The following is a 115,105-nucleotide window of genomic DNA, read 5'->3' on the forward strand; positions in this document are numbered from 1 at the left end:
TTCTATCCTGGTGGCCGACCAGATAATCGGTTTCACAACAAACGCGATAAAATCCTTTCTGGAACCTTTTGTAGCAAATGCCGCTGGTAACACTTCTAGATAAAGCTGTTTTTTTTTACATATTGTACATAAAAGAATAAAGCCTAGTAGATATTCCCGAAAGACCTCGTTAAAACAGTTCCAACGGCAGGAAAAATGCCGACTGATTTTGACCGGCGGCGCTGGCCAAGAATTGCAGATTCCCCAGCAGACTCGCGGGGTCAAGTTCAAGTTCAAGCCGAGTTCTCAATAAAAACTTCGTGTGTGAACTATTGACTTATCGTCTGCTGTGATGGGAAAACAGTTTCGCTGACCATATCATACCACAGTTCACTGAAAACAAACCGGAGCGGCACACTGAAAAAAAAACACTTATCTCCAGTAATAGGCTGGCTGTCACGGCAACGATATGTGTTTTGCCCGGCAGCATGGCAGGAGCAGACAGAAAGCAGTTTATTGATTTAGTTTTTATTTGTTTATTTGTCTGTTGTATTCATTATTTATTTAGCCAATGATAAAGTGAGAAGTACCAGACGCTCTTTCCCATTTTATCCTTAAACAACATAATTTTTCCACCAAGGTCAATAATTCGTTTATGACCACTTTACTAAATTGAATACATAAATGAAATCAGTTTTCTTACTCATAGCCATGAGTAATAATGGCTAGTAGGGAAATAAGGAAAAATGATCTTTTAACCTTTTACAATGCAAAATTTATTTACAGTTACAGCATCATTTAATTTTACTTTGATATCAAATAAATAGTAAAGTATTTGAATTTGGTTTAAATTGAATGTAGCCTATGTTGCCGATTTCTGTTACATATTTCAATGTCAAACAAAGTTTAGAGTCTTTGAGCAAATTATGTAGTTACTCTAATTCAATAGATTTAAAAGATATATATGGATACAGAAAACCATTCAACCCCATGTCATCTAAACGTAAAACCAGCCTTCCAAAGTTCAAACTAAACATCAAACTGGAGAAGAGAGGGGATTTAAACGGCTTTAAATGTGGAATTATTGTGGTCTGAATATGGCAAAAATTTTACTGCTGTTGCGTCTTCAGTTGTGGAAAATTAAGGTCACCAGAAGCGTTTTCATTACAAATGTGCGCAAAGCTTTGTCGATATTCAGCTAATTAAAAAACAGCACAATTTCGCAATTGCGTTGTTTCCTTTAAATAAGAAACGTAATTAAAACTCACATGTGAAAACGTTTGTTCAAGCTATAAGTCTTTAAAAACATGCCATTCGTGTGTCGGCGTGTGCCTGTGAGGGTCTTTTTTAAACTATCATTCGTAGTTCTATCTCTGTTTGCAACCCGTACATGACTCACGGTCCCAAATAACTAATGGCCATTCAATGTTGATCTGTGACATATATACTGTATATATATATATATATATATATATATATATATATATATATACAGTACAGACCAAAAGTTTGAATTCAATGAGAAGGTGTGTCCAAACATTTGGTCTGTACTGTATATATTTTATTTTTTGCATCGTTCTGTGTACATCTCCACTGACTGATGATATAATATGCAGCACTTTGAACTTGCCGTGTTGCTGAAATGTGCTATAAAAATAAACTCGATTGATTGATGCGTACCACAGACTTTTCTGCAATGCTGCATCCTGGGGTGTGAAGCTGGTATGTTACACATGTTACACATAATTCTATAAATATTTGCGTGTGACTAGTACCTCATCACTTTCGTAGACTGACTTTGTGCCGATTAAAAAAAAAAGGGTTTTGTATTTGCAGCAGAAGAAATAATCTTAAATCTGAACCCTGGTAAATCTGCTTCTGAGTTGATTTAACAACTAAAGAAGTAGTTGCAAAATCTTTGTTTTTCTAAAGACAAAGAATAACAATTTCATTCACTAGCAGTACAGTTTTCCACACTAAACTGTTTAGTCTAAGTTCAGTCACATTTTAGTCTAACAGGGGTTCGTTTAATGGCTTTTTGATGTAGTTCTGGCTGTTGTAGCGGTGAAACCAGCCATTAAAAAAGCATACTGTACAGCAGAATGATAACCTCTGTGCTACAAATCATTTTAGTTTATGGAGATGGGAAATCTTATGGAGCTTCTTATAGAAACGACTCTTTTATGTGATTCTACGTCCTCTTTTGTGTTCGGTCTTTGAATGCTGGGCTTTCACACACACACACACACACACACACACACACACACACGTTTTTCTGCATTGAATATAAAGTTGTTTTCATGAGGATTATATAGACTGGAATCTAACCCCTTTTTTTTTTTTTAGGTGTTTTGAGTAAATTTCTTTCCCTCAGAAAGTCCCAAAGCGAAGGTTCCCACTGCAGAAAATCTCTTCCGTAACTACCGATAAAGGGTACAGACACAACAAATTGCTACACCTTGAATGTCAGACACAGCTTTTTTATTAGTTTCCCTGGTAACATCTAGCATATTTTGTCAGGAAAAGAAAATTTGAAACACATTATTTATTTTTTTTTACCACTAAAAGATTTAAAACCTTTTTGCTGTGGACTGCAATTCCCCGCAATGCCAAAGTGGTATGATGTCACTCTCTTATCTGGCCACAATCTGCCTCTCTGCTCCTGTTCTGACACGCCGTGTTTCTGTTCGCTTCATGTGGGACTCGGCCTACGTTGGAAACAGGAGCGGTTGCGGCTCAATAAGCAGAGGTGAGAGGAAAGCGTGAGGACGGGTCAGGGCAGAAGATTTCATTGCTTTCTGCTCCTGCCGGTCTCCCTCAGTCCATCTCTGCGCTCGCATCTCAGCAGCTAGCTGTTGATGCTAGGCCGTATATATCCTCAGTTTATTTGTTTTGTTCAAAGGTCAAACATAGCAACTAATGCAAACAGATGGAAATAATCCACTTTTATTGCATAATATCATCTGAGGTGTAATATTGATATTTTGCGAGCTGTAAAATGTGTTGATTTAGAGAATGTTAGATTATTATATTTTTTATATTTATTATGTAGTTATTAAACCTCCTTCCCTCTTTTTATGTCACTCGACAGCCTTTTGTGAAGACAGTCGCTGCTGCTGTTGCTTTGTTGCCTCCTGTTTTTAGAATCTGACCCTAAATGAGGACGTCCATGTTGTAAATAAATTTTATAATGCTGAGAATATGAACACGCATTCAAAACTGAAGTTCAGTTAACATTTTCAGTCAAATTTAATTGGATAACTGATTAGATCAAAAGCACAACTCTTAACGTTTCGGGATTCTCTACATGCTTTACTGTTAGAAGAACAAACCAAAATGATGCTTCCTGTTTGTACACCAGCTTTGTTCTAATTTCCTTTTCCATCTGCTGAGCCTGCAGTGCCTTTTGGAGATCAAGTAACTATACAGTAAGCACTGTATGTTGTCACTGGAAGTGCTGTTCTAACTGGGTGTGTGTAATCTACTGTGAAATAATTAGTTTCATAAGTTTGATATTGAGGGGGAAAAAAGCTGATTTGGAACTGACTGAATTTGTTATTTTGCACTCATGTATGTTTATTATTATTATTATTATTATTATTATTATTATTATTATTATTATTATTATTATTATTCTCTTTAAAATACCAGAATTTTACATTTTTATCAGTTTGGTAAATCCATCCTTTCCAGATTCTGGTTATGGCTTGATAATTTGAAGGCATAACCAGCAAAGCTACAGTAGTTCATCCATTCGTTATCAACAGGTTAATCATTACACAGTTGCAGGTGCGGGATGTGGGGTGTGTGGCCTGTCTTCACTGGTCCATGGGAAAGAAACAAGAGCTAAAATTAGGTTAAATGTCCCCATTTTTGGTAACACTTTATTTGAAGTGTCATTCGGTAAACGAGGACACTTTTAATGCAAAGTTGCTTTAAAAGTCCATTAAAAGTGGCAACTTTGCATTTAACGTGTCATTATTTACCAAATAATACAAAGTTGACACGTTTAATGGACTTTTAATGCAACTTTTAAAGCAACTTTGCATTAAAAGTGTCATTATTTACCAAATGACACGTCATGACACCAGCCAGTCTTATGCACACCCCTTCAAATAAAGTGTTACCCAGTTTTTCTTAATTACATCTCAAGTCAGACACAGATGCTTACTTTTCACTTCATATTGACATGGACGACAAAGTCTTGTTCAGTGTTACTTAGTTGTCAGTATCAAACATTTACACCAGGTTTACTGTTCTATTCATCTTTCCAATTCTTTCTAATTTTTCTTTATCACATTTGTTTGTCATTTTCAACTTGCTTCCTCTGAACACATATTTGTGGATTTCTCTCTTGTTTTAGTGCCAGATCTTTGTCTTTGTTAATCATACAAAGCGTCCAGCCGTAACTCTGCCTGTCATGCTTATGTCTTCCTGCATCTAGATTTCGTTTTCAACAGGTTTCTCTGTCAGAATTCAAACCTGATTTCCACCCTCCAATATTTAGTCCCTTTCCAAGCCATACTTAACGAAACCTTCTCTATGAAATCTAAATCGAAAATGTCTAAACTCCCCATGAGCATTATAAAAGCCATTAGCTTTTTACTAGCACTTTCCAGTAACTCTCTAACACTAACATCAGCCAGCGGCGTCATGGGACATTCATTAAAAAACACATTTTCCGAACTGGAAGTCTGTTATATTTTTGTCTTGAAGATAAGAAATCAACACCATAAAGTTCATAGCAGAAACCCACAAGCCTTTTTCTGTAACATGCTAATCATCTATAATGCAGTATTCAGCGCATGCTCCGTTAGATATTCCTGTTTTCCACCTCATGTTTAACACGTCTGGGTTCGGAATACATTCTTCACAGCAGCAACTATAATAGAATATTCTGTTTGCTTGAACGCTGACATCAATTCCTGCTTTGTGCATCGTCAGAGGAAGCAACGAGAATATTGCACAAGTCACATTGATTTAGCAAGGAAATGCAAGTGAACCTTTGTTGGTTATGCAATTGTGAAACGAAATCACAATGTCTTTAGATCTTTTTTGCGATCTAAAGACATACAGTTTGCAAAAAAAGAACTAGTGATTTTTCTCAATATTTATTTATTTTTTGTCAAGCAGAGATAATTCTTTGAACTGAAAGTGGGATTCTTCACTGCCACTTCACAGAAAAAAAGACCTAAACGCACAACACACGGCAGAAGAAGCAAGGTTTGTAGATAAATAAACGTGAAGGAGGAAGAAAAAGAAGCGAAATTTCACGTGAACAGGCAGACAGATCGATATTCAGACAAACCAACACCAGCGGACTTCGGGCGAGGAAGAATGTACGACCTGACAGAGAAACTGGGACGAGTTAGACAGAGGCATTAGGCAAGATTTATCAAACGGTGAAGAAAAGCAACAAAACAGAAAGTGTGTTTTATCCTACATACACTAAACTGGGGTGAATACAATGTCTGAACGACAGACAGTGTGGACAATCTTAATAAGTCCAACATGTAAAATGATTTTTTTTTTTTTTTTAAATCAAAAGAATTATGGACAACCCCGACTATCCTCTTCATGAGACCGTCTTGAGAAAACAGAGTCTCTTCAGTCGGAGGCTTCTTCAGATTCGCTGTAATACAGACCACTAAGAGATCTCTCCTCGCAACCGCTGTCACCGTCTGCAATGAGTCTTTGAAGAATCTGAATCAATGAGTTACAGCAACATTTAATTTCCCTTTCGGATCAATCAATAAAGTATTTTTGAATTGAATGTGGTAGCTGGCAGAGTGTTTGGGAAAGAAAATTGGTAGAGAAATTGATAAGGTTGTGCACAGAATGTAAGGTATGAAACTGGAAACACCTGAGAGGAGTGCAGTTAAGATACACTCACTGTTGGACACACAGGAGGAAACCTGGTAGTAGGTGACAATATTTTCATAACACTGGAGAGCTGAGACTGTGTGAATCTATGGAGTTCCTTAATTTTCTTTTTTTTGTTTTGTTTATGTAGGCCTTCCTGGAAACTGAAATGCTGTTAGCAAACTTTGCTAGTCAAACTACTTGACTTTTAACCATTACAGTTGCCAAAACGAGGAGAAGCAGCTTTCAGCATCTATGCACCACAAATTTGGAACAAACTTCCAGAAAACTGTAAAACAGCTGAAACACTGACTTCCTTTAAATCTCAACTAAAAACCCACCTGTTTAGGATTGTATTTGAAACGTAATCAATTACAAATTTAATGATGGAACCTGACTTAATGTCGTGTTTTGATTGTTGATTCTATGACTTTGTGTTTCTGTGTTTGTAATGATGTAAAGCACTTTTGAAATGCCTTGATGCTGAAATGTGCTATACAAATAAAATTTGATTGATTGATTGATTGAAATGACTTAGAGCAGGGGTGGGCTATCCTGGTCCTCGAGGGCCGGTGTCCTGCAACTCTTGCAAGTCTCCCTGGTCCAACACACTTGAATCCAGCAGCTGAATCACCTCCCAAGTGCAGTCAGGTTCTCCAGAGTCCTGCTAATGACCTCATTATTTGACTCAGGTGTGTTGAAGTGGAGATGCATCTAAAAGTTGCAGGAGTCCGGCCCTCGAGGCCTGGAGTTGCCCACCCCTGACTTAGAGAGAACATGACCCAGTTCAATAGCGCGGAGGTTAGACTATGTCTGCAGTCGCATCACATTATCTTGGCTGTAACTCCAGGAGCTTCTTTGAATTTTTACCACCAGATTCCAAAGTGAAAGCATAGCAAGTTTTTAAAAGGTTGTCTGTAGGGTGTGCCGGGGTGGCGTAGCGGTTAGCGCGACCCATATTTGGAGGCCTTGAGTCCTCGACGCGGCCGTCGCGGGTTCGACTCCCGTACCCGACGACATTTGCCGCATGTCTTCCCCTCTCTCCTTCCCCGTTTCCTGTCAGCCCACTCTCATATAAGGGACACTAGAGCCCACAAAAGACCCCCTGGGGGGGTAAAAAAAAAAAAAAAGTTGTCTGTAGCTAAATTTTTCATCGTGCCATTCATGCAGCATTTCAAAATCCTTTCTCCGCATACCCTAACGGAGGAAGTGTCGACGGGTGGTTTTCCACCTGGATGGAAGATATAGCAACGGAGCAATTTCTTTATTGATGTAGTAGCTGAAGGATATAAATGTGAAAGGGAGAGCTAAAACATTATATTTAGGTGACTTTTTTTTTTTAAATAAACCTTTCAGCTACAGAGGTAGACATGACAGGAAGTCAAGTAAGAATCTGCTAAAACAAGTGGTGAGTGTGATTGACAGCACACATGACAGCTGTGTGGCGACTGATGGAGCTTCAGGATCATTTCCTAGGATTGCTACAGGAAAGCTGTCCAAAAACCGGATGGAGGTGAACACAAAGGATAGCAAAACTTAAGAATGAAGTAAATTCAGAACATTAGACTTTTCCAAAGTTTACACAAATAAAACACGGTCCTTTAAAATATATCCACTCATGAAAAACCACAGATAATCGTGATATGGACCCTCCACCTCTGTCTTCTTGCAGCCCCAAAATCTTTCAATCACACTGACTCCGAGCTCCAATTGGGACAATAACACTTTTAGCCAAAGGGCGGCATCAGTTTTAATATTAACTACTACGTAAGTCTAGCTAGTAATTATTGCATTTTTAAAAATTGGTCTTTGAATCAGAATAAAATATCAATGACTAAATGTAATTTCAAATCTTCTACTAACTGTAGTAATCCATGATATGGTATTTTTCGCGCCTGTTTCTATAGTTATTGCTTTAAATAAAAGCTGTAAGACTGTTCTACATTTTTTCCTTTTTCATTACTACTTTTAATTTAACACAGAGTTGTGTCTGTTTCAAAATTGTGATGCAATAGAAATTCCAGCATGCATCTCCCAGGCTACATGGTGGGATAATTGGTTGGTTTTCCTGTAGCAAAAAAAAAAAAAAAAGAAAACATCCTTAGTTTGACGATATGCTGTGCAGGTGTGTGTTATGTTTGTGTGTTTTGGGTTTTCTCCAGACTCTTCTCCCTGAATCCAAACTCGTTCCTGCTAGTTTTTTGGTGAACCTGACATGGTTTTAGTCGTGTATGCGGCGACTCTCCGTGTGCAGGGGGATGCTGGGACACTCTAGATCCCCTGCTACTCTGATCTCCACAAAGTTTGTACAGCAAAATGACAGATGACAGTCTGAGGATCCACTGGGATCATCTCTTCTGTATTGTGCTTTCGGGCTTTGAGCAAAAATGTGATGCATGACTAAGTGCAGTCAGAAAACGCTTCGGCTATGGTGGGTTTTATTTTTCTCATCATTCACAGATGCTGCACAGCCAAGCCACGACTTTTCCATGTCAAATCATTCAGCTTTTTTAGTCAGAGCTTGTGCCAACGTCTAATTGATTTGTATTTTGCGTTCATGCCTCGTGGCTTTGCTGCCGATGTCAGATGTTATCGCAGTTTTTTTGTTTTTGTTTTTTTTCCCCCAGCTTTTACCTGATTAAACCTGAAAAGGTAACATCAGGCAATCCAAATTATTCATTGGCTTTCTCTGAGCTCACCAGCTCGATGCTTAAAGAGCGTTGAGCTGGTGAGAGTTGAAACGATGTTTGCTGGAATTCTGACCGTGAAACGTTTCTTTCCAGCTGAGATTTCTCGCCTGGCAGAGGCAGCGTTCCTACAGCTGCCAATTAGGACAGATGGGAACGTTACAGCCAAGCGGTGGATTAATTGTTAAGTTGTAACCATGACATTTTAACTAGCTTACCGGTGTTTGTACAACTCAATGAATGAGTTGAAAGATCTACTCTTCACATGTTATTATCACTGATATGTTGCTTACCGGGTTTTCAGGAGTTTATCAATTTTTCTTTTTTGTTCTTGTTGAATTCAACATTAACAGAATTTGCCCCTTAAATCCTCTGAAATGACTGAGATGGAAAAACACACAAGAAAACAGCTGGAATATAAAAGATTTCATGTTTTAATGAACAAACAATCGAGTATAAAAATCTTGGCATATCTGCTTACGGGGACAATATATCCAGATATGTTGTGTGTTTTTTATTGTTTTTTTTTTGTTGTTTTTGTTTTGTCGTTTAAGACTTTTTACTCTTCATTTGGAAACATTAACAAGATAAGATGTGATTGTGTTCATCGGGCAACCCAAAAAACATTTAAAATGATCATTACAAAATACAAACTCCATATCCTATGTGTTTTACACATAAGTATGTCAAGAGTGAGATTAAAAAATATGTTTTGATGTACATCTTTTTTTCTCTTAACAATGGTTTAGAAGGAAATTGCTGCTGAATGATTTTCTTACAGTTCAGAAATATATATATATATATATATATATGAATGATTTGACATATTATTAGGTTAATATGTTTTTATTCCTTGAAGCCAGACATGGCCAAACCTTGGAGTCGTACTAATGGAGGACAAATTAATGTAGTAGAGTGCGTGCATATGTTAATAAGAAACAAGGCGGTCCATCTGCCATGTAGGCATGAATAGTTTCAATTAGGATAATTACCTTTCAGGGAAATACAGATGTGAGGAAAAGACCCAGATTTATTTCTGGTAAGCAATCAATGAAAACATGCGGCGACACATAAAACATGATTTTCTGAAAGTCCGCATGCAGACGTCCTAATTGTCCCCATCTGTCCTCATCTGTACCTGGTGAGAATGGACGATGGACTATATGTTCTGCGTAAACAACAGAGGATCAGAGCTTTTATTTCTAGTTCGGATGAAGGAAGACATGAATCCCCGCCGTACTTTCAGCAACAACAACCCCAAAAACATAAATAAATAAAAAAATCCACGTCTCCGACAATGTAGACAGCAACCATTGTTTTTGAATAACCCACGCAAGCTTAGCCCCCCATTACCTTAACTGAGGCCTGGCCTTCTCCATGACAACGTGTTACGGTATCTCTGTTGAAATCAGCCCTGGGGTCTAAACTAATGGGCTAGTATTGTAAAGCTGACATTGTTGAGTCATTTTCTGTGCCATTGCCTGAACCCAGCGGTAAACAAACTGCAAGCGCTGCCAGCATACCCCCGCCCCGCGCACACACACACACTCTCATTCCTATCATAAAACACACAGAAACAACCGCGGAGCTTTGAGGCAAAGTGGACCAAACTCCCCGTCTCCCAGAGAATACTGCCGAGCAATCACCGTAAAGTTCCCTGTTTAGTACTTGCACTTTTTAATGCTGTGTAGGTAATCGGGCCCCTGTCGTCCTGTGCACCCCCTTTAAACCCGTGGGCCATGTTTCGGCATGCTACGTTGCTAAACTCATTAGGTGGAATGGGTAAAAGCAAACGTGCTAAATCTCAACAAGTCAGCTGGAGAAGCGGTTCCATGGTAACAAGCAAACGTTGAGCGATATCAGGCGTTAGTCTGCAGCTTGTACACAGATCCAAAACACAAGATCTTAATGTTGGAGTTGAGGAGCTGCTGAGTTTCAGAAAATGTCATTTGCGCTATTAAGTCGTTGTCATGCACATAATAATGAATTGATTTAGTCTGGTTTATTTGGATGGCACATTGCAGCAACAAGGCAGCAACAAAGTGGCTCACACTTTCTCACATCATAAAAACATCATACTGTAGCCAATTATGAAATAGGCAATAAGCATTACATTTTGTCAAATGCCATCATCAAGCAAATATACATTAAATATATTGATCAATGTTCCAGTTATGATGAATCAAAGGAGGCTCTAAACAGCCTTGACTTAAAGGAGCTCAGTGTTTCGGCTGTTTTTCAGTTTTCTGGAAGTTTCTTCCAGATTTCTGATGAATGCTGCTTCTCCATGTTTGGTTCTGGTTCTGGGGAGGCAGAGCAGAACCGGAACCAGAACCAGGAGACATGAGTGTTGATGTGTCTGAAGCATTGATACGAACACAGCAGGTCTGTAATGTTTTTTAGTGCTAAACCTGCCAGTGATTTATAAACTAACAAAAGTATTTTAAAGTCTGTTCTCTGAGCCACGGGGCGCCAGTGGAAGGACTTCTGAACTTGGAATGTAGAAATCTCTAAAGGATTTTTCTCCAGAGACGAGTTCCAGAATAAAAAAGAAATCATACAATCAAGAATCTTCTCCTTTTAGCATAATGTCCAAAGTGCCCCATAAACTAAAATAAAAAGATTTTCATTTGTCTAAAATAAAAAACAACTTCTATTTGTTCTACCTTGCTTAAGGTTATTGATTTGTCATCAACAGAGGCATCTGCACACTTGTTAAGTGACAAAAAAGTAGAGATGGTGATCTAAGTTTTTTTTTTTACTGCGTAGCGGTTATTTGTATCTAGCCCACATTACTCCGTTTGAATTGGCCGGATGAGATGACTCTGAGTAATTCGGCTGGAATTTTATCGACCACTTGTCAGGTCAGGTGAGTGCGGATGGTTCTAGTTCCTTAAAAAAGTACATTCATATTTTGAACACTGCATTTTAAAGTAATCTCATGGGATAAACATGTGCTGGATGATCTTTTTAAGTATCCAACTGGATGTGATTGCTTTTTGTCATCAGCTGGTACTGCAGCTGGTTACCATGGAAATCTCAAATGCAGAGCGATGGAAAAATGGTACTAAATGAAGTTTTTTTTATTTCTTTAGGCAACTTGCCTGCTTAGTCAAGTGTTGGTTGATCTTTGAAAAATTACAATTAAAATAATTATTTGTTACATTAAAAAAAAATAATAATAAATGCAAAATTATAAAACATACATAACTTAAAAATTACTTTAAGGAGCACAGGTACGCAAAAATGTATAACTGACAGAAAATGTAATTTTGCTTTTTATATCTGCAGGAAAAAATTTATGGTAGTTATTTTAGAAGTGCTTTTGAAAAAAGATGATCAAATAGTTACATTGCTCTCAAGATAATTGGAATTTGAAGAAAAAAAAAAGGAAAGTGTAATGATTATTGCTAGAGGCAGGAAATATTGGGTTTATCAAACCGAGTAAAGAAATTAAAATAAAAAGAGAATGCCATAGCTCAGTGCCAAAGGGGAATTGCAGATCCAAATCTTTCTCAAGCTTTAATCAGATTTCCCCTCTTTGTCTCTTCCCTAACCTTTCCAGCTTCGTCACATCAGAAACAAGAAGACTAATTCAAGCCACACGAGGATCTAATTTTAGGTTCTTGACTCATTCTCAGGCAGTTGGGCCTCCACCTGGTTTACAGAAGCGTAAAGTGCGGTAGCCGATGATTACAAGCAATCTAATCTTAAACCAGGAAAAAATTACATCTAAATGATGCGGGCCGCGTGGGGTGAGGTTAATAGAATCTTTTGTGATATTTTTGCATAAAATGTAGATGTTGATTTGCATAACAAAAGCTGTATTGTGCAGGGACCAACATTCGCACCATAAATCTTACTCCTTTTTTTTGTTTTGCAAGCAGTCTGCATAATCAGGCGGAGCATTACGCCGCTGAAACCCTGTACCACACTTCAAGGTGATTTGTCTGATGATGTTACTGATCTGGAGGACAGTATGGGGGTTCAGCATGAGCACAAGAAAGGATATATGTGAGAGTGTGCCTCTGGGAGCCATTTCTAACAATATAGCGTCAAGTGTGAAGATAGGAAATTGGTATTTGTGAAGCTTTGGGGGCATTTTTTTATTTTTATTTTTTTGGTTCTTCTTTTCAGCCTACTGCAGTGCTGGATGGATATTGTGATGCATCAGCCAGTTTGTGTGTATGAAACTGGCCAGGTTGGGGAGAGAGGAAGCAGGTTGGAATGAAAAAGCAGGCAGAGCAGGATGGGGGGGAAGGGGGATGAACATGAACTGGGATTTGGATAGCGAGGGCTGGAAGTCCATGAGGTGACTGAAAAAAAAAAAGCTAATCATGCCTAAGGACGAAAAGATAAGGCAGAGACAGTGCAGAATACGTAAAGGTAAGAGACGTTCGACCTCTAAGTTGTGGAAGTCAGAGGCATTTCACTGAAACACCCAGACTCAGTTTCGGCGTTGAAACGCGTTTTGCTTTTCATACGAGTGCTTTGAGGAAGGAAGACATCTGGAGTTGATACAGCTGGGTAAAGAGAGCAGAACACTCGTAAGCATTCTTTAAAACATGGCGGGTTTTGATGGTAGACACTAATTTAGCAGGTTCAGAAAGTAAACTGTTATTGGATCCGTTCACAAAGTGGGCCGAAGATGTGAGGATTGCACTGTGGTGCCGGGTCAGGAAGGGCTTGATCTTCTTGTTGCGACCATGTTGGCATCGGATGAGAAATTCCACCACGCTCACACAGACTAAACGATTTCACAGTGCCCTGCAAAAGTGTTAGTGCTACAGAAACATTTACTCCTTTCGTATTTCACGTTACACGACCACTAATTTCAGCGTACTTTATTGCAACTGAATGCCTTTATAACTCCTTTGCAGGAGGACTGCAGAAAACCTCCTGCAAAATCTGGCTAAGATTTAATGGCAGCAGTAACTGTAGATAATGCATAACCTGAGAGAAGAACGGGGGAAAAGTATGAGAAAACGTGGCCCAGCAGCCGCACAGCGATGGAGCTGCCTCAGCATAAGTCAAATTAAGGAGCAAAGCCTTGAAGGTGTCTGCCTCACCGACACAAAATAAAAGGAATAACTGAAATATCTGTGAGACTCTGGGAACTACACACCTGCACATGCACTTTATCATCAAAGTTTAAAAGTAAGAAAATGTATTTTAAAGTCTATTCTGGATTTAACAAGAATCCAATGAGGAGAAGCTGAATTTCTAGAGACGTTAACTGCGTTTCCACTACAAATGTGCGCTATTCTTTGGCGTTATTTTGCCAATAACGTCGAAAAAACACAAATTTGCAGTTGAGGTGTTTCCATTAAATAAGAAAGGAAATCAAAATCACACGTGAATAAGCTTCATCACGCGATAAGTCATTAAAAATCATGGCAATGATGGATGTGGACCTTTACATGGTTAAAGGAATATATTCATGATTCAGTCCTGGCTGCTCATCATCCATCAGCCATCAAATGAAACTTCGGAGTCTTATTCAGGTGTTGGAGCGACAAGCCCAGCCTTCTTGGCAGCGGCTACGCGCGCAGCGTTTTGGGTCAATTTTATAGTCGGTGATTTCACAGAAGAGCTACGGATTCAACAACATCCAATGACACACAAGGTGAGTCAGCTATCTGGAAAAAAAAAAAAAACCAAACCATCATCCTCCGACTACTTCCTGTTGTCTTCTTTGTGATTTTCAAAAAATCACAAAGATCCGTAGCCGGAGTAGTAACCTCTGGCTACGGATCAAGTGTGATGGGGGGGGGGGGGGGGGGGGGGAAGTGTTTCCATTGCAGTTTTGCGAAATACGTCTATTTCGATATGGCTGAAAAACCACTTCATCCATGCAAAAAACTTTTGTCAAAAAAAACCCATGAGTTTCTTTCTCAATTAAAAGAATTTAGTTCCATAATTTCAATTTACGCAATTCAATTGCTAATTGCATCTTGACTATAATAACTCCTTCTGGATCAGGATAACATGCTGCATCAAAACAAATCCATAATATCCCAGTTTCCCTTGAAAGGAATCAGAAAACGATGCATATCGTCTTCTCCAAAATATTATCTCCTCTTAATGCAGGAACTCAAAAGATCTCGTATCTTCTGCCTGCTGCTTTTCAAACAAATAATGTAAAATTGCACATCAACGGCCATGGTCGTTTCTTCTCATTTTTATTTTTTCTTGTTTTTACTTGTTGTCTCTTGGAAAAAAATTAACTAAAATTAAGCATCGTCTCTGTTTATTGATTTACTCATTAGGCAAAATTTATAGGACTAGAAACACCCTGCTTACGTCAAATATTGGCACTTTACCAATAAAAGTTTGACTAATCTAAGTTATTTACAAACCTCGAATATATTTCTTTTAAAAGCTAAAAGAAACACAATTTTGCTTGTAATGTATCGTAGAGGTTTCCCATTTAACTTAAATTGTTGATTGCCTATTGATTTTGCTGTTATTGATTTGTACAGTGTCATTGAGCGCTCGGTAAGACATTTCTAAATAAAATGTATCTTGATTATTATTGACTATAAATCATTCAAAATGAAATAAAATGTTACATTAAACCATATCTATTAGGAATACTGCATATGAGCTTGATAATCATTAATAATGGTTATAAACAAATAAACTCTTAATGTCTATTCCAACAACAATGTTACTGAGGGGGTTTTTTTGGTTCTTTTTTAGCATAACAAGAAAAATGTTGCTTTCTGAAACACATCTTCCCGGTTTTACCCTAACAATTTGAAAAAAGTGGGGAAAAAGGGCAAAGAAAACAGTTTTCTTTCTGAATTCTTGGAATAGCTGCTTATCTGCCGAGCCCAAGGTTGTTTGCTTTGGCCTCAAAGACGGCGCGGGTCTCGCCGGCGAAGTTCAAGGACAAGTTTTCAAACCGAAGATCCACAAGATAGGCCGTGACTTAGGACAGCTTCAGATTAACCATCGCTGCCCCGGGATGTCCCCTCTGCCCAGCCGAGGCCGCAGCTGAAAGAGGAACGATGACCAATCTGTCACCTCTGATGAACAGAGTGTCATCACACACACACACACACACACACACACACACACACACACACCGCGCACACACACCGTGCCCGCGCACACACAGGGCGGTTTTCATCTTGGGAAGTTAAAAGACGAACATCTGAAATATGCTGAGACAAACCAGGAGAAATCATATCACTTACAGGTCCATCTCAATACATTAGAATACCGTCAACAAATGAATTTATTTTGTACAGTAAATCTAATAAATTATAATAACATACATAAAGAGTGACATGTTCAAGCATGTATTTCTGATCAGTTTACTGATTATGGCCTACATTCAGTTTCTCTTCAAATTTGAAGATAACCTAAGGCCAAAAATGGATTTAAATGTAGATAAATATCACCCAGGAAAATGTATGTCCATGTAAAGTCCAGTAAATGCAGTTAAAACCTGGACTGGGTTTGAAGAGTTGCTTTTTGTGTGGCTCTGCTGGGGTGGTAAAGTTTCTAGTTGCTGTTTGTTTCTTAGTTTTTATGCCATCACCGTTTTTTTCTCCCACTCAAATTTCCATGACCGTGATCGGATATACGGCGCGCCGTAAACACTCGGCTCTTTAGCGTTGAGCTTTTGCAGCGTACGGTTTTTCATGTCGTGTTTTTTTTTTTATTTCATTCACTCAATAATAAACCTGAATAGTTCATGTAACAACTGAAAGAAATTGTGAATGAAGAGGAGCAGAAAGACGTACAAACTTGTATCTGCTCCCGTTCACATGAAGAGAAAACTTGCTATTCAACTTGGACGGCTATTAAAGGCTTTGATTACGCAAAAAAACACATATGACATCTCATGTCATATTTGTTTTTCATGTCCCTCATGACATCTATAACAGCCGCTGCGAACCGCGGCAGCACCAGAAAGTGGAGCATCTAATTGTTAATCATCTGTCATTAACACAAATTATCCCCGACTGTCCTCTTTCCTGCTGCGACATATTGCAAAAGGTTTCTGTGGAAACGGCTGGCGCCTCAATATTTTTTAGAAAGTGAAGGTCGTCCAGAAGGGTTGTAGAAACGATCTCAGCTGTTTGGTTCCATTAAAACAGGTAATGGGAGGCAGAAGCCCTCCTACTGGACTGCGTCACGTTGTCGCTCCGTCATTATTGGGTATTGATAAGCACCGACTTTAAGAAGATTAATCGTGAAGTATTGGTTATTGAAATAATTGTCAACCACTTTAGTAATCGATTACGTTAAATTGAGCATACAGACAAAAAAAAAGAGGCAATTTTGCTGGAAAAAAAAAACACAGTCAGGGGAGTAATTAAGCCAAAACTGTTAAAAAAAAAAAATTAAGAGAATAAAAACCTTTGCCTGACTTTGGCTGGACATTCATAAATGTTAATTTATGAATAAATTATTGTGTTTTAGCTCTGCCCCCCATGTTTAGGGGTTTATAATTTGCTCCAAAGTGGACCTCTTTCTTTTCTTCCAGCATTGCTGATCATATTACCAGTTCTGGCTGAAGAAAAATCATCCCCAACACTTTGTGTTTCTCCCGCAGTTAACATATAGGTGATTTACATTATTAGTTTTCCAATGCAAGTAGCATTCTGCATGTAGGTCAAAAAAGTTACACTTGTCTTATCTGACCTGAATGTGCCTTTTTGGGGCTTTACTTAAATAATAATGTTCCAATTGCAACATAAATACTTTCAAAACCATATAACCAAAAAAAAAACTTTTAAGATAAATTCTGTCTATATTGACAAAAAACAGGAAAAGGTATGAAGGCTTAATTTTATATTAATTAACATCCAGGCCCCAAACGGAAATTAAATGTTACACCATATTTGTCAAGTTTCTTCAAAGACTTGTTGAAACTGATGACTGGACAGAAGGGATTTCCTGTAGTGGTCAGTATTAAAGCAATTATGAAGAAGCCTCTGAAGAAAGGACTTTAAATGGGTAAAGTCCTACACAGAAGAGATGAAGGGAGTTAAACAAAATGAAAATTCTGGAAGGAAATCTGTCGGAAGCTTAAATGAATGGATGTTCCCCTTTCAGCAAGGAAACAAACCTCACTGAACACACACAGCTACTATGGGAAGGTTGAGATCAAGTATCCATGTGCTAGCGTGACCTATTTAAAGTCCAGACCCAAATCCAATTGGTAAGTTGAGGCATGGTTTGATATTTCTGTCCACAGACGCTCTGGTTGAGCTTGACCTGTTTTACAAAAAAGGATTGGCAAAAAAATGTTTGCTTCTTGATCTGAAAAGTTGGTAGACATGTCTTCCAAAGGATAGTTGTACATAATGCTTAGAGGGACAGTATTATGTATTTTCCACAATAAAGCACAATAACTATGTTTCAGTTGTTTTAAATGTGGCTTAAAAAATTTAACTTTGTCATTTAAAGCCTTGAAATTGAAAAAGGAAACTGTCTCTTTAAAAACATCTGCTGAAACTCCGCCTTGAGGTGGCCTTCACAACATCACTCCACGGTTAACCCTTTAGCATCGTTTTTACCAGAGTTGCACGAAGAAGTAGCTCATATAGTGTGCAGTTCCACCAGGTTTTTGCTAATTGCTGCAGGCTAGTCTGAAGGAGCTGAGTGGCGGGGAATCGCTGGGGAGGGCTGCTCTGTGAAGCGGAAACTCACAAGCTTGGAAACCGCAATTCCGAGGAGGAGCAACCATTCACCTGGGTGGTGAATGGTTGCCATGGAGATTAAAGGATTTCTCAACCATGCATGAGAGAATCAAGGCAACAATCCAGGTATGTTTTTGAGGAAGGAATAACATTATAACATGATGTTAAAGCTAGAAAGAAAAAAAAAAGAGTAAATTTAACATAACACTGCCCTTTTTACCAGCGGAGCTGAACACAAATGCACGCCACACTTATCCGATTTTCATTTGTAAAAGAAAGAGACGAAGGAGGAGAAGACCACGCACTACCAATGGTGCAACGACTGTTGGACTATTACATAATATACCAATAAAATGCATGTTTCATCGTGATAAAATCTGCAGTTCATCCATGAATTTCTGTGAAATCTGCAGTCGATGAATTTCTAATTAAAGTGAAGTGAATCATATGTAAAACGACCACTGTCCTCATTCCTGCAAGCCAGTATGTAGCACGATGCAAGAAAATGCACGTCTGCGTTTGAGAACACTCTGCCCCCCCCCCCCCCCCCCCCCCGCCGCAATCTAACCTGACGGTGCCCACGGGCAAGGTCTTGCCGAGTTGGACGTATTACGCAACTTCTGACACTTCTTGGTATGGAGTGACTGTACACGCCGTGCTGCTGATTGCGCTGTTTGTATGCAAGATCCTGTTAAAAACATTGCTACACAGAAAATGCAAAGCACACGCAACCCTGGCTGTAGTCATAATAGTCATGCTCAGACGTGCACCGACGCGCTTCTGAAGGCTTCGTTTCTCGGCGGACTCGACGCTGCATTCCGCCCCACCCCTTGCAAAACATCATCATCGCTCCTTCACCTCAATCAGGAAGCACGGATACGCTGTTTTTCTTTCTGTTTTTTAACTAACGGAGACACTTTTTTGGTGGGGGGTGAGAGCTGCAGCCGCTGATAAATCAGAGAGGAAGGGGGAGGAAGGCGCTCTTCTGAACGATGCTGTGAAAGGAAAAATATACACATATATATAATAATAATAACAATAATAATAACTCCACTGTGAACCTCTGCTGAAAGAAGACTTACAGTTCGGTTTACATCCAGTGCAAGACTCAACTGTGGATGTATTTGACACAGACTCACCGGAGAAGGGTATGTTGCACACAAACTGATAACATTCACTGTTGTGAGAAAGCAGTTGTTGTAGACAAACACATGCAAGCACGACACGGGGATGTTAGTGCAGTTTGGTTGTAGATTTACATCTTTACGACCGGAGGTTACGTGGTGTAACCATAGTAAACATGTTATTCACGTCGACTTGTTTGCGTAAAGCGCAGAAGACGTTTAAAAACCTGACGCGAAATGGGATTTTTTTGTTGTTTTGTTAAAATGTGCTCATGTATTTATTTTTCGAAACGTAACAAGCTTAGTGTAAAGTGTCTTTAAGCATCTCAGAGAACTGTCACTACGCTTGGTCTGTCATGTGCCAGCGTCGTCCTCCCAGATTTAACTTCCGCTCCGAACCTCCTTAACAAATCGCACAGTTTAGCGATTGTTTAAGCTCTGCCATTGAACTTCAATGTATTTAGCCAAACTAAGAGACTCTTGAGGATATATTATATATTTCTTCAATTCGGCTTACCTTAACCCGTCGAAGTACGACTACATTCGGGGATTTTCCTTGTTTTGTTAGAGAATCCTGACTCGCTACTACCGGAAATGTGTGCAAAGCTGGAACAAGTGGGCCAACAATCAGCTATAGTAATATAAGTAATATTAAATATAATGAGGTTTGTTTGAGCATTACTTGTGCCGATGTTTTTATTATTATGAGTCGAGTCATGCAGGGCATTAATCTTGCAGCATGAGACATGAAATAATACTGTGAAGTTTCACAACGTCTAAATTTGAAAGATTTAAAACTGACTCTGACCATAGCTGGTGTTTCAGGTGGTTGTTTCTGGTTTTGCTTCTAACCAATGGTGCCCACATTTTTGGTCATGTGCTATTTGCCTTCCCAAAACAATATGCACACAGTGTCCGTTTTATTCTCAAAAGCCGTTCGTAATGGATTATTCTGAGTGTGTTTCTATTTATAATCAGAATGATATGCAATTTCATCTGAACTAGAAATATTCTGATCAGGCTGAGTTGAGACCAATTTCTGTATTTCTTTGTGGTTTTACCATTCTAATTTTAACATAATCCAGATTTATACATAGAAGTATATGTTACGTGTTTCTAATGGACCACATGCCTCTAACCTACGTCTGACTGATTTTAAACACATGCATCTACAGTGTTTAAAAATCACTGGAGATGTTTGATGGTCTTAGAGACAGCAAATGGTCTGATTTCACATGTGCTGGAAAGAAGAGAAAAAAACCCACGTTTTCACAGTTTGACCTGCTGACTGCCAGATTGGAGGCGCTCGAGCAAAAAATGTCTGATTCCAGTCTGTTTCTTTGTGCCTCACTAATAAGGGTGCTTTAGCTTTTGTTCTTAAATACTGATTTCTTAAATCTGCCATAGCATTGAAATTCATAATGTTTCTTCAAGAATTACAACCCATTTGTGTGTGTACATTTGAGTACGCACAGAAATGTACTGCTTGAATCAGTGGGACATTAGTCAATTCAAGAAATAGTAACATGATCGTATGTATTCTGTATTTTATAAGTATTATGAATGGATTCTTGTGGGGTATTTATCAAGCATGAGATTATAAACTGATTATCTATCTATCTATCTATCTATCTATCTAAAATGTTGTGTTTATAGACGGGAAATTAAAGTAGTTGACAATTTTAAAGCTTATAATGAATTACCAAAAAAAATTTAAAAATCACATTTTTCAGTGTTTTTATCAGCCACTCTCCAGTCTGAGCCGATGAAGGGAAACATGGACAGACTCCGATCCGATCTGGTCGATTGGTGGATTGCTACTTCAGTTTTTGTGCTTTTCTAGAAAGTTGCTAACCCATTGTTATTGTTGTTGTTGTTGCATACGGCGCAGGTTTGCGCCAAGCAGAGGACAAACTGGCTTGCTGTCAATCGGGAGGCTTGCCCGTTCGACGTAAAGCCCGTGAGAAACTAACCTTTCAATAACACTTATACAAATAATACACAAAAGACAAACACTCATCAGTAGGACGCACACTGGCTCTTTTGATTCGCCTAAAATCCAGTCTTGCGATGACACTGATAGCGGGACAAATCATCCGAGTCTCTTTGCAGCGACGCCTGAAAATCACGTTTGAGATTTTAATGCGGTAAACAACAGCGGCGGTGTTGACTGGCTCAAGGTCTTAACAAAAAACGGGAGACCATGCAGTGGTTGAAGTGCATAAAAAGAAATATTTATCAACACACCTGCAACCCAGCCCATAAGGCCCAGGGACGTAACAGGCGGCAATAGCTGTTTCCTATTTGCTTATTGCGGTTGCTTTCCATGTGCTTTAAATAACGCACTCACACAGGAGTGGCTGCTTTTGATTGAGCTCCACAGATTTACTAGAGCCAAGATAGAGATCCCTTGTTCGTCTTAGTGGCACGTCGGTGGGGCTTAATGATTGAAAGCGTTCAACGTTTGCCGTGACTTACTTCCACGTAGTTAGGGGGAAGGAGCAGAACGTCATAGTTTGCCCACAGATACCTGAGCGGAGCGGGGAAGGCCGTTGGCATGCTCTCCACTAAATTTCACAGGATTTGCCTCAGCCGGCGGGAAGAATGTCGAGAGGTGCGTGCTTACACAATCACATGCCTCGCGCGGCATTCCTCTGCTGCTCACGAGCGCCGTGCGGTCGTGTTGAAACCTCTTCGCCTCCCCGTTCTCAGCTTTCTGTGCCGAGAGATGTTTGTTTTCCTCCTGCTCGCCGAGTGCACATGGTACATCTGCCGTTTACAGGTGACAATCTGAGGTTAGTTCACTTCCGTGCTCTCACGCTTCCTCTTCTTGCTCACTTCCCGCCCTCTCTGCGTCTCTTCTTGTTCTTGGCAGACAGGTTGAGTTGCATTACGGCGCAGCGGGAACTCCACCTGTGTATCGCCACAGAGGACTTTGTTTGGATTTGTCCAAGGTGTGGTGCTGTGTGGAGCATTTCTTGCCATCGCTGGTTGTGTCGTGTCGTGTCGTGACGTATTGGCGCTGTAGGGTTGAAATATGCCTACTGTTTCATGATTTTTTAAAATATATTTAGTGGTAAAAATGATCTTGTTTGACAGTTTTGTAAATTCAGACTTCAATATGGTTGTACAGTGAACCCTCGCTATGACGCGGTTCACCTTTCACGGCCTCGCGGAGTTTTTTTGTGCAGTTTTTAAAGTGCTTAAACAGTTATCTGGATTCCTCCAAAAGATGTTTTGCAGCTGATGAAATAGTTTTACTTATTAGAAAAAAATAAGTAGAGAAGACATTCTTTCAGCAGTCAGTGGTTTATTCACCACTGGGTATCGGTATCCTACTGTTCTGCGTCAGGTATTTCTCTTTTTGTTGCGAGCCGATTGAATCCGCTTTGGAAACCGTATTATAAAGTGACTCTTGATTAAGACAAATTGTCTGTATTCGGAATCTCCAGTGACATTAAGTTATATAACTTGTGTAAGACAACCATGAGCTGGTTTTACTGCTGTGCCATAATATGGGTTCAAATCCCTGCCCACCAAAGGTCACCATTATTTATTGTCACATTTCTATCTTGCACAGTGCCGTCAATGAGTTTGTGAAAAATAAAAAATAAAATTTGCTGTCCAGGTGAATCCCAAAGAAAATGTAACTCGGGTGAATCCCAGTTATTGACCTGCTGATGTCCCCAAAACTTTACTTTAGGCAAATTTTTTTTTAACAGTCATTCGATATTTAGCTCACTTTGCACTAAACTGAATGAAAGCGTAATTAGCGCTGGAGAAAAGTCAGCTCAAGTCCAAATCCAGCGGTCTGCAGCATTCCAGCAATCAAAAGAAAAAAAAAAAGATTTGTACTGTTGCTAGGAATCAAAAAGACCAGAGGGGATTTTTCATTTAGGTACATATTGTACACTGGATTGTGTGAATATCAAAATAAGTCAATTTTCAGATGTTTTCTTTTTCCTGTCATCCATTTGTCTGTCCATCCAGTCAGTTTGTGGCTATCACCTCTTGCAATTTGCAAAAATCAACTTACATCTTCAGGCAGTTCTGTTTTGGATTGGTTTTTTGTTTTTTTAATATGCATATTTGTTTCTCTTCACTGAAGCAAATCGAAAATGAACGATCCACGATTTGAAAGAAAACCTACAAACTGAATTTTGATGTTCTTGTACTGCTACACACCTAGTCAAGTGACGCCAGGTTTGAACTGGGCCTCCTGTTTCTTGTCTTTTAAAATCGACTACTCTCAGAACGCCCCGTCTGCTTCGACTGGTCCAAAACTGATTGAATGTACGCATTCTACATTCATGTGTGACGTGCCAAACTAGCGAGTGTATTGTAGAGCTGTAATTAGGAGAAGTTTCACAGTCGTGGTGTTCAAGCAAAGGTGCAAAAGCTTTGGCAGTAATTGTGGAGTGGGAGGCAGAAACAAAGGACTGTTTACTGTGGGAGTTAACAGCTCTCTGTGGCATGGAGTAAGGGTAACAAAAACCGTACAGGAGTATTATATTTTCTTTATTTGTCCTCCAGATCTAAATCAAGAGGCCACAGTTTGAATTTTCAGAGCGCAAGCCTGGACTGATGTGGCTGTAAATCTCCACTGAAGAGAATTGCGCCCATGCCCCCAGGAGGCACCCTGGCTGTCTCAGCAAGACTCTGACAGGCGAGCCGGCGAGTAACAAATCACAGCAAACATCGGTTTGAAATAACAGAGCAATATCTATACACATCATCGGACCTTCAAGGTTTTTAATTTCCTCTTGAGCCTTCCTGGGGCTCCGAAAAATATCCCAGAGCAAAAACCGTGCGCAGAGCAAAGAGCTGCGTGTCCGCCACATTCCTCCTGCAGACGTCCAGCTGTGAGCGAGAAGGAGAGCCAGAAAGCACCGCGGTCTGCTCGGCGTCACCGATTTGGACGAGAGCGAACCTCATCTCCTTACAGTTAGAGAGCAAAGACGCTCTAATGTTCCAGACAGACGGCGTCGGCCTGCGGGGCCAAACTTTGTTTATCTGCGCAGAGAAGCTGCTGCGGTCAGTCACGCCTGAGTGTACAAAACTGACAGAAACGGAAACTCATCCCCCAGCCCGGTCCCACGTACAGCTGCCCTTGCTTACTCACCGCCTGGAACTCCAACCAGACTACCGCCGCTACCCGCGAGGGGTAGTGACGACGGCCATGATGATTAAGTGATTCTGGCACGATGAGCGTAGACGCAGCAGCTGATTTTAGACGTTTAATCACATGGCGTTTGGTCTGGCTGCTCAATCTGCAGGTGTGATTCCAAAAACTGTCACATTTTCTGCCGTGCTCCTCACAGAGTCATGATTGTCTGTCTGAGCTTTTCCACACAACATGCTGAAGGAAGTATTAAAAAAAAAAGAACAAAAATAGGATTGCTAGCACGTGCTTGAGCTGTGACTTTTTCAGCTATTGAAGATGTGGCAAATGGTTCAAGTGATGCAGTTGAACATTTTTGCGGTTGCACCAAAAAAAAATTAGATTTAAGTATCGTGCTGGTGAGATTGGTGATATGATTAATGTTAATGCTGAAATTGTCTCTACCCCATGTAATCCACATGAATAATTCAAAGCAAATTAGTCCATAAATGAATTTACAGGTTAAATATTGGACTGATGCTGATCATAAGTATTAAACTCATGAAGATAAGTGACATGGCAAAAAGGGTTCAAAAACTCCAAAAACCAAAACCGGCTGAAATCTGTTACTGTGTACAAATCGTTCATGCTGTGGTGTGCAAATCAATAGCTGATTTATTACCAAAGTGTAGCTCAGTGGTACGGTTGGTACAATGAAACCTTCATCAAAAAAAAGAAAAAGTCTTTCTGTTACCAAACCTAACAGAGGCAGTGGTTACCGATGGATTTCTATAGATTTCCGAATGTTCCAAAGAAATCCTTTGGAGCTATATCCAGAAGTGGATGTAATTTTATCATAACCCAGCTGCAGCCAGATGCTCCTCTATAAAATGTCTGAGAAGTCAAAAGAATAATTGACGACTGTCCAAGAGCCACAGAGCGCTATTTTTCTGATGAAAACAATAATGTCATCTATTCCCACCCACTGCACAAGACTCCTCTGCTGAAGGAAAAGCTTAAGGTTTGCTGCAGAAGACTTAGTCTATAGAGTCAAATATTGGAACATACCATGTTTAGAGTTGGCCAAGGCTAAACTATTCAGATGTTATTTCTCACACCATGTTTAGAGAAGGAAGAGCTCTGCACATCAGCCCAACTCTGTGGAGCCAAAAGTAAAGTTTGGCGGTGAGAACCTCCTGGTCCGGCCAGGGGTCCGCAACCTTTTCAGTCCAAAGAGACGTCTTTCTCCTCTCTGCAGCTGAATAAAACTTGTTTAGAGTAAGAAGCGCTCTATGACCTTCTGAAAAACGACAGCTCATAATTTTGATAAATATCTGCTTTAGGAAATTTGCTGTGTTTAAAGAAACAATTTCATTTCCATTTGTAGGTTTTTTAAAAAAAAAAAAAAAAACATAACACTTTTTGTAAAAAAAGATGATGGAAGCATAGTTTCTAGACTTAATTACAAGAAGTTGTTATTTTAAAAAATCCATATTGGTACTTGGAAATTATTGCCAAAAAGAAGCTTTTCCACAAAATACTTACTGCATTTCTGAATTATGTTCAGTAGTTTTTTTTTCCTGTCTTGTTTTGTGCAGTAATTTGCTTTGATTTCTTTCCGTGTGTCAGTTCCTTGGGTTGTTGCTGACTTTGGATATAAATTTCTTGTCAGTAGAAATACGTAAAAAAACAAAACATTGTTACCAAGCTAACTGCTAGTCTTAGCTCAACCTTTGATGTAATTAAGGATGAGTTCAAGCTGTCAGGAAGTGTGAATATAACCCCACTGTGGTTGTTCCTGTTGTGATTGACCTTATTGTATTGTACGATTAATCCGGTTGTTTTGTGGCTCGTGTGTTTCAGAAGGAATGCTGGGTAGTGACTGACATATTGCATAAATTGCCCATCATGTGTGTTTGTGGCTTCAAGAAGACAATAGAGAAACGGCACCACACTTCAGACTACTTAAACACTTTGGATTGCAGCCTGCCAGAGAATATGTGTCTGTAATTGGACTGCAGTCACAGTGGCTCTGTTACAGTCGGCTTCATGTTGGTTGCTTTAGTAAAGCAAAGCTATTTTCAGCATTTTTAACTGAAGATAGTGGCTGCGATTATTTTTGTTTGACTTGCTTTTCCAGAACTGTTTCTTTTTTAGTTCATAGCAAGAAGTGCTACCTATTTATAAAAGCCAAAGGAAGGTAGGCATGAAGTGGTGAGGTAAAAGTTTCAGGGTATTTTCCATCCATCCATCCATCCATCCATTTTCTTTACTCATTGGGGTCGGGAGGGGTGCTGGTGCCTACCTCCAGCTGTCAACAGGTCACCAGTCTGTCGCAGTGCAGGGTATTTTTTGATGTCTTATTTATTCAATATTTGGTGTTTTATCGTTGTTGCTGCCTCTTTGCAGGGACTCCCCTGAAAAAGAGGTTTTTAATCTCAGTGGGTTTTTATCCTGGTAAAGTAAAGGTTAAAAATATGAATAAATTACAGAATAAAAAAAATATATAATTTGACTTCATTTTTTTTCATTTAAAAACACAGATGGTTATAGACAATGGATACTTGGATGTTGTGTTATTTTTGAATTATAGCCTTGAGCCAAAATACAGGCTATAATCACACCTATTTAAAAGTACCTATTGGTCAGAATATCATCCTTTCTTGCTGGTCTGATCTTCATAGTGCAACATAAACTGGTGTAAGCTCGCATAATTAGTTCGTCTGTCTGTGGTGGGTTGCTTTGCCCTGACAGTGATGGGTTGTATTCATTGAGTTTCTGTCTGAAGACTTTCCATGTTTTTCACCACTAGGATAATTGTCTGTCATTCCAGATCTGCCTTTATTGTAAGCAAAGGAACAGTGTAGTGGCCTTCTTTCAGCCAGCTGACCAGCTGTGGGCAGGAACAAATAGGGGAAGGGAAGTGCAGCGTTATTCTTCTCCGTACATCTGGAAAAATCTCGGGCTCTTCTGGAACTTTCTGAGTTCTCGCTGTAAAGAACGGTACGACAGATATCGTTTGGAAACCAAATTTGTAAAATGTCGGTATACCAAGAAACCAGAAATCGACCCGAAGCTACCTAAAATGTTTACTCGTATAACATATCCCGAAGTTCAAAGCCTGACATTTAATGAAGTTTGCAGCTTGTTTATTGAGCTATTTTATAGGAGAGGCATCTTCTGGCCGCAGGAGCTTCAATTTTATAATTGCTAGCATATTCTTTTCCTATAGTTAATTTTGTTTTTCTTTGTAGAGAAGTACAAAAAGTCCTGGAGTGACAGGCAGTTTCTCTGTCCGAATGGAGCGCAGCCATTCCTTCATCAGTCCCTCGTCTACAAGAAAGGCAAATTCATCTGTTTGGAAATACATCCGCTTTCAAAAAACAAGACAAAACAACAACATCATAATAAGTCATGGCACTGAATTTAAATGGATGCCACGCATCACTTTTATTAAAATAATTTTGTTTTGAAACTATGGCTAACAAGCAGTGAGCTGCATATATGTCATGAACCAGACTGCAGCCTTATTGTGCCTCATTAAGCAGCCAACGTTAGTTTCACCAACTTTACTCTGTCGAAGCAAAATAGTTAAAAGGGTTTTTTTGTGTTTTTTTTTTTTTTTTGCAAAATAAGCATGTTTACTTGAAAACTGATCCGAAATGCAGCTGGTGCTTTTCGCTTATGCATCAAAACAAAATAAAAAAAATAATGGTGTAGGCGGTAGTAACAGCGCAATATTTATTACTAACTTGTCATAAAGCAGTGATTATTAGGAATACTACATGTAAAGGTGTGTCTTTTCCTTTTAAGATTCATAATTACTATGTGTGTGTGGACTTTGGCTTTTAGTGTGTTTTAGTGTGTATTTTGGCTGTTTAGGTAGATTACATCCCCCTACGCTGAGCAGCTCTCTCTCCTGCTGCTGAAAAAAATAAATAAATAAAAATCTCCGCCCTCCACAGCAGCGAAGTCTAGAATGCAAATATAAACACTGATATATATATATATATATATATATATATATGTACTGTATATACTGTATGTATTCTGAGGTCGGTTCAGAGTATATGTGTGTATGGTTTTAAATAACGAATCAATTCTGACTCTCGGAAAGCAATAAAAAAAAAAACGAGAGCTCCGATTGGAATAACATTTGGCCATATATCAGCTATAGTTTATGACAATTTTATTGCGATTAACCTCTGTCGCTAAATTAAGAGCTATTCTAATTTAGAGGAAGCTTATGGTAATCAATAAATCTTTGATAATTACTGTCTGACCACAATTTAGCTCCCTACTATTGATTGCCTTATTATTCCCATCATAATGAAATGTTATCTCTAAATATTAAATGTTTTTCTAAGAGCAGTTAAATCATGCTGTTCATCATCCAATTCTCTACCTAATTTGCAGCATCAGCTGAGTCGCCTCCAATTGTTCTGAGAATTGGTGACGTGTAAACAAAAAAGGCTGAAATCATGGTCACAGTGGAGGCTCTTTAGCGAAAGTGTAGCTTGTAAAGTGTCTTAAACTGTTAGCTTATTCTTGCACACCAAATATGAGTCAGCACGAAAGAGACATCATCCTCTGAAAATCACTAAGAGCTCCACATCTCCTCCTCGGGGGTCAAACTTTACGGATCAATAACTCGCAGAGGAAACATTGTTAAAATGCAAGGAGGACCTCTTTCATTAGGTAGATAAGCTCCAGCTCATTAATGCTCACTGTTCTCTGTGCTGGACCCGTCAGATTGGTGTCTTTTTTCAGCCGCCTGTGAAACAAGCTCCGGGGTTTTCTACAAGTGGAGCTGGTGCAGAGTGGGTATTTTTATGCTCTGGATCATATCTATCGATGGAATCTGAAAAAACAATAACAAGTAAGTGTTGTGAAACTCAGACTAGATTGTTTGTTAAAGCTGCTGTACAGAAACTCGTCTGCATGGAAAATCATCATCAGTTTTCAACTTTCCTTTAGCAACATCCAAACGTCAAAACCGAAATGACTCGCACAAGCAGGCTGGTCACGAAAATTGATTTTGCTGGACAATAAATTGCCATTGTAATTATTGCGATACACTACAATATTATAGTTTTATTACCACTTTATATTGATAGTGGCATGAGAATGCAAGTTTGCCCTTTCAAAGACTAAACTAATCTTTAATCTAGTACAGAGCACTTAACACTGGACCGGGAAGACAGTTTGACTGTCCAAAATGTAAAAACAACCTGGCTTGATTTCGGCTGGATATTTGTCTGCAACTCTTACCAGAGACGATAGAACTCATTTAAATTTGTTGCTTTATGTGCAAAGAATCCTATAATATTATCCTATATTCCATTCATTTCTATGCGATTGAGGCTTGAACGAGGCCATCAAAGACGTACTCCAAAACTAGTTTGATGATTGTTTAAGATCTTCGTCTCATGGGAACACCCCATGTGTCCAAGTTTTGACCGTCGGATTCGAACTGTATTTGATTACACTGTTTAGGAACAATGTAACAACCACCAAGGCTCAAGTTTATCAGAAACTTGCCAGATGTTGAAACACAGTGCAGCTAATCTGACATCAGAGTTTGCCTGCTAACAAAGAAGCTCTCCCAAAACATTAACATCTTCACGAATAAGAGAAATTTGCAGCTGAAAAGTGTGAAACATGAAAATTTGGGCATTTATCCAAATATTAGGATAAGAGAAAATTCACTGTAAATGTAATTTTTTGCCATGAACTACATTCACAAACATCATACATAATTTAAAAGGATTTGAACAAACAAATGCATCACTAAAAGACCAAAACATGTAGGCGTGTTTGTGTGTATGCTTAGCATGCATGAAGTACTGATGGCCTCTGTGGAAAACAACACAAAATGCTGAAAGCATGAAGAGTTTCAAAATCGCACCCTGAGACATGTAAAGCAAGTTATATAAATAAATAGAAAATAGAACTGAAAAATACAGAATAAAAGTGAAAAAAATAAAAACTGTCCTTGAGGTTTGACGTCCCAGTTTGTTTATGCAGTGTTGCTTTCCATTGTAACATTTGCTGACATTTGGCCTCATATCTCCTCAGACCAACAACATACTTTCACTTGCAGATTGCTGGGTGTAAATACATGGTTGTTCCTCATCTCCTCGTCCCTCCCGGGCCCCTGTCTTCCTCCCCGACGCGCACGCAAACATGCCCCGCTTTCGATTACGTAACCGACTTCCACAGTAGCTCTTAACGCGGTGCTGTAACTGCAGGCAGTCGGAGGGTTAAAATAAGCTGTTGTTTGAAGGGCACAGGAGCAAACCTCGAGCGAAACAAAGGAGCCACACAATGGCAGACGGGAGGGTCACGTGTTCCAGACAGATAACTAGGTCCGTCTGCGTGTTTTGCAGCGATATGCTGCGGAGCGACTTTATCAAATCGAACATATTTGCCGCGGTTATAGAAGCTCGATGTGATTTACTGTGTGTGTTCTCACACAGATACGCAGGGGATGCAAAGAGTGGATGCGATACGAGGAGCTCAAACAGCAACTGTGACAAAGAGGGAACCATATCTATAAATATTTAGATATATATGCATATTTAAATATATGCATACGTTATTTTTAAAAAGTGGAAAATAACAAAGAATACACGGCCATGTTTGTTTTCAAACGTAATGCTAACCTTCACTTATTCTCAGAGATGAGGGCGCATGCTGATAACAATCTGTTACGTATCTAATCTGCTAAGTAGCTGTTTCCCCGTTTACAGAAAACTTGTTGAGGTCTCTGTGTTTTTACAGGAAACATTAACAACTGCGCCTGTTTCTGTTATCAAAGTTTGACCAGCATGATTCAACAATTGTAGTAGCTACACCTTTGTTTTCAGTGTTTCATTTTGTTCTTGACACTGCGTTGTTTAAGATCTGATTAGATAGCCCCTTTTCTTCTGTTCAGTAAAACGGTTTGTTTAGCAGATGCTTGTAAATAAGGTAGTCATCGTCATGTTTGGATTTTTACGTAGGTTATGTATCTTAACTCGGTGGCCTTGAAAAGCATAGACCAGCACAGCTTTTCTCCTCATTTGATGCTTAGCTGGTAGTTATTACCAGCAAATAGTTTTTCAACTTCATTAGTGGATAGCGAGTTGATCCGTAGATCCGTAGAAGTAAAATGATGGGATGCTGACATCACAGCCATCCTATCCTGAAATGTTAGAAAGTTTTGAAAACCACTTTATAACATTCGTCTGCCTAAATGGCCTCGATGTCAAAAATCAAACAGATTAAAACCCGTCCCTTTGTGGCAATGGATCATGGGAGTTCTAAATTGCTACTTTTCAAATGTCCTGCATTACCTATCTATTCTAGAGCAACAATGAAGCATCGGACCATTGAAAAATACAATGTTTGTGACTTGACTCTCTTTTCCGTGACAGTCCCACCCTAAACTGATTTAACTCAAATATTAAGAGACAATCTGTGTATACGGCAAAATATGAAGACTGTTATTATTCATAATCCTAGTTACGCTAGGTAGTTTATACAACGATTCAATTATCTCCAATGATTATGCTCCATCCTCACTTAATGCTCTGTCTAATCTCTCAAATTTCAATTTCCAAAGGTTGAGAAGTCAGATTAGGGAAAATTAAAGGCAGCTCAAAGAACGGTTGCGTTGCAATACGGCTAAGCTGAGTATTATAAAGCCACCTGAGAGAAGTCAGGATCTACAGGTGTAAAATCCTTATAATGAAAATAAATAGGTAAGTTGATTGCCAGAGAGGAAGGGAGGATCTGTGCTTGTTGGAAGTCTCATGTTGTCTGCTTCACTGCCTGACCTTGAATTCATTATTTGCCTTTGTGGAAAGAATTAGGCAATAAAATGTAGATGCTGCAGTAAAAAGAGAAGTAAATTGAGCCACACTGTTTACTTGACTCCTCACATCCACTTTTTTTTATTAGTCACTGCACTCTAAATAGAACCTTTATTTTGAAGAAGTCTTACAGGGGTTATAGAGCTAAATGGAGCTGTACTAGTGTCGTGAAATCCCCTCGCATATGAAGGACTGTGCTTAGCTCAAATGTCAATTTCAGGTTTCAGGTTAGGTTACTGGGTCATTCTTTTTTTTTTCTTTTGTATTCATCCTATTTTAAGAAATATTAATAATTCCTATTTTTTGTTATTAGTGCACTGTTTCTTTTAAAGGGAATAACTTTTTAAAGAGAGGACAAGTACATTCTGTCTTTTAGATGTTTACCACAACATTGAAATTATGACACTTTCAAAGGCGGTCACTTTCACATATACCAAAGTCCAAAGTGTGGATTTAATGTACAGAGACGTAGACATTCAACAGTTAGAAAACAGCAATACTCTGAGTTTAAATATCTAAATATTGTTTGTCACATATTGTGACCTAGTAAATGTTGCTACAGAATCCAACTGGGAGTAAAGGTAGGAAGGTATACAAAAGTTGCATTTCCACTTTGAGATGCAGCAGTTGAGACATGGTGCGCATAATATTGTTTACCATGCGCGATATTGTTTTCCTTAAAAGCCAATTCCAGATTGCAGTATCCTATTTCAGTCATCTTCATAGACAGTGTATAAAATCTTTTCGAATAAGTTGACCTGAAGGCAGCGTTAAAAAGGAGAATACAAGGAGACTGGGGAGTGATCCCTGAGGTACACCACAGAACCAGCTAATGAAAATGAGTAATGGTTAACAATGGTTCTGTTTGAAAGTTGTCTTATTTATTCAGTATTGGCTCCCTAACACCAACCTTTGGCAATAAATGATTATCAACTACTCTTCTATAAATACGTTTTTCATTTTAGGTACTTCTAAGAATATAGAACATAACTTTTTGTTATTTTGACTGTAACTGTTTCTCCAACACATAGACCATAAAATCTATGCAATGTTTGTATGACCGTGAAACAGGTAAACAAATCCACTGTTTAGATGGGAAAATGTTTATGTGCAAGAAGACGGTAATATTGCTCCTCGCTTTCAAAGATGTTAGTCAGCGAGATGAAAATCCGAGCTTCGGGTATTGCCTCCGAAATTGGAAGATTGTCTTTTTTTATCAGTTAATAAAGACGATGGCCGAACCAAATTTTCAGCCGGTGGCCCCGTGAAGATTTTCATTGTGGGTGGACTTCTCCCATCTCCACCGTGATTGGTCTGGCTGACAACCCCACCGACACATTTATGTTTTTTTCTTTTCTTATTTTTTTTCTAAAAAATTGGATTGGACATTACCTCAGAAAGGAAAATCTGTGTGTGAATGATCTGTCGTCTTGATAGATATCCATCCATCCATCCATTTTCTGTTCACCCTTGTCCCTAATGGGGTCGGGAGGGTTGCTGGTGCCCATCTCCAGCTACGTTCCGGGCGGGAGGCGGGGTTCACCCTGGACAGGTCGCCAGTCTGTCGCAGGGCAACACAAAGACATACAGGACAAACAACCATGCACACACACACTCACACCTAGGGAGAATTTAGATAGACCAATTAACCTGACAGTCATGTTTTTGGACTGTGGGAGGAAGCCGGAGTACCCGGAGAGAACCCACGCATGCACAGGGAGAACATGCAAACTCCATGCAGAAAGACCCCGGCCGGGAATCGAACCCAGGACCTTCTTGCTGCAAGGCAACAGTGCTACCAACTGCGCCACTGAGCAGCCCAATAACCTGATAACTGGCAAATATTTAGTTGCTACTAATGAACTTAAACAAAGAGACAAAGTAAAACGGAAATAAAAAAACCCCCAAAAACTTTCAGGCAGAAAAAACAGCAAAAATTTAAACCTCTTACTTAATAGTAGAAGAATGAATAACTTGTAAAAAAACCAAACAAAAAAAAAACACTTCAAATTGTAGTAATTTAAAAACTTAATTAAATGTAAGAATTCCTAGGAGGTCATCATATTATTTCTTTGGCATTACATATAAAGTCTTCATGGCCTAATTCTAAATCCTAATCTCTAACCTTGGTCTTGGAGGGGAATTGTAAGAAAATGGAAGTGGAATAAAACCCCAAACTACTTTTCGACACCTCAAATTCACCAGCACTATAGAAATTACATGACACCTTACTGCAGGGCCGTGTCATTGCTGTTTGAACTGTCGCGGAGTCCATGTGGAGAAGACAGTCTCTGCATCATGTCTGTTTAAACAGAGTAGGGGGCGCTCTAAGGAAGAAGCTTGGCACAGCTCTTCTGTCGCAGCTTGTTGGACCTCTGGATGCAGAAACACAGAATATTTTACCTTTCCATTTGACTGGACAGCTGGAAGTTGGTCAACCAATCAGATCTGAGATCAGGGAACAGATTCAGGTCAGTTCAGATGCTCAGTAAAGGCTAAAGAAGGTTAGCTTATGTTGCCAGATCTAAAACTCTAGAAAACACATCACTTTAATCGCTACCTGTATCATTACAAACATTTCCACATTCATTCATCTTCCTTTCTTATGAAGCTTGTAACTTTATTGAATCAAAGATTTTAAATTTTAAATCCTCTCTGAATATCTAAATTAATATCTTCCATAGTAAAGCTCTTTGCTGTATCACACTAAGGAGTTCTTATCACGTCTTGCTGTCATGCGTTTAGATAAACAGCTGAACAACAACAACTCAAACGTCACTTTGTGTTTAGAGATACCAGGCCGGCACCTGTGTAAGTCTACTTTGACTAAATTTATGGTCTCACACGGCCATTTGAAGTGATCCGCAGAAAGACAGTTGTCAGGGTTAAAGTTCACATTCGATGTGAGTTTTCGTTGTTGCAAGAATGTTCGTGAGACTTGGCTTTTCCCTTGGTCTTACTACACCCTGACAGTTCGGGTTAATAGATTTTTTTGTGGCCTCTAACGTTGCAAACAAATGTCAAGAATGTGAAAGAATTTCTTAATTTGTACGTGCACATTGCCGCTTCTCGTCAGGAAATGCAATTTATCTCTTGAAAATATTCAAACAAAATGCTGGAGTGTTAATTTAAAGTTAAGCAGGAGTCCAACATACCAAAGGCGGGTAAAAAGTCAGGTGAGAAGAAAAGCTCTTTTATATGTGAAAAAGTAGATAAATGGAGCATGAGGTATGAAACAAAGATGATTGATTGCCAGATCCAAGATGCTCACCACTTTATTTCAGTTAAATAAAAAAGTGCTATATGACGAAACCCAGACGTCCTTGAAGGAAAATAGCATTACGTCGACTAAAAGAAGTGGATGCTTGGCAAGTCGACAAGTTGTCAACTACGGCACATTAAATGGTAAATGGACTGAATTTATACAGCGCCTTTCCATTCATAGCTTTACACTAACATTAAAACAAGCATTAGACGTTATTTGGTTGCAGACCCGTGGTTTGGAAGACATGTCAGGAAAACTGTAGTCTACCATCGCAAACATTTGGAGCTAACGAAGCTTTATCTAAAACCATCCTCCTTTGGTTGGATCAGGCTGTGATTTTAGCAGTGAACACCAGAAGTTTGCCAGCCAATGCCCTCCAGCTTTACCGATTACATCGGAGCGTCTGTCGTATTCACGGCGAGGTTGTGTTCATCATTTCATCTGCCCTTTTCAGAAGTGAGACGTATCACATTAAATAGTCTCATTAATCTGTCAAAACAGCATTTGTGACATTGATCACTTTTATGCCTTACCGTTTTATGGCTTCATTAAGACAGGCCTGTGAAAGTGACTGAAAACAATCTTTCTCCTTTGATGGAACATTAAGTGATGCGTACCTCTGTGTTTTCTACATCACCTGTGCCTCGTTTCTGTAAGACATATTAATAGTGGAGAAATGCCACTGTTTACACTCCCTTTTCCTTGTTTTATGACCAATACGATTTTGAAACACAAATACAACCAAAAGAAAGATTTCCATGCCAATTATTTTTGGTTGTATTTAGCCGAGCCAGTTACGTTTTTCTAACATTTTTTTCAACATGATGAGAAGTATTTTTTAAGCATAGGCGAGGTGTATGTCTGGGCTTTGAACAAAATGTTTTGCTCTGAGCAATTCAGTTGAAGATTTGCTTTGTTTTCAACCTATTAACAGCCAGAGTTAAATAGACACAGACTGAGAGCTTAGCCAGTTCACAAACCATCACTGAGGTATTCTGGTTGAGACCTTTGAGGTTTCTCAATCAAATGCCATGATGGTTGGGAAAGAAAAGTGGATGGGAAAAAAGACACAGCTCTGCGTTGGCCGTGGTTAAGCGCGATAAGATAACCAGTCTATCCACTGTGCTCCTTCTCCAATGCACATTGGAATTAATTTGTATTCTCCTCTATGCCAGAGTTACTAGACTGAAATAACCAGGGCTACCAGGAAGGAAAAGGTGAAACTGAAGTGAAAACCCAGCTGTCTGTAGCATCCAAACAGTCTCTCACAGGCTACTTGATGAGGTACAATGATACCGAAGTTCAATCTCTTCAACGACTTTATGCATTTATTCATGTAGACCCACTGGTAAAGTCCAAGCTAAACATTTGAATGGGGAAGACGGAGGATGACAGGCTGGACCGAGTGTTTCAGAAGCTGCTGAACTGCTAGGATTTTTACACACCACCAGCTGTTAAATTTACAGAAAATGAAGCAAAAAAGGGAAAAAAATAAATCCAATGAGTGGCAGATATTTGGATAACAATGACTTGTTGAGGTCAGAGGAGGATGAGTCAGACTGGTTTAAAATGATAGAAAAAAACAACAGTATCTTAAATAACCGCTTGTTAAATGTAAGATATGCAGGAAACTATCTCTGAAACCTTGAAGTAGATGCCCTACTGTTGCAGAAGACCAGTGAGCCAAGGCTGCAGCTCATAAAAGCTAACCAAAATTAGCCAACAGCAGACTGGAAAGTTGAAAACAAAAGTTGCTGGGTCTGATGAGTCTCAATTGCAGCTGTAACATTGAGATTGTAAAGTGACAATTTGGTGTAAGCAACATGAAAGCAACACTCCATTGTTCCTTGTATGGAACAGCTCAGCCTTCTGGTGGTGGTGTAAGAGGGTGGAGGATAATTTCCTAGCAAACTTTGTTCTCCTTAGCTTGAATTGCGCACCGTTCAAACACAACAGCCTTCACAAGTACCGGAGCTGACCATAGTTATGCCTTCATGACCACAACGTACCGATCTCAGACAATAGCGGATCTTTGGGAGATCATCGTTCAACAGGAGAAACTAATCAAGGTTCTACAGCTTTCAAATCAATATGGACCAAAATCTTCAAGGAATCTTTGTGCGAACTCGTTTCATCTCTACCACGACAGCAACACTTTAACTGGCCGACTTGGTTGAGTCAGGAAAGACGATCCTCGCTTCTCTCTCTGGTGAGAAGCGATGCTTTTCTATGCATGAGTGAGAGCATAGAGAAGTGTCTCTGCGACCTTGTCGCAGTGCAGTGCTGCTCGCAGCTTCTTTCCCAGGCCACTGGATTTATGCTCCTGCAGGGTTGGCTTTCCATGAAACTTTTTATGGAAAATTAAGTTTACAAGATGGATAAAGAGAAGAAGTGGAAAGGAGTCAACCATCAATTCTAAGAACAAATTCCCAACTCATAAGCAAACTTGCATGATAGAAGCTTCACTGACATTTTTAAAAGTGGGAAAAAAGCAGCTACCTTTTATTTTTGCAACCTCGGCCTTCAGAAAATGTCATCGGACTAAGACGACATGAAGACTGAAGAGAAAATCCTGCTAGTTAGCTGCAGAGCTGCAGCTGTCATGGATTTTACTTTCCATCAATTCTTGCTCTAAGGCAGGGGTGTCAAACTCAGTTTTATTTTTGGGCCATATCAAAAATCTGAATGTTCTTAAAGGGCCGGTTGCACCAGAATGTATTGATAAATCCCATTAAACTGCTAAAATATTAATCAATAGCTGTCCCTTTGGGATTTTATGATTGTTTTGTGTTTTTTTTCCCCCTTTTGTATCCAAAATTACATACCTTGTGATACTTATTTAGAAATATTTTTAAGTACTTTTTGCAATATTTGCGCTAATATGATGTTAAATGTGACTTATTATTACTCGCCGCATCGATCATGTACTATAACTTCATGTCAAGTAAGGCTGAGGCAGCAATCAATTAAACCCTTTGAGAAACGTTTGCAGTAAAATCAGAAAAAATGTGGAGATCTACTGATTTTGTGTGAATTTTTGAGGATTTGTGAAAAACTGGAGGGATGTATTGATGTAATTTGGAGTCTAGATGGCCAAATAAAAAGCTACGGTTGGCCAGATTTGGCAACCGGACCTTGAGTTTGACATGTTCTCTAAGGTACATGACTGATGGCAATCAAATTGAATTTACGCTTTATGCAGACAGACGGTTGCAGGTTCTTGTTTTAGATCAACTGTTCCTCTAAGTCATGGTTAAGGTGAATGAAAAATGTCACGTTGGGTTTTATTTCTGACTGGACCAGTGACACATACACTGCAGTCTCTATTTGTGAATGTCTTTTTTGTTTAATGCACAACACGGAGAGAAATGCATTGTTCTCTGCTTGTACTGTGCTGTAGCTCACATCCTAACAATTAGATAAACAAGTCCCTGTGTGTAAATATTTCTATTTGCAGAAACTTTGTTCACATGATTTCTGCATAAGTTCTGTAATTGCAGGCAGACTAAAAAAGTTAGCATTAGAGCCGGGATGGGCAATCCTGGTCCTCGAGGGCCGGTGTCCTGCAACTCTTAGATGTCTCCCTGGTCCAACACACATAAATCCAATAGCTGAATCACCTCCTAAGAATAGAATAGTCAAGTTCTCCAGAGTCCTGCTAATGACCTCATTATTTGACTCAGCTGTGTTGAAGTAGAGATGCATCTAAAAGTTGCAGGAGACTGGCCCTCGAGGCCTGGAGTTGCCCACCCCTGCATTGGAGCGTAGTTTTGCTTCCGTTAATTTAGCAACCAGACTAGAGATTTTATAGAGCTGAGTGCAGTGACTCTCCTCACCACAGGGAGTCACTGCCGAGCTGACCATACCAGGACAAAGCAGCGGCCGAAGAGCCGACCAAAAGGCCACTTTTCTCATGTAAGAGCAAATGCATCAACTCCAACTTATCTGCACAATGACGAAGTCAAATTAAAAATATACTGCTGCTTGATTGCCGTGTTACTCAAGCCAAAGTACAGAACCACTAAAAACTGCAGCCAGATGTTAGTTTCCTGTCATGGGACACCGCTCTCAGCAGTGGTTCCTAAAATGTTCAGCTTCTGACCCGCAAAATAAAAATCAGAGATCCACAAGCCGAACTTTGGTTGAGCATACTAGCATTTTTACAGAGTACGTTAAAATGTGGGGCAACGGCAACACAGTCAACATCAACAGCAAACATATTGATGCGTTCCCATTGCTATTTATGACGTTTTAGGCAGTTTTCTGTCGAGGACCTCTGGCCCTCACATCAATGAGGGTAACGGCTGAGTTAGAGCACATAAACTTTCATCCGAGTCATAATGACCACTGCAGTGCCTCTCCAGTATGGTTCTCTCACCAGTTTTCCTTAACAAATACCAGGCTTAACCTTTCTTTGACTGTACGGCGTAAGTGATTTTACTTCACAATCAGGGTAATTGCTGCACAATAGGAAAAAAAAAACTTCCATAAACTGAAAGACATTGTCGAAGACTGCTTACCTTTGCTCCGTGCTACTACTCCTGACCTCATATACGCTCATTATTGTGGCTGGATGAAAATGATGACCAAGGGGACAAAATTGTATTTTTTTTTAATAGGAATGATGCTCTGGCGTGAAAGGAAGTATTAAGATTTTAATGAGCTCTTATAATAGCTTTTAGGCCTTGGATCATTTTTTTTTTAATCAGGCGTGGACCTTCATAAGCAAAAGAGACTATTTGAGCAAACCGCCTTTGCGTTTCAGTGTCCTTTAGTTGAAAGCCAACTAAAGGCTCTGAATAACAAGTCCGAGATCCACTTATAATGGGCAGCTAAAATCTTCGATCTAATTAGATATATTCATCTCCTCATCAATGCTTTGCTGGGATTCTAGTTAGCGATGTACCAATTTTTGTCGCGGAAACCGCAGTAGCTCTCCAGAAGCTTTAAGCACTGAAAGCGATGGAATATCTTCCTTCTGGTAGCCACTTCATTGTTGTGTTGCACCTCACGCTTTCTGTTCATTTCTGGCCTTATCATGTAAATTGACATGCTTTTTGACTCTTTCCCATCTGCTTCCTCAGTTATCCGCACTGCAGTTTAACATTGGCGAATCTGCAGGGCATTTGATCAGTAAAAATTAGAGCTGCACAATATTTAGAATATCAATTACCCCAGTGGCCTGGGAAAGAATAGCCCGATTAAAAACGAGTAATATTTGTATGCATTTATACTCTGCTTTCCAAAAATATATTTGGCTAATTCAATTGACTTCGAAGGGACTAGGTTTCTATGTCCGGACCTGGTACAGATATTCATGACCCTTGACCTTGAGGTTAAGGAGAATTGTTGGGTTTTGTGATGAGGGAAAACAAAAGAGTGAGAAGAATATAAGCTAATTGCATTCAGAATGACAGATGTGATATTCAAAGATATTGTGTTTTTCTAATATTATGCAGCTCTCGTAAAGGTCACTGAACTGTGCTGTGATTCTGAGTAAACTATAAACTCAGTAAACTGAGAACATTACAGTTTTTCACGCAGATACGGTTAAGAAAGATTTATTGACTCAGGTTTAAGTCAGTAAGTACTTAAATTACTCACCTGAAACAATATGAAGCTGAACTTTAAAATCACTGATACCGAAGAAAAGTCAGCTAACGTCCAAATGGCTACCCATAGGATCCACTTAGTAAAAAAATCCAACCAAATCTCCATTTTTTTCTTACTTTTTTCTGAATTAAAAAAAATATGCCTCGTTTCCTGGTGACTGAATTAATAAGAAAAAAAACATTCAAGCTGTTCTGATTCCACCCATTTAACAATGAGGCTAACTCATACTGATAAGATCGGACTATTGGGGCATTCTTTGGCATACTCCAACAAAGAGTTGTACAACTCTTAGATAATTCTCTGCGTTGACTGAAGTGTGATCACCCTATTTTGCAGCATGTTCTGCTGCCAACACGTTAAATCCAAACAAAACACTGAGTTCCTAAACACAAACTGTACATTTAACAGTTTTTTTGTTGTTATTGTTAGACAGATTTGAGTCATTTAGTGTTGATTTCTATGAGAAAAAAATTGTTTTAAATCCTTGGAAAAACCTAATTATCCAAAACATTCTCATTCAGGTGAAACATTTCACTGTTTTTCTCCGAGTGAGGTTTATGAGCCTAAACTTTGCGAGCCTTTTACCTCCCAATCTCTGCCTAAAGTGTAGGAGGTTTGGTAGACTTGGCAACATAGTTCAATATTGTCTGCACTCAGTTGACGGCTGCGTCAAACAGCGAGGTGAATAGTTGTGTGTCTGCATACGTGATGAGCCCATCTTCTTCCTACGCGAGCTGACGTCGACGGAAAATCTGAATGTTTTTTATTGCACTCTTGAATTCTTGACGTTTCAGTTTCGTTGGATTCCACGTGCAAAGATCCTGCTGCGTGATTCCTGTCAAATGTCAGGAGCCCATTTCACATGTGTGAGTTATCAATGGACATGTGCTTCAGCAAACATTTTTTAAGCCGACGCGTGAGTTAAGATATTCGCCTGCAGATGCTGTCACACATGACAGGGAGAAAGGTTATGGTAAAAAGAAGAGTGTCAAAGATGATGAAAGGCCCTTTTTAGGGGAGTCTTCAGAAATCCCCTGAAAGCTAAGAAGAAGAAAAAATACATGGTGCAATTATTTGAAAATAAAGATGAATGGTCCATGAGGGAGAGGATGATATTCACTTAACTGACTGGTTGGGAGGCGGCTGAACTTCATTTTCTTTATCTATGATTTGCTTTTACATTCGTTTTTTACTTTCCATTTCCCGGCTAAACGTTTCAATTGAGATTGCATCAAATATTTCAGCTTGAAATATTGTTAGAAACATTAACTCACTTAAAAGTTCTACTTTAAAAAAAAAGAAGTTGCTCAGTATTTCTTTTCCAGTATTTTTTCTCTATATCTCAAACTCTAGTCCTCCAAGCCCAGGGCGTTTCTGCACTTAAAACGTTACTTTAGTCTGAATCAGCTAATGAGTTTAACTTGCAACCTTTCTTGGGGTCGGTTGGATGGAGGTCAGATTTTATCGCTCTAGAGCTCATTCAGAACCGTACCTAGACCATGTCCCCCCCTAAGGGTCTGGGTGGGACTGCTTTGCTCCGCAATGTAGCATTTTTCAGGTTTTTCCATCTACACAAACGAACCACACTGAGGTGGGAAACAAACCGAAGTTTGTTTTTATCGGACTAAACAACTCAGGAGTAAAAAAAAAAAAAGCCCTAATCTTCTCGCGGCTTTAAGAGATGGGGTCATTTAAACCCCATAAGTTTTTTTACGCGATCCGGTGGGATCACGCCGACCACGTGCGCGCTTCTGCAAGGGGTTGTTTTGTTTGCATGGCTTCAGAAATTGACACTCTTGTGGGACAAACCCCCACTTCCCCGCTGTCTGACCATGACATTTGCCGCGCTCCCCCTGACCGTCACCCTAAGACTTAAGGGTCTCGAGATTTGGACTTTTACTCAGTCGAGAACTTTCCATTTCTCAATTTTCAGCCAGTCCTTACGGGTTTGTTTTGGGCCATTTTTATTTTGCAGTGTCCAGTGTCAGCATTTTTCTTTTTTTTTAGATAGCCTTAGGGTTAGGGTTACGGTGCTACATTTCAATTAAATCACCCTCTTGTTCACTTTACAATTCATTGTGGATTCTACGATGGATGGGTGGCAAGGTCCAGGTCCCAAGTCATGACATCTTCCCCCAGCTAGCATGAGATTGTTTTCCTTGAATAATGTATTTAGTTGTTTGTTCCGTTGTGTACTGGTGTTCAAATTAGTCATTTTTAGACTCATCTGTTTAAAGGACATGGCTGCATGTCCTTTAAACATGGCTTGGCTTTGCTCAGCTTCAGTTGTTTTTTTTAAAGAAAGTAATCTCTTTCTTACATATCTCTCATAAAACATACTTATACAGTATTTTTGTGATTATAGAGGCATGAATTATCATTGTAAAGTATATCAAGTCCCTGCTGTAGGTGTCATGATGCCATTTTGAGGTTTTTGGAGACCTCCTGCTTCCAGGTCGGACCGGTATTAAATTCTTTTGAGACCTCCTTAAATCCCTCACCAGATCAGCTGCCTTGCTGTGTTTTCTATTATTTAGTGGAGGACTCAGACTCACTCCCACTTCAGCAGCCTGGAGCTCACCACGGGACAAGCCTCCTTCAAAATGCTGAGTAATAACGCTTTCTTTATGTGCTGCTGATTCATTACGCCCGTGTTGAACTTTGGCAGGTATAATTGATTCTTCAACAGACGTTTCATTTTTTTTCTATTCACAGAAAAATGGAAGATTTCTTCACTTTTTGTCTAAGTTGTTAATTTATATCACTTAAACTTCTAAATATCGTCAAAGTATTAATTATCCTTATCTGGACGAGGTTTTGGGTGTCTGATTTTTTTTTTTTCCAACATGTGGGAACTTAATTAGATGGACTTGAGATAACTTCCTGTACTAAATGTTGGCTGAACTCTGTCGTTACTGTATCTATTTATGTCAGAACCGCTGACACTCTCCCCTTTTAATTAGAATGGATTTTCATTATCGAGGCACTCAATCGGTGCTGATAATTTAGCTCCGTTCTGTATGTCAGAGGAATCCGTACTCTCCCTTTTTTCTCTTTTTTTTTTGTCACCGTGCCACGACAAGTACGCCTGAAGTGCAGATCGGCACATAATGATTGGAAGTGTTAAATCTGTGCCACCTCACAGAAACCTAATAAGTTGCTGGGGGACCAAATTGGATTCGGAGGATGACTCTAATGAAGTACAGTAGCTGCTAATCAAATGCTGCCTGTGCCCTGAAGAAGAAGAAAAGGAAAACGTACCGCGAAATACTGTAATGAACAAACGTGCAGTAGAGCTCAGCGTACAGCAGGTCACACAGTTTTCTGTTTCAGTTCAGATGACGACTACAGAGTTGGAGGATGTGATCCAGACAAAAAGGATTATTGATTCACAGCCTGAGTGCAGATCTTTTAAAAATTTTTTATCCAAGATAAAAAAAAGTAGTAAACGCAGTGATTCAGTGTTCAGATTAGCAGTGTTGTATAAAGTACTGAAATCTCAGAGTCAAGTAAAAGTATAAGTACCTCTCCAAAATATGACTTTGGTAAAAGTCGAAGTCACTGACTGAAATGTTACTTGAGTTAAAGTCTTAAAGTATCTGAAACTTCTTGTACTTAAGTATGGAAATTACTGTAAAAATGGATGTACTCAAGTAATGTAATGAAAAGTACAAGTAAAAAGTAAAACAAGGCAAATGCAGTTTGAATGACATTTTTTATATTTTGGTAAACTTGTCAAATACACTTAAAATAATGTACCCAACCAAGTGCAGGCAAAATTAAACCTGCTAATAGATATACCTGCAGGCATCATTTAGTTAAGAAAATTAGGTGCTTTACCTATAGCACAAGGTTAACTTAGCCTGCTTTACAACTGAACCAGCTTCTTAGTAAACCCTCCAGGACAGAAAATACAAAGTTTTTGTAAGCCTTAAGTTTTCCCTTTAAGTAAGGTAAGTGCTGAAAATGAGAAAAATAAATAGTACAGAAAATGCGGCCAACATGAAGAGAAAGAGCTGTTACAATTACTCTACTTCACAAATCAGTGAATCAGTCAATGCTACAGTCAGTAGGTGGTGCACACAACTGGTCATTATGCAAAAGAAAAAAAGAATTGGGAGGGAAATGCAGCTTATTGGCATCTGTAAACCTGGTTTTGAACTTGCATGCCTTTCCTATATTCGTTAAATTTAGTCTAAATTGCTATTGCTATGGCTTCTGTCCCCCTTGAACAGAGGAGTCTAGGTAGCCTGCTACAGTCAACATTAGGCCTAAGCTAAATACACCACGTGTGGAACTGAAACAATGGCAAACAAAGTTCATTTATGGTCAACGTTTCACAATACAGTAGTGCCTAGTGACCAAGCTATAGTTACTGAAACAGGAGGATTATAACCATTTCATAAGACGTTACCTCGATGTGTTTCTTCAAGTTAGACGGGGAGTTTTTGTAAGATAGAATTTCCACATCTTCAGGCAGGAATAACATAAACTGCATGCGGTACGACGAATCTTTAACACCCACGAAAGAGTATATTGTGTTTAAATAAGGCCATGGGCTCTCATCACCAGCTGGTGGTTCCTCTGGAGCCGTGTCCGACGTAGTTGCAGTCGTTGTGGTCTCCGTCTCCTCCTCCATGTGACTGCTGCTGATTGCGAGACTTGCTTTGTGTTTAATGGGAGAAGCGAAACAGGTGTATCCTATTGGAGGTGATGAACAAGCCCAGGCAAGTAGGCTACCGACTTTGTTCGGTAGCCTGCTTGCTACTTGCTAATCAGTAGGTGGGGTCAAAACACTTTGTTTCTCTCTCTCGCTTTTTTGTAACGAGTAACTAAACCACACATTGAAAATGTATCGGAGTAAAAGTACGCAATTAAGTTCGGAAATATAGTGAAGTAAAAGTGAAAGTCATCAAAAATTTTCATACTCGAGGAAAGTATGAAGTACTCCAAAATATACTTAAGTAAAGTAGTGAAGTATTTTTACTTCGTTACTATACAACACTGCAGATTAGTGTTAAATACCCCAATTACATCTCCCATGGCCAATTTCCACGATCTCACTTCTAAAGAGTTTGTCCTGTCTACACTGATTGATTCCGCTTTCTGTCTAAAGGACAGCAGATTTTGGCAGTGTAAAAAAATACTCCTCAGTTGTTTTCCACATACTGTTTGTAGGATCTGGTTGGCACTCAGACATTTAAAGACATAGTGGCAGCTAATTTGATTCAGCCTGTAGCTATTCAGAAGACTAATTAAATTATCCATCATTACTGTCCAGTAAGCTGCTTCAGCACAGCAAAGCTCAACTGGTCTAATGTGTGTTGAAGTCGACAAATGGCTTAAAACATGTTTCCATTAAAAAATATCTGACCTTTAAGTATCTTTTTACTTTTAGTACGTCCCATTTCTGCGTTTTTAAACGCATCTGTGATCCCAAACCCAGCTAAAATTGTGTCATCTTCCTTCAGTAACAACTTCTACACCAAAGAAGTTGTTACTGAAGGTTACTGAATATACAAGCTCCCAGGCCTCTGGTAGAGGACCCGAGCTCAGAGGATGAGAGAGACCACCCGCAGAGGGTGAGAAGGGAATTTTTATAAATATATATATTCAACTTGGACAAATACTTTCAGCATTGCCCCTTAAAAAGAAGTAGATGCTACGCATTGAAGTTTCTAGCCATAGCTAATTAGCGACCCCTGTCCCTGTGTGGGCTTCCATCATGAAGTTCAATATATTTACACAATCACTATCTGTTTGTGCTGACTCTGAAATAGCTTTTTTTCCCTTCCTCTTCTGTTTTTAGTTTCCGATCAGCCAATTACTCAGTGCAAACTCTGACAAACAAGAGATTTAAAGAAACCGTTGTACCGCCTTCTTGCCAGCAAGAGAAAACATCCTAACCAATGCTGACCTCGTCTGCATCTAGTGTGATGTACTGCTATGTTGCATGATCGAAGGATCCTCGCTATCAGCACTGAGTATTTATGATAAAATCATGCAAAGCGCCGGACGAATTTCCCAATAAATGTCTTCCTTTGACAACCAGATAAACCATCTTTTATCAAATGAGCTCATTAAAGCACATTTCAGGTGATTCAGTAAAACAAAAATGATTAAAATCAATCTTAATCTCGCTTCCTGTGCTGGACACGATTCGCAGTCTGGTCATTTAAACCTATTCATAAATCAAACGTCTCCCTCAACCATCCAGGAATGAGATGGAACGCTGGTCAGCCTGAAACCGAGGATCGGGTTCAGAAATAGTTTCCCTACAAGCGGTTCTGCCTCAGCCCGGAGGGAAGATCACCAACCTCTGCTTCAGCCGAAGGAGAAATGCTGGGCGATACACGTCAGGACAAACTGTGCTGAATAAACTTTATGAAATTAGATTACATTGTTTATTATTGATTTATAAAAGAGCAAAGGTCACTCCTCTAATCTATAATCTATTTAGAAAATGTAGTCACCCTAATGTGGCTGTGTTCCTGCAGGAATACGAAATTACTCTGTTTTTTTTATGTTTTCCTTGTATTTGATAAGAAAACGTATGTGATGCCTTTGTAATGTGGTGTTTCCTCTGTGTTCCCCCCCCCCAGCCTCTGTCAGCAGCATGGGACAGCATCTAGGAAAGAGGGAGACACCTGCAGACAGCAAGGTAAGACGAGCCCCGTTTGTAAGATAGCTGCAGCAGTGTTTCTTTGACACTGCTGCAGCTAGTGTCAAAGAAACCTAATTTGAGGTGCAAAATTATTAAATACAAAATTACATTAATTTCGCATATGAATAAGCTTAAGTGAGATATACTCGTAATTCAGCCATGGTGTTGGCACTCGTCACCTGTCAACCATAGAGGAGACGTCAGCATCTTGTTAGCCGCTGCGTTTGCGGCTTTTTGGGGAAATCGTTAGTTTGCGATTTTACGAAAGAACTACGGATTCGACACTTTAGAACGACACGCAACTTTTTCCGAACTGTGATTCTGCGAGAGTTCTGGTGTATCCAGCTGTACATCATCTGGGAAAAAAACAAAAACAAACCGTCATCATCAAAGTACTTCCTGTCTTCTTCTTTGTGGTTTTCGCCAGTAGTAACAACCAGCTGTTGATCACGTTTCCCGTGTGATGCGAAAAAAATGTTTCCATTGAAGTTTTGCGAAAAACATGTATTTTGTTGCGGCCATAAAAACCCCACAAAATATTTTTTTATTAGAAAACAAAAAAGTTTTTCTGAAATTGCTGTCTCCAGTTAGCGAATTTATTTTCGTACATTGAGTTTGGTTAATGGAAGCGCAGCTACCTATGAGAAGGAATACTGAATTGTTATTGTGTGAGCGTGATCACGATGATAGTAATGTGTGAGCGAGAACAGGGGTGTGTGTGTGTGTGTGCATGAAGGCTTATTTGAAGCCTTACCAGTGTGAGCGCTGGCTTTTATCTGCAGGACTTTGAACCAAGTTGCAGTCTTGCTGTCAGTCTCCTTCGCTCCCTGCTGATTTATTACTATTACGGGGCTTTCAGTGGGACAGTTCACCCTTTTCAGACTGTGTGACAGGAATCCACATAGGAAAAGGCAGCAGCGTTTCACGTGGGTTGTGTGTGTGCGCAGAGCCCGACGCGCAGAGTGTTTGGCGTGCCTTAATGGGCATGTGAGTCCTTTCTGAGCCATATGTTTCCTGAGTACAAACTCTCACCCTCTGGGCTCTAAACACAAATCCTGGGTTTTGTGGTAATCACACAGCCACAGGCAGCACTTTCCCCTCCTCTCACAAGTGTCTTAATAGGCAGCAATCCAGGAATAATACGCTGACTCATTCTTCATTTCTAGGGTTATCCATGTGGGGAGATGATAGGGAAACCGCATCACGAATTTGAACGACTTTAGGTTTAAAAAGTCCGTACAGCGTGGTACTGGAGTAAACACTGACCACGTTTCAGCTTAACGCCTTGAAAGTTCATCCCCCCCCTTCGAGGTATTCCACATTTTGCCATGTTTCAATTGATTTGTAAGGGGAATTTTATACGGCCGACAACCACAAAGTAGTAGTTTTTCACTGTGAAATGCCAGGAGCTTTTCCATACGTCTCAAAAGAAGTTTGCGTTTGCGACGTGGAACTTTGAGGGTGTGAATATTTCTCTTCCTGCACAGATATGCAGGGGGCTCCTAAGGTGAGAAACCGACTCGCTGGCACACTCTGATGACTCAGCCTTTTTCGAGTTCTGCCACATCGACTGAGCTGCTGCAAACTTTTATGGGAAAACATTGGACTTAATGAAGTTTAAGCAGTCAAAGCACTAATTGAAGCCGGTTGTCATGGTGACACCTGAAGTGCAGCGTGTCTGCGTGCTGAGCTGTGGTGTGCCCCTGGTAATAAACCCTAGAAATTACCTAGAAAGCGCCACACCACTGCAGAACGTCTTTTAATTGGACAGAGTGAATAGACGATGCTCTGACCAGGACTGACACCACGATCTCTACAGCTGGGACTTAGCTCTGCTACTCTTTAACCTCTTAACTTGTATTTATCTCAGCTAATGTGGTATTTTTGAAAAATGATCAACTGGACTAACGTCTAACATGGCAATGAGCTTCATAACTGGTGAGCAAGTTGAAAGAAACATTGAGACCAAAGGAAATGACTGGGGGGTTTTCAGACCTAATAGTCCGGTAGACTTGGTTTGATTGGGGATCAAAATGGCAACATTTGTTTCATTTTCAGCTGGTGCGGTTCAATATCACACTTCACTGTGTTAAAAGAACATAACCCTCAAAAAAGGAAAACCTGGGGCGTGCTGTGGTGGCGCAGGGCGTTAGCACGCCCCAGGTTTGGAGGCCTTAGTCCTCGACGCGGACGTCGCGGGTTCGACTCCCGGTCCCGACGACCTTTGCCGCACGTCTTCCCCCCTCTCCTCACCCTCCTTCCTGTCTGCCTACTGTCGAAAAAATACGAGCCACTAGCGCCGCAAAAACTCTTTGGAGAAAAAAAAAAGGAAAAACTGTTTCCCTGGCGGCCTGTGGTGGCGCTGCATCAAGAACCACCGAAACCCGTGAAGAAGAGTCTGAACGCAACTTCTTTCTTCACCAAACGGAAACAAAGCGGCGTCAGAGTCAACAGACATCACCCCATCGTGACAACAGGGCTTTGTAGATTTAATATTAATAAAAATAAATTGTAAGAAATCCCGTTTACAGAAGTATTCCCAGACTCTAAAGCTCAAAATTAAGATCAGGCGCGTCTTGTCTCTACTGATGTCTCTACAGTTTAATTGGACTCAACCTGAGTCCAATTAAATTTGGTTAATTGGAGAGATTTTGGAAAGGAAAACATTTGTCTACATGAGCTCCCGTAATTCACAGGGACTGTCTGCAGACTTTCCAGACAGGACTGTCTTAAAGCATTAGTCTGTGGAAGCGTACAAAAGCAATTCTGCTGCTTTGAAGGTCTGCACTGGCAGGCTGAATAAACTGAGCTATTAGAGAAGGCAGGAGACGAACAAAGAACTGTTTTCAGATTGGTATCTCTCATTTGCTTTTAAAATATCAAACATTTAAAGAAAAGGTTGTGAAGGGGGGGTCGAATAATTTGATCCATTTCGGAATACAGCTATAGGATAAAACGCAATGAATTATTTTCTAGATGCAGATGTATGCCGGATTATTAACAACAGGTCTGATAAAGAAATGAAGGAGTTCAACATTACATCCTATCATGTGCTTGAAGCACATGTGTCACTCTTAAAATCCCCCCACATATGAAATTTGGTGTCTGCTGCATTAATTTTTGCCATCTTGATTATTATCTCATGTATGAGGGTTATCCATCTAAGAAGGAAATTTTAATGAGCTTAATCTCCCTCTGTGGTCGCACAGCTGTTAGCCCAGTTCATCAGAAAGTCGATCATAAGGTCAGTTTCGCTTTCACTTTCAAGTCTCCAGCGTATTGACATGAGATGAACATAATCCTTGTTGATTGCACTGCATATCGTGAGATATGTCATTATGTAATGTTGTTACTGCGTCATTGCTGCAACATTTTAGTCATTTTTCTGCAGCGTCAGTCTACATGTGGCGTGTGTAAAAGCTGTTGTGCTCGTGGTGAAGTGTTCTTCAACATGTATGTAAAAGTTAGCACCAGCCTGACTTTGGCGGGGGTGCATTGTTTCCAAATGACGTTGTGACTTTCAATTTCCATGGAAACAAGAACCACACAAAAATGTGTTGTAAAAAGAAAAATGAGCTTCATCTATTTTTTTTTTTTTTTTTGAGGCTAAACAATAATCAGCTATCGTAAGCCTTTGACGTAGATAGAAACTGAGAATGTTGATATTTCTGCATTTTTCGGTCGTCTTTGTTGCTTTTCATATCGCGAAACGACACAGAGGCTTCTGATTCAAGTGTGGTGAGGCACTTTAACAGGACCGTAAGAGTTTAAATATATATTTTATTTTTCTTTCCCTGCACTCAGTACAAATTCGTTCACGTACAGTTATCTTTGTTGTGTTTTGTAAAACTTCAAAAAACAGTTGATTGTCAAGGTTTTGTGTAACATCTGTCGCAGACCCGGTTAAACAACGGCAGGTTCAGTCCAAAACCCTGATCCAAGAGAGTTTATGGGGGGGGCTCTGCATTCAAAACACACAAAAAAACAATGTTAGCCACACAAAAAAAAGTTGGCTGTAATGAGTGGAATCCAAATTTTTTTTTTCTTATGAAAAAAATACTTAAACATAAACTCCAAACTTACAAAGACTGCGTGGGAACCCTGGAAGTAGCAAAGTTGTCGGTCCTTAAAATTGCTGTCTGTGCTTAGAGGTTGTACTCGACTGAAAATGCCAGTGCTGCAATTATGTAAAACAAATACTTCTTTTTTTTTTTTCCCCCAGCCACTTTGTTGAAGTTCTCTTCGTAACACCTTTTCAAAATTACACTAGATGCAATTACTTTCTATTAATATGGCTGAGACTCCAATCTACTTTAATAGGTTGGAAGACCTTACTTCACCATCTGAGCCTGCAAGGGCTGCAAGACGAGAAGAGAATAATTATATAAGAAGAATTATAAGATATTATATATCTTCTTTACCGAAGAAGGCAGCTTCTTCTCTTGTAATCGTGGAGTAAACTGCATAACTGGCTGGGCAGTTTGGTTTACGGCTCGCTGCCCGGCTGGCGCATTGATCATGTGGGGAAGAGGAGAGCCCAGACCAGCGGGGAGCCTGATGGCTCAGCTTATATGATTTGTTTCCTTTGCCTGCCAAACACACTCCAGAGGGAGAGGAGCAGATCCGAGAGAAGTGCATTAATTTGTCAAGTGTGGAGCTGGTAGGAGCGCCGTTAGGTCAGCGTGCTGCACTGTAGGAACATTCTTTATTTTCTTTCTTTTTGTTATATTGTTTTGTGTATGTCCCCGTTGCTTCGTTGATCTCGTAAGTCATTTCAAAGGTCTTCCCGAAGAGCCCGTTGTCATAGTGACACGCCAACGGGAACAAAGCGTGACGGACTTAAAACAGGTTGTGTTTTAGATGTTGTTGTCAGAGTCATGATCTCGCTCTGTTGCCAGAAAAGGCGCTCTGCGTCCCGGCCTCTTGCGCCGCGCCTCGGCTGTCAAACGCTTTCTTTCATCCGGCTGAAACGTTAACGGCGGCGATATTTGGCAGCTACGAATCACATTTTGTATAACAAGATCCCGACAATGGGCCTCGACTGGAATGCTTTCCTTTTCCCACCCCCAAAGCATTTTGTGTTGCTGTGAATTATTGATGAAATGGTTATGAAAAGGCTGAAGGTTGAATTTAAAACATCCTCGGTGGCATCCCAGAGCATCTGAACTCTCACGAATACACATTTAGTCCCAGCAAACAAAACCAGTTTCTTATTTGATGCTAGAGGGAATATACTTTGTCTTCACTTTCTTTTGCATGAAATTGCATTAAAGGCAATATAAGTTAACCCGTTAGGCTGTAAAACGGAATAATTTTGTATTTCAAAAAATTATTCTATAATCATAGAATATATATTAATATATCTTTTTTCTCTCTTCTGTCTTTTTTTTTTATTTTTTATTTCTACTATGAACTAGGATATTGCGTCTTTAATAAAGTTTGAATTTGATTGATAATTGAACAATACATTCTAAATGATGCTAGTTTGAACTAGAAAAACTTAGTCTTTTCTGATTGTTATTTTCAGTTTCATCCATTGGAGCATCAATGAATAGTAGAATATTTGAAAATATGACTGAGTGTGCAGTTAGTATATGCAAATTGCACTAGCGAGCTGAAATAGCCTACTGAATATTTGATCAATTTAATGGAGAAGTTTATTTTTTTGAGCCTTTATCTTAATTCTTACTGCTCCCACTGTAGAAACTACAAAGCCTGTGTGAGAAATTTGAAAATTGTGTTATCGCCACTTTTATTGTATTTATATTAAGTGCCACAGCGTAATTAAGATAAAACATGAAGTCCTTTTTTCCCCAAATTCTGCAAAAACGGAACCAAATAGTAATCAAAGTTATGCTCTGGGATCAAATAGTACTAAATTGCCTTGGCAAAATTTTGTCCCATAATAGACTAGTTCATCTTTATCACTTATATATATTTCGTCAATAATTTTTTAAATACTAGAACAGGTTGGTAAGTGCAATTGAAAGACGTTATTCAAATGTTAGCATGCTAATGCCATCATACTATGGCATTCATGTCAGTCAGTTCATGTACAAGGAGCCTAACCTTTATAATACAGCGATAGCTCAGGATAATCCCAGCCACTCTATCAGTCACATGGGTTATCGGTTACATGTGATTTTGTTGTTGGAGAGAAAAATAAAAAGTCAAACTCTGACTAATAAGACCTGGTTTTTCACAGGAAACTAGGAGTGCACAAAAATCATGACTTGGTACCTCGGTCAAGTCACAGTTTGATACTTTTGCAATACATTGCAATCCAGAGAAACTAGAATCCAGAGATTCTATATGAAATTTCATCTAGAATTATGAAATTTCATAAGAAATGTCATAATTTCTTATGAAATTATGTATACATGAGAAATACATAATGTTTTATGTATTTCTCATGCATGAGAAATACATAAATTTCGTATGTCTTCAAAAGTGAACAAAGAAACTGAAGATTTTCTGAAAGTGAAGATTTTCTGAAATTTAATTTTTAGCAAAAGAGTTCCCAGTGTGGAACTGAGTGGACATTTTATAAGAAAAGTTTAATGCCACATGTGTCCTGAATACGTGTCTGCCAAGCCAAACGGCCCGTAACAAAATTGTTTAGCATGAAAACATACAATCAAATCACTAGCAGTGACGTTTGTGCACTGAGGTTAATGACTAATTAATTAATTTAACTTTGTTTGTGTCTTAAGAATTACATTTATGACTTTTTAGGAATGTTTGTAAAGGATTCTTATAGTAACGTTGATGTGGATCCTGGGACGAATAGTCTCCGCTACGGTAAAGACTAACAGGAATCCTTAAAATAGGGAAGATTTCAGACAACATTGTGCAATTCCTATAGAATCCTACGCTTCCTTGAAATTGGTTTCTGCTTCTCTTTTGCATCTTATTACCAGGCAATTACATAAAGTGCTACTCACATGCCATGTTCAGACAGAATAAATAGAATCAAGCCATCCATAAAATTTCCCCCCAAATGAATGTAGAGCTTTCATGATCATTTGTTGGGTGATGACAGAACAGCAGGCTGGATGATGGCTGACATGACATAAATTCAGGGTTTCTTCTTCTTCTTCTTTGTTTTTTGCAGCTTGCGTGTGACAGCTGCCGTTCCCGTTGATAAGGCTCTGAAGGCCACTCTGCGTTCTGCCCATTGCATGCACTTTAATGATGGGCCACTAATTAAGGCTGGTATGGCGTACTCATTAAAAAGTGATGGACATGTTTTACTAACTTGTGGCACTCTGTGATCATAAATTGATATGCACCTTGCAGCACTTGAGGGAAAAAATGTGTTCACTCAGACTATTGCAGAAAAAAAGAAGGAGAAAGTGTAGTGGACTACCTCTGCAGGCTCCACCTGAAATCTTGTGAAATGCAACGTTTTTTTCTTACATTTTAAGCCACAATGTAACAACAAAAAAAGTATATGTTACTTTCTCCTCTCTGGTGGATAATCTGCGAGCTGCCGGCATTTTAATCAAACACGTCAGTCAAAACCCACAAGTTCCTCCATAAGCAGTTGTTTTTTTGTTTTCCGCTCTTGCATATTCGCTTAATTATTTCGCATCTAGCATGATCAAGTTGAGTTCGCATAAAAAAAAAGGGGGGGCTCTTTTAACACAGTGACATTGTTGAATCTGACGGCCATCTGCAGCGACGAGACGTATATCTGATTGTGCCGCGTTGTTTGTGCGACGACTGCATGGCGCCTCGTGCTGAGATGTTTTCTGCTCGGCTGCTGAGAGTTGAATTGATTTCTTGCTTATCTCGGAGATCAGCAATCAACATCGTGACGTGGTGTAAAAGGCCGGGACGTTGTTATTACTTAGTGGCGGTGTGCGCCGCTGGACCAAACACGGGGTGAGCTCAGGGCGCAGATGTATGGAGGGTGTGGAGTGCCAAGTAGCAACAAATGAGTAACATGTGAAATAATGATTTAAATGTGGCAACAATTTATTTAAGAGTGGAAATAAATACAGGAATGACTTATTAAATATAAAATCAATTGTATGCGCCTTGATGAAATGCTTTGACTTCATATGAAAAGCTAAATATAATTATTTCATAAATTATTTCTTGTCTCTGTACTGAAGCACATCATGATTTAATTTAAACCGTCAACTCAGAACTTCGTAAAGAGGCTCAGTCCACCATGACGGACATCAGAGCAGCCAATGCACGCATTAACTCCTGTAAAGTGTTTCAAAGAACAGACAGTTAGTAGCCTAATACTGATTTTATTTAGCTGATTTCACTGTTAAAAGTGGACGTAGGGTGATGAGTGATCAGCTGCACAAACAGACAAAAGATACTAACCGGACACTCTCATCCGTCTCTTCCGACCTCCGTCAAGGCGCCTCGCGTGACTAACTGACGTAGTTGCAAAGTGTCAATAGAGACCCTTTGACATGTTTCAAACAGCAAGTCAAAACATCTTTTTCCTAGTTCATTCTCACTCTGGGTCAATATTTTTAATTGTTGTAATTTAGTTGCTACAATCTCTGGGTGAGCAGCTCCAGCCTCTATGTCTCTAGCTTGGTCTGAAATATCTCATCCTGTGTGGAGGAAGCAGTCATAGACTGCAGACAGGATCAGTGTTAGCCCCGCCTGCTTGCTAACACCGGCTAATGCGCTCTCGTGAACTTATCGGACACATTTCACACCAAGCTACAGATGCAGAGGCTGCTGACCCAGAGTTTGTTGCAAATAAATGGCAACAATTTAGTTATGTTATGGAATCTATTTATGTTCTCTTTAGGGAAGATATTGAGCTCAGAGTCGCAGCAAACTTGGAAGACGTTGTCTTGACTTGCTGTTTGAAGCAGCCAACCAGACATCAGGGTCTCTGTAGGAGCTGTCCTGATCCCGCCCACTGAGGTTTGATGGCTGAAGTTTAAATTAATTCATAATGTGTCTCTGCACAGGAGCATTAAATAAATTATAAAATATTAAATTGTGAAATAACTAGATCTACTTTTTAAAATGAAATCAATTGAGGCACACATAATTAATTCTACATTTATTAAATTATTTCTATACATATTATTGTGTAGATTTCTATCCACTTTTAATAAATTAATAACATTTAAATACTTGTTTAGGAAGGTATTCGTCCGTCTTCGGTCTCCATAGTTAAAAGGAATGTAATCAACGACGGTTCAAGCCTCTACATCAGGGGTGGGCTATCCTGGTCCTCGAGGGCCGGTGTCCTGCAACTCTTAGTTGTCTCCCTGGTCCAACACACTTGAATCCAACAGCTGAATCACCTCCTAAGTGCAGTCAAGTTCTCCAGAGTCCTGCTAATGACCTCATTATTTGACTCAGGTGTGTTGAAGTAGAGATACATCTAGAAGTTGCAGGAGACCGGCCCTCGAGGCCTGGAGTTGCCCACCTCTGTACATGCAGCCAGACAAAAAGGACAAAAACTGTAAGAGGCAAGCTGCTTGTTATCCTCTCCCAATTGGTTCCCCGCCAATAATTATCTTAAAAGTAAATCTTCAGATTACATTTCTTTACCCAGCAGTTGCTTTGTCCTGATCCAGTTTTACAAGTGAAACAGTTGAATTGAAGCCCCAGAGGGGCTCAGAAGCTCATCCAGCGGGCCTCCAGCCTTCACAAGCCATCAGCCCGCAGCAATTAGAGCAGCGTGGACATAATGACTCGCTCAGCGGGTCACTTTCTGTGTCCAATGTGCCTCGGTGTGAGGCCTGTCAGGAGAGGCATCCATATCCGAGGCATAGCAACACTTCTGCGACCGCGGCATCACTGATGAGCTCTGCCGCCGCCGCCGCCGCTGAGACGATTGGACTTCTAGGAATTGACCGTAAATGTTACTTTTAGTGTTTTTTTCTTTTTACAAAGTTTGTTAGTAAATGTTACACCTCTAAGTATTTCTGAGTGCCATATCTGAGCCTGTTGCAACAAGCGATGATTCAATTAATCGCATTTTTAGTTAAAATGAGCTCAATTTAATTCATATTTTTTGAAGGGAAATTTTGTTCAGACACGATGATCTATTTAATTTACTGTTTTAGATTATTTATTTCATTTTATTTATTGTTTTTGGTTGTCGTGTTTTATTTAAAATATTTAAAAGTTAGGGGTGCGCCGATCGCTGTTTTTAGGCCCATCACCGATTACTGATCTACAAAAAGCCCGACCTGCCGATTCTGATTTTTTCCAATACCAATTTTTTGTTTTTGTTTGAAATGTCGATAAATATAACAAGAAAGTCACCGAGTTGGCAACAGTGGGGTGAATATTGTTAACTGTAAACGTGCAGGCATGACCTGGTGGGCCGGTCTGGCGGTCAAACCTCTCTTGTGGGAGAGGAAAAGAGGACGGTGGTTGATTTTTAGGTTTCCTGAGGGATAAGATTGGGGGATAAGATCAGCTTCACATGTAATTATCGGTTGGTCACTGATCTCCCAAAATGAAGGAAATCTAAATTGGAAACTTAACACTTCCAATTTAGTGTTAAGCTTATTGGTCTTTGAGAGCTCAAACTTGCATTATTATGTCATTATCATAATATTACTCAAAACAACAGTATTAAGATTGCAGTAATTATTGCAATAATTACAGGGACAGTTTATCATCCAGCAAAATCTGTTATCGTGACAGGCCTTAATATCTGCAGATGAATAGAATACTTTCTTAGAAGTATTTGTCATGAGTTGCGGTGTGAAGTGATGAGGTAGATGCAGTGGACCCAGTTGAAATGAAGAAGTGAAGAAGTGATCAGATTTCTAATTTAGATTGTCAGAGAAACAACAGTCCAAAGTCCAGGCAGCACAGAAATGAGCAGAAGGCTACGGCTTAAAAACTGGTAGCAACTGGTAAACAATCGACATCTGACAGCAGACTTGACACGGCAAGCCGGTAAACAAGACGAGGACCCGACAAAAAACAAGGAACACAGGTGACATTAAATACACAGAGAGACAATCAGGGGAAACGAGGAACAGTTGGACTCAATCAAGGGGTATACAGGACAACACAGACACTCTACAGAACACAGAAACCTAAATAAGAACACAGAAAACCCAAATCACTACAGTATTAACCCTGTTTTTTTTTCCAAGGTACCGGTTCACCGCCCTTTTACTTCACAATGAGAAAAGTGGCCTTACCTGTAAAAAAAAAAAGCCCTGCTCTCCACATCTTACATCTGACAAAGAGAGGACAGGATGAAGCTCTCAAACTCTCCCTGAAAACACAAGGCAGCAATATGAACTTGGAGCCCTTTGAAAGTGTGAGATTGGACAGTTTCAATCACCCCGTTCCCCTCCTTCATCTCTATCTCAGGAGTACTCAGGAACACTGAACCCCCTTCTTGTGCTGCGGCATTGAATGGGGATCAGAGGGCTGAGTGGAGCCCAGGTGGCAGCCATCACGGCTGAGTGTCGCCGACAGCCATCAGGCGGGCGAGCCAGGCTTTCCCCCCTCTGCGTGTTTCCAGCGGGAGAAATGGAACAGACATGGCACTCCAGCTGAAGTGCAGCAAATGTTCGCTCTTTGTTTGTGCTGCAATCTCTAGGAAATGTAATCTCAGACATGTCACATTAACGTTTTTTTGCTTTTTAAAAAAAAAAAATTGTCACAGACAAAAGCACCCCTCTTGTTTCTTAAAGCCGGGGTTTGTAACTTTTAGAAAAATATTTTTAATATTTATTAAAACTGTCAGTATGACAGTGTAGTATCAGGCAAATTATCTGAAAAAAATGTGTTCCTCTACCTTTGCCCAGTGTTAACTACAGAAATGTTCAGCTTGGTCAGAAACAACCAATCAGAGCTAGGAGGAGGGTCTTAGTGGTGTCAATCAGGCCTGTGTGCCTATTCCCGCCAGTTGAGCCTGTTGTGAATGCTAAAGCTAGTTAGCATATACACCAATGACAATTCTCCTGAAACGCAAAGTTGTTTCTCTGCCTTTAGGTCATTGAGCAATGCATACTCGTCATTGGTTGACAGTGCCATCCTCCTGGCTCTGATTGGTTGTTTTTGACGGGGAGCGGAGCGTTTCTGCTGATGGCATTAGTAGCAGTAGGAGATGGTGGAGGAGATTTTCACTGATTATCTGTGACACACCAGACAGTCACCAAATGGTCACAATTTTAACATATATTTTTTTTTAAAGTTACATACTCCAGCTTTAATTAAAGAAGCTTCTAGTAAAGTCCCGTGAGCCACACTTACCAAGCTAAACGATAATGACTAAATCTATTATTTAAACATTTAAAGTGTCTGTTGAAAAATGTTCGCAGACTCACAACCTACGTGAAAGATTTACGTAAAAGGAAACGAATCATGTTTTTTACAAATAAGTGTGGCGTGCACATGTATTCCCAGCTGTCATCACAATGTCATTGTGACGAATATCGCTATTATATTATATTTCTAAATCCTGGAAACAGGAGTTTGGTAGAATATTGAGTACAACGCATTCAAATCCTGATCCCAGTAATATATTATCTGGCCGGTCAGACAGACTTTGTGGTGCCTTCACTTGACGTAAATTTTTTAATGACACATCACACAGAGTGGTTGGAACATTGTATTGACGTCAAATTAAGGAAGGACCAAGAAAAGTGTATGGTAATCATAATCGACAAGGTCACTAAACTATTCAGAAGTTGCATCACTTACAGTACATTTCTTTTTTTTAACTTTTTGGCACTCTACAAATCTGGTCTTTATGGAACAAAGTTGGAAGGAATACTAAAAGAAATCCTATGTGTTAGTTTGGTATAATCCATATAAGAAACACATCATACTCACTGGAAACGCTGCCCTGGTTAGACCCTATACTGAACTTTTTGGTCTACATGCAAAATGCTATCTATGGGTAGAAAACTAACGGGGCACATCACAACGAACCCAGGAAAACGTGACCCGTGGTACTGGATAATCCTGCTGGTGTGATTCTTTCTTTTTTTTTGCAGAGACAGGGAAGTTGGTTAGGGTTTTGATGATGGATGGAGCTGCAAGAAAACTTATTAGAGGCTGCCGAAGGCTTGAGATTGAGACAGAGATCCATCTTTGAGCAGAACGACCACCCTGAGGATACAAGCCAGAGCTGCAGCTTAGAAAGCCCACTTTATGTCCAATCCATCGCATAAAGTTCCCGTTTTGTTCGACGATGTGCATGCTTGTTATGTAGGTACAATTGAAGGGGCCAGAATAACTTTGCAAGTCGCTGTCCTCTCAATCTTTTCGTCTTGGAGTTCGGCCTCGTGTCCTGTAAAAGCCAGCGCCATTATTCTCTCTGCGGTAATGCTTGTATCATTGCGGTGGCTCTGAAAGTTGCCCAGTCCTGAGGAAGTTGTAATAGTTGCTGGGAAGCAGACCCCCATGTGGTGTCATGTTTCACATTAGCAAGTGACGAATCGCTCAAATAAAGGTGGCGGAGGGAGGAGAGGCGACTAAACAAGAGAAATCTAAACAGTTATTAAATGTCACCTAATCAGACCGGCTGTCCTGATCGCTTTTACATGCCACCCAGACAAATAATGCTCCACGATATACTCCTAATTCTCGTTGTTTTGATAAGGTGGTCAGTGAAAGGGAAGCGTTACGTTTTCTCTCTTTTTTTGTCTTTTTGTCCTCCATCGCTGTGTTCTAATGAACAGGACCACACCTGCCTAAAACTCTTAAGTGCGACAGCGCCGTCTTTTGCTCACGTTACCGTCCGGCTTTTCTTTTGTTTTCCTGCATGCCGTAAGCAGCTTAAGTGCGGATCATGACCTGTCGCTCTCTTTGCCAGCTAATGTTGTCATTTAAGGAAGCGTCCAGCCATCCGTGGCTCAGCTCTTGGCGACGGATGGATGTCTGCTCTGCTAATTTCAAGAAGCGGAGGGCTGCCAAGACAGATCAGAAAGCTGCCCCCTTTTGTGCGTGGGCGTGCATGAGCTAAATCCAACAAAGGATGAATACTGAACACTTTCATGATGGGGAAAAAAACCCACATAAAATGCATCGGAGAGTGGTGGAAATGCTGTTTCACAGTAATGCCCATCTGGTATACCTCTATGCTCATTAATGATTGTGTGAAATTGGTCAAAAATACATTTGTTTGTCATTTTTACCTTGGTAGTTTGAATTTACATTGAAGATTTGATGCAGATAAGTTTGGATTTGGATTTTCTTTGCACTCTCCATGCATTCATTTTGTTGGTATGGAAATAAAGATTGAATTAACTGGAACACGAGCATACTACACACACACACACACCTGGGATGAACATAATATGAAGCAGAGACGCACCAGTGGGAGATTTTTGTTGCCGATTTCAGATTACTACATTTGGGAAACGCTTCTATTTAAGAACCGTAAATGACAAACTTTTCATTTTAATTTTCATTGATTACATCAATTTAATTGTCATAAAACATTGAACTGTTCTTAAAATAGTTCCAAAGTTTATACAGTTATCTCTGTCTATATTACTAAAAACTTGGTAATATAGACCAAATTGGACAGAGTTGCAGTTGCCCCCCAGTTGCCTTGGCGGTTATCGAACACGGCTAACCCCAAAGAGCCGTAATTCATAAATACCTTCTAGAAAATGCTTGTAAATGCCTATTTTAATGGCTAAAACCCTCAATATGTCTTAATATGCATTAATACCCGCATCACAGCAAGAAGCTAACAGCTACAGTGTTCCTAATCTTCGGTCATGCGGGGCACAGCCAATCAGTGCCAAAGAAAACAAATAATGAATTGTGCTTCTGCAGTGTTTACTTTGTACGTAAAGTTTCAAGTAGAATTGCGCCTTGAGGGATATTTCAGTCCCTCAAGTTGCATTTTCTTTCGACTATGTTATGTCTAAGAAAAATACCTGGAAATATTCACACCATAAAAACATAATGTAACCAATTAACCAATTATGAAACAGCAGTAGACATTACATTTTGCCAAATGCCACTATTAAGAATAATCACCATCAAATATACATCAAATATATTGATCAGTGTTCCAGTTATTACTAATCAAAGACAATCCTGAACAGGTGGGGTTTTGACCTTTATAGGAACTCAGTGTTTTGACTGTTTTGTCGTTTTCTGGAAGTTTGTTCCAGATAAGAGGAGAATAAAAACTGAATGTCGCTTCTCCGTGTTTGGTGAAAAGCCAAACTCTCCCTCTCTATGCAAACGTAGCAGCCTGCAGGAACCGCTGACATGACTCCAAGGAAAATGCAATATCTTTCTCACCAACACCGAAAATGGCTAAGAGTCTTCCCATAGTGACGACTTCCACACTGAAGAGCATTTTTTGCCAACGTGACATTATCGGTTAGGCGTATTGCATTCACTGATCTGAGAAATAAATAGATATTTAGTTACTGCATGGCCAATTATGTGACATATTAAGCAATTTTAACTGATTTGACAAGATCTCATGTTTATGCTATAGAATCATGTCGAGCATTAAACCAGGTGACACATCAGTGTCACATTTATGTTTATATGCCTTCCAAAATATCAGCCTCTTTGACTTCATGCTTTAATTGTCGGCTCTGTGAACAGAAGGGAAGACATATTGCTCCACTTTTGAAGAAGAGATAAAAATAAATACTCATGTGTCTGAGATAAGAGGCTTGGCTTTTGTTGGGTTGGGGCGGGATTTTTATCGTTTATCTCTTTGTCTGAGTCTAATACAGATAAATGCCTCTGGACAAGTCTCGCATATGTTTGTGTTGACTGAATTAAAGTGAAAAAGTCGCAACAGTCTGTTAAATTGCTGACTGTCGGCGGGAGAAACTTAATCAGGCTCCCTTTGGCATCTGCTAAGTTAGTAGAGAAACTAATCTTCTTTTTTTTGAAGATTAGTATGAGTCAAGGCATCCATATTTATATATATATCTCAGATTTCGTGGTTCTCTCTTAAAGACGTCTTTCAAGTGGAATTCCTATTAGTACGGGCCACTAATTAAATCTGAATTCTTTTAAACGTTTGCGCTCAGCTTAGATGGAAATCGGAAGGGAAAGTTTAAAAGGCATGGCACTTAATCGGCCTTTATGTGATCTGCATTAGCAACCACTCGCTCATCAGACCTCCGTCTCCGCTCAAGCGAGGAGACTGCGTCACCGCCGCGCTTCACCGCGCACCTGCTCGGCGCTGAACGGAACCACGTGCCGGCAGCTTTTGTGCGCCCGCACGCGTCGACTCTCAGTTTTTGGCTGAGCCCACTCTGGAGTTGAAACCTGGAGCAGTAAACGGTGATGTCGGTCCTCCTTTGTCTTCTGTATCTCCGCAAGGGGGCGAGGGGTTCAGAAAAAGACAACAAAAAAAAAAAAACACATTTACAAAACTTGATTGGAATGACTGAAAGGGGGAAAATGCTTTCTTTGCTTAAAGGACAAACAAGCTGGTTGTCTTTTCAGGACACGGAGTGGTTTTGTTCCAGTGGCTAATTACTTAATGTTTTCACCGTTTCTTGTAGCTCCAGCTCAGGTGGGTGTTATGATTCGCCTTGCCTGCTGGTTAAGTTATGATTACGGTTATTTAAAGCCAATTTAAAGCCCAGTTGAGACAGACATGTCAGGCTTTTCCTGAAGCAGAGAACACATGCTTCCTGTGCTTCCTGTTTGCTGTCACAACGCAGTCAAAACTGCCACCTCGCAGAGGAAAAAGTGACACAATGTGTGTGAAGCTTAGTTTCTTTTAAATGTTGTTTTTTTTTTTAGGCTTTATTTTTGTTCCGTTTGACGCTATGTTAGAATATGTTCTCGTCTTAACTTATCTTTGAGTTATTTTGTGTTACGTGTTCATGTTTTCTAATTTACTTTGAAAGGTACAGTGGCAAGTTCTGTATCCTGCCACTTTCTGTTTATGTGCATGTTGTACTGCTGTTGTCCACTGGGGGCAGTGAGAGCGAGTTCTTGTGTGTAGGCAGCACTGTTCTAACCAATGGAAGTGAAGAAGTTGATAACCTGAACGTTAGCAATAAAGCGAACACAGCTATCCAACGAAATAAAGTGTGTTTACTGCAAATATGAGTAGTGAACAAGAAAACGCAACTGTAATTTCCAATAGGTGATGTTGTGATCCGGAGCAAACAAATTCAACTTTATGCAAGGATTAAGAGATTCATGGGATTTACTGTTCAACTATGATCAAAGCATTAAGGAGAACATTTATACATGTTGATCTTCATAAAGCAGAACACAACTACAGGAAAATACCTACTTTCCTATATTAAAGATTCTCTTAAAAGCTTTTAAAATATTCTGTGGGATCTGTATTTGTTACTTTTGGGTAAAAACATTCAATATTCTGCTTTTTTTTTTTTTTTTAACTTGGTGATACAGCAGGCATGAACATCAGCTTCTTGCTATTTCAATCCTAAATCTAAAAGTATGTTAGCATTATACAGGAAGTTAGCCTGTAATTGCTTCACTGTGTATGTCATAGTATATATAGTTTATGCAGATATCATATCAAATCCATCTTGTTGCTTTGAAGACTTTGAAACTGCACAAAAATGAAACGGCATTCATAAAGAAAAGGCCAGGCGGCAGAAATCTCCGTCCACCCCGAGCAAAGACGTAATAAACTGTTGCTGCAATCAAAATCAGCTGATCTCAAGATTGATTAGGAATAATTCGCAGCCTCCTGAGTGTTAAATGAAAGGATGCTGGCATAATTGCGAGCTAATGAGGTTTAAAAGCCCAGATCGGTGTAGCTGTACTGTATGTATCTCTGTGATTTCTCCTCTTCCCTCTTCCTGTCTGTTGGTCTCCGTCTTTGCTCTGTTGCCATGGCATCTCAGCCCACCTCACCTCTCCAATCTGTTTTTGTGTTCCTATTAAAGGCTTCATCACCTGAACCCAAAGCGACAGCAGCAGCAGCACCAAAGGAAGCAGCCGATCCCGAATCACCGGATGAAGTTTTTGGTAAGGATGTTAAAAACACGCCATCGGTAGGAATTTACATGCAGATAAATAAATAAATAAATAATCTGCCTCAATGGCATGATTTGGAGTTTTGTGGCTGATTTTAAATGCACTTTTAGAAGGATAGCTTTGACATGCTTTTATCAATTTGGCTTATTGCGATTTCGATCGAACAGTCACAATTTAAGATCAGGAAACATTACTCAAAATATCGTCTTCCGGGCTTCCTGCCATGAGCAGTCAGTAATTAGATGCAGTAGGAGCAGAGGAAGGTTCATTTGCATGCGTGAAAGAGCAGTTGTTGTCGATAAGGAATTTCTATTTAAAACAAGTTGACATTTTAAACTCGCATCTTACACAATCAATCAGCACAGTTATCATGGCTAGCGTGACTCGAGTCATGGACTCCCCGTCAGTTTCCTTGAGAATATCGGTTCTTAACTTTTCCCCAAAACTTATCAACGTTTTCAAATCCAGCATGTTCCGTAACAGACAAAAGGGGGGGAAACCCAAAATAAACGGTGCTGCCATATATTCAAGCCTGCCTTCCTTTTTAAAGGGCTTGTTAGAATCTGTGAAATATGTTTTTTTAGTAAAAGTTTTGTACAGTGATGTCATACTCCCGTGAGCATGTTGGGAAAAACACGTAACTCCTCGGAGTGGTGGATGGGAAAAGCCCCAAACTATACAACAGTCTCCAACGATTTTAAATGGCTGATGTTAGCGAAAAACACTGGTGTACATCTGATTAGCTTGCTAGCTTGGACGCTTGTTAGCTTGCAAGGATTTATTTACTTTTCATCAAGTTTACATTCATATAACATCTATTACATTTAAGCAAACTGTTGCTATTAACATTTATCATTCAACTGCTGAAGTGTCGCTCTCTTTCACACTCTTTCACTCTCTTTCACACTCTTTCACTCTCTTTCACACTCTTTCATTCTCTCACTCTTCATGAGCCTCCATGTGTTTAGTAGATTTTGCTGGAAAATTCTTTTCTTTTTGACCTCGTTTTACTTATTTTTGCTCCCTCTGAATTTATCCTTAAACACATCACATCACCATATGTCAAGTGTCACGTAAAGAAAGTTGATTGGTTGGTACTCTTGACCGACCTTAATGCAAGCATATGATGCTTTTTCTTTTTTTTTCACTTTTTTGTACTGGTTTTGGTGGTGAAGCTAAAGATGAGTTACTGGGATGTTGTTTAATGTCTTAGAGAGATGACAGAAACTGGGTTGATGCTCCAGTCATTATCGGAGTTGTCACTAATGTCATTAGAATGACATCATTTCCTGATATGCTGCCCTATTTGAATGGGGTAAACTGTCAGGGCCAATCGGGCTTTAAAAAATCGTTTGGCAACTGATTGCTGATGCCGTTGAAAGGGCTGAAGCTTGTTGCTGAGATAGAGAAAACTGAAAATCCAGCTGTAAATTCACCCTGACACAGCATTTTTTTAGCAGTACCTTCACTCACCATCTGTGTTTTTTTGGGGGGGTTTTTTCAACACTTAGGCAGTTGCGACGGTTTCTGTTTCCCCACACTGACTCAGAGACTGCTAATCCGACACTGTGACATTAGTCCACATGGAGTGAAGAGCTACTTTATTTCAGTGAGGAATGAAGCTCAATCAGTTTTGCAAGCTTAGTCTTTCCTGAGATGAGAAAAAAAACAAATATCTGGGTGTCTGGTGAGCAGACTGTAGCCAGTTTAAACAGGTTTCCTGCTCGAGTCACAGAGAGATGATGTATGGTAGTGGGCAGAGGTTAGAAAGGGCCTTTGTAATACTGCAGCTCAGCAGATGAGGGCAGAGTTTGATGAAGCAGGAGGAAGATGTCTGCAGTTTGACTCCTAGTTGATGCATTTTGGAAGCAAAATAGTTTTATGTTTTGCATAAATGTATAAAATTGGGTAAAACTTCCATCCATTTTCTGTTCACCCTTGTCCCTAATGGGGTCGGGAGGGTTGCTGGTGCCTATCTCCAGCTACGTTCCGGGCGAGAGGCGGGGTACACCCTGGACAGGTCGCCAGTCTGTCGCAGGGCAACACAGAGACATACAGGACAAACAACCATTCACACACACACTCACACCGAGGGAGAATTTAGAGAAACCAATTGACCTGACAGTCATGTTTTTGGACTGTGGGAGGAAGCCGGAGTACCCGGAGAGAACCCACGCATGCACAGGGAGAACATGCAAACTCCATGCAGAAAGACCCCGGCCGGGAATCGAACCCAGGATTGGGTAAAACTTACTAGCACAAATTTGTTGAAATCTTTTTATCTGTACTCTTTTTTTTTTTTTTTTTTAGCTAAATCTCATTCTGTAATTCATACAGAAAATAAAATAATTGAAAAAAAAAATTACCTGGCACTTTTTTACCTTTCTCCTAATGATAGCATCAGTGCTTCTGAGGCTTCCTGTTAGAGCTTGTTAACTCTGATGATAGAGTCTGAGTCGAGACTCTGTTTTCAAACACCACCAAGGGTGAAGGAAATGACTTTTTTCCCCAATTTTATTTTATTTTTTTATTTTTAGTTCACATGCACAAGTCGGGAACCGAACAGAATTTATGAAATCGCGACGTTACGTTGTGATTGTATTATCTAACCGAGTTCACCCGAAAGAAGAAAGGAAGCCTTCAAGACATGAATTACCTGCAAAGGTCAAGAGCCTGGGAATTAGAGGATCATTCTTACATCTCACCATCTACCGCCGATGAATATTGTCACGACTTTCCGCTCTGATAAAAAGTCAAGTGTTCATCAAACGCACTTGATTAACCGTTGATCTGTTAGCAGAGGGTTGGTTTTTTTTCCAGTCGCTGCGCTGATTACACAGCGTCAAGAAGGAGAGACATCAGCAACAGAGCGCCTGATGGTGTGTGAGAAACACTTAAAACTATAGCTGACAGCTCGTGAACTTCCTGGTGACTCCACTGACCTCGCTCGAGGAAAATGGTAATGACAGCAAATCACGAGCGGTACGTTTTTGTTCCAACGCGACAGAATTAGAGACTTTACACTAATTTTTCTCTCGACTACTGAGATTTAGGGCCCTAGATCTTCTACAGGTCAAGCAACTACAAATACAATAACAGATTATTTACACTGTTAAAGTCATTAATTGCGTTCCCAATGGAGCCCTTTGAGATTAATAACCAATATGCAGCGGCAATTAATCTGGCTAATTGGATTGTGTTTGTGTTTGAGAACTTTGCGCGCTAAAACACAGCAGCATCGGAATAAGCGAACATGGCTCTGTGCAAATGAATGAGTCGTCGCCACGCTGTCTTGTTGTGTTCAGTCATTATTAGCAGAGAGGTTCTACAATGCAGTGATTCTGTCTGATTGATCCGCTCTGTCCCGTAATTAATTGCCCCCGTGTGCCCCTCTGTGGTGAACGGTGGGGTTTGATCGGCGAGGAACAGACTCAAACAGACGCGGGTGATCGTTCAAAACGAAGTCATTAGGCGTACAAAGCATCGTTCGGGTGAAGGCATGAAATAACGTCGCTCCTGGTTACATCGGTGTGAACGTAAACAAAAAGTTCTGATTTTATTTTATCCAGGTTTCTTGTTTGGTCTTTGTTTTGGGGTCTTTTTTGTTGTTTTTTTCACAGTTGTGCTTCTAGCAGCTCGGGATAAAAACCTGAACGAAGTTGGATGGAGTTTTAGCAGATGCTATCTTTAAAGTTGGCAAACAAATGCGACCCGATTGAAGCTCCTAAACATTCGGCTTTTAAAAAGTTCAAAGTGACTTTTACCAAGCTTTACCTACTCCTTAAAGGCCAACTTGTTTGTTATTTTAACGGATTTTTCTGAGCTGGAGTCGAAAAGCAGCTTGTCATTGGCAGATGTGTCTGGTAGATTTTTTGTACCTCTCTTGAGTGGTAATCAATATATCAGGAGCAGAGGTGATGTCACACTGTGTGAGAGATCACTCTGGTAAGCAGGGTTTATGCATTTAAAATGACAATATGATTTAGAGTGCGCTTTAAACTGTCCTACCGTGTTTTCTCACTGATTAGCATGATTAGCTCAGTTAGCTTTACTAGCTGCAATCTTCAGTCATTTTTTGTTCCATCCATTCAAAAACCAACTTTTTTTGTTAGTATTACAGATTTGGTGTCACGTATAAATAGTTGACTGGTTGGATGCACTCTTGACTGACCTTAATCGGCGTTTATGCTAACTGTTCGACAGAGCCAGCACCAGTCAATGCTGAGAGCAAAGTGAAACCGAAGTCAAATTCCTTGAGCCACAACGTTAGCCTCATTGCGATTTTTTTGTTTGTTCTTACATCTCGTTTATTAGGATCCGTTAATAGTTTTATTTCATTATGTCGACTCGATTCACAGGGAGCTATTACCACCAGTCCGGCAGTAATGGCTCCCTGTTTGAGTTCTTTACAGCCACTGGGACAGCTGCTGTTATCGGAGTGTCTTGTCATCAGAAGGAATCGTAACTCATATCAGCAAATCCAGCATTTCTGGATGTCTTCATGGCACACTTCCTGTTTGCTGTGCTCTTTCAGCGAGGGGCAAACACCTCCTTCTGCTGGGCGACTGTTAAAAGCCTATTATGAATCCATTACCTGGCGCGGGCCGTAACAGGCCCAGCGCCACAAACCCAGACCTCTGCCTTTCTCGTCCTGGCTCGGTCTGCTCTGCCATCATCGCTGGCCATAGTGGGTAGAGACCGATCACAGATGGAGAAACGAACCTCAGATGGACAGAAAACAGTGGAGCAGACTTTGGTTTGGTTGTCTCGCCAAGTGTTGCATTGCCACAAAGATCATTTTACGTTTAGATCACATTTCCTGGGCATATCTCTGTGGAGGATGGTGTGAAGTGTTGGCAGGCATGGACATATGCAGCCTGTTCGTGTCCATGACTGAGTCATACTGATATAAAGTGTAAGCAAGAAAATAGCTTATTTTAAGATTTTCACAATACCACCAATAGTGCTAACCTGGTTGCAGTATTTCTTTTCTAACATAACACTACTGAGAGATTTCTGTTTTTTTGTAGAGCTGCACAATATACTGTATATCCAATGCAATATCAGTGTGTATAATATCTTTATTGGAAAAGACTATTTGGAGTACAATAACATTTGGCTGGTTTATTTTAGGTAGAATGAAGTTGTACTGTTCATGTTTTTGCAGTATTTAGCTAGTTGGACAGAGTCTCACCACACCACACCATGCTCTAACCGGACACAAATGGCAATACCAAAAATGCTAAAGGAGGATCGAGTGGGAAGCACAGGTCAGAATAAAAGGGAAAAAGGGAAACAGGCATGTGTTCCACCTGATATTGTTATTGCGCCATTTACAAATTTTATTGGCACACAAGATTTTCTAATATTGCGCAGGCGCACTTCATCCTCGGATTGGATTAGAATTGAAGAGTGGAGCCAAGTACGTTTTTATACATTTTGTTGACTTTAAACTGAACATGTTCTTGTACACAAAGCAAAATGTTCTTGTACACAAAGCACTGAAGAACCTTAGACAGGCATGTGATACTGACTTTGGCCTAAATCTGAAAGATGAACTGATATAATTTGTTGTAGAGTCTATATGTTTAATCTTAACTCTTTAAAGGTCATTGACAATTTCTTTTTAGTTGGTCCTTTTCAACTTGCAGCTGTCAGCTACTAAGTAGACCGTTTCCGTTTCTTTTTTTTTAACCTGCTTTCATACCCCTTGAAACTTCTCACAACATTCGTCACGTCAACGGTCGATGCATTTCACTAGAATTGTACGTGCTTGACCAGCAAAACTATTGCGTAATTGTACTGTGAAGGCCTTTCCAGCTTCTGACACATTTTCTTCCAGAATTTCTGCATCTACAGCTCCATCAAATCTTGAAAACTTCCTTGTCCCTGCTGAAGAAACGTATTCCCACCGCATGATGTTTCACCGTAACGGCCAGGTGTTGCAGAATGATGTGCAGTATTAGTTTTCTGTTTCACATGCAGGCAGAACTGTTTGTTTCATCCGACAGAGGGCTTCCAACATTCAGTTTGTGTTTGTCAAACATGACTTTCTGTTTGTTCTACAAAGACTTTTTCTTTTGCTGTTTTAGCCCCATTGGTGCACTAGCAAACGGTTTCTTGTCCCAGACTTCTCACTCGTGTATCTCTGCTTGGCTGCTTTTAATAGCGCTCTCTTTTCCTACCCTGTCAAGCCCTTTGCTTGATTGGTCTGCAGTGTGTCATACTCCATTTTACTTGGTGGATAAAACTCTGTTAGATATTTATTTGTTAAGAAAAGGTTGAAAACTGTGCATTTTTTTCCCTACTACATTGTATTTGTCTGTCCAATCCAATAAAGTACATTCACAATTGTGTTTATGACATAAAAAATGTGTCTAAGATTGAAAGGGTTGCTATAAATCCTGAACGCTTGTAAGGATTTTGAGAACTCCAAACCTTTTAAAAATCACATTTTCTCTGCCACTTACAAGATTTGTAATCGGTACGGAGCCTTCAGCTGTTGAGTATTATGTGTAACATGATTGCTTTTTTTTCCCCTGAAGCCTTTATCTTTAAGAGTAGTTACTTTGCAGTTAATTTCGTTTTTATCTTCAGTCTCTTTTAATACCCCTGAGTACAGAAGGTGTGTGGGGGGGAAATCGGCAATAGCTCTAATCCAAAAGGAAACACGAATATAAACATGTTCACCAAGAAAAGATGGATGTTCAAGAAGTTTCACTGTTCTCATCTCCGAGGCCTGAACACGGTTTCTAAAACCCGGTTTCTTGCTTCAAACCACCGTTGTTTTTTTCTCAAATTGCACATGTTTTAAACCCATTACTGGATTGGCTTCATTTTACCTGCCGTCCATTTAAAGTTGCTCTCTCAAACAAATTGTTAAAAAAAAAATCTATTGAGTGGAAGACTGAGTCTGTGTTTTTCTTTGAACCACGCTAAACTAAAGATTGGATATTCAAAATGCACATCTTTGTGATGTTTTCAAAATCAGGAGGAAATGATGCTGCGACACAGCGCCGATATTTCAGGATGAATCTTCTGTGCTGATATGGATTTTAGACTGTGAAAAGTTAAAGCATCAAATTGCTTTTTTTATGTAGTAAAGATGACTTGACAATGTAGAGATGGATTTATTGTATTGTAAGTCGATGGGGAGACACAGAACAGATGCACATCTTTTACTCTGCATTAGTTTGTGAGCCTGTGTCAGGGAATAATTTTAGATTTACGTTTAGCTATGATGCAAGATAAAATCACCTAAATTACCTTTTTATCCAGCCTCGGGCAAATAAATATTGTTCTTGGTTTTTGATGTGTCCTTCTGCTGTCTTCACTGGTTATATTTACAGTAAATTGGATGTTTACAATGCTTGTAAAAAATACACACTTTGATTTAAAAAGTGGGAAGGAGTTTAGTCAAACCTAAGATGAGCTGCTATGAAAATTGATCTTTACTCAGGCTACAATAAGACTTTGCTAAGTTAAGGCTGCCTTAGTTTCCCTAGAGCATTTGTTGCATAGTTACAAATATATTGAGATGTATAGAAACATGCAGCTTATATTAATTGATTCATTTTGGTCAAGCACAAAGCTGCTAAGTCTGAAGTGTAGACTTTACCAGAATGCAACAGTACAGTCCAAGCATATGGCATGGCGAAGTGAGTTAGTTTTCATGAGTGCAAACAGAGTGTCTGGAAAGCATAGTGTGATATTAAGACACATGATTATCGGATTAATACTATAACATTTGCAGGTGACCTTTATTCATACAGCCATATTAAACAGAAATGAATTCACATAGCTGAATTTTAAAGGGGCAGGGTTGTATAAAATCAACTTTTGGAGCTGTACATCATCGTGTAATGTTATTCAACTCATTCAAAATATACCTGCATTGTTGCTTTGATTCTTTCATGCATGTTTGAGAAATCCTTTAGTCTCCCGTGGCAACCATTCAGATACGGAAGATGCTTTGGGGGACCGAGAACTGCTGCTCAGCTCCTTCAGACTAGCCAGCAGCAATTAGCAAACACCGAGTGGAACTGTGCATCACCTGAGCTCATTATATGAGCTTCTTCCCAGTGCAACACTAGTAGAAACATTGTTAAAGGGTTAATAGCGGAGCGATGTTGAGATGACTTCCTGAAGGCAGAGTTTCAGAATGAGCAGGAGTTTTTAAAGGGACAGAGTCCCAATTTCAAGGCATTAAATTACAAAGTCAAATTTCTTTAAAGTCATATTTGACATATACTGAATTTTTATAACAACTGAAGGTAACATAGTTATTTGATTGTGCTATAAAATGCCAGTATGACTTGAAAACACATAATACTGCCCCTTTAAAATTGTTTAACCTCAGATTAAAACCATACACCATAGATTCAACATTGGTTATATTCTTTAAACAAACATTCCAAAATGTAGAAATGTTCTTGTAAATTTGAAAGTACCCACCCATATCCAGAATATATAAAACAGTATCAAGTTATGTGTACTTTTTTTTTTTTTTATCCCTGGCATACTTTTAGTCAGGCACAAATGACGAAGGTATTTCTATTCTCTTTTCTTTTTCCCAAGCTTAGATTCAGCGACATCAGAGCAGCCGATGACGGCCAGCCAGTTGCTGATGTGGCTACAAACATAACTTAATAAGATCATCGTGCCCCCCTTCCCCCAAACATCAGCTGAGCTCAGTCCAGACCAACTTCAACTCCTATCAGTGAAACGAGTGGAAATTGGCCGGAGTCCGTAATCACTTATTTTAAGCTCAATGTGCTTCCCCCCCGTAATTGCATTTGGGCGCTACTGGCTACTCTTGAAATATTAGGGTTTGAATGAGCTGCTGCAGATCGCATCGATTCGCTCCCGGCCTGGTCGGTTCAGTCAGAGGGCTTCTCTTCACGGGCCGATGGGGAGCGGGGGGGGGCTCCTATGCTTATCCATAGGATAAGCATGCTCGTTAGTTACACTGTAGAGGAGTCTGTGAAAGAGATCGAGCCGTAATGAGAGCAGATTGAGAACCTATTCTTTGGAAATGTAATTTTCCCCCAGTGATCCCTTGGAGCATATGGAGTTGGAGCTGAATTCTGTGAGACGGCTTTTCTTTCTCCTCCTGTTGTTTTCTTCAGCCATCATTCTGACTCTCTTTGGTCTCCTTTGCTTTTTATTTATTTAACAATGTGGTTAAAATAGTCTAAAAAGGAGGTGTTACTCTTCTTCTTTTATTCGGTTAGTTTTGGCCTCGCCAGGACAACAATGCAGTAACTCCATATGAAAAAAAGTCAAATATCTTACTTTTTTCTTTTTCTGAAGCAGCGCCATTTGTTCTTGCACTCAACATTGTGCATCATGCAGGAATATGCAGTAGAGTATAATATATGGGAAAATACAGCGGAACATATTTAATCTTTAGCTACACAGCTCTCCCTGTAATTCTAGAAATCTATTACAGTAAGATGTTCTCGATTTTAGGACATATATGTAGTAGTATTGGTACTAGCAACATTACACAGCAATACGCACATCTGCATGACATCGCTTACATTTCAGAAACGAGGACTAAATGAGTACCAATTCCTCTTGTAATCACTGTTAGCATTAGAGACATTAGCATTAGAGATATTAGCATTAGAGATATTAGCATTAGAGATATTGGCATTAGAGATATTAGCATTAGAGATATTAGCATTAGAGATATTGGCATTAGAGATATTAGCATTAGAGATATTAGCATTAGAGATATTGGCATTAGAGATATTAGCATTAGAGATATAGGCATTAGAGATATTAGCATTAGCGATATTAGCATTAGAGATATTGGCATTAGAGATATTAGCATTAGAGATATTAGCATTAGAGATATTGGCATTAGAGATATTAGCATTAGAGATATTGGCATTAGAGATATTAGCGTTAGAGATATTAGCATTAGAGATATTAGCATTAGAGACATTAGCATTAGAGATATTAGCATTAGAGATATTAGCATTAGAGATATTAGCATTAGAGATATTAGCATTAGAGATATTGGCATTAGAGATATTAGCATTAGAGATATTAGCATTAGAGATATTAGCATTAGCGATATTAGCATTAGAGATATTGGCATTAGAGATATTAGCATTAGAGATATTGGCATTAGAGATATTGGCATTAGAGATATTGGCATTAGAGATATTAGCATTAGAGATATTGGCATTAGAGATATTAGCATTAGAGATATTGGCATTAGAGATATTAGCATTAGAGATATTAGCATTAGAGATATTGGCATTAGAGATATTGGCATTAGAGATGTTTCAACAACCTGAAATGATCAGTTGTGACGACAAGAGAATACATACTTAAAAAAGGCCGTTTGCTGAAAGAACAACAAACTCAGAGACGTAATTAATCTAAAACTCTACAAAAAATTTCTTACATTTTGCATTTAATTATTAATTCGTTTATCCAAAATAAGTCGACATGTATTTCTATTATTGTATAAAAAGGCTTACATGAAAAATCAACAGGATGTGCTTATGTTTTTTGTATCTGATTAATTGTCATAATAATTGATAGATTAATTGATAACTAAAATAATCGTTAGTTGCAGCCCGATAGCAGACTTTCTGTGATAACTTTTCCACCAAAGAGCAAAGCAACGTGTCAGCAGTCAGAAAATAGATTGGATTTCTCTACTTTCCGACTCGGCCGACCACTGACCTGGTCTGCTCTCGCATTGACTAGGCCAATTCCGATCCCGGGCAAACTAATCGGTGCAACTTCTTTTTTAATCCAAATGTATTTTTGTGAATGGGGTTGAACCCCAGGAACTGTGCGCAGATCCCAGGATTGGGGGTAGGGGGGAGAGGGAACTGAATGAGTTTAATCGTTCATACAGAAGTGCAGTGGCTCAGTTATTTGTCTCTGTGGCGGAGACTGACTCGAGCCGGTACCGGTCCCTGGCACTCCCAACAACAAGCGTCTCCCCTCCGCCACCCCCCAATTCAAAAGCTCTGATTGTTAAAGGGAAGCAACCATCACTGGAGCAGTGTTCTTTGCTTTGACACCATTGTTCAGATCCTCGTTTTTTGTTTTTTTTTTCTACTGTTCCCTCTCTCATCTTGCTTGCCCCCTCTCTGTGATCGTCGCTTGTCTTTCGGTTTTCTTCCAGACTCGTCTCAGAGACGAATGAACAAACTGAGAAGCGCGACAGCCGTACCGCCGGGCCTCCGTACGTATCGGGGGGGGTTCTTCGTGTTGGTGCGCCCCGGTGGAAGAGAGAGGGTGCTTCAGTGTGTGGCCCTGAGCTCAGGAGAGCACGTCATCCAGTCTTTACCATCTGGCAGGACAATCGTGGTGTGTGAGTTAGCAGCTGGGTCTGTTGCAGCGAGAGTCCGAGGGGAGGGGAGAGTGAGCAACCAAGAGAGCCTGTGCAGAGCTGATACTGCCCATATGTTGGGCAAGATGTCCTGGAGAGCTTCTCTTCTGAATGGAAAACAGAGCAACTTGAAATTGAAGAATCTGTGGAAAATCAACACGCTCTAATTTTTTATTTTCTCGCTCTCATACACACAGGCAAAAATGTCCATGTATTTGATTGGGATTTTACACAATTGAACACAAAGTGGTGCAAAGCTCCTACTACTGCTCGCATGGGAGTCGGTTGACAGACCAAACAAACATGGAGAAGCAGCATTCAGCTTCTATGCTCTGCAAATCTGGAGCAGAGCTCCAGAAAACCACACAAAGGTGCCGAAACATTGAGTTCCAGTACAAAAATGTAAAAACGCACAAAGAAAAGCCAAGCAGCATTTATGTTTGATCACTTATTTCAGTGTTTTGTTTTGTTTTTTGGTAACATTCAACTATCCTTTACGTCCATCATTAGAAACAAAGTCATTGATTTGATTCAAATGAGAGGTAATCCTCTCCCTTTGCTTCCTGTTGTCCTGGGCCTTTGAGACAAATGAAAAATATTTTCGTCTTCTAAAATGATCTTAAAAATTTAATTTCGTCTTTTCTTAAAATATTTCACTCATTATTTTGGTTGTTGTTTCAAAATAGAACTCTCCTGACAGCTGAAGTGCATATAAATGTTAAAAATGGAGCAGAATAAGTCAGCAAAACAGGGCAAAGAAGAAAACAAACCTCCACAGACAGTTATGTGATCAGAACTAAACATTTTGAAAACAAATTGTTCACAGACAACCGCCACTCAGTCTGACTAAGGTAGAGTAAAATCCATGTGCACAGAAAAATGCAGATGATACTTTAGTAGATCTCTGCACGTACACAACCACAGATGTTCCCGGCTTATGATTTGACAATAAATAGGAATGCATAATGCCGTCCTGCTTCTCTCCAGTAACTATTACACACTCCTCCTTCAAAACCTGGTAACAGATGGATGGATTTTATTTGGTAAGACATCTTCCCTGTAAAATGTAGCTTATTTCATGTAGTCCTGAAGGTTTTCTGTTTGTCTAAAACACACATCCAGATTATCCTCTCATTATTAGGGCTTTAAATAATTTGACAAATTGAGGTTTCCGCTTCGTTTGTAGTCAAATCACTTACAGCCTTGGTTTTTTTCAGTTGAATTTCCGTCCGTTTAAAGGAGCAGTCGCTGCGTATTTGATTTAACGTGAGAAACACTAAAAAGCCTATTCTTTTGACAAATTCAGCGTGAGCCTTGAGTTTAATGTCTGGCCACTAGTCCTTCACAGGTCTTGTGCGGTGAGTTTACTTCGATTACATGCGATCTCAGTCGCTTTGACTCGAATCTTTGTGACGACGCCAGCGGAGGAGCTGCGGTTCATTCAGTGCGCGCTTTTGCTTTTTGTGCTGCTGGTCATGGCAGACCGGTTTCCAAAGAAGAAGCCTGGAGCTAATTCCGAACCCTTTACATCAGCTTTGAATAAAAATATATGTCTGAGCTACATAGTATTATCTACTAATTACAGCCCGGGCGATTGCTGTATTTCTCAATACAAAGCTATTAGCGGTAGATAAAGGCTTGCCAACCTGAGTTAATTGTTCTGGAATCGTTCTGGCTCTGAAAACGGCTCTCCCAAACAAAAGGCGTTTTGCTGTGTGCAGATGGAGGTTTGCCTGCATTTAAAGAAAGCATTTCTTTCCCATTTAGGGAAAAAAAACTTCTGATATTTATGTATACTTATACCAAGCAAAAGCATAAGTATACATAAGTAGATTGTGCTGCTGGGTTGGAAAGTGCTGGTGGTGATTTTAGCAAAATAGAGGGAGAAAAGCAACACGCTGGGCTGCTGGGATGATACTGTTACAGCAAGAGCTCACCCATGAGTTTTTCTTTCAGTCATATTCTATATAAATAAATAGTCAAATTATGTGTTAACCAATTACATCTCAGAACACACACAGGTCAGACTCGAGGCGGCAACACAACGTGTCGTGAAACCTTGACTTTCACCATCAGGGGTCACTTCAGCCAATTAAAAGATACAGTTTAATTTCTTTTGGCGTAACACAAGCAAAAAACATCCAATCGCACAATGATGTACAACTTTCTGGTAGCGATTGTTAGTAGACGTATTACATTTCAGCTGTCAGAGACCCAAGCTCTGTTTTCCGGGAATTAATTTTCCAGCTGATTGGACTGTCATGGTCTTGCTAGCCCAGACATGATTTACAATTCTACTGACCATCAAGGAGAACGGTGATCATGAAAATTACAGGACGGCAAGGAAATTGCAGTACCGCACTACTCCAGTGTCGCAATTTCTTGTTTCTCTAACATCCTGTCATTTCTCGATTTAGCAGACGCTGTAAGGGAGCGAGTATCAGAATGACCCATTCTTTGTGCCGCGACTCAATCAAACGTCAGAGTTTCATCTCTCGGTTGAAGCCTTTGACGCAAACGTCCATCTGCCGCTCCGCTCCAGGACATTAATCATGTTGAAATGTGTGTTTGAATGTGTTTAGACCGCTCACGTCTCCCTGGGTGGGAAAAAAAAACTAACTCTCTGAGCATTACACCCCTGACATGGACTGGCAATGTCCTGCTGTCCTGTTGCCGAGCCGACTGCCAGTCAACTTTTCATGCTTCACCAACACGTCCAGTCACTGCTAAATCTTTTTTGACTAAACATTCAGTTTGCTACAGACACAAATATAACCCACTTTCTTTTGATTTCCAAACTGCTTGAACCCGACATCTAACATGAAAGTTTTATTTTGAACAGATCCACAATAAAGCTCAGTCAAAAACAGATGCTGAAACAACAGGTTTTGATGCTCAGTTCCATCATTTATTTTTAATATTTTGGCGCCGTCGTTCATACTGCTAATTAAACACAACCGCATTGAGACTTCTGTGAATGTTTTATGTCCCCAAAGCATTCCCGCGTGCCAATTATGATACATCTCTCCCATCAATATAAAAACTGGATAAAATGCAACATAACCGCAGACGCTTTGACATCAATCGTATTTGAATTAGTTTCACATATCATCACATTCCTAAAATAATGGCCTGAAGTCATTTTTAATGCCTAACTCACCGCCTCTTTTTTGCTATATGATAATTTCGGTAAAAATTTGTTTTTGTTTTTTTTAAATCACTTTTGGCAAAAAAAAAAAAAAAAGGCACGTTATGGTAGAGGCACTAATTGGATGTTTTTTTTCTTTTTGGGGGGGGTGAAAAGATCGGAATTGGGCCGTACAGACTGCGGTGAAAGAGTCGGATAAAGGTCACATCTGGGCAAAAAAAAGTGACTGTGGTTTGCATTTGACTGCTGTGTGAACGTAGCTTTATTGATAGAGGAGGACCAGTCGAAAAACTGCAGGCTCTACATGAATCTGCCTCCAGTTTCAACCTATCGCTTCTGGTTACAGGTTGTTTCTTCCAAAAATACGGTGATGCAGCAGAGTCAGAAACAGTTCCCCCTTTAATATTTTTCAAAACACACGAAATTGTTCAATCTGAACTCGGAGACCTGGAGATCCACCGATCAGACTCCCTCTACCCAGTTTCAAAACGCTTCTTTCTTTGGTTGTTTTTTCAGTCTGACCTTCTGATTTGTGTTTGCAGTCAAACAGTCCAAAAACACACGACCTGAAGAAGCGCTGCTTTATAACTTCTCAGCATTCAGACTCATCCCATGAAGTAAAGTCAACAGGTCATGATCATTCTCTGGCGGCTGGACACAGCTTCTGCTGTCGTCCTTATCTCTCCTTGTAAAATCCCTGGGGGACAAACATCCTGGATGCCAGTCGGGGTGTCAGAGACAGAGAGCGTCTTTTTTTCCACCCCGGAGCTTGTGGGTTGCTTCGGATTGGCCATGAATGCAGCAGCAGGGGGATGCTTGCCCTCAGGTGGGAGGCTTGGTATCAGGCCACATAGTGATGGATGTTTTTCCAGAGGACTGCTTCCCGCGCCTCTGTCTCCTCACAGTCCTTGTTGTTGTTCCAGATGCTTGGCTGTGCGTCCAGGGAGAGGAGGAAAAATGAGAAGATTGAGGCCCACTTTCTGCATACCACCTTCCTTCTGCTTGCGGATTTTTCTCCTTTGTTTTTACTCTGAGCAGACCAAATGGGCTGCTTGTGCTAGCATGCGGCGGTTCTTGTCAGCTACGTTGGACATAATGATGGGTTCGTCAAGAGGACAGTCTGCTGGTCTGTTTTTCCTGAAATATCAGCTAAAATATTGAAATAAAATCAAAATTTTATTTGAGGAGCTTCCTCTGAATGGCAGACGGTGAAAATAGAATTGTTTTAAATTTTAAATCATGAAAGAAATGCGTTTTTGTTCAGCTTAACAAGCCATACAAGGTTAGTTACTGAAATCAAGCAGATGCTTTAAAGCAACAGAATGTAACTTTTACAAAAATATGTTTTCCCCCATATTTATTAAATCTGTCACCATCTTGTGACAGTATAATATGAAAAATCTCTCTCCTGTAGCGCTACTATTGCGATCTGCGAAATAGCACAGCTCTCTGTCGAAAACAACCAATAGCCAGTAGGAGGGTCTTAATGTCGTCAGTCATCCTCAGGTACACGCTACTAAATTTGCTAATGGCATAAAATACAGCTTACGGTCACAGGAAAACCGCTTACCTGCCGTCATCTGTGGCTATGCTAACTAGCCTTAACATTCGTGGCAGGCTGTGTAGTGGAGCAAGAGGTAAGGTGTGAGCACAAGTGCACTAAGACCCTCCCCCTGGCTCTGATTGGCTGTTTCTGACAGAGCAATGTATTTCTGCAGTCAGCACTTGAAGAAGGCAGTTGCCTTTGTTAGTGTTATTTTTTTTTCATCAATTTTTTGTCTTATATTAAACTGTCACAACATAATAATTTTAACAAATATGTGCAAAAATATTTTTTTGTATATAAAAGTTACATTCTGCAGCTTTAATAGAACCTGTCTGGCAACGTGAAGGAGGCTAAAATATCAGAAAATGAGCACAAGAAGTGAAAAGTGAAACTTTTTAGGTAAGATGTGCAACCTGTTGCGTCTGCTGCAGAACCATCAGCAGCCAAGCCAGGAAGTTGGTAGTTTGATAATCGGGCGCTGGTTAGTTTCAAGACTTTTTTAAAGTTTCATCAAAATAGTTGTTTTTTTTTTCTCTTGCAAAAAAAAAACACTTGAAGGAGATAGTCTGGCTGTTAGTCTTCCAGTTCAGCCACATCTATACATCGCCGTGTGGATGGTGTCTTATAAATATATCACCTTATCTATCTGGAGAGCTTTTTGTTCTCACCTCTATTTGTACTGAGACTACAGCGAGTCGATTGTCCTGGATTTAATCAGTGTATTCAAACAGAAAGCCACACATTTCAAGGATTTTGTGCTTCTCCTTCTCCTGAAATACCAATAACATACATTCACATTTGTGGCTGTCACATTGCAAAATGTGAAAAAGCTCCCTGAGTTATATAAGCTTTTACATATTTTTTTCCAGGGTTTCATCATAAAATTCTGACCTTCCTGCCTCGTCTGGGGGCTAAGCCCCTCACCCCCTGCTCGTCCAGTGAGGAAAAAGTCCATGAGAAGCTCCATGAATAAATCAGATTTTTTATACAGAAACCTACAAAGTGGTGCGGGCAAACTCTCACGGGGATTCCTGCTCGCCTCAGCTGTGCTACGCTGAGATGTGCCAAATAATTGGCCCTTAGTTTTGTTTACAGCTCCCGCTTCCGTTTCTGTTTCCTTCTTTCATGAGTAGAAACTGGCGTAAAAACAGAAACTGAGGACGGTTCCCTCGCAGGTTCTGCGACGTCTAACTGCATCGCAACGGTGCGATGAGCGACACCAAATTACTGTGTCGCTCTGAGCCGAGCAGAGAGTAACGATTAATGAAATATGTCAGGGTTTGTTTTTTTTATTAGGTTCTGTTAGCAGCTGACTGATTCTCGGTTTGATCAAGGCAGCTGCTGCTATGTCGAGGGGAAGACCTCAATCGTTGATAAAAGATGCCGGCGACTGATTGCATTAAAGTCTACAGACGTAGTCTTGCTACAACGCCCAAAAGGGTGGGCTTTCACTTAAAGTAGGGGTGCCTCTTGAGAGCCAAAACTTGTGGAATTGACACCAACCAAGTCATCGTTTGTCATTATTGAAAATACACCAATTTGCACAGAGAATAAACTTTGGATATCCACTGACCTACAATTCAAAACCATTCCATTCAGTCATATTTAGTACAAACACAACTCAAACTATTACGAACGAAAGCAACCAATAGTACAATTCAAGTCAGATTCCGATCATGAACAGTCTATTAGCTGGAAATTGTCTGTCTGAAGTTGCACGTCTAAGCTAACTTTTACTGAATTGTCTTGAGATTTTATGTGACGTATCCTCAGTAGGTAGTGGCAAATTGTCAAATGGAAGAAAAGGAATGTGTGTTTTTCAAAAACATTCAATAATATAAATATGGAAATGTGTTCAGCCTCTCTGAATCAGTTGCCTGTTTTACATTGTGATTATTCATAAATCATGAGGGGCGACAGCTTTGAGTTTCCAAAAATATGTGCGGCATGATGTGAGAACTACTCATAATGTCTGTCATAAATTTTCCCCCCTTCGTTTTGTTGACCAAAGGAATGCTAGATTTTGAGATGGGATATCTGACCTTCTTAATTCCCTCATCAGAAATGACTTGGGATTTATTAATCCTTTTAAATGCTGCTATTGGCCGGTCAGACACGCCATATGTTTTCACTCCATCGCTTTCTCAGCGGGCCGACTTCTTCTCCCATTGCCACGTCTTTCCTTTAAAAATAAAAAATAAAAATACACATGGGTGACCATAAATCGCCTTAATCCTACAAAAAGACTGTAAGCTGAATCAGTTCCTGTCTGTGTTAACATTTATTTTCAGATTTTCTTTTGAATTTAGACTGGACAATTTTAAAATACATAAACCATTTCATTGTAGCTTTTCTGCAGGAAGCTGAACCTCAAACTTCATGTCGACTCTTAACCAATGACCCTGCTCATCCTGAAGGGACCTACAGCATGTGGTTTTTTCTTCGCCGCCAGTCTTTGTCATTCTAATTGCTGTATTGTCAGTTTGTATGCGTAATTGGTGGTAGAAAGAAAGTCCACATCGGCAGGCCAATGCTGCCAAACGACTTAAATGCGATCATTGAAGCATACTGTAGAAAGTCTTGTAAGATTTTACTTCCTTGGACATCTTGTCCTTCAACGATCATTGAGTGGAATAAAGAGCTATATGATGACATACATTAGTTTCATTTCTGTAGGCAAGCTGTTATAGAAGCGTTTGTCTTTTACACATGGATAAATTCAGAGTTAGGAGGTTTTATACATCTGTTTTATACTATGCCCTTGAAGCCAACCAGCTAAAGCCATTTAGCCTTATCACACTATGTTCAATGTCTTTATACTTAATGCATAATTGAGGTATAAATCAGTTAACAAGATTAATGTTATAGGCTCAGAAGAACCTAAATATCCTAGCTTTATGTCAACATTGTGCAAGTAAGGAGTACTCTCTAGAACAGTGGTTCTCAAATGGGGGTACGTGTACCCCTGGGGGTACGTGGAGGTACTGCAGGGGGTACGTGAAGCTTTTCAAAATATCTTTAAAAAATCAGTAGGCTCCTCATAATAAGTCTTGGGAAAAATTATTTTGTAAAAAGTTCAATAAAATATAAATGTGTGTTCATGCACTGAATTTTATATTCAGTATTTACAGGGTATTTACAGCACTGTACCTCTTTTTTTATTCCAAAAATGTTTTGACCGTGTCAGGGGGTACTTGACTAAAAATATATTTTTAAGGGGGTACATCACTGAAAAAAGTTTGAGAACCACTGCTCTAGAACATGGGGAAATTGAGTGAAATAATGGAGATTATTCCTTTCTGCGGCTCACGTTTCTCACTGTCAGCTGCTGAAAGGGCCCAACGACCCTTTGACCCGGAGCTGCGTCTCCAGTCTCTGAGCTTCCGATCGCCTATTACTTTATCCTCCCAGCTATAGAGCTTAATTAAAAAGGAAAGTAAAGGAGATACAGTGATAGTTACCCTCCAAAGAATGCAGTTCTGTACTTTGCAAACGTATTTCTATAAGAAATTTATTAGAGCTCAGTGAGTATCATGAAAATCAAAGCATTGGTTCCAAAAGACTCCAGGGAACAGGTTGAGTTCATCACCTGAATATGTGAACTGAGACAAGGCCATCCACCTAAACTGAGAGGCAAGAGAAAGAGAGCACTAAAAGAAAGGACCAAGAAAACTGTAGAAGTCCAGTTTGCAGTTTGCCACAAGCATTATAGAGAATCCTACCGATACCCAAGGTTGGCACCTCTACTCTACTCATGGTAATTGTACTTGTACACAGTTAGTCATTAATTTTATTTAATAATGCCAGATCAAGTCATGAGCTATTTCTGATGGTATGTGGTTGTTTGTCTACTTTCAGCTCCGTCTTTAGCTAGACGAGGTTCATAGTTGACGCATTGAGCGGGACCAGGAAGGCCGTCCTCACCCCTACATGTTTATCTCAAGCGGTGATGCAGCGCCTGGTCGCGCACCTCCGTATCTTTGTGACTCTGCGCGGCATCTTTCCATTAAACTGGACGACTTGGAAGGTGCTCTTTCAGAACAGGTTTGCCTACAAGAGCACCGGCCTTTACGTGATCCCTCCATAAGGGCTCATTTTTTTGGAGAATACTGCACCAGAGTACACACCAAGAATAACAGCCGCTCCGCTTCCTCAGCTCAATCTTTGAAAAGCGTGACTAGACTCAGCCTTTACCCTCCTGTGAGTAGCAGCAGGTGTAACTCTCTCACTCCTGGTACAAATGATGAAGGAACTAGTACGCAAAATAGCCCAAGCGCCTCAGGCCCTTCACCTGATACCCTGCAGAACTCCAGTCATTGCTGAATAAAAGGTTTTCACCTATTTTTGCTGTCAGGGGGAAAATACTACCCCTTACTATAGGACTGACCTTGGTAAGGAAATGCATAGATGGTAAAGAACATTTTCAAGTTTTTTTTTTTTTCCTTAGGAATGTTCTGTTGAATAATGTAGACATGTTCAAGTAGTTCTTCACCAACTATTAAACATATTTTGTTTGCATTAATGGTTGTTACACTGACTGCAGAGATCAATTGTTCCACAGAGTGATTGCTGTTATTAAATGAAAGCAATGGGGGAAAAATGACTCGTTTAAGTGTTTGTTATTGTCCACCCCACTCGCCAGGCTAAGTCCTTTGGGTAAGCTGAGCATAATGTATTCAAGTTGTTGAAAGATTCACATGACAGAATGTGGAAAATAATGCAAGAAGTCTTGGGAGACGCACCAAAACAATCAATCCAAGTGCTTTAATAACGGCTATTTTTCACTTTTTAACCTGCTGTCCTCCATTAGTGCTCGGCAGACGGTAAGCGAAACCTTGTGGTTTCGTTAAAGAAATATTTTGTTACCTAAAATGGCAATCTAATTCGCTCAGCTATTACCGAGGCAGGGGTCGACCGTTATGTCACTCCCCAACACGTGTATATGTAACTTATTCGGATTCGAGCGCACATTTAATCAATTACACGCTCTTACGAAAGTGACCTTTTGTGTGGCCAAGCACAACCTGTTCTCACCTGCTCAGCGCCAGGCCGAACCATTATAGACCGGTTAGGTATTCCTCGACGGGACGTTTCTCCGTCTTCGGTTTGTGTTTTATTGGTATTCCAGAAGTGGATGGCAGCACCACCGGGCTGACGAAAGAGAGCAACAAGATGATGGATGATGGAAATTTAAGAGGCCTCCTGGGCAGGCCACTGAAGGGTAGAAAAACAAGAGCTGTCTTATTTATTCCTCTTGTCAGGTTAGAGTAAGAGTCGCTGTGAGAACAGCTTGGTAAAAGTACCTCTTTGTTCACTTACGTGGATAATTTCAGGTGAATAATTTGTGGATTAGATTTTTTTTTTTTTTCCCTTTTTCCCCCTGGAGCTCATAAGGGTTTTGCTCAGAAGGATCCGTAACAAAATCATTATGTGGTTCAGACAGACACCGACACGAGCTCTGATGTTCTCCGACGTTCCTCCGCTTCGTCCCTGATGAGGAGAAAAAGGACCATCAAAGAACTCTTTAAAGTTTTCAGAAAGGTCTATTTAAACGCACGTTAAACAATCGATGCGGTCTGGTTGGCTGATTCCGCGGTCGTCCCAGAGTAAATGTCACTGATGCATTGAACACTGCGAACAGTCAGTTCTGTTTAATGAGCCTCTTTGAAATCACCAGCCCAGCTTTCCCTCCAGTGATTGGCAGGTAATGCTGGCTGCTCACAAACTCCTGAGAAAGATAGGGGAAAACACATCAGCAGCTTGTTGAGCTTTTTTTGTTTGTTTTTTTTTCTTTGTGTGTGCGTGTGCAGGCGTGTGTGTGTGTGTGTGGGTGTGCGTGTGTTTTTGAGTGATTAGTCACTAGTGACTCAGACATTGGGAGCATCAACTCCTTAGAGGAGAACATTTAAGGGAAGAATTATCCCGAGTTCCTCGATAGTATCGATCATAATTTTGTTTGGAGGTGTAAAGTATTATTATTAAGCTTGACCCCTCACAATGACAAGCTAGGTGCTAAAAAATATAATTTTCTGGTCAGACAAAATGCAGTTTGACCAAAGTGATGAGAAGAATGTCGATGAAAAGTCGATGTGAAGCTTTCACACGAGTATTTGCACATTTTTATGTGGAACCTGCTCCAAATTATTCACAAACATGTTTTTTTTTTTTGTTGAGCATATTTATAATAATCTGAAGAAAATTCAACTGGCTGGTATTTGCCAAGCAGGAGCGCCATTCATTATGTTTGGTGCTGATTAGCTGCACCCCCAAAAGTAGAGATAAGGAAAACCTTTACTGTTAGCTTCTGTGATGGAGCTAAGATTGTTTATACTCTTCTAATTAATGCACATAAGGGTATATTTGGTGTTTGAATGATTGAAATAGGCAGTTATAAGCATTTTTAGAGGGGGTTTCGAGTATTAGCAGGTTTTAGCTATTCATTAGCAGCTACCTATCAAGGCAGGTCTCTAATCCCCGCAAATACCAGCGCTTCATTGTACCTACCTGTAAGCAGGTGGTGGCAGCATCATTGTTTGGGCCTGTCTCTTCATCTGTGGTGTTGGTATTTTAGATATAGTTTGATATTTTTATCCTTACGCACCTTGAATCGACATTTGGACGTTTGAAACGCGGCTGGGTGTTCCGACAAACTCAAACTCACATCAGAACTGGTTTTAGGATGACTCCAACTTTCGCCATATTGAAATGTTATGGGCCTTGTTTAAAGTCTGTTCCAGGAAGTCAATCAGTTTAAATGACTTTACCAGTAGAAAAGTGGTAATTAATATCTGTTTCATTGCCAGTTTGTACATTAAAAAATCACCGGGAAAGGAAAAGTGTGGAGTGAGTCTACAGAGTTACAACAAAAGCAAGACAACTGCACTTTATGTTTTTGTTTTTACTTTATGCCCATGGCTTACAAAAAAGAAACTTTTTGTTATTTGTTGACAATATATGTGAAGTGAATAGACTGTAGAGTTAAAATGAAAAGTCGATTGTTCAAGATCTCCGATGTTAGTTTTTTGTGCAACAGTGAAAAATACCTCCACATCACAGTTCAGTTTTAATTTGTGGCGTAGCTACGCATCCAGCTCATCAAACGAAACAATACAGGAGTTTGGGTAAAGAAACAAACTGAGATTTTAGAAACACTTGTGGGAAAGTAAGCAAATAAGTTTCACAAAAGAAAAAATATTCCATTTTAAATTTGGCTAACCAAACCTAAACCTGCTTTTATTTTGAGGGCAGGCAGCCTAATGCGAAAAAAAAAGTGTTGTATTGTGTGTTCCCACATTTAAAAAAAAATCCCTGTTCCATGTAGATGATTGAGGTCTGGTTCACCCTTTCTGAAGGTTTTACTTTTTCATCTAGACATTATTAAATGCAGTCCTGTTTCATTAAAAATAAAGCCCCTGGGTGAGCACAGATGAGCAAGCTAGCCAACTTTAGTATTGTTAGCAGCTAACGGTTAGCCATTGTTTTAGCGTTTCGTTTTACCGACCATCCAAAATGGTCTCGCTTAGAGTTTAATAAGCGGTGGAAGCCTCTTCAACACTTTTCTAACTGTTTCCATCCAGCAAACACAAAAACTACTTCCTTTCTTACTTCAAAATAAGAGGTTGCATGCTAACAGAAAGTAGCATGCAGCCACTTTCTGAGACACGCTTGACTTTAGCAAGAACCCTTGTGACCTTGTGACCTGCTAAAAAGCAACATTACTCAGATAAAAACCCTCACTCCTTCCTCATTTTTATTCCGAGCAAGCACGTTAATAGAGCACCCTGAACTTTTTCTATAAACTGTCTCCTGTAAATGAGGCATGGAGGTGAAAACCGGCGTCTCTCCTCTGGGCTTTTCTCCAAATTTCAGTCTCCTTCTTAATAATCTGAATCAGCCTTCAGATATGACTCAGGGATTACATTTCATTCGACACGGTTTTAGACGTTATTCCATGTAAATGAGCTAATATCCTAGTGTAATATCCCATGCACTGTAGAATTAAATCCTTCCTCTGCTCGTGGACAGCAGCCTCTGAGCTTTCTGCTCCCATATCAGATAAGTGTCACCGTGCATTGGGCTGAAAATCCATACTTACAGGAGTTATTTTAGTGACACTGGGGCTTTTGTTTCTCTCTAATAACTATGCAGCTCTGACAAAAGACCAGTGTTCCAGTTGCTATTAGCATGCAGATTTCCCCGTGTAGTGCTACACCATATCTTGTCAGTACAGTGTGTACATTGTCTCGCAGCTGGAGGGGAGGGATGGGCATGCACTGGATGTCCTCTGCTGTGGGAGCTGCCCTAGATTGACCGATGGCTGTCAAAAGTGGATATTTCAGGAACGACTGTTTCCTTTTTAAAGTGCTGCAGAAAACCCTAAATATGCTGGGGGTGAGGGGGGGGGGTTGAGTTGGGAAAGAGGGAAATAATTTCTATTTAATAAAATTTACAAATAAATATCCGGCACTGTGTGACAGTCAGTGGGCTGAATACAAATGAGAACCACATTTTGCTGCAATTACAGGTCCCAGACTTTAGCCGTGTGTCTCTATCAGGTCGTGACTCTACAGGCCGAAAGTTTTGACATTCTTCTTTATAAAGTAACTCAGGATGAGTCATATTGGATCGAGAGTCCTCTTAGGTATCGACATTGAGTGGGCTCAATGAGTAACTTATGAATACCCTTTGACCTAAAACACTAACAAACTTTTCCGCTCCGTGACCGCCCAGTGTTTTTCTTTCCCACTTTCATCCACTATTCAATATTTATAACATTCGGGCAGCATAAATGCTGCTTCCTACCTTCTGATTTTAGTTGGCCGTGAGTTCTTAGGTTTTTATTTATTTTTTATTTTGCAGGGCTGCTGGACGAACCCATCGGTCCTTTTCTTTACAGAAACGTGTTTGTTTTGCGCTTGCTGTGCTAGCTTTTGGAGGACAGCAGCTTGATAAATTTGACAATCAGCCAATCAGAAACATGAGCATGGCAAACACCGTTTTAATGAGTTGTGTTAACTTATATTTTACCATGACCATCTTTGGAGGACAGCTCTAGTGAGAACTAAAGGACCTCAGTTTAGGTCCATCTGTTTTTAGGAGTAGCAGAGTAAAGAGGGGTGAAAACAAATGCATGCCACACTTTTGAGCTTTTTATTTGAGAAAAAACTGTCAAAACTACATATATTCTTACTTCTGCTCTATAATGTAATACCTTGAGCATTTCTATCACAAACCTATGTGCAAATTTGTGGTTTTAATTTGAGCGGATGTGTTAGTGGTGGGTAGAAAACCCAAAGGTTTTTCTCATGTAAGTGTATCACTACTTCAATATACTTTTACAAGTAAAAAGTAGAATTTACTCAAGTAGGAGTAAGAAAAGGTATTTGGTAAAAAGGTTGTTCAAGTACTGAGTAAATGATCAAAACATCAACCGTTTAATATTTTAAAGTCACATCATCAGACAGAACAAAATATTTGGAAACTATGCTTTTTTTAAGGACCAAATTGAAAATAATTCATAGAAATCACATAAATACAAAATAACAAAATCAGCCAAGAAACTTTTTTCATTCTAAATGAATTTCTTTCAACATAACAGTTTTGAAACTTGAACAAAACTGCAGGCGTGTGTCTGGTGAATTTTTGGTTAAAACAAATGTTACATTTTACACAAGTAAAAGTAGCGATACTTCATATTAATAATACTGAAATAAAAGCAAAAAGTACTCCTAAAAGTAAATTTCTTCCCAAAAAATTATCTAAATAAACATAACCCTGGTTGTAAATATGTTGCCTAGGCAACATACTGTAGCTACATGTCTGTCCAGCTGAGAAGGTGAGCGTCTTTCCAGATAAAAAAAAAAAAAATCTAATATCAGCTGTTCTGGTCTCCACTGCAGCAGGAAGGGCCCGGCAACGTTAAAAAAAAGTTAAATAAGGCTCCCTTTGTGCCGCTCCGGGTTTTGTTGTGTGCCATGCGGCCCGAGCCCATAGATGACCCTTGTTGTTTCTGCGCAGGCCTGGTCGAGGCAGATGCGAAGCAGAACAATGGCTGCGTCTCGGAGAAGCCAGCGGTGACTGACTCCACGGGCGCTGAGGGCCCCCTCCAGCCCTGGAGCCCGGCCAGCACAGCTGACCCTGACGCCGCCACGCCACGCCCCCACCTGGTCCGCCTCTTCTCCCGAGATGCCCCGGGCCGCGAGGACAACACCTTCAAAGAGCGACCCTCGGAGTCGGACGAGCTGCAGACCATCCAGGAGCACAGCGGAGCGGCGTCGGAGTGCGGGTCGGAGAGCCCCGAGCAGGACTTAGAATAGGCTGACTTTTTTTTATTTTTATTTTTTATTTTACCGTTTGGTTGCTCGTTTCCCTTCTACTTTCTTTTTTCCTCGTTTTTTTTCTTCTACCCCAACACTCTTTTGAGCTTTGCTCTCTTATTATAGAGAGTGACGAAAAAAAAAAAGTAGATTCGACTAATACGAATAAACCGCCAACCGCTTCTACAACCATGGCATCTGCGAGCAGCTCCGCGCAGGCCGCCTTCGGGCTGGGCCGGAGAAAGAAGAACCCCGGGCTCCTGGATCAGATAGGAAAGTTCTTTGGAGGGGACAAGAAAAGGAAGGGCAAGGTGAGGAAAGGAGGGAGGGGTCCCAACCTCTCGGGGTTGGGGGGCCTTCTTCTGTGTATGTTGGTTATTTTTGCTGATTTTACTCCCAGAACCACGTTTTTCTTTTCTTTTCTTTTACTTTGGATTGTGTGACACATTCTGTAAGAATTTCTCGCGACATGCTTTTGTTGTGTTGGTTTTACTGTCGGTGAAGCAAAGTGTGGCGTCATCCGGTGCTGACCGGAGCCGGGACAGTGACTTTACCAGAGGGGTTTGCCTTCTTTTACATTCCATGTAGTCGACATGATTTTGTGTCATTTAAAGTTTTTCTTTTACATAAATGGTACTGACACTTGTAGCAATTTTTTTTGTCTTTTGTTAAGTCATGAGGTTTTAAGGTGAAAGTTGAGTATTTGTCAAACAGCTGGCTTTCACTTCAGGTACCTCACTTGTTAATCCTAAATCTTGGGAGTGGAGGCTTGTCGCTGAGACGCGACGCGAGCAGATTACCGTCGGATTATTTCACCGCTTTGCTTTGGGAGGTTTTCTGCTGATGCTGTTTATGTCTCTTTCTCAGCTAGTGCTTACGTTATGCTTGGAACAATGATCAACGAAAAAATATTTATATTGTGTTGAATGCAGGTTAGTTTTTATAGCCCCTTCGTGTTTTTCTCTCTTTTTTTGTGAAATTATATTGAAAGATTATTCTATAAAGTAAGGGGGGAGAAGAGATTAACTTATTTTTCCCAGACAAGCTAATCGTGAGGTCTTTGAGTCTGTGATTATTTCTTAGATGACTAGTAAAATAAAAATGCAAATAATTTTTCTTTAGAGAGTTTATCAAAAAAAAAAAAAAATTGAGATAAAACAGAAAAATGCTATGCTTTGCGGGCTCCTGGCACGGAGCGCCCTGCCAGCCCTGCTTCCAGACATGATGGACTGGTTGGCACAGCAACGGTCTGCGCAGACCTGCTGGCTCCGCCCCCTCTGTGGCCGGGCGCTCAGCAGTGCCCTCTGCAGGTTACAGAAATATTCTCTCTGATCACGCGCCATCTTCTAGGCATGGGCCAGGTTTGAGATTCTCACTGTGGGACCGCATTAAGTCAAATAGAAGTATCTACTTTAAAATATGTTTTTGTCATTATTACAGTAAGAATGAAGAAAATGTTTACATTTTGAGTTTAATTCATGGATTTGAGCAAAAATAAAGCACCAAAACCCACTAAAATTACACTTGTAGAAGTTTTTCAAGGTTATGTTGCAAAATAATATACATTTTATTTTTTAAAAAGTGAAATAAGAGTATAAGAAGTGGATATTTGCTGCTCAGCCTGCTGTCAGCTGATTTAGATATGTCCCTCGTAGCTTGTCGTTTGTAGATTCACTTTGTTCATGACTTTAAAAAAAATCTCCAAACAGTTAAACCCATTACTCCTGCAAGAGAAATGGGTGGGGCTCCTTCGTTTTCTGCCCATAGACCTTGTTTTTTGCTCCCGAAACAGCTGATTTTCTCTTAATTTCTGTAATCGTGACCAAAAACGTAGCCTTCGTTTGTTTTGTTTTTGCTGTTTTCTTCCAACCGGCGGAGCGGCAGCTTGACCGGCCCATGCCTAACTGCTTCCTCATCTGGCGAATCAGAGTGCTGCAGATAAACCAGCTTGAACATATGCATTCCTCCTACGCCTTATGCTAGCTGTGAACCGCCCCGCTGTGTAAGAATCAGGAAATTGCTTTTTTAAGATTTTAAGAGACAGCTGTGGGTCGAGACATTCAGGGGAAAAAAGCTCATCAGTACTGCTGGTGGAAACGTTCTTACTTTTTGCCGTGCTGCTGTTTGTAACGATAAAAGTTTTTCAAATGAACCGATCCACGTCGGCGGCGCTGCGTTCACCAAGGTTTTGCCTTCGAGTTCTTAAATCTTCAGTCACTGACAGGTTCGCCCACTTCTGCTGCCTCTAGCAAACGGAATAAATAGCCACGCTGTCTTCCTGCTGCAAACATTAACTTCTCCAACAAGTTTTAATCAAGGAGACAGGTATTTTCTCTTGTCGAACCACAAACACATCCTTAACCACACACTTTGACATCATAGGCTGCAGTATTAGTGAGGAAAGTTGTGCCAGTGTTTGTCACCAAAATGACAAATCTGCATGTTGATTTTTAGTGATATTTAATTCCTTCCAACCTCCACATGTGGGTACATGGGGTTTCTTCTATCTTTTTTATGTTTTTCGCCACTTTTAGTTATTTTATTAAGAGATATTTCACTCAAGATGAGTGAAGACAGCCAGTCTCAGAACATAAAGCGTCTGCAGGGGCATCTGACGCTAAACGCCAACGAGTTCGAGATCAGTGGGGCGATTTTAAAGCTACTAAAGCAGAAAGAAAAGACTGAAAAATGACTGGATTTTTTTTTTTTTCTTTTGAAAAACCTGATTCACAATTTGTCAACAGGTACAGAGTGAAATCCAGGATTGATTCCTGCGTCCGTCAGGCTGTATTTTAGCTCTCCCGCAGTTCTGTGATGCTGTAATCTAACCCCAGTGTCTTGGATGAGGGAGTTGACGACCCCTCATCATCAGTTTGTTCACCTCAGGTTAAAATGTCTTTGACCCAATCTGTGAGCTGCTTTTTTGTTTAATTTTGTTTTTTGTAACGCTTTCTAAGTCTGCTCTGGGGTCATGTAACTGTCTGTATCCGTGGCGATCGATGACCTGTTCCTGATATAATCTTGTTTTTTCTGTTTGGGTAAAATTGCTTGATTAAAATTCTTTAACAACAACCCCCGGCGCCTGTCTTTGTTTTATTTTTTGCTTTCTTTGTCACTCGCTTGGATGTGTTTTGTCTTCTCTTACCGCAAAGGAACAATAAAAATCATTAACAGATAACAACTTACCAGAAAAAAACCCCTCTCATTTCCATTTGTTGCTGTTGTTTTTCTTTTGGTTTGGAGACAAGTTTTTGTCTCTCTGTGGTTGAGACTTAATGAGTTTAAATATATTCTGTCCCTCGCAGCAAGAAAAAGAAGAAAAAACAGAGTTATCAAAGTGGCTGTAATGGAAAGCAGAGATACTGTTTATCTCCACTCTGATAGAGCTCGGTAATGGGCGATTGCCTCGGCCTGTTTGTGTGAGCCTAAAGACGAAATTGCCAGGAAACGAGAGAAAGCAATTGGAGCTCGTGTGCCAAAAGAAGGGCAAAAGATTCTGGGATACGATTTCCCCCAAAACGTCGGCGACCAGAAATTAAGTTTATACAGAGTTCAAATCAACGTTCAGTCAGTTTCTAGATGCATGCAGTTTGCAAGTCTTTCCATATAAAAAGGCATTTGGTCACTTCAGTATTTCGCACAGATGGAGTGCACCGGGAAATTGTTGCTGCATAATGATAAAGAAAAGGCAAGAATTTCACATCTATTTTTATGCAAATTAAATGCAAACTAAAAAAATACATAAAATGACTCATACTGCTGAATTACTGAATTATTGCCAGCCCTGCTCGGCTTTATCAGTCACACTTGAAAAGAGCAGAAATGTCCAAGTTTCCAACAAAAGTGCTGTTATGGCTGCAGCGTTGGTTTTTCTTTTTCAGTTTCAGCAATACGCCATATAAAAAAATGTAAATCTTTTTTTTTTTTTGAGAGAGAGAGGAACTGTGATTTAATGTAGAGTGAATCAAAAAGAGAAAGTTCTCCATTAATTAACACATGACCTGCTGGCATGACATTCCCCCAGTATGATGCGTATGAGTATGAAATATGACAGCTTTATCTTTCTTGTATCGTTATATTAACACATTTAAGCCATGGGAATGGTATATTGCACGTTTTTTGCAGTTTCGAAACTTTAATTCTTTGGAAACAATGAGAGACGTTTTACTTGAATAACTAATCAGGGTGTAGCAAAACAAATTCAATGAATAGCATGAAAACATTTCCCACCCAATGTCTCAAAAACCTTTTATTTTTAAAGTGATGCATTTTCTTTTGCCTGTTCTGCAGATTTTATTAAAATTATTAAGCTGACGGATGGTACGCAGCAAAATTCTCCCACTCATTTTGGTACAATAACTTAGAACTGCATTCATATTATTATGAGATATTGAAATATTAATTTTTCATGTCTACAACAGTTCTATCTATCATCAGGGTTTAAAGTTATGATTACTTTGCATGTAAAAGTTTGTCAGTCCAGTTCTAGTTTAACTTTATTACTGAACTTTTAAAACACAGATGTATCAGCAAAATTTGTGGATGAATCTTTTTTGTTGGTTTTGTTTTTGCAGCAGATTTCCGTGTGTGTGTGTGTGTGTGTGTGTGTGTGTGGGTTGAACAAAAAGTCTAGCTCAAGTAGAATTTATTCTTCTTTCCTCTGAAACAAAAGGCAGCTGTGACAAATGTTAAACACCGCAGAGTTAGCAGTCAGAGTTGACAAGCCGTATTATTCCTCCAGAGTAAACAGCCACAAGAGAAAAGTTAGGCTGGAAGTGAATAATTTCAGGGTAACACACAAAGTTTTGGAACGTTAGCTAAATCTTACATCCCAACCTAACAGGTATTCAGGAAGTGAAGCTAGCAGAGAGAACTGGTATGAAGCAAAATGTCATCATCTAATCTTTGGATTAAATATTTAAAACAGTCATCCATAATAAAGCAGACTCGTAGTCAGGTGTAGCTGTACCTGTAGCTTCACTTCAGATGCTTGGAGATCATTAAATAAAAATAAAATTGTGGGTGTATAAAGACAGGAAGGTTAGAACTAAATGAGGGTCGAAACCCATTTCATTCCCTTCGCTTAGCATCTGAAGGGAAAAAAGTGGGAAAACATATTCCCAAGCAAAACATTTAAAAAGAGCATTTTGAGCACTATTGGTACTGCATGATATTTATAAAAACTAGTTAAATATATATATATATATATATATATATATAAGAAGAGGTTTCACAGTTACATTACTAGTCATTTTAATGTCAATCTGCAAATTTCTGCCACAAATACAATGCTAAGTTAGCATTGTATAGAAACACTTAGATTCTAAGTAGGTAACCCAGAAAATAAAATTCTTCTGTTTGATCTTTTTGTAAAGAAAACATAAAAGTCTTATAATGGCAGAGTGGGTCCTCAAGTAAATTCTGCTTACGCCCAATAAAACCTTAGATCATCCGAAAAATACCCGTCAACTTGTCCGGCCTTTCAGTTTAGGTGGACGGCCATTTCCTGTTTGGTTTGTGATTAAACCTTCGCCAAAGATTGTACTATTGTAAATACCACGGCGCATCTTGTTGTCACTCTCACACTCTGTTTGCTTCCATCTACCTTTCTGAACGCTCTCGAGGCCAAAACAAACTGTTGTTTTTGCTTCTCAAGGCAGCACGCGGCTATTCACTTCAAAGGTACACAGCTGATTTTCAAACGAGCCGGGCGGCTTTCGGGCGGGGTTCCTCCGAGACTATTTGATGTCTTGTTTCTTTCTTCTCTCCGCTTTCTTAAAAACCAAACGCGGCGGGCACCGTTTTCTCGGAGCTCTTCCTCCCCTCGTCTCCCGTTCCACATCATTTTCTGCGTGTGCGGACCTAGCCAGGCGACGACTCACGCAGAAGAGCACTTATGGAAAAATGGCATCTTCAAGGGATCTCTGTGGAACAGAGCTGGAGTTCGCTCGCTAACGTCAAAGGCAAAGAAATATTTGAAATAGTTCTAATAACGAGGAATGACGGTGTTTTCCCCCCCCCCTCTCCATCTTTCTCTTTTATATTTCCCATCCTCTTAGATCCAAATTCAAAACAGCCATAAAAGGCTGGCCGGGTTTCAGAGTGCTCGTGTCATAATGTGTATAGCAGTGATGGCGGTGAAAGTTCCCCACTTTTTTTCTACTACCTTAAACATCTTTGATGTCAGGCAGCAGTGAGGTAATGGATGGGAATCATAACCCACCCTCAACACACACACACACACACGCGCCCACACACACACAGACTCGCTACAAATAAACTCCCGGTATCCAGGACTTCAGAGGACACTCCATTGATTTTGCTGTGCACTCTCCTTCAGCTCCCACAAAACTAAATCTGGCCTCACCCTCCCCTGGTGTCCAAAAATACCCAGAGATGGAGCAGACTCGCTTTTGTCCGTGAAAATAAAGGCCCGTCCGGATGAAACCTTGTTGGGACAAAATTATGAGAAAACCCACACGCGTGTTCCTTTATGCTCCGGTCGGAAACAGAAATACACGAGATAACAAGAGATGAAAGGTTTCGGTATTAGAAGTATTAAGTGTTACGCCTGATGTTTCTGTAAAGTTTGCATGAGTTAAAAAGTTGTTTTTTCCCCCCTCATAATATATAATTGGTCTCTTTGTTAAGTTAAACCCATCAGCGGTAAGAGAGCGGCTTCCCAACATGTTCACTGGTACCAGTGTGGTTCATTTTTAATAGGTTCTGGCCAAATATTGGACAGTAAGCTGGGTGGAACTCCTCTGTCATTAATCTTACTGACTTCAATGAATTAATGGAAATAAATTCTATTCAGAGCCACCGCGGCCGCCAGCTTTCAGCATTATCAGCGCATTAAAAGTAATTGTTTGTTTTACATCCCTCGGTCGTGAACGAGACGAATGGAAAGTACATGTCAGAGTAAATTTCCACATTAACAGAGCAGCTTTCTGTGTGGCCCATCTAGTAGCCTGTAGGTTTATTTCATATTTATTTCTTTATTTATTTCAGTTTTTTTGAAAAACAAGAAAACAAGTGATCAGTAGGACAAGAGGAAACGTTCATAGAAAAATAATCAGCTTACCACTACTTTTCTGTTTGAAAACGGGTAGGAAGACGTGAACACTTATTTAATCCTACTCCTTATCTCAATTTAATGAAATATATCACATAGCGACTCAAGAATGATTAGAAATGTGTAATTATGGGTATTCATATGCCTGTTCAATATACAACGCTAACGAACAGGTTAAAGGTCAACGCCCACTTAATCACTTGACGCAAACCTGTGACTATGTTGATCCCTTTTACATAAAAATTGGTCAGATCATGTGTTTTGTGGGGATTTTGTTGTTTTTCATAATAATTCCCACCTTTCTTTTTAAACTAGATAGAGCGGTCTGCATCCCTTGGGCGTTTACCCAATGAAATTACATTTTCTTAATAGCCAACCGTTGCAATTTGATTTCAACTTTCATTTATTTTCACTTCCTAATGTTAAATTCACTTCCTCGTTCGCTTTCCTTCAATATCTTTTGTTTTCCACCACTTTTCTTCCCTAACACAGACTGTATGGAATTGGGGGGAAAAAAAATAAAAACAAAAAGACGTTGACGACTCTAATATGGAAGTGTTCAACTCCCAGAGGTTGGTCATAAATTCAGCAGCAGTATCTCTTGATCGTGAGAGACTTTCTCGCCATAACAAGATTGATGTCTCAACAAAACCCAAATAAAACGATGTCGCTTAAACGGGAAAGGCCGTAACAGTGAAACGCCAACGCCTCACGGGGACGTTTGAGTCCCGTCCAGAAGAAAGACAGAGAGAAGACTGAGTCAGTGGAAGATCCGTTATGCCTTTTTAAGAATTCATAATCGGTTTGAGAAACATATTTTCATATTTTGCTGTAAGAAGGAAGATTGTCATTCCCACACTTAAACAATTCTTTACTGACCGTTCATAAAACGAATGTAAAATTCTCAGAATGAGTATTGCAGCAGGTTCTTGACATTTCCACACACACAGAGAAATGTTGTGTAAAGTGAAGGCTGAAGTTAAACTGTTTGCCTTCTTGAGGCAAAAAGAAGGCAAACATATTGGAGGAAAAACATATTGTGTCATAAATGTTTTCATATTTAGAGCATTGAGGAAGCAAGGGTGTGAAAGTATAATTTCAAAAAGAAAAGTAAAGCTTCAAAACATTTTTTTGTTTGAGTTTTGATGTCCAGATTCAGAGCTTCTTACAGTCCTTAAAATTGATATCAGTTTGCTGACTTGGTGAAAGTAGACGGATGAAGATCTTGATCATTACAACCTGAATCTGACTGCCTTGCGTTATAATGAGCATCAAAATGTAAATATATATGACTGCATTGCTTGATCTTGTGTTTCTTTCAATTGAGTTTAAACAGAGAAGACATTCAGGACCATTCTTAGACTGACATGACTTTCCAGATATAAAGGAGTCTCAAAGCCGTCTAAAGACGTACAAACCGAAGAGTTCCACATTTAACAGAAGAAAACATGAACACTTTATTGTGGAAGTTCTTCATTTTTAAGTGACCTTTGCACCTGTTGGACCACCTGTTGACCTTTGCAACCAGGAAGGGAACGGATGATAGTTTAGTCCACCGTTCTGTACCTTCCTCACTTCATATCAAGCAGTTTATTAATCTTTACAATTTTCTTTCTAACCAATTCAGGGATTCCTGGTATGTAACCCTGTACACACATCTGTCGTGCACTTTATATTCAGCTACAGGACAAGCTACAAATGCAACAGAAGCAACATTCTCTTGTTGTATTTCATGTATTCTCGAGTTTTTAGGTATAAGATTTGCCCGTTGCATTTGTATCCATGTGTGCCAAATTATGTCTCTGCTCACCATGCTTGCTTTGAGTTGTTGCCGTGGTCATTGGCAAACAAATGATGCGTGTGGGTTGCCTGGCACACGCGGGTGCTCCTGAATCGAAATCGGCGCCTGTGCCTTTAGCACAGCCAACATGTCACCCCAGACGTGTTCAAGGCCGCTCCTCTGCTTTTCTCCGCAGGGTTCTTTCCGAGGTGCTCTCTCTCCAGCCCCTCAGAAAGCGTCTGCCACCTCGCCACGCAAACGCGGAGCCGAGAACGCCGTGGTCCACTTCTTCCGCACGATCGTGAGTAGCAAGCTAAACCTCTGAGCAACCCTCAGAGACTCTCGGGTTACAGTTACCCGACCACGCCTTGCCTCTGCTGGTTGTCTTTGTCTTCTTTGCCTCCCACCAACTCAAAACCTTCTTTTCTTTACTGTCTGCTCTTAACTATTCCTCAGGTGTCCCCTGCCCCTCCTAAATCTAGGGTGAGTCTGCTTTACTTTTAATTACACTACAAGTTATCACATAGAAATAAAAAGAAACAAAGTCTGGTATTTTCCTAGTAGGTAAGTTATACAGTGCTTTGCAAAAGTATTGATGTTCCCACATTACGACCACACAGCTCAAAGTATTTTAGACGGACCGGTACAAGAAAAATGACGAGGCTTTCACATCTCTTCCACAAATAAAAAACGGATAACCACAGCGTCCATTTGCATTCAAGACCTGCTAGACCCGACTTATGTCGAGCAGTAAAAACCCATCTGCTGTCAGATTGGACAGGGACCATCTGGGAACAGAAAATATCAAATCTGGCCACAGATTTACCTCTGAACATTGACTGATGTCAAACTAAATGGGACATAATTCTAAAATGGTTTAGGGTTATTACCCTCATGGGAGGTGGATCCGTTTCACAGACTCAGGTTTTCTTATGGTTCTGCCGTGTATTCAGCTCTCTCTATTGAGCCACATGTCTCTACAGCTCCTCCAGAGTATCCACAGGCCTCTTGTCTAGTTCTGGGTTGTAAAATGCCCAGTTACATTTTGGTGGTCGGCCATGTTTGGGTGGTGCCATACCTTTTCTTTATTAGGATGTTTGATTAAACATCAAACTTATAATAGGTTGCTGGCTCTCTCTCTCTCTCTCAAGCTGTGATTGCCACCATGTAAAACCTCCCAGATGTCTTCATATTGCTATTTGTTTTGGAACAAACTTCTAAAACTTTCACAGTTCGACTGGATTTACCTCCAGTTGGTTGTACTGGATTTGACTGGGAGGTGTAGGAACAAAAGAAGGCTTGACCCCCATTCACTTGCATGACTTTGTGTTGGCCTTTTACAAAAATGCATTTGAAGCTTTTGATTGTAATGTGAAAAAAGTGGAGCGAAGGTTTTACGATGGCACTGACTGCACATCATTTTATTTTATTTTTTTTAATGGTTCAATCTAAAGTTTGACCTTGAATTCTGCCTTTTTTCACCAGGAAGGAACAGAGACAAAACATTTAGAGTTTATCTCAGCATCCATCACATATTTGTAATCAAAATCAGTTTAAAAGACCTTGCGAGAAAATTTTATTATTATTATTATTATTACATAACCATCCATACAAACCCTTCCAAATGTGAGCTGATGCACCACGTGTCGATGTGAACACCTGCATTGTTTTTTTTTCCTCCTGCTCCTCCATGTCCCACCTGAACTCTCCCTCTGCCTCCCTTCCTTCCTCAACCACTCAACTCCTCTCCTCTCCATCCCACCTTTGCACCAAAACACACTGTTTCTGTATTTTCCCTTCCTCCCTTCTGTCTCTTCTTTCTCCGCACTCCCAGTGGAGGGGACTAGCTGCCAAGATGGGCCTGGTAGGTGGTTTGAAAATGGCCGAAAGATCAGACAGAATTTTTTTTTTTGCCTTTAAATAAAAGACTCATTCCTTCAACATCAAATCACCTCATCTCCTTAATTAACCGTTCGAGCACGACGCCAGTGTCTGCTCTTACATTGTCCTTCCATTCGCCACTAAGTCTTCCTAATCTTCCCATGCATCACAGATAAAAACCTTAATCCCAGACTTTGGTGAAACTATATCACTGTCATCCTGCGACTGGTGCAGTCTCACGTTTCCACATTACGACTCTGATGATAATACCAGCGTTACTCGCTTCTTCATGGTACTTATGTCATTCTAAAGGTTCCTCTGTTGTGGCCTCCACCTGCAGCATCACGTCTTTTAACACCGTTGTGATTGTGAATGTGGCCCCAGGCTGATAGCTACGAAGAACGGAGACGTTGCTAAGGGACTGTCCAAAACTTATTGGCACTCGTTACCTGGTTATTTTACGTCCTAATAATAGTATCAATACATAAATATATTAACGGATTTTCATTTTTTATGTAAAGTTACATTTCGCTTGCACTGCCTCATCGAACATTTTTTGGACAGTCTCGCTCGTCTGACGCAGAATTACTCAGAAATCGGCAACAATCATTATTTTTTGCCTACTGGAAGGTTATGTTTGCCATCTTTAGAGGAAAAGTTTTCTTTATTTGTCACATTTGAATTGGTTTTAACCCTCTGTTACCCCTGTGTCATTGAAAGGGAAAATCAATGAATCAGCTAAAAAAACTGATCCTCTTATAAATATCTTTATTTTTCAAAAGAATGGCTGTATCGCAAGAACAAGATCTGATATGTTGAAAGAAAACATGTCTCCACTTTGTCCTTCCACTAAACTTTCCATTATTATAGTTGGATACGGCTCTCTATGAACCATCTGCTTCTTTGTGGCTTACCCGCCTTGTGTCGGGTTTCACTGGCTATTTGCTGGAAAACTCAAGTTTGGTTTATTAACAACATTTCTGGATTAATATATATAAATATATATTGATCTTACATGATATAAAAATTTTCCAAGAGATCAAATTTGGGGGTTTTCATTAGACATAATCCATAAACCTTTTGACTAAGTCACTCCAGGTGCAATTATTCCACGAGTTTGACTTTTTGATTGAAATTAATGAAATAAATGAGATTTTTGACAATAATCAGATTTTTCAAGATGCACTCATGCTCTTATTGACAATAAAAAGTGATTCATTGAGTGCACAGATGGCTTTGCATAAATTAGAACACCTAAAAAATAAATAGATTAAAAAAAATGGAATTACAGAAAGTTGAATTTCGTGAGAACAGGTTCTGATAGCCATTGTCATCTTTCCTGGACACAAAAGTTCTCAGTTAATTACGTCACCCTGAGTCTTTTACACTTTGTTGCTCCTTTGCAGCCTCCGGACTCATGCATAATTCAAACACCAGAAATGTTAAAAGGGGGTTGCGGTGCAATCATTCCGTAAAATCGGGGCGCAGTTGGATTTCACCCTAATCAATAACCGGAGTGGCTGGAGAACACACGAATCCGTCACTCTTCAGAATATTCTAGTGAAGGATCAGTCGTTTCTGCCTTCTAGCTGCTTCCTGATTAACACTGAAACTCTGGGTTGAATTATGAATCAATCCACGGCTCTCTTTAAAAAAAAAAAAAAAAAAAGGTCAGCCACACCTCAGTCCCTTAACAATGTGTGAAATACTATGTTTATTATTATTATTATTATTATTATTATTATTAATAAACACACTTGAATTCCTGTTCTTTTCCACCTGCCAGGGCCAACAGAAGTCAAGCAAGAAGGCCAGCGCTGGGGACGGCAAAGGCACCCTGACTAGGATCTTCAAAATGGTAAGAAGAAGAAGAGAAATATTTTTGTTATTTTCTCCTGTTTTTTTTTTTTTTGTTTGTTTGATTTTGTACTGCTTAGTATATAAAAGTTATGATTTCCTTTCATTGCTTTTCTTTTCCTGATTATGAAAGAGTCAAGAGTACATACTGTATTTCTCCCCTAATGATGCTCCTGCCTCTGTCTTTCCATTTTCGTTTTCTGCCTCAGTGATGATATCAGCAGCAAAGTGAGTAAATACCGTGTGATGGAGGGGCTCCTCGCGCTTAACTCGCTGCGCATTTGTTCAACATTGATTCGCTTGGAAAACATCATAATGTCATCGCCACAGCAACCAGAAGCATAATAATGAGAGGCTTTTAGACACGCGACTGATCGCTGGGCATCTTTCAAGCTTTATGGCGTCACTGATATAATCGCGCTGAACGATGTGAGTTGCCAGTTCTGGTGAGGAGGATCCAGGCTGGCTGCAGCTCACAAACACACAGCTGCTTCACTGCGAAGGTGCAGCTTATGCATTGTTGATGTGTGTGCATGATCTAGTACTGATATGCACGGGTACACATTGTTTTTTTACAATAGCTGCTAGGATGCTCGACGTATTTTATCGTTTCACTTTTCTTACATGTAAGTTTTGGCTTTGGGTTAGCAAAAACACAAAGGGGAAAGTTTTGAAAACGAACCTTTCGGACATTTCTGTCCAGTTTTTGTCTTCCAAGTCTTGAGTGGAGTATTTTTAGAAGCACCAGAAGCAATTTCAAACAATGTGCGTGGAAAAAACTGTGTGAAAGAGTAGTTTCAGTGAAAATAAGAACCTGAAATGTGAGCCGTTAGCGTGGCTAGCATTTCAAACATTGTGTTATTGAGATGGCTAACATTTTGTTATGGAAAGAAAGGTAACCACTTTCATAATTTTATTTGAGCTCCATTGGAAAAGGAAAACTAAAACAATTATTCTATTTTTTTTTTTCCAGTCGGTTGTCAAGGCAATGGCAAATATATTCAAATCTGTTAATAAGTATCAACATGGCTAATTAAGCACACAAAACAAAATAAATACAAACTTTGCTTTTTTCCACTGAAAACTTTGATCTGATGCTCAACGATTTCCGTTGTTAACACAAAGCATCTAAAAGCTTAAAAGGTACTTTATCAAAAAAAAAAAAACAACAAACAAACAAAAAAGCCATTTGCTGTTAATTGCTCTATATCAACACAAGAGTGTAAAGCTAGCTGGCAACAGTTAGCTTAACATAAAGGTTTGGGTAGATCCTGGACAAGTCAGCCAATAATCACAGCCAAACCATGAAATATGTTTATTTGTCAAATAGAGAGAGGAGGTTTTATGTTGTTTTTTTTAAACGTGCCTTTACGTTTTACATTTCACCAGAGTAAAAAGTGGACAGGTCCAAAAGACACTTTGCACAGGTGGACGATTTAAAGTCTGGAATGACGTACTGATGCAAACCGGGAAAGCGTACGCTTGAGCTCCGGAGTCTTCCAACATTCAAACAATTTCTCATATCATTACCATTTGCGTCATTCTGTCGAGTTTATGAGCGCCTGTTTCTCTACGCCTTATAAGCTCCTTATAAGCTTTAAAGCCCCACTGACTCCGTCGGTATAGCAAATCATCGGCGGATGGAGAAATCCAAATTTCCCAAAGGCTCCATCTTTATAGCAGAGGCTAAACTCTGAGCATCTGAGCCGAAACGTATGAAATCAATCTGGAAGATGAAAGATGACAGGGATGACTTTTTTTTGTCTTCTAAATCTCTCCAGTTCGGCTAATTGGTGTGGACTCTGAGGCGTTTGAGTCATTTATTCCTTTTCTGCCACATAATGCTAAACATAAATCAGAATGCAGCCCACTCCAGTCCTGACTTTTGCTTCACACTCAATTGCTATTCATTGACGCTTTTCGGCGGCAGGTTTAACTCCAAAGCGCTGCAGCTTTTCAATTTCCTCCCCCCCCCCTTCAGGACAGATAATGGAGTCCAGATGAAATGACTAAAACGAAAGCTGCGTCTTCAGCCTTCGGTCCAGTGCGAGAAGTTAGCGAGCGTCCCACGATGTGGGTCGAGTTCTTAAGAAATCAGTAAAGATTTGTCTCATTTGTTCAATCTTTCTGCCTTGCATCTTGCTGTTGCTTTCGAGTCTTGGGATTGAGGAAAAAAAACGAAATGAAATAAATTCAACTTTGAAGGACACCAACAGGGAAGCAGAGAAGTTTTCATTGACTGAAAACGATCGACAAAACAGAATTTTTATAAAACAACACGCATTGGTCCAGTTCAAGCATACGCTATCACTCTTTCTGTTAGTTTTCTCCTCATCGGTTTATAGTAATTGAATTAATAATCTTTTCATGAAGGTTGCTCAGGTAGACATCACTTTTCAGTCTTCAGAAAATTCCCTGGGTCTTCCTCATAATTAGGAAAAACTTCTTAGTAATTTTAAATAGGAAAAAAAAACAGCTTCAATATAACAGTGCCTCTGTTTTAATTCAGTTTTCTTAATTAAAAAATAATAAGCGATAACTTTGTTCATCTTTTAGCTTTTGTGTTTTCAGTACAGCACTCTAGTCTACTTTTTCCTATTTATTTTAGGGCGCACACCTTTAAACCTTTCCTATGTAACGAAGTACCGAAAGCTGAATTCGAGCTTTATTTTCTAATTCCAGATAATGTTACTAAACCAAAATGTCTCATCCATAGGCAAACGGCTCCAGACGTCTTTCTCGCAGTCTAAACAACTCCGCTAATCCAATTAATAAATTCATTCTGTCTCTTTGTTTTTGGAATATAACCACGACAGATAATAACCTCTCTCTGCGGACATCTGGCCTGACAAAAGGGGTTTGATTTGTGGCCCCAAATAATGCAGGCGCGCTCATTTTGGACCGCTCGCCTTCGACGGGGGGCTTTTGTTTGCAGTCCACAGAAGGATGGGGTCAAATATTGAAATGTAACTGGCAGTGGTTTCTGCATCAGCTCGAGTAATAGTTGCTGCATTGTTTTCCTTGAACGGCAAGCAGTTTTTTTTTAGGTTTTCATTGAATATTGAATAATATATATATACAAAAAAGTTTCAGTATGATTAACCTCAGTCATATGCAGCAGCTATTCCAACGCAGCAGCTTAATCATGAAACACGATGCAAGATCCTCCTCAGCTCCAGAGTTTTATTCCCTCGGGGGAGTTTAAATTTAAAACTTTTTGGCTGAGTAATGGAACAGTTATCCTTGAATCCTTTAAATGATTTTTTTTTTTTATTGAGCATGCAGTGTTGCCGTGACTTGGCTACGTCTTACTTAAAAAGAGAAACTTTATCTCGAGGCTTTGAGAAGTAAAGCTCTGATATGTATCACGCTCTCTGGGAGATCTTTAGCAGCTTAAAAGTCAATCAAACAAACTGCAGTCCGTGGTTTAGATACTACGCCTTTTTATCTTTCCCAGTTGCACAATATATAGGTTTTTTTTTTCTTTTAAAAAGTAGTCTATGTGGTTGAAAGTTTCTGAAAGCTGAAAAACGTCCAGCTAGCTGTTCCTGTTTTTAAGTTGGAAACAAAGCTATTTGCATACACCCTCTGACATTCAATCAGAAGAAAACAACTTCTTAATTTAGATGAATTGAGATAATTAAAATTATTCCCATTTCCTACATGACAGAAAAATAACGAATTAAAAAGTGGTTTAGAGGGCGGGGGGGCCTGAAACGAGCAGAACGAGGGGCTGGTGCACTTCCCAAAATAGATTGCATCAGGAGGAAGCAATATTATGCAGAACACTTTTGGATTGGCTGAGGCTTCCAGATGTGCAACCACTCAAAGCATGCCGCCATATTTGTTACAAAGTGGCTAAAGGACAACAAAGCCGATGTGTAAGTGCAGAAAATCAAAAAAAATAATAATAAAAATTTACAGCAAACTAATGCAAGCTGGAAGGAGGAAATCTAAAAACATTTGACTCAGAAACAAGAAAAGACAAAATAATTGGGTAATCCTGTCTTGGAACAACAACAAACCTGCTCGATTTAATGTCAGTCAGTAAAGTTACGGTTTAACACGCAGCATATGTAAATATCTGGTTTCTGCTCCGGCCGCGCTGTGATCCCATAATCTCATTTAGGTGGAGAGCAGATAACCGCCGAAAAGACGAGAGCAACTCAACGACATCTGAGCACGGCTCTCAGGCTTGATGAGCGAACTGATGAACCGGAGAGAAACGCGTTCTTCGGGAAGCAATTATAGACTCAGCTTTTTTTTCTGGTTGTTTTTTCTTCTTCTTTTGTTGGGGGGAATTACTCTAAACAACAATCCCCATCAGCAGGAATCATTTGCTCGCAATAACAATCACCTGCATTTCTTTTCACATGCCATGGCAGACCTTTCTAGAAACTGACCACAGAGCTGGACAAAATGGAGCACACCACTAACATCAGATTGGAGGTCTTCTCCTGCTCATGTGTACTGACCTCTGTGTTGTTTGTTTCACAGGGTAGCAGGAGTGCCTCCCCAGCCAAACGCTGAAGTCCCCTCCCGCCCCCGAAAAAAAAAACGCCTTCCAACACCAAGAGGGTCGATGTTTGAGAGCACATCATGGGGGGTGCAAACCAAAAAAAGGAGAAACGGAGGAAGTCTCGTCATGCCCTCAAACTGAGCTGCCTTTTTTTAACACCCTAATGTTTGCTATTACCCCTCTTTTCCCTCCTGCCCCCCAAAAACAAACGCTCATTCGGCTGATCAGACAGCAACACAATCTCTTCTTCGCCCTTCTCGTCCTCCCAGCCGCCAAGCGTCGTGCAAAGTGTGTGCCAGTGTGAAATATCTGAGATCCTGAAGCCGCTCAACGTGTGACCAGCCTGAATGATCTTCCTTCTTCCTGTGTGTACGGGTTACGTTTTTTTTGTTTTTTTTTTGTCTCGTCTTTGTTGGGTTTCTAACAGAAAGGTGGCCTTGACCCCCGAAGCTGAGGGTCACGCAGGCCGGTGCAAGTACCGCTGACTTGACCGTTAATGCCGCTTGCTGATTGGTTGATTAGTACCAGGTCGCTTCTGGATTAGAAGTAATAATAATAATAATAATAATAATAATATTTTTTTTCTTCTTAAAAAAAAGGAGTCGTTTTCTGTCTCGTCTTTCTGTCCGTGTCATTACCTCAAACATTTCCTCTAAGCATCGCGTTGTGAACAGTTTAATAGCTTTTATTATTATTATCCTTATTTTACTAGCGTCGTCTTTTCACGTGCTTCCTTCCCTCACCCCCTCGCGTGAAGCGTCCTGTTATGAATGTAATGTTTTTAACTTTTAAGCTAGCTGGTGGTTTTTGCGCGGGGAAAAAGTGAGACGTACATTTCCTCTTTAGTTCACTAACATTTGACGTTTTCCTCCCACGTCTGTAACCGCGTCACTTGATAGTGAAGTTTGAACGCTAATGTCGGAGACGTGCTCACTGCTTCCGTGTCGTCTGCTGCTGGCCGTGTTTCTGTCGCACACTTAGAGCTAAATTCAGTTCCCGAAATGTGCCTTTTCCTCCCGACTGCCCCCCAAAAAACAACAATTAGCTGTGTTTCCTTTTGGTGAGTGAATAAAGAAAGACAGCAACACACAGTTTTCACAAAGGTGCTCTGTGATTAACTCTGTAATGACACAATATAAAGTGTTTTCCTTACGAATGTGTTGAGTTTTGTGTTAAAAAACAAAGACCAATGATTTTTTTTTTTAAAAATGCTCCATCTCTGTTGTTTTTTTCCCTTTTCTTTTGCTGAATGGATCCCACGAATGAATGTAAACAGCTCCCCTTATTACTGTACGTGTAATAAAAACATGACTGGCCTGTTAACTGAACATAAAAATAAAAAATTAAAAACGCATAAACCAACCCCACCATCTGTATTTTCAGAGTTTTTCTTCTTTTTTTTTTTTTTCTTTCTCCCAACATGACTGGCAGAAAACGCCGGAGCTTTGAAATAAAGACGAAAAGCGGAAATAGCGAGCGACCGGAAGTGACGTTACTGGGTCGGGTCAAAGGTACGACATATTTCCTTTCGTGGAGCCAGAGTGCGTGACTCGCGCCGAGCTTCCTCAGCTGTAGTGGATGGAGAGGAGCGCTCGCTATTCTGGCTAAAGAATAATCAGAGGACATGCATTTTCATGTGTTGTACAAAGGCTCCCAGTGGAAGCGGCTGCCGAAACTGAAGTCCCTTTCATTTCAGATCTGCTGTCAAAAACATCACCCACTCCAGTTCAAATGAATCACAGAATACGTCTCGACGAGAGTTTAGTTCTCTTGACACCACTTTGTTATAAATGTAAATTCTGTTGCGACACCTCCAGGCGCTGCAACCATCTTCTGATGTCTAAGTTTATTTCTCATTTTGTACTATTCATTTCTTTATCTTGGTATATTACGTATATATACATAACCTGCATCTTAACTTGAGTCGAGCAAATCTCAATCTCGTTGTAATCTGTTGATGACAATGACAAATAAATCTTATCTTAGTTTTCTAGGCTCTAGACGATTCAGTCTAAATCATCTTAAGTATTACACAGAGGTCCAAAAAAGGAGTTTTTATCTTGGTTTCATAAATAAACGCCGTAATATTCAACCACACTGAAATAGCTTAAAACCACAAATGCATTTTGATGGGATTTTATGTAGTACTGAAGTGACACAGAATTAAAATGAATAAAAAAATAATAAAAGATTTGAAAAGTGTGGCGTGCATTTGCCTTCAGTCCCCCACATATGAACCAGTTCCCTTCGGACGATGTCAACTTGCTGGTTAAATAGAACCAAATAGTTTCCTGGATGCTAAGAAGAGCTGCAGACAGAGCCAGAGATGAAGCCGTAGAGAAGCAAGCTTTAAAATGGTCAAAGAGCAATGGTCAGTCCATGATCTGAAAGTGGAAACGGTCTTGCACTTCAAACCAAGCCGCACATTTCAGTCCACCGACAGGGTCGGGTAGGAAGAGCATTAATCAGAGACGCAGTCAGGAGATCCATTGTACCTCTGGAGCTGCGAAGATCCATCGCTCCTCCAGAGGAAAAAATATCTATTATTAATTGAGCACTTTGTCAATTAGAGCTTTACGAAGAAAGCTGAAACAGACAAAATGTCTGATTCACAAAAGCCAAATGTAGATTTAGTTAGTGGACTGTGCCCACATTTAAAGGAAGTGGCCAGGTTAATGCAAATAGTACGCCATCTTCCAAGACCAGCGCTCTTCGCGGCGCATAGTTAGCAAGTGAATTTCTCTCTCCGGATTCGTAGAAGCAATCATGACTCGTGAGAAAGGATGAAGAAAGAGGAGCTCCAAACTGCACCTTTGACCTTGAACAAGAGAGAAAAGTCATGTCGCCACGAATGTAATTAGTCCTCTTTTCCAGTGAGAAATGTCGGGACGGTTTTATAGATCAAAGATCGGTTGAATTCACCAAAAAGGGGTGTGCAAAATCCTGAATGTTTGCATCGGAATATAAAATCGTACAGGTTCAACGGACACCGCGTCACATCCGTAGACAGAGGAACGCAACTTAACTCAGGTTTCCGACACTGCCTGCAGGTAAAGAAGCTCCAACAGACGCAACCCTGTAAGGACCGATAACCAGTGCTCAGGTATAAAAACAAGATTGACATATATTCAGAATTCAGTTGAATATTTAGACCTGATCATATTGGAGCAACATATAATAAGCTTCCTTTATAGTTTTTCTGACACAAGTTGGGACTGTGGCTGACTCACTTCATAATGTTATTATCTCTATCCCGTAACTCCAAGACCTAAATCTGTCAGGAGTACGGACGATACGGGGTTCAACTGTAATTCCTTGCTGAAAAGTAAGATGTTCTTACAGTTTTGAAGAGAGACTTGGTACTTTGTCCACAGAGACCTGGAGCTTGCTGTGAGAAAACGTCTCTCTCCCTCCACTCTTTCTCCACAGCTTCCTTTCCCAACAGGGATTGATGTGGAGGCACAGCAGACGGATCGATGGATGAAGGGGCAGAGACTGCTTCCTTGTTGTTGAAAGTGCGAGAGCAAACTTTCCAACATTTCACCTCTAAACGTTCTCCTTGCTCCCTGTAATCAGAAATGAAGTACAAACTCTGCTCACTTTATGTTTTTTTTGTTTGTTTTGTTTACAAATTAGAAATAATTGATGAATTTTGTGTTTTATTTTCACAAAGCATTTGAAAGTCTCAGTTCAGGTCTGACCAATAGTGTATTGCGATGCACTTGCTTTTGTCAATATAAGGTGCTTCTATAAACGCCCCCAGAAAACATTGACAATCTTTTTGTTTTCAGAAAGTAATTATGTTTCAGAAATGTCAAATTTATGTTTTAAAGAATTTCTATTTTAGTGTAGAATTGGTAGCTATAAGGGCATTAAATACCCTATTTATCACCCAATTTTGTTATAATCCATGTAACTTATTGCGTTTTTTCTATAATGACAATAAAGATTATTATTATTGGTATGAATATCCCAAGCAGTTTTTATTTCGAACAGGATTAAGACAGCTAAGAATGTATTAAAACAGGCTAACTTTAGCATCAGTTGCAGCTAATAGTTAGCATGTTGTTGTAGGCCTTAGAAGCGGTGCTGGGGTTCTTGAGCTAAGTGTTGTTTGGTCCGACAGGCCAGTCTTTACAGGTCAGTATTGTCAACACAACAGGACAAATAAAGAACTATTTCCCTTCTACTTCAAAACAAAGGCAGCTAGCTGACTGTAAATGCTCAGTTATAGACGCAACAAGTTTGAAGCAGTCGTAGCCAGGAGGACTCGTAATAATAGCTTGCGCTTCGTCAGACTTTAAATATATATATATTTGAGGATGCAAGGGCATAATTATCTCACTGACTTTGCTCTGCTGCTTTATGTAATCACCAGGTGTCCGTGGATGAATGGCCATGTTATTGTGAGGCAAGAACAACTGTCACATCCTACAAAAACAAAACTCCAAATTACTCACCCCATCTGAACCACTAAGCTACAAATTATTGAGGAAGAATTTATTAAAACTTTGAACAAAACGTTTGGCTCGTCTCTTCCTTAACACAGCCGGGTTCTTCTCGGCGAGCGGCGGCCAGCTGTAAAACGAAACTAAACAAAGCGTGTTGACGTCACAGATCACAGAGTTTAATTCCATACAAAGCAATGAACAACAAAGCTGCAGAGATACAGAGATATGCATTTTTCTCACACAATAACAACACACAAGGAGAGACAAAAAACAAACACGAAACACACAGACAGACAAAGGAGCCCACGTGGAGAAAAAACTCTCTCGGCGTGCTCCGTGTACGTAATCTTATACCAAAGAGGAGTTTCCGTATTTTAATATATGCAAAGAAGGCGTTCCGTTGTTCAACCAATCAGAGACCTGTTTTCGGCCCCAGAGAAACCCCGGAAACTCCCTCCTTACAGTTCAACTCAAAGGTCTGGTTTTTATCTCAGTAAGAGGGCAACCACTTCGTGCTCATCTCTGTCTGGCACGGGGAGAGGCGCCAAGAAGTCTCTTGCCCCCTATCGGAATGTAAATTTATTACTCTGTCTTCAGCGGGGGAGGAAAAAGCCCTGCTTGTTTAAATGTCTGCTATTGTCAGCTCCCACATGCTCAACAGAAAACTGTTCCAATAAAAGTGTTGGCTATACCTTTACACATGTTGTAAGTATTTTAGCACTTAAATAATCATTTTCCTTAACAAAGCTTAGTGGCTGACACACTGAGAAAAAAGCAGACGACTTGGAGACAAAGCAACTTTACTCAGTCAGAACCACAGCAGTGGTTCTAGCTAGCTTAGCCAAGCTAGCTAGAACCAGTACAGCAAGAGGAAACATGCTGGCTTACAATAGGTTATTTATTCACGCAAACCTTTGAGAGCCATACCGACAAAACACACTGACAGTGAACGGATGCTACAGAGAAAATCTCTTACATGACTAGAAAGAGTTCTTTAGCATTTTGTTTTCCAGTGTTTATGTGTTTGTAATTCATGAAGTGCTGTGGGAAAGGTACTTACAGCCTCTGAACAAACTTAAATGCACATGTAATGGGATTTTTATGTGACAGGCCAACACACATCAGAAAAATTATAAAGTGGAAGACAAACTGAACCCTTCGAATGTAGGTCAAAATGTTACCTTTGGCCTCTCTGTCCAGATCACCTTCTTCTTTACTATGTTCCCAAAATGGCTTGTGTAGAACTAAGCCACTAATCTTAACGATTTTTCTCAGCAATATGTTTTCTTCATGCCACTCACCCAAAAGGATCACAAATCTGACCCTTTTTTTTTTTTTAAAAAGGGCAACCAGTAGTTTTTCCCACCTGATGAGTGAATTTTCACAGCTGCTGCTCCATAGTTGGCTTCTTCTTTGATCCATGAAGAAG

The 115,105-nt window shown here is 39.9% G+C and overlaps 2 protein-coding genes across 7 annotated transcripts; both read left to right on the top strand.

The window, feature by feature from the left end:
- The first annotated feature begins 19,019 nt into the window (after positions 1–19,019).
- On the top strand, positions 19,020–92,259 carry LOC114144876 (myelin basic protein). 2 transcript variants are annotated; one of them, XM_028018101.1, is made up of 4 exons: positions 19,020–19,335; positions 47,749–47,807; positions 65,651–65,732; positions 91,815–92,259. In XM_028018101.1, exons 2-4 carry the CDS (start codon positions 47,763–47,765, stop codon positions 92,111–92,113), a joined length of 426 nt encoding a protein of 141 aa, XP_027873902.1. In that variant the 5' UTR covers positions 19,020–19,335; positions 47,749–47,762; the 3' UTR covers positions 92,114–92,259. The 2 variants fall into 2 exon arrangements, with proteins under 2 accessions (XP_027873902.1, XP_027873903.1); XM_028018102.1 differs by lacking the exon at positions 19,020–19,335 and adding an exon at positions 21,964–22,106.
- Positions 92,058–110,426, top strand: mbpb (myelin basic protein b). Of its 5 annotated transcripts, XM_028018104.1 has the most exons (7): positions 92,058–92,424; positions 101,165–101,269; positions 101,425–101,451; positions 102,803–102,832; positions 104,636–104,707; positions 104,916–104,934; positions 109,204–110,426. In XM_028018104.1, the coding sequence occupies exons 1-6, from the start codon at positions 92,305–92,307 to the stop codon at positions 104,916–104,918; spliced, it is 357 nt and encodes a 118-aa protein (XP_027873905.1). In that variant the 5' UTR covers positions 92,058–92,304; the 3' UTR covers positions 104,919–104,934; positions 109,204–110,426. The 5 variants fall into 5 exon arrangements, with proteins under 5 accessions (XP_027873905.1, XP_027873904.1, XP_027873908.1 ...); XM_028018103.1 differs by lacking the exon at positions 104,916–104,934; XM_028018107.1 differs by lacking the exon at positions 102,803–102,832.
- The last annotated feature ends 4,679 nt before the right edge of the window (positions 110,427–115,105 follow it).

Source organism: Xiphophorus couchianus, chromosome 5, assembly GCF_001444195.1.
Source record: "Xiphophorus couchianus chromosome 5, X_couchianus-1.0, whole genome shotgun sequence".
In the NCBI taxonomy this organism is placed as follows: Eukaryota; Metazoa; Chordata; class Actinopteri; order Cyprinodontiformes; family Poeciliidae; genus Xiphophorus; species Xiphophorus couchianus.

Bases quoted from the DNA above. Each gene is read 5' to 3' on its own strand.
- LOC114144876 (XM_028018101.1), top strand. From the start codon at position 47,763: ATGGGACAGCATCTAGGAAAGAGGGAGACACCTGCAGACAGCAAG. The intron at 47,808-65,650 runs GTAAGACGAGCC...TTCCTATTAAAG, and splicing joins AGACACCTGCAGACAGCAAG to GCTTCATCACCTGAACCCAA. The intron at 65,733-91,814 runs GTAAGGATGTTA...GTTTCTGCGCAG, and splicing joins ATCACCGGATGAAGTTTTTG to GCCTGGTCGAGGCAGATGCG.
- mbpb (XM_028018103.1), top strand. From the start codon at position 92,305: ATGGCATCTGCGAGCAGCTCCGCGCAGGCCGCCTTCGGGCTGGGCCGG. The intron at 101,270-101,424 runs GTGAGTAGCAAG...ACTATTCCTCAG, and splicing joins TCCACTTCTTCCGCACGATC to GTGTCCCCTGCCCCTCCTAA. The intron at 104,708-109,203 runs GTAAGAAGAAGA...TTTGTTTCACAG, and splicing joins TGACTAGGATCTTCAAAATG to GGTAGCAGGAGTGCCTCCCC.